Source organism: Aquarana catesbeiana, linkage group LG07 (assembly GCF_042186555.1).
Source record: "Aquarana catesbeiana isolate 2022-GZ linkage group LG07, ASM4218655v1, whole genome shotgun sequence".
NCBI classification, from domain to species: domain Eukaryota; kingdom Metazoa; phylum Chordata; class Amphibia; order Anura; family Ranidae; genus Aquarana; species Aquarana catesbeiana.
This window is the reverse complement of record NC_133330.1, coordinates 336079996-336194353: the sequence shown is the minus strand read 5'-3', so window position 1 is coordinate 336194353 and position 114358 is coordinate 336079996. Positions and strand designations below refer to the sequence as shown.

General features: G+C 44.7%; 2 protein-coding genes across 2 annotated transcripts; one reads left to right on the top strand and one right to left on the bottom strand.

Moving 5' to 3' along the window:
- Positions 1-5854: 5854 nt before the first annotated feature.
- Positions 5855-78457, bottom strand: CFAP57 (cilia and flagella associated protein 57). The gene is made up of 23 exons (XM_073593896.1): positions 78329-78457; positions 74271-74454; positions 65271-65587; positions 60955-61238; positions 56285-56444; positions 53478-53630; positions 49318-49457; positions 48577-48742; positions 46808-46921; positions 45815-46027; positions 44521-44694; positions 40834-40995; positions 38739-38894; positions 38538-38631; positions 34264-34454; positions 29883-30056; positions 27632-27790; positions 21927-22070; positions 15121-15237; positions 10873-11007; positions 9112-9255; positions 8891-9026; positions 5855-6094 (listed from the first exon to the last, which is right to left on the bottom strand). The coding sequence occupies exons 2-23, from the start codon at positions 74425-74427 to the stop codon at positions 5907-5909; spliced, it is 3678 nt and encodes a 1225-aa protein (XP_073449997.1). The 5' UTR covers positions 74428-74454; positions 78329-78457; the 3' UTR covers positions 5855-5906.
- Positions 78458-78461: 4 nt separating this feature from the next.
- EBNA1BP2 (EBNA1 binding protein 2) lies at positions 78462-95361 on the top strand. Its single transcript, XM_073593897.1, has 10 exons — positions 78462-78547; positions 79087-79181; positions 80900-80983; positions 84517-84683; positions 87287-87410; positions 89522-89611; positions 89722-89797; positions 92313-92394; positions 94798-94969; positions 95046-95361. Exons 1-10 carry the CDS (start codon positions 78463-78465, stop codon positions 95094-95096), a joined length of 1026 nt encoding a protein of 341 aa, XP_073449998.1. The 5' UTR covers position 78462; the 3' UTR covers positions 95097-95361.
- The last annotated feature ends 18997 nt before the right edge of the window (positions 95362-114358 follow it).

Here is a 114358-nt window from a genome sequence, read left to right as displayed (position 1 = left end):
CTTGTCTACAATGTAAAGTAGTGAGTGTACAGCTTGTATAACAGTGTAAATTTGCTGTCCGCTCAAAATAACTCAACACACAGCCATTAATGTCTAAACCGCTGGCAACAAAAGTGAGTACACCCCTAAGAGAAAATGTCCAAATTGGGCCCAATTAGCCATTTTCCCTCCCCGGTGTCATGTGACTCATTAGTGTTACAAGGTCTCAGTTGTGAATGGGGAGCAGGTGTGTTAAATTAGCTGTTATCGCTCTCACTCTCTCATACTGGTCACTGGAAGTTCTACATGGCACCTCATGGCAAAGAACTCTCTGAGGATCTGAAAAAAAGAATTGTTGCTCTACATAAAGATGGCCTAGGCTATAAGAAGATTGCCAAGACCCTGAAAGTGAGCTGCAGCACGGTGGCCAAGACCATACAGCGGTATAACAGGACAGGTTCCACTCAGAACAGGCCTCACCATGGTCCACCAAAGAAGTTGAGGTCACGTGCTCAGCGTCATATCCAGAGGTTGTCTTTGGGAAATACATGTATGGGTGTTGCCAGCATTGCTGCAGAGGTTGTAGGGGTGGGGGGGTCAGCCTGTCAGTGCTCAGACCATACTCCACACGCTGCATCAAATTGATATGCATGGCTGTCGTCCCAGAAGGAAGCCTCTTCTAAAGATGATGCACAAGAAAGCCCACAAACAGTTTGCTGAAGACAAGCAGACTAAGGACATGGATTACATGAACCATGTCCTGTGGTCTGATGAGACCAAGATAAACTTATTTGGTTCAGATGGTGACAAGCGTGTGTGGGGGCAACCAGGTGAGGAGGACAAAGACAAGTGTGTCTTGCCTACAGTCAAGCATGGTGGTGGGAGTGTCATGGTCTGGGGCTGCATGAGTGCTGCCGGCACTGGGGAGCTACAGATCATTGAGGGAACCATGAATGCCAACATGTACTGTGACATACTGAAGAAGAGCATGATCCCCTCCCTTCAGAGACTGGACCGCAGGGCAGTATTCCAACATGATAACGACCCCAAACACACCTCCAAGATGACCACTGCCTTGCTAAAGAAGCTGAGGGTAAAGGTGATGGACTGGCCAAGCATGTCTCCAGACCTAAACCCTAAACATCCTGCCCCCGGACCCTGTTCCTTCTCAAATACTACGGTCACCATCTGACTCAATCCTACGCTCCTTAACTCATATCTTCAACCTCTCACTCTCTACTGGCATCTTCCCCAACCCTCTAAAACATGCGCTAGTCACTCCCATACCAAAAAAGGCCTCAGACCCCACCAATCTTAACAACCTAAGACCCATCTCTTTACTCCCTTTTGCCTCCAAACTTGAACGTTTAGTCTACAACCGACTGAGCGACCACCTCATTGTGAATAACCTTCTTGAGCCTCTTCAGTCTGGATTTCGCCCACAGCACTCCACAGAAACCGCCCTCCTAAAATTCACAAACGACTTACTATCAGCCAAAACCAATGGTCATTATTCCATACTCTAATGCCCCGTACACACGGTCGGTTTTTCCGACGGAAAATGTGTGATAGGACCTTGTTGTCAGAAATTCCGACCGTGTGTGGGCTCCATCAGACATTTTCCATCGGAATTTCCGACACACAAAGTTTGAGAGCTTGCCATAAAATTTTCCAACAACAAAATCCGTTGTCGGAAATTCCGATCGTGTGTACACAAATCCGACGCACAATGTGCCACGCATGCTCAGAATAAATTAAGAGACGAAAGCTATTGGCTACTGCCCCGTTTATAGTCCCGATGTACGTGTTTTACGTCACCGCGTTTAGAACGATCGGATTTTCCGACAACTTTGTGTGACTGTGTGTATGCAAGACGAGTTTGAGCCAACATCCGTGGATTTTGTTGTCGGAATGTCCGATCAATGTCCGACCGTGTGTACGGGGCATTACTCTTGGACCTTTCTGCTGCCTTTGATACAGTTGACCACCCCCACCTCCTCAAAAAACTCAATTTTCTTGGTCTCCATGGCTGCACTCTCCGTTGGTTTGAATCTTACCGATCTCATCGCACCTTCAGTGTCACTTACAACTCCACCTCCTCTTCTCCAACTCCTCTTACCGTTGGGGTCCCCCAAGGTTCTGTCCTTGGACCTCTACTATTCTCGATCTACACGTCCTCCCTGGGTCAGCTGATAGCCTCCCATGGCTTTCACTACCATTTATATGCTGATGACACCCAAATCTATCTCTCTGCCCCTCAGCTCACCCCATCAATCTCCTCACACATCACTGATCTACTAACAGACGTATCAACCTGGATGTCAAACCACTTCCTCAAACTGAGCTCTTAATATTTCCTCCCCCCGTGCCCCCTCCCCTGACTTCTCTGTCAAGATCAAAGGCACATCTATCAGTCCATCCCCACATGCCAGGGTGCTAGGGGTAAGTACTAACAATAATTTACAAAGCCATCCAAAACTCTGCCCCCAGCTACATCACTAACCTAGTCCCAAAATACCAACCAAGCCACTCTCTTCGGTCATCCCAAGACCTCCTACTCTCTAGCTCCCTTGTCAACCTCCTCCTATGCTCGCCTCCAGGACTTCTCCAGAGCTTCTCCCATCCTGTGGAACTCCCTACCCCAATCTGCCTGACTGTCCCCTAATCTAGGTGTGGATGAATGAGAAGATGATCTGGACAGCCGCACAACGGGATAAACAGATTAAATTCTTCTTTTTATTTGTAAAACAGGATCATAAGGTACATGAGACACCACTGGAGTGGTACAGCCCAATAGCTGATGCGTTTCACAAACAAGGGACACACCTATTACTACTTTAATATTGGTTTCTACCTGTACCCATATCCTATGGTTGGAACTAATAGGTCAATGATGAATCCCTTATGCATACGATTATTCTAGTAACACATTTCTCACAGCATTGAAATCATAAATATCTTGGGTCCAACTGGCAATATATATTTAGACGCCTTTGAATATGCCCATATATATATATATACAAATATTACACTTTATGGTGGGCCCATTAAGCATGTACTATTTTATGCGACTTGACTCTATATATATATTCCCAGTTTACTATTTTAATTTTCACATAAATAGATTATGTAAGCCTCTGGCCTAATGTTCGAACACTCCTAGGTGTGGCCCTTGTTTACAATAACTATTATTACTGTCTGTTTCGACTATTATACTATACTGTCTGTGAATGAAAAGAAATTATGGTTGATCCTGCCATAAATCTCTCCTTATCTATCATGTAAACTAACTATCCCAGTTTTATTTGATTGATCCGTTTGTCTATGTTCATTGTATTCTGTATACCCTACTCTACAATGTCATGTGAATTTATACATATCTATCCCATAATGTCATGCTAACCTGTGAGACTATGCCTGTCACCAGCACTTTCTTGGTTCCGAAAAATGCAAACTACACCAATGGTAACTATATATTTTTTATTCTTATTTCTACATAAAAGGTGGTGTTCCTGTAACATCATGTTATCACACTGCCCAATCAACTTGATGCTCGCCCGGCACACTAAGCCGCCCGGGCTATCCAACCCGTGGCGGCGCTATGTGAGGCTACAGCAGTGTTTCTCAACTCCAGTCCTCAAGGCGCCCCAACAGGTCATGTTTTCAGGCTTTCCATTATTTTCCACAGGTGAGTTGATTAGTTTCATTGCCTCAGTAATTACCACAGCCGTTTCATCTGAGGGAAATCCTGAAAACATGACCTGTTGGGGTGCCTTGAGGACTGGAGTTGAGAAACACTGGGCTACAGTATATGTCTATTCTTGCCTGGCCTCCATCTTGCGACCCCGGCGGACATGCGCAGTCCGCCGACGGAAGCATACTGTGTCGGCGGGTGGAGTGGGCTTGGCAATGTTCCGACGCGAGTACTTGCGCATGCGCGCCGCGGACGGGGTGGCGGTCACTCCTCCCGGGGGGGGGGGGGGGGCTATACGTGGCTCGTACCTGCCTCCTCTCCCTCCCATATTGTCAGCTGTTGTAATTTCCATCAGCAGCTGATCGGGGGAGGGAGGCTTTATATACACAGCATACCTTCATGCCGGACATCCCTTGCAGTCTGCGGGATGACACCGGCCTGAACAGACATATATCCACCTGCTTGTCATGTAAGTAAATAATTACTTTTGAATGGCTGTTATTTCAGCCTAGGCTTACTGACTATAGTTTCGAAAACTTTTGCATTAAGATCCTGCCTGTGGCCTCTTTTTGAACAATTTAACAGCTAAATCTAGTATAAAATGAATTACACTTTATATATCCCTTACATATCAACTAGTCCCTAATAAGTAGAGTAATTTTACTTGGATGCCACAGTTTTGCAGTATCTTTATTACTCTTTTTATAAATCCCTTGCTTTGAGAAACATATATCTAGGATTCAATTATTCAATTAATTGAACCTCTATTTTTTTGTTTATCGCTATTTTTATCTACCTACCACACATCTTTAAACGCCATCTACTGAGCCACCTCCAGGTATGAGTTAAATCTTATATGATAGTTTTTCTTTAACATCATATCAATTCATAAATTTCTATACTTAACAACCAAAAGGATCTTCTACTATACACTTTCAATATTACATCTTTCTTGCAGGACATGCCCTCCGGCCTCAGTGGAGCCTCAAGTTTCTATCTTTTTTACGCCCCTCATGGGCCTTCTCTTCCCCTTTTTTGAAGAGAACATCATATACATACATTTTTTACTTTGATAGAAATCTCATCGTTACCTATAGAGGAATTCCATTCTCAACATGCAAATAAATATTCTCCCTTGGAATCAAGAATATACTGGGTAGACAGACCATGTCACTGTCGCTGTTTTTAATTTAAAGTTTCATGGAATGCCAAGTCAGCTAATACAGTGTTAATGTAAGTGAAAAAGACATGAAAAGAATACTATGTAATGTTTTTACGTATATGTATACTTATACGCTTACTATTGCTCTCTCAACATATATTTTTTCTTCTAATATAGAACTATTTCTAACTCACACCCACCCTTGAGGAAGGAGGCAAATTAACTCCGAAACGCGTCGGGTGCAAGAGTACCGCTTTAAACACTGTATACACACACCAATGTAAAACTGCTTGATTCACATTCCTAATAATAGCTGCCACATTATTGTCATATTTTTATTGTTTCTATATTTAATAAACTATATTTGTGCTTTATATACTCTTCTACGCTTTTTTATATGTGCCTAAAAAGTCCACCATTAGGGGAACCCCTTTTTTCTGTATAGTTTTAAAATTTGGATGTGGCACAATTTCACAGTCGGCCGCCTATCTACATTATCTGTCAATAATAATAATATTGAGCATCTGTGGGGCATCCTCAAACAGAAGGTGGAGGAGCGCAAGGTCTCCAACATCCACCAGCTCTGTGATGTCATCATGGAGGAGGGGAAGAGGACTCCAGTGACAACCTGTGAAGCTCTGGTGAACTCCATGACCAAGAGGGTTAAGGCAGTGCTGGAAAATAATGGTGGCCACACAAAATATTGACACTTTGGGCGCAATTTGGAGATTTTCACTTGGGGGTGTACTGACTTTTGTTGCCAGCGGTTTAGATATTAATGGCTGTGTGTTGAGTTATTTTGAGGGGACAGCAAATTTACACTGTTATACAAGCTGTACACTCACTACTTTACATTGTAGCAAAGTGTCATTTCTTCAGTGTTGTCACATGAAAAGATAGAATAAGATATTTACAGAAATGTGAGGGGTGTACTCACTTATTATAAATATATATTTATATATATTCATGTATTTATTTTTGTATACACAAATACTAAGAAATACAGAGACATATGTAGATACGCTGTGTGTTATTTTATTAAGTGTACAATTCGAAAATGTCTGCTTGATCTCAGGAGGCTGTCAATGACGGTAATCTGCCCACTGACGGGGGTCGGATCACCGCAGTGAGATCCTGTGATTGGATTAAATCTCGCAAACGTTTGATCTCCAGTTTTTGCATCTCAATAATTCTCGCCGTCTCTTCTTCCATGTTTAGACGTAGGACCCCTGCAGAATGGTGGCCGCCAACAGATGTCGCTAAGTGGGAAAACACAGTACGTTAAATTCTATAGCCATTTCAGATTCTCTGTTCTTTTGAAAAACAACAGACTTGCTGGCCAAATCACAAGATGAAAATAAAGGAAAGAAAGCCTAAAAAGAACACTAATGCCGCCGTCACATCTAAGAATTGGTAAACTATAATATAATAGAATAAATGTTTGCTTTTGGGTTTAATACCCATTTAACAGTTGCAGTGCAGGTGCAGTCCCTCTCTAAAGCGGGAGTTTTAGCCTTCCTGGAGCTCAGCTTTAAAGTAGAATTAGGTCCCAAACCAGTACTCATCATTTTCACAAACCAGTGCTGTACTGTGCATCTTCCTCCAGTCCTTGCTTCTTCTGAGTTGAATAATGCCCAGTGTAACTCACCCAAATACCTGTGAGCCCAGTGAGTCAAGGACTATCCCCCCCCCCCCCCTTCTCCGGCTCACAGGAGAACGATGAAGAGCACAACAACCACGTCACAACATGAGTTCTGTTCTGTGCATCATTAGGAGCTGCACACCATTGCCACAAGAATAAAAGGAAAAGATCACCCACACCAGCTGCAGGAATATGTATAAAGACCACCCACCGCTACCGCAGGGAGAAAAGGAAAAGAATCACCCGTTCCTGCAGTAGGAAAGAAAGGAAAAGATCATGCACAACCGCTGCAGGAAATAAAGAAAAAGGACCATACACCATCATTGCAGGAATGAAAGGAAAAAGACCATGCACCACTGCTGCAGGAATTAAAGAAAAAGGACCATGCACCATCGTTGCAGGAATGAAAGGAAAAGGGCCATGCACCACCGCTGCAGAAAAAAAAGGAAAAAGACCATGCACCACCGCTGCAGGAATTATAAAAAAAAGGGCCATGCACCATCATTGCAGGAATGAAAGGAAAAAAACATGCACCACCACTGCAGGAATGAAAGGAAAAGGACCGTGCACAACCACTGCAGGAATGAAAGGAAAAGACCATGCACCATCGCTGCAGGAATGAAAGGAAAAAGGACCATGCACAGCTGCTGCAGGAATGAAAGGAAAAAGGACCATGCACAGCTGCTGCAGGAATGAAAGGAAAAGGGCCATGCACCACCGTTGCAGGAATGAAAGGAAAAGGGCCATGCACCACCGCTGCAGAAAAAAAAGGAAAAAGACCATGCACCACCGCTGCAGGAATTATAAAAAAAAGGGCCATGCACCATCATTGCAAGAATGAAAGGAAAAAAACATGCACCACCACTGCAGGAATGAAAGGAAAAGGACCGTGCACAACCACTGCAGGAATGAAAGGAAAAGGACCATGCACAACCGCTGCAGGAATGAAAGGAAAAGACCATGCACCATCGCTGCAGGAATGAAAGGAAAAAGGACCATGCACAGCTGCTGCAGGAATGAAAGGAAAAAGGACCATGCACAGCTGCTGCAGGAATGAAAGGAAAAGGGCCATGCACCACCGTTGCAGGAATGAAAGGAAAAGGGCCATGCACCACCGCTGCAGAAAAAAAAGGAAAAAGACCATGCACCACCGCTGCAGGAATTATAAAAAAAAGGGCCATGCACCATCATTGCAGGAATGAAAGGAAAAAAACATGCACCACCACTGCAGGAATGAAAGGAAAAGGACCGTGCACAACCACTGCAGGAATGAAAGGAAAAGGACCATGCACAACCGCTGCAGGAATGAAAGGAAAAGGACCATGCACAACCGCTGCAGGAATGAAAGGAAAAGGACCGTGCACAACCGCTGCAGGATTGAAAGCAAAAGGACCCTGCACCACCGCTGCAGGAAATAAAAGAAAAGGACCGTGCACAACCGCTGTAGGAATGAAAGGAAAAGGACCACCAATAACCACTGCTGCAGAAATGAAAGAAAAGGACCATCCATCAATGCCACAGGAGGAAAAGGATCACTCACTGCCACTGAAGGACTGAAAGGAAAGGGACTGTGCACCACTGCAAATGGAAAAAAAGGAAAAGCATCATGCACCACAACAGCAGGAAAAAAAGGAAGAGGAAGGTACACCACTGCTGCAGGAAGAAAAGGAAGAGGATGATACACCACCGCTGCAGGAATAATACAAAGAGGACTGCGCACCACCACTGCAAGAAGAAAAGGAAGGAGGACCAAGCACCACCGCTGAAGGAAGAAAAGAAAAAAAAGAACTGCTTATCGCACCTGCAGAAAAGAAAGAAAAAGTACCATCCACCAATGCTGCAGAAATAAAAAGTAAAGGACCATGCACCATCATCACCGAAAGAAATAGGACCACCCATTGCTGCAAGTAAAGAAAAGGGTCATCCACCACTGTCACAGGAAGAGAAGGAAAAAGTCTGCCCACCATCGGTGCAGGAAGGGAAGTAAAAGGATTGTTTACCACCGCCACCAAAATAAAAGTATAAGGACCGCCAACCCTGCCACAGAAAGAAGAGGACATGGACTGCCAACCACTCCGGCAGAAAGAAAACACAGAGGAACTTCAGTTCAGGAAAAAGCAATAGGTTTGTTTTAAGATGGAACTTGATATGCAATTGTCGTTTTTCAACCCATCACTTTTATAGAATCCCTTGTAATAGGAAATGTTGGATCAAAAATTGGTCAACCTCTACAAACACAGATCTCAGTGCAGCCTCTCAGCTTCTCCCAATTACTTAGTACTGATAAGGATAGAGGGACACCACCCGACTTCTCAGTGGATGATGCTATCCGAAGCAGATGAGGTGGTCCATTACCTCTGGCCTGACCATGCTTGTCCATTATTGTCATATGATATAAAAGAAAGGTCACTACCTTTGGAGTCTGTAAGGCTGCTCTTCCGATTTTTCCGGTCCAGCCCGAGAGCCACCTCCAGCTCATGCACCTTTGTGCGACTAACTTTTAGCTCCCGACGTAATTCATTAATTTCCTTAATGAGTGTGACGTTTTCCTGCAGACAATAAAAGTGGCCATTTAATTCATCTTTCTGTGTGAGGAGCATTTACAATCTACAGTGGCGATGGTGGCAACTTTACCTGCATGATGCGAACATTGTCCACTCGATGGATCTCTGTGTCTTTTGCAAGCTTCTTCTGTAATGTGCTCAAGCTGCGCTCCAGGTGCTCCCGCTGGCGGGCGTACTCCCGCTGAATGTCGGCATCTATACCCACAATCTCTGCCTGCGTGGACACAATTCGGGGAGAGATTAAGTACCTTGATAGAGATTGCCACAGCCAAAATTGTATCTACTGAATTGGCACCCAAATAGCCATACAGGGTAGGCAGAAGAGGTGGCCACCTTGGGTGGTTCAGCAGGAGTGCAGTGGAATGCAAAAAGGGCTGGACCTGTGATTATCCTGATAAAATAGTTCACTACTCATGGGTGGAAAGGAATGCACTTGTTCCTTTTTGCCTTGTGTGCTAAAGAACCTTTACCCAGAACTGTGAACAGGGTAGAAGGGAGCCTGCATTGGCAAAAAAGTCATTTAAATCCATAGAAATGTTTTTAAGCTGGTACTGACCTCAGCCTGCTACTGGGGCTTGTTCTGCCTGCTTCCCTGGTACTGACCTCAGCCTGCAACTGGAGCTTGTTCTGCCTGCTTCCCTGGTACTGACCTCAGCCTGCAACTGGAGCTTGTTCTGCCTGCTTCCCTGGTACTGACCTCAGCCTGCTACTGAGGCTTGTTCTGCCTGCTTCCCTGGTACTGACCTCAGCCTGCTTCCTGACCACACTGCTACCTCACTGTGTATGACCCCGGTTCACCATGACAATGTCTCTGACCTGGGAAATCACCTGCTACCAAGGTACCAGCATCTGTGCTTCTTTGAGCCTTGAGCCTCTGTGCCTATCATACGCAGCTTGTGCCCATCATATGTAGCCTCTGTGCCCATCATATGCAGCCTCTGTGCCCATCATATGTAGCCTCTGTGTCCATCATATGTAGCCTCTGTGTCCATCATATGTAGCCTCTGTGCCCATCATATGTAGCTTCTGTGCCCATCATATGTAGCCTCTGTGCCCATCATATGCAGCCTCTGTGTCCATCATATGCAGCCTCTGTGACCCCCCCCCCCCCCCCCACTCACCGTCTGACTGGCACCTACTTACCCCATACCGGTGATGGGTGAAGTCGGCAAGCTGTGGGACAGTCCTCTGTGGCTCGCTGTCCTCCTGTTCTTCCTTTACGTTAGGCGCCCAATCAGGGCGCCTGTGCCTTCAGCCAATCAGGTGACGGGTATTAGATCCACGCCTCCTGATTGGCTGAGAGGCGGTTCAGTGTTAGCAGAGCAAATAATCATTTGCTTTGCTAATACACCTGGGTGAACTGCGAGCGCAATGCTTTGCGCTCGCAGTTCATCTTTTTTTAAGCCTATTAGAGCCTATGGCTCTAATTAGGTGCTTCAAAAACATCCCCCCGCCGCTAGAATTCAGGAGCCTGGCATCCAAAAAGGGGCCGGACGCCTGAATAGGGGGTGTCTACAGCGGCCATGGATAGATTCATGCAATGCATGAATCTATCCATTTTACATAGAGGGGGTGGCTGCAGAGAGGGGGTGGCGCCCGTGCACCCTTAATGGACACACTGCCTCTGCCCATAATGCAGAGGGGTGGTAACACAAACTGCAGAGAAGAAAATCTCTCTACTGCAGCCTGTGAGATATGGAGGTCAGTCCCTCACCTCGGCAAACTCCCAAAACTTCATTGTCCATTTTTGCTCTAACAAGTGCCATGACCACCATTTCTGTTTCTGATTTGTGATGGTGGTGAGGACATTGAAAAGCACATATAGACTCACTGCGTCGCTCTCCTGTACATATTTGGTGTACAGCTCCCGGATGCTGTCCTTCAGCTTTTTAGGTTCTTGAATAAATCCAACGCAGTTATGCAGATCCGTCTTGAAGCGTTTCACTTCGGCTTCGACGTCACGAACCTGAAGGTATAGAAACAGCCCATTACTACCAGAGAACAGATCGTCACCAACGAGCGGGCCTTAAAATGGACCTGTCATCAGATATGTCTTTCATTCTAAGTGATGTGTTTTCATTCTATGTGTCAGTGTAACCCTTCCAGGTATTTATTCCCTCTGACAGATATCACAGGACTCCTCCTGACAATTTCTTCATCTTCTTTTCTTTCCAGAAGGACAAAGACTTCTTTGTTCAGGCATCATCCTGGGTCACCATCTACTTCCTGGACTGAGATGCCAACTCAGAGATGACCCAACCATGTAAATCCTGGTGCGGTTCTTGGTTGTGCTAACAAATGATCACGGGCACCTGGAGAGGGGGGGGGGGGTTCTACGTCATGCATTAGTAGTGAGGGAGAAAGGTGCAGTTCTGCATCTATTCCCTTGCGGTTCTTAAAGGGGTTGTAAAGGTTTGTGTTTCCTGGCAGTATAATTATTTCAGATTTTTGCGTCTCAAAGCGGTACAATTATTTTCAATAGAAATTTGGCGTTTTATATTGTAGGCCTGTAATTCTTAGCAATAACACACCTAAATCTGTCCACCAAGAGTCTAGTAGATATCCCGGGTATGATGACGTTTGAAACACAAAATCATAAATTATAATATAATAAATATAAATAATTAAAAAAAATAATAATAATAAAATAAATTTCCCCACGATTCACTATCGCTCAATTCTGCAAGTGATTCTAATTTACTATTGCTGTTTTCTAGCTGGTCTAAAACCACTTTTGACGTAAAGGGACACTTTTTGGTTGCTATGGACAATCTCCAGTTTCCAGGCAGAAAGAACAGTATATATCACATAAAACTGCATGAAGGACACTGGACAAAGCTTTGAGGACAAAAGGGGATGTGAAATTATTTCATACAGTACTGTAATCTGTAAGATTACAGTACTGTATGTGTTATGATTTTTCAGTTATTTGGATTTGCCGCCAGGCTCCGCCCCCGTGCGTCGCGACGCTCGCAGGGAAAGGAGCCTGGCACAGAGAGGCTTCGGGAGGAGGATGGAGCCCACGGACACAGGGGGGCGGGGGCATTACAGGATCCTGGGGACAAGGTAAGTATACCGCACCAGGATCCTGCAATGCAATCCCGAGTGTGGCTCGGGGTTACCGCTAATGGTGCTGAAATTTAACCCCGAGCCACACTCGGGAATACCGTCAGGTAGGCTATGGTGAAAAAACACCTGACAGTCACCGGCCCCCTAGCCCCCCGCCGTTTTACTTACCTGAACCCCTTCTTTCAGTCGGCAGGGACGCTCTGTCACTCTCTCAACGGGCTCCCGGCTCTTGATTGGATAGACTGATAGCAGCGCAGCCATTGGCTCCCGCTGCTGTCAATCAAATCCAATAACGCGGGCACCGGGGGGCGGGGCCGAGTCCTCCATTCGGCCTCTATGGACGCCGGATGTTGGACTCGGTAGCGTGCCCGCAAGGTAATCCCCCGGGAGAGCACTTCTCCCAGGGGGTTATCTGATGTGGGGAGGAGCTGCGAGAGCCGCCGGGGGACCCCAGAAGAGCAGGTTATTTAAAAAAAAAAATAATTACCCCTTACAATCACTTTTAGTGTGTTCACAAATGTCTGACACAGATCAGCCATCACAAATATCGGACACAGATCAGCCATCATCAATCATGTTGCAGTTTGATCACTGGGGGGGGGAGAGACTGAGGAAATGATTTCTTCTGCCTGCAGCAGACTGATGACATCATCTCAGGCAAAGTCACTGATTGGAACTCAAGGACTGATTATCAATTATAAAAGGTGGAGAGGTTGATACCGTTGCGGCACAATCTATCATAATATAATACAATCTTACCTTTATTTTATTAACTCTTATTTATGCAAGAAGATTTAATGTATGTTTTGACTTTATCTCATGATACTTGTTTTCTTACAATACTGATTTGTTGTAATGCATTGTAATCTATAAAAATAAAAATTATTTAACAAGATACTGTTGCGGCACATTGTTACATGTCAGGAATTTATTCATACAGATCTGTAAAAAGATCCACTTGAACCTTCTACAGGTAGTAGTTCTACATTCTAGAGTTCCACCCTCATTACTGACAGCCATAGATCACTGCTCTTAGGTTGTGTTCATGGTATTAGTGGAAGGATGTGGAGTTATACCGGTTGGGAACCAATCAGTGTAGCGTCTAGTCATGTGACTACTGAATTATTTGCATGTCTCCAAAATAAGGAAGCTCGTCAAACTGCACAGAATGACAAAATCATTGTATATAAAAGGTGTTTTTATCTAATCAGATCAGGAAGCAAAAAAAGAACTCAGGAACTTCCTATGCAGCACACCATGGGGCAGCAATAAATATCGTTTTTTGTGTTTTGTCTACTCTGTTTAATAAAACTAAAACAGAGAAGCCAGTCTACTGAAAAAAAAAAACAAAGTAATTCAGTGCTGCACTACAAGTAAAAATCTACTGTGAAATTCCAATGTAAAGTCCGAAAATGATAAATGAAATGCAGGGGCGGACTGACCATTCGGGCACTCGGGCACTGCCACTAGGGGGCCCCATCAGGGTTGCCAGCCTCAATAAAACCAGGGACAGTATGTAAAAATCTGTGTTTTTTTAAAAAATCCCAAGATTATAGCTGTCCCGCCTCTCCAGTACCTTTTCAGTGTGTGTGTATGTGTATTCTGTGTGTGTATATTGTGTGTCTGTGTGTGTATACTATGTGGCCCCATAATCTCCTATTGCCTGGGGGCCCCATAATCTTCTATTGCCCGGCGGCCCCATAATCTTCTCCTATTGCCCGGTGGCCCCATAATCTTCTATTGCCGGGGGGCCCCATGAGTTGTCAGTCCGCCCCTGATGAAAAGTATATAAAAAGTATATAGTATAAAGTATATAAGACTAATGCCCCGTACACACGGTCGGATTTTCCGATGGAAAATGTGTGATAGGACCTTGTTGTCGGAAATTCCAACCGTGTGTGGGCTCCATCACACCTTTTCCATCTGATTTTCCGACACACAAAGTTTGAGAGCAGGATATAAAATTTTCCGACAACAAAATCCGTTGTCGGAAATTCCGATCGCGTGTACACAAATCCGACAGACAAAGTGCCACGCATGCTCAGAATAAATAAAGAGATGAAAGCTATTGGCCACTGCCCCGTTTATAGTCCCGACGTACGTGTTTTACGTCACCGCGTTCAGAACGATCGGATTTTCCGACAACTTTGTGTGACCGTGTGTATGCAAGACAAGTTTGAGCCAACATCCGACGGAAAAAATCCTCGGATTTTGTTGTCGGAATGTCCGAACAAAGTCCGACCGTGTGTACGGGGCATTATAGAAAGAAAATACTCCATGTGTTGCGTCTTTCAATGAATGTTCAATTCCTATCCTGCCTCCACCTAAACACTGTACTTTTATTTTGTCCATCAGCTCATTCCCCACAGTTATGACCTTATGTATCACTTGACCCTCCCTGTTAAATTGTAAGTTCTAATGAGCCGGGCCCTCTGATTCCTCCTGTATTGAATTGTATTGTACAGTAACTGTACTTGTATGTCTTATAAACGCTCCCAACTTTTTGAGATGGGAATGAGGGACACCTATCAGCAAAAGTATTCAGGCATAGGACACACCCCTTGCCACGCCCCCTTAAAGGAGAATTGTACAAAAAAACAAGATTGGTTAAACCCACAAGTGCTTTTTTTTACCACTACTATTCCTTTATATTGGCTTTTGGAATTTACAAATGAAGCAATTTAAAAATCAGATGGAAGGTTTAGCACTGGAAAACACTTTTTGAAAGATAAAAAGTGCATTTTATATACATCTATATAGATCAGACCAAAATGAGGGACAAATGAGGAGGAAAGAGGGACAGAGGGACATTGCTCCAAATCAGGGAGAGTTGGGAGCTATGCTTTGGTGGTGCTTCAAGCAAGCCTTGCCATAGAGTTCTATGGAGGCTTTGAAGACACTTTGAAGCACCACTAAAGTGATATGGGGTATAATTTTTGAAACAAAGTTGAAGCACCAAGCAAAAGCAAGGTGTAAATGTAGTTGATCATGCTCCAGGTCACCGGCTCACCTTCTGCCGCTCTCTCTGCATCTCCCGGTCTGTAGCCTTCAGCTTCTGTTTCAGCTCTGTGATGTTGAGGTCCAGCTGGGTGTTCTGCTTGTGGAAACGCTCCAGCTCGGCCTCCATCTGTAGGACAGGTAGAGTTTATAGAACTCCATAAAGGCAGATTAAAGAGGCGCTGGGCCTTAAAATATTATTCATGCAGTCAAGTGTCATGTGGTGAAATTTCAGGCAAACTCTGCAGCTCTAAAGAGGCGGCCCACAAACAGCAAGGCTTCCCAAAATGTGTATTGAAAGTAACCCAAACCATAAGAATACAGAAAGGAGCGCCTTAATAAATGAATCAAAGATACTTTCATTGTGCATAAATGGGTCATAAAACAGCCAATGTGTTTCAGGGGCTAAAACATTCCCACCTTATCAGGGTTACAGTACAAGACAAATATAAAACAATCAGAAAAAGTAGAATTTTGTATCTATATATATATAAATATCTGTAAATATAAATATACTTCATATACAGCGGGTAAAATAAGCATTGAACACGTCACCAATTTTCTAGGTAAATATATTGGTAAAGGTGCTATTGACGTGAAATTTTCCCCACATGTCGGTAGCAACCCATACAATCCATACATACAAAGACACCAAAACAAACAAGTTCAGAAATGAAGTTCTGTGTAATAAAATGGAATGACACAGGGAAAAAGTATTGAACCCGCCAACTGAAATGTATTTAATACTTGGTACAAAATCCTTTGTTGGTAATGAGAGCTTCAAGATGCCTCCTGTATGGAGAAACTAGTCGCATGCGTTCCTCAGGTGTGATTTTGGCCCATTCTTCCACACAAACAGTCTTCAAATCTTGAAGGTTCTGTGGGTCTCTTCTATGAACTCTGATCTTTAGTTTTTTCCATAGATTTTCTATTGGATTCAAGTCAGGTGATTGGCTGGGCCATTCTAGCAGCTTTATTTTCTTTCTTTGAAACCAATTGAGAGTTTCTTTGGCTTTGTGTGTTGGGATGATTGTCCTTCTGAAATGTCCTCCCTCCTTTCATCTTCATCATCCTGGTAGATGGCAGCAGAATTTTATCAAAAATGTCTTGGTTCATTTTTCCATCCATCCTTCCTTCAATGATATGAAGTTTGCAAAAACTGTATACGGAAAATCAGCCCCGCCCCCACCATGATGTTCCCGCCTCCAAACCTCACTGTTGCTATGGGGGGGGTGTTTTTGGGGTGATGTGCCATGTGACCTCTAAACATGGTGAATATTATGGCATCCAAAGAGTTCAGTCTTGGTTTCATCTGACCAGAATATATTCTCCCCGTATTTCACAGACTTGTCTAAATGTTGTGCAGCAAACTTTAAAACGAGCTTCAACATGCTTTTTCTTCAGCAATGGAGTCTTGCGTGGTGATCGTGCATACAGGCCATCTGGGGTGAGTGTATTACTTGTTGTTTTCTTTGAACCAATTGTACCTGATAATTCCAGGTCTTTCTGAAGCTCTCCGCAAGTGTTTGTTGGCTCTTGGACAAACCTTCTGATAATTCTTTCCACTCCTCTGTCAGAAATCTTGCGAGGAGCACCTGGTCGTGGCCGGTTTATGGTGAAATTATGTTCTTTCTACTTCCGGATTATGGCCCCAACAGTGCTCACTGGAACATTCAGCCGTTTAGAAATCCTTCTGTAACTGATGCCATCAGTATGTTTTGCAACAATAAGGTTGTGAAGGTCTTGAGAGAGCTCTTTGCTTTCACCCATCATGAGATGTTTCTTGTGTGACACCTTGGTAATAAGACACCTTTTTATATGCCATCAGTTGAAACTGAACCAGCTGATAATAATTTGCACTGACAAGAGGATTGCTTTCTAATTACTGATAGATTTCAGCTGGTGTCTTGGCTTTCCGTGCCGTTTTGCACTTCCCTTTCTTCATATGTTCAATACTTTTTCCCCGTGTCATTCCATTTTATTACACAGAACTTAATTTCTTAACTTATTTGTTTTGGTGTCTTTGTATGTATGGATTGCATGGCTTGTTGTTACCGACATGTGGTGAAAATTTCATGTCAATACCACCTTGAGAAATATATTTACCTAGAAAAATGGTGACGTATTATTTTACCCGCTGTATATACAGACTTCGGTACAAAATTATACTTTAATGATATTGTGTTATATTTTTCATGTAGCCCTGATGAATGGGAATTGTTTTGGCCTTTCGTGTCTGGTGTGCCTTTCTATAGTCTAAAAGTATAACTAAAGGCAAAACTTTTTTTTTGTTTTAGTTTTGGATAGAGAGGGGAGGGATTAGAACCCCTGTCTGTTTTTATTGCTGTCTGTGTCCCCGTTTGGGAGATTCACCCTCTCTAATTGTCCTGTTTATCATTGAAAGTGAAAGTAAAAGAAAATCCTAAATTTTGGGTTGTCTCCAGAACAGTCACAGGGGGGAAATCTTCCAATGGGGACACTAGTTCTGGTAACCTGGGGGGGGTCCCCCAAGAATTTCCTTGATTTGCAGGGATTTCTGCTCATTTCCTGTTTGGCTATGGGACTGGAAGTGAAGGGAAATCTCCGCAGCTGGTGAAAAAAAAATCTGACAGGGGTTATAACCCTCCCATACTCTATCCAAAATGAAAAAAAAAAGTTTTGCCTTTAGTTCTACTTTAAGGCAGAAATGATAAGCTGTGTGTTTCCAGCTACGTATGGGGGGGGGGGGGGGGGGCAGGTGTGAGTAAAGGCAAAAGCAGAACTTCTCTAACATTGTCTTCTCATCAACCGCCTGAATATTCTCAGGAAGGAAACCTTTGCTGCCTCTCTGTTGTGCTAAACAGGCCAGGCAATACAAAAAACCTGTCAGAGCAGAGAGGCAGCTACAGCATAATGGGGTCTTTGTGCTGTGTATGACGGGAATGGAGCTGTGGAGGTGGTAAGGCTGCTTTCGCACTGCTCCATTAAAAAACACTTAAAAAACGCATATATATATATATATATATATATATATATATATATTTTTTTTTATACTATATTTTTTTTTCTAGCTAACGCGTTTCCAGTGTTTTTTCTAGTTGCCTGACTCCCAGCATGCACCTGTGAAACATGGACATGTGACTCAAAAAAACACACCAAAAATGCAACTGCGGTGTGTTTTTGATGCATTTTTGACATGCATTCTATTTTCAATAGGGAGCTGCTGTCGGGAAGGCACTAGCCATAGTACAGATGACGCCTCAAGGCGTACGTGGGTGCGCAGGCGTAGATGTGTGGTTGCCAGTTTGCCTGTGTGTAACCATTTGCGAATGCATATGCACATGCGCGAATGCACACACGCACTCGTGCGCCCGTTGCTAATGTTGGCGCCAATGGGACTATTTAAAGTGCAGAAGTTCTGTTAGCCAGTGCTGTCTGATCTACAGTTATATACAGTTACCCGCGTTCCTGGATCTGTGTTAACTTCTGTAATTGACCCGGGTTGCCCTGACCTCACTTGAACGCTACCTGCCCTGACCTTGGCCTGTCTCTGGATTTGCTCTGCCTTCGGCTCATCTGCCTGATTTTACGTTGCTGACGTTCTGCTTGTATCCTGACCAGTTGCGGTTCGTCCATAGAGGGCGCACGGGCGCCGCCTCCCCCCCCCCCCCATCCATGCGTCCGCACCCATGATCTACATATCAGGGCGCCGGACTATGGATTCCAATGGGGGTGTTTATTTGAAGCACCTGCTTCAAAAAAGGGTGCGCTCTGCGCCTGAAGCCCACCCAGTTGGTTAGTGGGACACTAACGAATGAATTATCGCTAATTTCACACTAAATCTCTTCCCCATCAATCAGGAAGCGGGTCTGAAGCCCATTTTCCGATTGGCCAAAACGTCAGACGATCCTATTGGATGCCTAGCGCCAGGAGGAGCAGAGAGGAGACGCATGGCGGAAGCTGCTCCAGGAAAGGACACCGGAGCCGCTTTCCCCAAACCTGCCACGCTTAAAGCGGAGTTCCACCCAAAAATGGAACTTCCGCTTTAAAGGGAAGGTGACCCCCTGACATGCCACATTTGGTATGTCATTTTTTTTGGGGGGGGAGAGGAAACCCTCTTTTTAGACGGTTCCAGCTCCCACTTCCTCCCGGGGCACCGCGGTGCCAGAAGGAAGACCACCTCTTCCCCCCCTCTCGGCAATCATCTAGGACATGTCACAGGTCCCAGATGATTGCCCGACCAGTCACAGAGCGCTGCGCGGCTCGCGCATGCGCAGTGCATGCCCGCGGGCACCCACAGTGACAATGCCGGCACTGCAGAGAGGAGGGGCAGACGAGCGGGGCTTTGTGTGCCTGCATCGCTAGACCCTGGGACAGGTAAGTGTTCGACTATTAAAAGTCAGCAGCTGCAGTATTTGTAGCTATTGACTTTTAATTTTTAATTTTCTAAGCTGAACTGCGCTTTAAGGGCACCGGACCGGTGCGACCGAACTGGAAGATGGCCGCACTCTGAATCAGCTCCGCTCCTTGGGTGCCCAGCGCACTTCATAAGGACCCGACCGCGGCTCTCACCTCCCGCATCCAGCTCTCACAATACCCCCAGAGCTCATCACATGTCCCAGCAGCATCGAGACACCTGCCCCACTCACGTTGGAGGACACCGGAGCCCGCCACCCTCCATCGTGATGGAGTGAGGTTTGACCAGCAGACAGCGGGGGGGGGGGTTTGCTGGGGGTGCTAGTGCCGTGCCACCAGAATAAGGGGGGGGGGTTTGTGCTGGTGCCGTTCTGCTGGCCGCCGGGGGGGGGGGGGGGTTGTTGGCTGTCTCCACCCCCCCCAAAAAAAAACCCACCAGTCGCCACTGAGCCTGACCATTCTCTGCCTGCAATTTATACCTGTATCTGACAGTCTGTTGCTGACCTGGTATCCAGTTATCCACCCATCCTGCTGTGTATGCTACCTGGTCCCTGCTGGTTCTGCACCTGCTACCCGCCAGCTGCCTGTCAAGCTCCTGCTGCCTGTTGTCTGCCCAATCCAGGGTCTGCCATCTCTGGCGACGCACATGCTATCCACTGCCACAGCTGGCGGACATCTTACAGGCACTCATACCTCGCCCTGCTCTCGCGCCCACTGTCGCAACATCAGTGGTCTCAGAGCCCGGGGCTGTATGAGAGGCCTCCCTCTACAGGTCAGGCTCTGCTTCAGGGTACGTAACAGCTACATTTCTGGTGCAGTTTTGAAAAGGGCACCAAAAATGCAGCAAGCAGGACTTTTAAAACTGCAACTGAAACGCAACTGACCGGTGTGAAGAGTTCCATAGGATTTAAAGGGATGCATTTTTCATGCATTTTTTCTTCTGCTTCTCTTTGACTCAACAACTGATCAGTGTGAAACGGCCCCAAGTTTGATCTGAAAGGGTTAGCAAGCCTTTTCCTCCTTTTCCACCATAAATTATTTTCGCACACATGAAAAAATCTGCAATTATGATGGTCCTCCAAATGCATCTAAACATTAACCACTTAAGGACCGAGCCGCTTTTTGAGATTTGCTGTTTACAAGTTCAAAACAGTTTTTTTTTGCTAGAAAATTACTTAGATCCCTCAAGCATTATACTTTTTTTTTTCTAACACCCTAGAGAATGTTTGAAAAAAATACACTTTTTTGAATAAAATAAGACAACAGTAAAGTTAGCCCAATTTTTTTTTATATTGTGAAAGATAATGTTTTTAGTAAATCTCCCCCATGATGCAGACATGGTCTACTGTGTCACCTTCAGGAAACCTGCCCTAAGAAATGTAATGCAGCCATTGCTGGAGTGAATGTACACAGAACTAAAGGGTTGCAAATAGACATGTGCAATTCGTTTAGTTCTGAATTCGTTTTTTAACAAATTTTGACAAATTTGTTAATTTCGAAATTTTTCAATTTCCGAAAATCCGAATTTCCGAAATTTCGAAAATTCGGAAATTCGAAAATTCGGAAATTAGAAATTCGGAAATTAGAAAATTCGGAAATTAGAAATTCGGAACTTGGAAATCCGAAAATTCAAAAATTTGGAAATGTGAAAATCCGAAAATCTGAAATAATAACTAATTAATAATAAATATTATATTATAGGTATTGAAATTTAATTTCAAATATGGCTGTTAGTGAACGTAACGAATACGAATTTATCCGAAGTTACAAATTATCTGAAATAACGAATGTCACATCTAAATGAATGGAACGTAACGATCTAATAATAATAATAAATGACAATAATAATAAAACCTTTTTATTATTATTATTTATTATTAATTTGTTCCATTCCATTTGTTTAGATGCGGCATTTGTTATTTCGGATAATTCGTAAATTCGGATAAATTCGTATTCGTTACCTTCACTAACAGCCAAATTTGAAAGGAAATTCCAATATCAATAATTTAATAGTTACCGGTAGTTATTATTTAGAATTTTACTGATTTTCTTTCTTTTCAGATTTTCGAATTTCTGAATTTCCGAATTCCGAAAATCCGAAAATTCGGAATTCAAAAATTCGGAAATTCAGAATTGGAAAATTAGAAATTGGGAAATTTGAAAATTCAGAAAATTTGGAAATTCGAAAAATCGGAAATTTGAAAATCTGTATTTTCGGAATTTCTGAATAAAGCAAAAAAAAACGAATGAAATGAAAACTAACAAATTATTTGTCAGTGCACATGTCTAGTTGCAAAGAGGATGCAGGTGATCTGCAGCACTGAGTTGCAAAAAGTGAAAAGAAGTATTTTATAAGAGAGAAAATAAATATGGTAGCTGTTTATGCTGCGCAGTGTTTGTAAGAGGGCCAGAAAGATGTATCACCTCCTGAATCTGCTCCTTCATCTCTTTAATTTCATTCTCTCTGGGTTCAATTTGTTTCTTCAGCTCCTTGATTTTGTAATCGAGAACAAATTTGAACTTCTCCAGTTCCTGATTCTTCTTCTTCAGGTCATAGATTCTCTTCTCCTGGATTACAGACAAGGGGAGAGGGGATGTCAGCCATGATAGTCAGGTAACACAATTAGCAGTGATCAGAGGTGGTCCCAGCACGGGGGGGTCCCCATAGGGAAGCCTTTGTAGTAGACGCCTTTTTGCTGCGGGTGCAGAGTCCGGGATGACTGAGGACAGTCAGGATGAACCTTCATATTTGTCTACCTTCCTATGACAGCCTCTCAGCTCTATAGATTTATTTTACAATTAGCGGTGCATTTTTTTAAAATTTGAACAAGAATCCGCCTAGTCAAAATGCATCTACAGTGCCTTGAAAAAGTATTCACACCCCTTGAAATGTTCCACATTTTGTCATGTTACAACCAAAAACATAAATGTATTTTATTGGGATTTTATGTGATAGACCAACACAAAGTGGCTCATAATTGTGAAGTGGAAGGAAAATGATAAATGGTTTTCAAATTTTTTTTACAAATAAATATGTGAAAAGTGTGGGGTACATTTGTATTCAGCCCCCTTTACTCTGATACCCCTAACTAAAATTTAGTGGAACCAATTGCCTTCAGAAGTCACCTAATTAGTAAATAGAGTCCACCTGTGTATAATTTAATCTCAGTATAAATACAGCTGTTCTGTGATGCCCTCAGAGGTTTGTTAGAGAACCTTAGTGAACAAACAGCATCATTAAGGCCAAGGAACACACCAGACAGGTCAGGGATAAAGTTGTGGAGAAGTATAAAGCAGGGTTAGGTTATAAAAAAAATCTCAAGCTTTGAACATCTCACGGAGTACTGTTCACAGGGCCAGTGCCTAGGGCGCATCGCTGCCTAGGGGGCACAGCCACAGCCGCTGACTTCCCCTCTAGCCTGGCCGGGAAACAGGAGGGGCCGAAGAATGTCTGGCGGGGACAGCTGAGGAGGCAGAGGACGACAGTGGGGAGTCGGATGGGACGAGGCGGGCACTATCAGGTCTCCAGATGCTAGGTGAAACTATCCTGCCCGGTGAGTCTGCTGTCTGACCCTGTTCCCTGTTGTAGTCACCAGCACCATGGACAAGATTAGTGCCACCCAGGCCGGGGGGAGGGGGGGGGGGGGTCAGCCTTGCCTTGGGAATGAAATAGTCCAACACTGGCCCTGACTGTATAATCCATCATCCGAAAATGGAAAGAGTATGGCACAACTGGAAACTTACCAAGACATGGCCGTCCACCTAAACTGACCGGCCGGGCAAGGAGAACATTCATCAGAGAAGAGCCAAGAGGTCCATGGTAACTCTGGAGGAGCTGCAGAGATTCACAGCTCAGGTGGGAGAATCTGTCCACAGGACAACTATTAGTCATGTTCTCCACAAATCTGTCCTTTATGGAAGAGTGACAAGAAGAAAGTCATAAGAAGTCCTGTTTGCAGTTTGGGAGAAGTCATGTGGAGGACACAGCAAACATGTGGAAGAAGGTGATCTGGTCAGATGAGACTAACATTGAACTTTTTGACCTAAAAGCAAAACGCTATGTGTTGTGGAAAACTAACACTGCACATCACCCTGAACACACCATCCCCACCGTGAAACATGGTGGTGGCAGCATCATGTGGTGGGGATGCTTTTCTTCAGCAGGGACAGGGAAGCCGGTCAGAGTTGATGGGAAGATGGATGGAGCCAAATACAGGACAATCTTAGAAGAAAACCTGTTAGAGTCTGCCAAAGACTTGAGACTGGGGCGGAGGTTCACCTTCCAGCAGGACAACGACCCGAAACATACAGCCAGAGCTACAATGGAATGGTTTAGATCAAAGCTTATTCATGTTTTAGAATGGCCCAGTCACCAGACCTAAATCCAATTGAGAATCTGTGCAAAGCTGGTAGAGACATCCCCAAAAAGACTTGCAGCTGTAATTGCAGTGAAAGGCGGTTCTACAAAGTATTGACTCCGGGGGGCGCCATAAAAAATGTACCCCCCCACACTTTTCACATATTTATTTGTAAAAAATGTTGAAAACCATTGATCATTTTCCTTCCACTTCACAATTATGTGCCACTTTGTGTTGGTCTATCACATAAAATCCCAATAAAATACATTTTAAAATGTGGAAAATTTCAAGAATACTTTTTCAAGGCACTGTACATTAGTTCTGTGCAAACAGGGAAAAAAAGTAATGCAATAGGCTATTTCTTGTGCTGGTTGAATTTAATCGATTTAAAATGGATAATACCACATTTGGCCACTAGGTGTTGCTAATTATAATTAGAAAAACTCACTGGGCATTAGCAATGTAAATTTTTTTTTAGATGCCCCCCATAAAGTGAACCAGCAACAGATATATTTTTAATGTCAAGGACAGTATGCTGAGTAGATATAATGCCTCCCACACATTTTATAGTACTCCCCAGACAATAGCACAGGTTGGTGTATTTATGCATTTTTGGTGATAGCTGCTTCCTTTAGTATTAAACATGCGGTTCGTTTTGTTCCAAATTGAAATTCGGACAAAGTTTTCGCTATTTGGAAATTCAGATGTATCCGAATTTCCGAATTACAATAGTAACGAAATAACAAAACAAAATTTCCGTCGAATTTTGAATTCGAAAAGTTTTCTAATCAAATTCAAATCATTTTCTAATCAAATTCTAATTTAGAAAATAGAAAGTTAAATAATGGAAAATAATGGAGTTAAACAGAACAGAATAGAAAATAAAAGAATAGAAAAAAAATAGAATAAAAGGAATAGAATAGAAAAAAGGAATAGAATAGATACATAAACAGAAAAGAATAGAAAAAATATAACCATCTTCTAAAATTCTAATTTCAAAGAGAATAGAATGAAAATAGAAAGAATACAACCGTCTTCCGAAATTTGAATAGAATAAACCCAAATTCGAATAGAATAGAAAGAATAGAACAATATAACTGTTTTTGAAATTCGAATTTCAAATAGAATAGATTCAAATTCAAACAGAATAGAAAAGAATAGAATATAATAGAAAATAAAAAATAGACTATAAAAAAAGAACAGAATGGAATAGAAAGAATATAACCGTTTTCTGAAACTCCAATAGAATAAATTAAAATTTGAATAGAATAGAAAAGAAAAGATTAGAATAGAAAATAATAGAATATAAAATAAAATAATAGAATTTAAAAAACAATAAAATAGATTACATATAACCGTTTCCCAAAATTTGAATAGAATAATTTAGAATTTGCATAGAATAGAAAAGAATAAATTAGAATAAAATAGACAATAAAAAAATAGAACTGACTAAAATAGAAAAGAAAAGAATAGAATAGGATAGAAATATAAAATAATAGAATAGCATAAACAATAGAAAAGAATCGAATAGAAAGAATATAACAATATAACCATTTTCCAAAATTTGAATTTCAAAAAGAATAGATTTGAATTTGAATAGAAGAGAAAAGAGTATAATATAATAGAAAAGAATAGAATTCTTTTGTGTAGAAATCCCCCTTTATTGGCCGTTGATGTAAAATCCCCCATTACATTGGTTGTTAGTGTAAATTCTTCATAATATTGGTGATCAGTGTACATTTCCCTTTACATTGGTGGTAAGTGCAGAACTGCCTTTACACTGGTGGTCAGTGTAAATCCCCCTTTACATTGGTGGTCAGTGTAAATACCCTCTAACATTGGTAGTCGGTGTAGAAGTGTCACCTTACATTGGTAGTCAGTACAAATCTCCTCGACAATGGTTGTCAGTGCAAATTCTTCCATACATTAAGGTCATTGCATATTCCCCCTTACACTGGTGGTTGGTGTAAATGCTTTAATTACAGTCAGTGTAGAAATCCCTCTTTTCTATTGGTGGGTGGTGTAAAATCCCTGTTACATGGTAGTCAGTGAAAATTCACCCTCACATTGGTGGTCATTGTAAATTCCCTATTACATTGGAAGAATTCCTCACTATATACTTGCCAAAGATTTTCAGCTTTGCTCTACATGATTCAGAATTTGCCACAGTGTACTGCCTCTTAACTAATCCCATCCCCCCCATCACTGCCACTGATCCCACCAACCCCCCAGCATTGTCACTGATCCCAGGAGTCCTAGGAGTTTTCTGTCTATTGATGGTCCCCTCACCTCCCCAGTCCATGGTGTGCAGGCAGTGAGGAGATGATGTGCTGTAACCTTTAGCAACCAATCAGTGAGCAGTAATGCGGTGCACCAACCTCTTGCAACCAATCATTCAGCGGTAAGGCTATGCAGTAACCTCTAGGAACCAATCAGTGAGCAGTAATAATGTTCGGTAACTTCTAGCAACCAATTAGTGAGTGGTATAGATTCCAGTAACCTCTAGCAATTAATCAGTGAGCAGTATTGATGTACAGTAATCTATAGTAACCAATCAACAAGCAGAATTCATGTGCTGCAACTTCTAGAAAATAAACAGTGAGCCATAATGTGTGCTGTAACCTCTAGCAGCCAGTCAGTGAGCGGTAATGATACACTGTAACCTCTGGCAACCAATTGCAATTGCTGCCTGATCTGGTTCAGTAAACTGATTTGTCTAGCTGTCATTTATTGCATGTCTCAACGCATGTGGAGAGCGAAATTGCATGGAAGAGGGGGCCCAAGAAAATGTTTCCCCAGGGTCCAGTCGATATTAACGATGGCCCTGTTGCCGCCTCTCACCTTGTGACTTGCTACAAAGTTACAATGTTGCAGACTGATCACTGGGGGGAGGAGACTGAGGAAATGCTTACTCCTGCCTGCAACAGACTGATGAGATCATCACAGCCAAGGAGTAGTCACTACCTAGAGCTGAATGATGGTGTTTTAATGATAAAAGGTGGAGCTGTTCTACAAAATGATACGGTTATTGTATATTGTGATATATTGGAGGTGGAGAGGCAGGCAGATAGCATCACGATCTCTGCCTGAGCCAATCAGAGGAAGCTTTGTATTCGTTCATAGAATACAAAGCTTCCTGTGAATGGTTGGGCAGTGTTCAGTGAGATGGGAAGACTCACTGATGGAGCATAGTGCTGTATACTGTATACAGCTGAGCAGTAGCAGGCAGGCCATTAGGGGCGCAGGGGCGCCGCCCCTAGGCCTCCCCCACCCCCAAATTTGCATGTGGGGTGCCGGACTCATAGCTTTCCATGGCTTTTTTTTTTTTTCCAAGCACATGATTAGAGCCTGAGGCTCTAATTGGCTTGAAAAGGGTTGGGTTCGGGGCGCAGAACCCACCCACTTGTGACACTAGCAAATCTATATGCGCTATTGGTTTCTGGCTTCCCCTGCCGGTCAATCAGTAGAAGAGGCGGATCTAAAGAAGGCCGGGTTGGCCGAGAGGAGAAACCGGGGAAGCTGCAGCGGTGGAGGGGTGAGTGCCGACCCTGGGGGTGGGGGTGGGGGGGGTTTTGTTTGCCGCCTCCCCCAAAAAGTTTAGCACCAGCCGCCACTGTAGCTGAGGCTACATAGAGTTAATAGAACATGCCCAGCAAGCACCTCTGCAGTATATAGCTATAAGTTACTAAAAGATCCAATTTTATTACGTATGGGAAGTTGTCATGGGTGAAATCTGTACAGTCAGGTAGCTGTGTGTGACGGGGGTCTCACCTTGTCCTGGATGGTCTCATCCCTCTCCTGGATTTCTCTCTTCAGACCCTGGATGTCCTTCTCTAGAGATTTGATCACCCCCTGCAGCTTCTGTTGTTCCAGCCTCATTTTCTCAATGTCTGCGGCACGTTCCTCGATGTCCTTCTGCAGGCTGCTGAACTATACAGGGGACAGGCCACACATAAGACTGATTATCCAAATGAAATATAATGAGAATCCAGAATACACAATAGGCAATAAAGGGGGCTCTCCTTATATTTATGATACTGTATTGCGATATTAATTTTGGCTGGAATAGTGCCCTATCATTGGTGTCAGTTGAAGGAATTGTGCTTCATCACTGGTGTCAGTGGTAGGAATAGTGTCCCATCCAGAGGCGTAACTAGAACCTTTCAGGGCCCCCTAAACCCCCCCTTTCATCCAAGCCCCAAGATTCTAGTTCTGGGAGGGCGTCCATGGACACAGCTGATCATAGATCACGGTAAAGGACCAATCACAGCGGCCCTTTACCATGTGAGCAGCTGATCACATGTAAACAGACTTGCTTGTTATCAGTGCATCCCCATAAGTGCAGCCTATTAGTACCCCCTATTAGTGCCCATCAGTGCCTATTTGTACCATTTATTATCACTCATAAATGTCACCTATCAGTGCCCATCAGCGTCGCCTATCAGTGCCCATCAGTGCTGCCTATTAGTGCCTCCTCAGCAGGATTCTGAGCTGAAAGCATCTTGCTCATACAGCTCATAGCCTGCACTGACAGTTCCCTCTCTCTCTTCCCTTGGAGGCTCCCTCGCATGGATGGGAGAGAAGAGAGCCGATCTGCTCCTTCTCCTCCCACCGCTCTCCTATTGTGCATGCACCGCTGGAAGCTCAGGAGCTGAATGATCAAACTCAGCTGCTTATCTTCACACTTCTGGCATTTCACACAGGAGATGAGGGGTGGGAGGAGAAGGAGCAGATTGGCTCTCTCCTATCCCATCTATGCGAGGGAGGGGGGAGAGGGAAATGTCAGTGCAGGCTCTGGGCTGTATGAGAGTATGAGAGAGACACTCTCAGCTCAGAGCCCTGCAGCCAGCAACCCTGCTGGGGCCCCCTCGACAGTGGCGGAATACCAGGGCCCGGTCGCAAGTGCTGGTAGTGCCGCCACTGGCCCTTCATTTGTGTCAGAGGGAAGCAATAGTGCCCCATCGTTGGTGTTAGTGGGGGAATAGTGCCCCATCATTGATATCAATGGGAGGAATAGTGCCCCGTCGTTGTCAGTGGCAGGAATAGTGTCTCAAGGTCTGGATAAAGGATAGCAAGGGGCTTCATATGACCCATTGTGAATTAATTGATTGAATTAATTGGATTTCCCCATTGTGATGGGAGACACTTTGGGCAGGGGGCCCAGAGCATGCAGAGCAGGAATATTTAGGGGAGACAACAGAATGCTCTCCGGAGGGATAGGACTTTGGCGGCCCTGGATTGCTGTGGGAGAGCTTTACAGATGGCTTGGAGATGAAGGGGAATCTACCCTTGAGGACCTGCGAGAATACAGAGAGGCTATTGCTTGGTCTCGCAGGGGTCTCAGAGCTTAAACCTGATTTGGAATATTTGCTAAGGAAAGACCTTAGCACCTGGAAAGGGCATACAGGGAACTGCTAGAACGCGTTCAGCAGCATGCCCTAAAATCAGCAGCAAAGTTTGAGTTGTCCTCAGAAAAGTAATGGAGGGGAAATCTTCAAATGGGTACACTAGTTCTGGTGACCTAGGGTTCCCCAAGAAATTCCCTTAATTTGTAGGGATTTCCTCCCACTTCCTGTTTTGGCTATGGGACAGGAAGTGAAGGCAAATCTCCCCAATGCGATACAGACGGCGAAAACATTTTTGACAGGGGTCATAGCCCTCCCTTGCTCTATCCAAAATGAAAAAAAAAAAATATTTTGCATATAGTTCTACTTTAAGCAGTGTATGGCCATCAGTTACATCATGGAGGAGGGGGGAAAGCAGACTGAGATATCTGCTCATGCTTTGGTAAGGTGGGCTCGGATGCAATCAAAAAACTTGTTGATTTTTTAGAAATTCAAAGCTGTCCTGTGTCCTCTGCACACTTCCTGTGTTATCTCAAACAGTGCTAGTTCTTTTCTTGGACTACAGAATGATTAGAGAACAATACAAGGAAGAAAAATAAATGAAGAAAGGAAGAAATGAAGAGATGAATGAAGGAAGCAATAAAAGGAAAGCAAAAAATTTATTTTTTGGGGGTCACCTTCTTCCTCATAATCCCATTCTCCCCCTTCAGTCGTAGTGCGGTTTCTCTCTCCTCCCGTAGACGACGCTCATATTTTATTTTTACATCTTGGATCTCTCGGTCTGCGTCCTCCTCTATCTGCTTCTTTGTCTCTTCAAACTCTCTGTGGTGTTGTCGGGCTTCATCCTGGGTCTGGTAAGACAGATATGACATTGGGTGAAGGCAGCCTTTCTCAACCTTTGAACCCTAGAGGAACCCTTCAAATAATTTTCAGGTCTCAAGGAAGCTCTGCTAAACCCAATAAATTAGGGGTCAATGAGAAAAATGCTCCTTACATTGGTGATCAGTAGGAAGAATGCCCCCTTAAATACCTCTAAAACCATCATTGGAGTCGTGCCACTGACTGCCAAGTGATGTTGGACCTGGAACTATGCAGGCACCATGAAATCAGAGGTCAATCAGACACAGCTCAAGGAACTTCTGAAAGAACCCTGGTTGGGAATGCCTGGTGTAAGCTTTACTCCCCTCACAAAGCCTTGAAAAAAAATTCCTCAGTGAACTAAAGCTGGGGTTACATATGTACATTGTAGCCAGATGACTTCTTTCATATACCATATACTTGATTGCCCCACTAGTACCACCCCACTTCTATATCTCTTTTTCTGCTAGCACCAACAACATGGGGACATGCAGGGCTGCTGTTAAAACCATGGGGCCCCATACAGCCAACCTGACAGGCCCCCCCACCGCCACCACCACCAAAAAAGCACAGTTTATTTTCTTCAGTTATGAATAAACACAGTGAGTGATCAGTATCAGTCACTCATTGTGTTCATTCGGGAAAGGAAGAGGCTGGTAAATATGACATATTTACTAGACCTTTCCCCACTCTCCATCCTGAAGGATCCTATTGTGTGCTTGCAGTTGCCAGTGGGAAGGAGAGGAGGGAAGTTGGCAGCACTGCGGGGGTGGGAGTGGGATCACAGGCTGGCCTGGGCAGCAGGGGGAAATGTATGGTGCACAGGGAGGGTAATCACTGTGACTGGGGGCTTGGGGCAATTACTGGAACCTATCCCCTGTATGGCTCTCTATGCAGCAGGTGAAAGCTGGCAGAAGAGAGAGGAGAAGAAGCCAGCATTTAGCAGCTGCAGAGAGAGCCATACATGGGATTGGTTCAAGTAATTGCCCCACCCGCTGCACTGATCACCCTCCCTGCCCACATCTGATTCACCCTGCTGCCTCGGCCCCCCTGCTGATCTGGGCCACATATAGGAGGACCGGTGGTTCCCCCCTATATACACTGCCCTGGGGACATGGCAGCAATGGCTATACATTTGGCAAAGCCATGACCAACTGTTTTAATCATGTATGCTGGCACGGTTATATTTACATAATTATGGTGTTTTTTGAACGTACTGTTGTAATAATTATGCTTATCTAAGCAGAGATTGACCTTTTGATACAACAACTATCTCTCTCGAAGAAGTGGACATTGGTGTAGAAAAAATTTTCAAAAAAAAATTCTGAAAAATTTTCTGTATACATAATGCAAGCATCGTGCCATGATAATTGTTGCCCATCTATGAACTGTACCGGCAGAATTATTTATGTAATACATGTGCTATGTATAGTACCGCTGTTTAACTTTAAAAACATACATTACCAAAAGTATTAGGACGCCTGCCTTTACACGCACATGAAATTTAATGACATCCCAGTCTCATGCCCCGTACACACGGTCGGACTTTGTTCGGACATTCCGACAACAAAAGCCTAGGATTTTTTCTGACGGATGTTGGCTCAAACTTGTCTTGCATACACACGGTCACACAAAGTTGTCGGAAAATCCGATCGTTCTGAACGCGGTGACGTAAAACACGTACGTCGGGACTATAAACGGGGCAGTGGCCAATAGCTTTCATCTCTTTTTTTATTCTGAGCATGCGTGGCACTTTGTCCGTCGGATTTGTGTACACACGATCGGAATTTCCGACAACGGATTTTGTTGTCGGAAAATTTTATAGCCTGCTCTCAAACTTTGTGTTTCGGAAAATCCGATGGAAAATGTGTGATGGAGCCCACACACGGTCGGAATATCCACAACAAGGTCCTATCACACATTTTCCGTCGGAAAATCCGACCGTGTGTACGGGGCATTAGTCCGTAGGGTTCAGTATGGAGTTGGCCCCACCCTTTGCAGCTATAACAGCTTTAACTCTTCTGGAAAGGCCGTCCACAAGGTTTAGGAGTGTGTCTATGGGAATGTTTGACCATTCTTCCAGAAGCGCGTGAGGTCAGGCACTGATGTTGGATTAGAAGGCCTGGCTCCTAGTCTACACTCTCATCCCAAAGGTGTTCCATTGGGTTGAGGTCAGGACTCTGTGCAGGCCAGTCAAGTTCCTCCAACCCAAAACTTGCTCATCAACACTATATTGCCAAAATTATTGGGACATGGATGAGTGAGTTTGGGGTGGAGAAACTTGACTGACCTGCACAGAGTCCTGACCTCATCCAACATCAGTTCCTGACCTCACAAATGAGCTTCTGGAAGAGTGATCAAACATTCCCAAAGACACACTCCTAAACCTTGTGGACGGCCTTCCCAGAAGAGTTGAAGCTGTTATAGCTGCAAAGGGTGGGACAACTCAATATTGAACCCTACGGACTAAGATTGGGATGCCATTAAAGTTCATGTGAGTGTAAAGGCAGGTGTCCCAATACTTTTGACAATATAGTGTATGCCCCAGGTAGTGATACAAGTACTGCTGGTTTGCCCAGCGAGAGATCATCTGAGATAGTCGATGAAAAGGATAGATCAAAAAACCATACTAGAACATATAAAAACAACTCAGTAAATCAGGTGTTATGATCTAGGAATCTAGGATTGAAAAGGACCTGGGGGTCCTAGTAGATGATAGGCTCAGCAATGCCAAGCTGCTGCTAACAAAGCAAACAGAATATTGGCATTAAAAAGGGGATCAACTCCAGAGATAAAACGATAATTCTCCCGCTCTACAAGACTCTGGTCCGGCCGCACCTGGAGTATGCTGTCCAGTTCTGGGCACCAGTCCTCAGGAAGGATGTACTGGAAATGGAGCGAGTACAAAGAAGGGCAACAAAGCTAATAAAGGGTCTGGAGGATCTTAGTATGAGGAAAGGTTGCGAGCACTGAACTTATTCTCTCTGGAGAAGAGACACTTGAGAGGGGATATGATTTCAATTTACAAATACTGTACTGGTGACCCCACAATAGGGATAAAACTTTTTCGCAGAAGGGAGTTTAATACACACGGCCATTCATTAAAATTAGAATAAAACAGGTTTAGCCTTAAACTACGTAGAGGGTTCTTTACTGTAAGACCCCTTTCACACTGGGGCGGTGGGGGCGTCGGCGGTAAAACAGCGCTATTTTTAGCGCTGTTTTACCGTCATTTTTGCGGCGGTATTCGGCCGCTAGCGGTGCGGTTTTAACCCCCGCTGGCGGCCGAAAAAGGGTTAAAACCGCTTGCATAGCGCGGCTATATCTGCGGTATTGCTGCGGTATTGCCGCGCTGCCCCATTGATGTCAATGGGCAGGAGCAGTTTAGGAGCGGTGAATACACCGCTCCTTCACCGCTCCAAAGATGCGGCTTGCAGGAGTTTTTTTCTTCTCCTGCCAGCGCACCGCTTCAGTGTGAAAGCCCTCGGGCTTTCACACTGAACAAACAGCAGCGGCTGTTTTGGGTCAGTTTGCAGGCGGTATTTTTAGCGCAATAACGCCTGCAAACCGCCCCAGTGTGAAAGGGCTCTAAGAGCAGCAAGGATGTGGAATTCCCTTCCACAGGCGGTGGTCTCAGCGGGGAGCATCGACAGTTTCAAGAAACTATTAGATAAGCACCTGAACGACCGAAACATACAGGAATATACAATGTAATACTGACATATAATCACACACATAGGTTGGACTTGTGTCTTTTTTCAACCTCACCCACTATGTAACTATGATTATCAACAATATCAAGAGGTGACTAGTCAGGTAAAGTCAGGTAAGTTGGGTTGAAGGTTGGTTTGCAGTACAGTGTGGCTGTCAGACATTTTTCCAGGCTTCTGATCAACTTCTGTATGACCAGCCTGTTGGATAAATGCCATTCGATCAGCTCTGCCAGCTGTAGCCAGCAGCACTGATCAGTGTATTCTGACAGAAGGGAAGTCTCCCCTCCCTCAGAACACTATGGGTCAGCAGGAATGATCCCCCCATCCACCTCTAATGTGTGGATAGGGGAACTGAATCATCTATGGGGTGCTTGGGGGGTATATTTCTACAGCACCGCATTACTGGAGTCAAAGTGAGAGTTTGCACTGTGGCGTTGTCCTCTCTACTACAGAACCATAATGAAGTGCCCTGCTCTGCCGATCTTACCTGCTGCAGCTGGGTCACCTTGTCATGCAGTTTAGTTTCGTAGTACTCAGTCAGTTCTTCTAGAGCCTGGCTCTTACTTTCCTCCAGTTCATGCAACTGACGCTCATCTTCCTCCTGCATCCGCTGGGACTTCACCTGCAGCTCCTGGTACTTTTCATACTCCAGCAGCAGCTTCTGGTTATTGGTCGTCTCTGGAGATGTAGAATAAGAAGAATGAAAAAAACAGTCATGGAATACAAGCAACCAATCATAAATGACCTTTATTGCCCAAGCTGCTCTAAACTGACAAGTGCAATCTGATGGCATTGATGGGTTGCTGCACTTTACATATTTTTATTGCTCTTTGCATTGCCTTATTATACTAAATCTATCGATATTTAGAATTATTTTTTTACATTATTTATGTAATTATGATCATTTTTTTGCCAAACCAATCTACTAACCTTCTATGAGGAGGTGAGTTGCCATCTAGATAAAGGAAGGCCCGTAGACGTGGTGTATCTGGATTTTGCAAAAGCATTTGACACAGTTCCCCATAAACGTTTACTGTACAAAGTAAGGTCCGTTGGCATGGACCATAGGGTGAGTACATGGATTGAAAACTGGCTACAAGTTCAGAGGGTGGTGATAAATGGGGAGTACTCGGAATGGTCAGGGGTGGGTAGTGGGGTTCCCCAGGGTTCTGTGCTGGGACCAATCCTATTTAATTTGTTCATAAACGATCTGGAGGATGGGATAAACAGTTCAATCTCTGTATTTGCAGACGATACTAAGCTAAGCAGGGCAATAACTTCTCCGCAGGATGTGGAAACCTTGTAAAAAGATCTGAACAAATTAATGGGGTGGGCGACTACATGGCAAATGAGGTTTAATGTAGAAAAATGTAAAATAATGCATTTGGGTGGCAAAAATATGAATGCAATCTATAGACTGGGGGGAGAACCTCTGGGGGAATCTAGGATGGAGAAGGACCTGGGGGTCCTAGTAGATGATAGGCTCAGCAATGGCATGCAATGCCAAGCTGCTGCTAACAAAGCAAACAGAATATTGGCATTACAAAGGGGATTAACTCCAGAGATAAAAATGATAATTCTCCCGCTCTACAAGACTCTGGTCCGGCTGCACCTAGAGTATGCTGTCCAGTTCTGGGCACCAGTCCTCAGGAAGGATGTACTGGAAATGGAGCGAGTACAAAGAAGGGCAACAAAGCTAATAAAGGGTCTGGAGGATCTTAGTTATGAGGAAAGGTTGTGAGCACTGAACTTATTCTCTCTGGAGAAGAGACACTTAAGAGGGGATATGATTACAATTTATAAATACCGGACTGGTGACCCCACAATAGGGATAAAACTTTTTCGTGGAAGGAAGTTTAATAAGACACGTGGACTTGTGTCTTTTTTCAACCTCACCTACTATGTAACTATTAGTAGAATTCCATCCAAAACCTAACTAGTTTTAAAAATGCTCTCTCCCTCTCTTAACACCTATGCTAACTATCTTTTGTAATACAGATCTATACACTTACCTATTTTTAGGTTGCTCTGGTGTATGTGATCTGAGCCCCCTGTATCATCCAGCAGTGGCTGCAGGGGAGAGGAGGGAGTGGCAACAATGGATGGGCCATGGGAGCCTAGGGTGACATCAGCACTCCCAGGATTTCAAGCATTGTCAACAGTGGCGGCCGGTGGTAATTTTTTTGGGGGGGGCAGCAAACAGCATCAGCCCCCCCCCCCCCCCCATCCCCCGGGTTGGTCGGTCGGTTGGCAGGCGGGTCTGGTGCACTTACCCCATCTTTGCAGCACTTCACCAGCGGCTTTCCTTGCTCGGCGGCAACTTTCCCTTCCTCTGCTCTCCACGGGCATCGGCGACTTCCATTTCCTCCCTCCTCCTCGGCGGCCAATAGTCTTCTCTTTTTGGCCAATCGGAAAATGGACCTGCTTTTGATTAGTCCGATTGAGGATTAGTGTTACAAGAGCCAATATTCATTGGCTCTTGTAACACCTGGGTGGGCTCATGGCGCAATGCTCTGCACTCCGAGGCCCACCCTATTTTGAAGCCTATTAGAGCCTATGGCTCAAATCAGGTGCTTAAAAAAACACCCCCGCCGCTGTAACTCATAGGGAGTGGCTATGGCAGCCGTGGATAGATTCATACTATACATGAATCTATCCATTATTCATATAGGGGGTGGCGTGGATAGAGTGCGTGGCGCCTGGGCCCCCCTAATGGACAGGCCACCACTGGTTGTCAAGCAATCTCTCTTCTCCTCTGCAGCTGCCACTGGCTCACACAGGGGAGGTCACATGACCAGACATATTTCTTACACAGGTTAGTCAGCATAGGTGTTAGGAGGCGGGAGGGGACATTTTTAAGACTAGCTATGTTTTGCCTGGAATTCCACTTTCATATTCTAATAAACGTAAAGGAAAAGGGAGAACTGGGAGCCAATCAGTTCTGCTTCATGCAACTGTATTGAAAAGGAACATGCTGATAGCAGAAGAGAGCAGAGTGACCAGAGGGATGACCTCATCACTCAGCTGCTGCACACTGCCTGAAAAGCTGGCTGAAGGTGGAGAGAGGACACAATTGTATTCCTTCTACAGACTAAAACTGTAATAGAAAATCCTTTGGCAGGTAAAACAGTTGGTTTTATGTACATATGTCACATATTTAGTTGCTTGCCCAGAGTTTAGCTCTTAATACACCAAAGAAATTACCAAAACTATCCCTAATTGATGTATAAGTGTAGATCTTTCTATGTACCGGTACACTACTATAGCAATGTACGAGGTCTGTCCGGAAAAAGTCCAGCCACTGTTAATATAATGAGAATAGATTGCACGACATCGATGTAACCTGGCAACCAAGGAGAGTGGACTGGAATGCGCATGCTTGAAAAATGATGACTTCACTGTAATAGTCAGAGGGGGCGCTAGATGGTGTTGAGTGAGCATGTGTATTGTGTGGACCTTGCATTCAAAATGCCTGAGTGAGTAGAGCAACTAATCTGCATCAAATGTTGTGTTAAGTTCGGACATTCCTCCACGGAAACTATTCGGGTGATTCAGAAGTCTTTCTGGGACGATGCAATAAGTGCAATGCAAATAAAAGTGTGGCACAAACGCTTTAAATATGGTCCAGAATCTTTTGGAAGTGATCCATGTTCCGGATTCAATTTTCCTGCAATCAACAAAGATCGGTGACTGACTTTGTGAGAACTAGAAGCTGATCTGAGTGTGGGCGAGGAGCTGCGTGGTGGGCCAGCGGCAAAGAATACACTAGAGGCCGAGGTGGATGAGAACAGTATATTGAGAAAGTCCCAGCAATGCACGGTTCAAGCCTGGAGGATAGACACATCCAACCAGAGCCACCACAAACAGGAGCAGAGTCTGAGAGGGACCAAGTCTGAGAGCGTGACGTCATCAGCACCTTCCACTCAGCCAATCAGAGGAAGCTTTGTATTCATTCACGGAATACAAAGCTGCCTATGAATGTCTGAGTGCTGCTCAACCAGACTCGGTTTTGTTCCTGGCGTGAGACAGGAACTCAGCGCTGTGTACTGTATGTAGCTGAAGTTACATGCAGTACATATAGTGCTTAGAGACACTGCAGCACTTAGTGAAGCAAATAGTTCATTTGGGCCAGCTTGGTCCAAGCAAACTATTTAAAGTGACATGAAACATGGACATCAGCTTTAAATAGGCTCTGCCCTCACCCAAGTTGGCAGCAGAGGCCACGTGGGGCGCCAGCGTCCAATCATACAGCTGTCTCCCTATGCCCGCAGGAAGTCATAGAGGAATCGACTTCTTCACAACTCCCTCCCCTTCTGCATTTCCGCTTCGGTCAAGCAGCGCTTACAGTGAGAAATACAGACTGCACTTTCCTACATGGGGATTCCAAAGACTACTGAGATTTTGACACAGGATCTTGGCATGAAATGCGACATGGCAAAATTCATTCCGCAGCTTCTAATACCAGAGAAGAAGGAACATCGTGCTGCAGTTACTAATGACTTGCTTCAAAATGCTACCAATGAACCAAATTTCCTCAAGAAGGTCATAACCGGAGATGAATCGTGGGTCTGCAGCTATGATCCATAAATGAAGGTACAGTCACCCCAATGGAAGTCGTATCTTTGAAGGGAACAAAGTCTGCACTGCCCATGTAAGTTTCTTGTATCTTCCTCAATAAATGTCTCTACTTTTCATATTGCATATTGCATACTTTCCAGACAGACCTCGTGTATGCACGTAGGCAGATTTCCATCTACATACCTAGATCCTGCATCTCTCGAGACTGTTTTTCTATAAGGTCAGCCATGTCCTCCTGATGTTTCAGATCTTGTTTCTCAGCTTCAGCTTTTAGGATCTGATGAAGGAATTAGACAGTTACAGAGGTGGGCCCCCCCTTCTCCAGCCCGGGGAGGTAGAATATGGAAGAGTTGATGACATTGGGGTTTTAGTAGAAAGTTGTACCTGGTTTGTGGTCTTCAGCACCTCCATTTCCTGGATGAACTTCTCAGTCAGCTCTTTCAGCTTCTCGTTATAATTCATGTCTTTCAGGCGGAGTTGATATTCGTTCTCCATTTTCAGTTCCTCCACGCGTGTCTTTAGCTCCACCATCACCTGGTTCTATAAAAAACAGGATTGTAAAAACTAGAGGATGCTCCTCCCACCCTTACATAATTCTATCCTCTCAGCATTAACCCCAATTATACAGCAGGGTGACCAAATTACTTTGGGTATCTCATTAGACCGAATACAAAGTCAAGCTCCAGGCTGGCCAAAAAAATAATCTCCCTCACATATGCAAGATAAAATGCTGATTTTTGTTTACGGAGAAACTAATATGGAAGAAATGGGAAAAGCAGGAAGCCAGCAAGTCAAGACATCCATATACAAAAGTCATTTTATTTGTTACAGGGTGATTACATAGAGAAAAGCTTACATGTTTCGGCCCAAAGCCTAATGCCCCGTACACACGGTCAGACATTGATCGGACATTCCGACAACAAAATCCATGGATTTTTTCCGACGGATGTTGGCTCAAACTTGTCTTGCATACACACGATCACACAAAGTTGTCGGAAAATCCGATCGTTCTGAACGCGGTGACGTAAAACACGTACGTCGGGACTATAAACGGGGCAGTAGCCAATAGCTTTCATCTCTTTATTTATTCTGAGCATGCGTGGCACTTTGTCCGTCGGATTTGTGTACACACGATCGGAAATTCCGACAATGGATTTTGTTGTCGGAAAATTTTATAGCCTGCTCTCAAACTTTGTGTGTCGGAAAATCCAATGGAAAAAGTCCGATGGAGCCCACACACGGTCAGAATTTCCGACAACACGCTCCGATCGCACATTTTCCGTCGGAAAATCCGACCGTGTGTACGGGGCATTAGTCATACCATTCAAAGAATGTGGAAGAATACTCACCTCCAGAATGAAGTAGGAGCCACCTACATTGGAAGTGACAACATGTAGAAGATGAGTGGCTTTGGAGGACCAATTGTCACTACCAGAACCGGCAGATGGAGGTTGGACACAGCACAAGTTCATCAGCAGGCTTGCAGCCAATGATTTTGGCTGTGAACCTGCTGATTTCTGTGGCCAATCACAGCACAGATCTCTGTGTGTTAGTAAACACACAAGCCAGATCTGACTGGTTCTTCTCCCTGATTTCACTTACTGAAAAGCCAGCCAGTCTGAGTAAAATCAGCACACATAGAATTGTTTGGCACACAGTTAACCCTTTGATTGATCACCCAGCCAGTGTCCTTAGTACAGTGTCTGTATACAGTATTATCACTAGTCATGTCAGATGGTGTCAGTTAGCGTCCCTCCCAGCCAGTATCAGTTAGCGCCAGTCCCTAGTCCCACATTACCACAGTCCCACACTATCACAGTCACATTATAAGTCGCTTATCACCACCATTACTAGTATAGTGTCTATTCGGATCCGTATCCTGGTCACGGTCAGAACTATACAAGCGTCCCCAATAATGTTTTCGTTTTTTTTTTTTTACCAAAGATATGTAACAGGATACATTTTGGCCTAAATTTATGAAGAAATTTTGATAATTTGATTTTAGTGGATATGTTTTATAATAGAAGGTAGAAAATGCTGTTTGTTTTTATTTAAATCCAGTCTTTTTTCAGTTATATAATAATAAAAAACAAAAAAACAGAGGTGATCAAGTGCCACCAAAAGAAAGCTCTATTTGTGTGAAAAGAAAATTATATATAAATGTAATTTGGGTACAGTGTTGAATGACCGCGCAATAGCCAGTTAAAGCAGCGCAGTGCTAAATAGCAAAAAATGACCTGGTCATGAAGGTGATAAAACCTTCTGGAGGTCAATTGTTTAAAAAAATAAAAAAAGGTGGCAGACTCGATGGACCACTTGGTCTTTTTTCTGTCGATTTTCTATGCTTATCTAAAGCCTGCACTTGAGTTTCCAGATACTAACGTACAACGTAAGCTTGGGAGGACCAACCTCTTCTACTATTAGTTCTGAAGAAGAATACAAATTAAGTTCTTTTCATAATATGGTGGATCATCCTTACCTTCTCCTCCAGATCAGACTTGGTAATCAGAACCTCTTCGGAATACCCCAGTTCTTTATCCCTTTTCAGTCCTCGACCCTCCTTGTCGGAGATTTTCCACAGCATTAGGCAGCCGTCTTCAGAGACGGACAGAAGATACTGGTCGTCATATGTCACCACCAGCTAGAAGAACAGAGTTGGTCACATTGAGGGTTTGAACATGTAAGAAAATGAACAACAGAAAATGAAAATAAAATGGAAGACAAATCAGTCAGGTTATAGATAGCAAAGGATGGAAGGAGAGAAACTGGAAAAAAAAACATTTGACTGCCCGAGTCTGTGGAGTGAACAGTTAAAAATTATTATGTAAAACAAAAGACCAGGTATACAGTATACAGTACAGTAAAACCTTGGATTGTGAGCATATTTAGTTCCAGAAAGTTCCAGAAACATGCTTGTAATCCAAAGCACTTGTATATCAAAGCAAATTTTCCCATAAGAAATAATGGAAACTCAGATGATTCGTTCCACAACCATTTATTCATAAGTCCTTCAGTTTATAGTCCATATAAAAAGATTATAGCAATGTGACCAGGTTGTGTAACCTTAAAATGTCCATCCACAAATGGAAACCTCCACAAGGGGATTAGAAAAAAAATCCACCAGGAGCTCCAGAGTATAAAAGAGAAGAGAGGTGCCTCTTATGCCCCGTACACACGGTCGGACATTGATCGAACATTCCGACAACAAAAGCCTAGGATTTTTTCCGACGGATGTTGGCTCAAACTTGTCTTGCATACACACGGTCGCACAAAGTTGTGGGAAAATCCGATCATTTTGAACGCGGTGACGTAAAACATGTACGTCGGGACTATAAACGGGGCAGTAGCCAATAGCTTTCATCTCTTTATTTATTCTGAGCATGCGTGGCACTTTGTGCTTCGGATTTGTGTACACACGATCGAAAATTCCGACAACGGATTTTGTTTTCGGAAAATGTTATATCCTGCTCTCAAACTTTGTGTGTCGGAAATTCCGATGAAAAATGTGTGATGGAGCCTACACACGGTCGGAATTTCCGACAACAAGGTCCTATCACACATTTTCCATCGGAAAAGCCGACCGTGTGTACGGGGCATAAGTGTTACATTTAATGAAGGTAAAACATTTAGCAACTCACATGGTTGATGATTAGGAGAGGCACATCTAAGTATGCAGGCATCCGGGGTAAAGCTGTCCACATAGACCGTCCTCCGTAGAGCTGGCTCTCACCGCTGTCAGTCTGCAATCGTGACTGGGAAGACTACCCTGCAGTAGAGCAATTTGAAAGTGTGGCTTGAAGCGCTCATGGAGTGCAGCGTGGAAGAGATGACATCGATGTCAGTGAGGACGGTCTAAGCGAACAGATTTTCCCCCGGATCCCTGCAAACTTAGATGTGCCTCTTTTAATCTTCAACCATGTGAATTGCTAAATGTTGTACCTTCATTAAATGTAACCATATTACTACACTTAGAGGCGCCTCTCTTCTGTTTTATAATCAGTTGTGACATGACGCTACTTGTATATCAAGACATCGCTTGTATATCAAGTCAAAGTTTACGTATTGTTTTTTTATAGGGAGATATAGTTAGGGTTAGCTCACCTTTACCATAAAAACTGGCTATACGGGTAAGGGGCGCCTATAAATAACAAACTGTGCAGCTTTAGCTAAAATTGGATAATGCCCTTGCTATAGGTGTAGGCAGGGCCGACGCTACCGCTAGGCAAACTAGGCAGCCACCTAGGGCGCAGCTACGGCCGCTGGTTCATACTGTTCTACCTTGACCTACAGTAGTCCCTGTGTTTATGTTTTTTTTTTAAAATATATATTTTTCTTTTCTTTTTGGTTTTGTATATTTAGTTATTTTATGTTAGTCCTCCACCACACTCTGGTGTGGTCTGGTGTGGGATTTGCAACCCCGCTTTCTTCCTTTGTCAGGTGTTCCTGTGACCCCCTCGAGCTCTTTGGATGTCTGGGTCTTCAAGGTCATGCGGACCAGTTGTCACGCTTTCCCTGTTGGCTCTGGTGCCTGGAGCTTGGGATGCCGATGCCCTGCCCTCTTTCACAATGGCAGTTATTGGTTCTGCTGTGCATGTGTGGTTGAACTTTGGGTCTTGGACCAGGCGGACACTGCGCACCGGATAAGGGACCGGTGTGGGCGGTGCGTTCTCTCCCGTGGGGAGTTTATACAGCAACTTGGCAGTTAATTTAGCCTCTTGTGGAGACACTGGTGGTACCACCCTTTGTTTCTTTCCCTGGATGGGGCATATGGACTGGTAAGCCTGTCACAGCCTTCACAGCCTTGTGTTCATTTAGGGGCTGCATTTCGCTGCACATGATCTCTGTTACCCTGAGGTTTTTTTACCTCCTATTTTTCTTCCAATCTAAAACATTGCGGATGGAGGGGGGGTAGGTGCAAGTAGCTGGTCTTGCCTGGGGCGCAAAATAGTCTAGCACCAGCCCTGGGTGTAGGCCATTTACCAAAGTCTGGCCACAAAACCCCCACAGATGGCATCATTCTATCCTGCCTTGTTGCTAAGACACTCCCAGCCGTTAATGTTCACCCCCACCATCACAGGAGGGAGCTCTCAAACCCTCACACATATGTGGATGACTATTTCCTTCATTGCACCATCGCTAAGGTGGGGCACAGGAGCGATTCCACAGTGATAAACCGGAGGGGCCCACTGCCTCCAGATTTGAATGGTGCTACCTGGTCTGGCCATGGGCTGCAAAGGCAGAAAGCCCACCGTGTTGGTCATTCCAGTGGTGCGCTTAATATTTCTTGGGCGTGGGAAACCCACAGTGAGAAAGAGCACATGACCACGTTACCTACTGCTTTTTTTTTTTTGCAGTTCAGGAGCAATTTTTGTTATTTTTCTCTCCACATGTTTGTCACTTTGCACTTTTGTCTGTATTTCTTTTCACTAGAATGGAGGGTGGGGGGTCCACAGGCCTGCCCTTAAGTCTAGGCGGGTGGATGTGTGGCCATCAGGTTCCTTCCTCCCCTGAACCAGGGGGATTTCTCTAGTACTAGTACTCGGTGGTCGGCTTTGGTTGACCATGAGGAAAAAGGGTTTACCAGGCCTTTTGGGTAAGTGGACCACAAGTGTGCCTCGCCTCTGTCAAGAGACTCGCGCACCGGAGGGTGGGGGTAAGGTCCTACTTCTTAGGGAGGTGGACTAGAGACACACCCTTAAATGCACTTTTTTGTGTGTGATTTTCACATGCACTTTTTTGTTCAGTTACAGGTGTTTTGTTTTTGCGCACCACTGCAGGAAAAAGAAAGGGGGGGAGACCGAGCCCACAGACACCCTCCATAATCTTGTGGAAAGTCTTCACGGAAGAGTGGAGGCTGTTATAGCCACAAAGAAGGACAACTGCAGTAGCCATAGCTTTGGAATGAGATGGCCAACAAGCTTCTATACAGTAGGTGCAATGGTCAGGTGTCCACAAAGTTTTGGTCATTTAGTGCAGATTGCCAGATCTTACAGGAAATTTAAGCTAGGGTCAGTTTAGTCATTAATCGGTATGTTTTGGGGTTGCTAGTGGAAACAGAAGAAAACCCACATCTTTGCCAACATCCCTACCCTTTATTTTTGTAATTGGAGAGAACTACATTATTATAGCACATTTACTAAAAAGCAACGAAAAGCTTTGCTATCACCTTTGTCACTGGCCCTGCATGGCCCTGGTACTCGTTATATTCCTTCTGTGGAGGAAGGGGGCATTTCATGGATCGTACAGTACCGCTGGCCGTGCCCGTAAATATCATCTTTCCAGAGTGAGAGATGCTGACGGCCGTGTATGTCACGTCGTAGGATGGAACTTCCTGCTTGACCTAAAGTAAATTCAAATAGTAACACACAATGAGATTTTGGCACCAAAAAAGTATAACCTAAATCCATGCTGCCCAATATGAGGCCTGGGGGCTGCATGAGGCCCTTTAGCTTTAGCTTTTTATACGGCCCTCTGGGCCACTGAAGATGCTTAGTTGTGTTTCCCTACTCATCTGTTGTAGTAGTAAATTCTAGCAGCCTCATGTAATATGTCTCCAGCCTATGCCTGTCTCCTGAAGCATGTTCCCACTTGAGGACCTCCATTTAAAGATAGTTGACGGCCAATGACCTAAATGTTGTGTGTGTGTATATTTGTGTGCATGTGTCAGCATATGAGATCCAGAACATTCTATATACAGTGTCAGTACTTGCTAATGCTGTAGTACACAGCAGGAAGCCGACCCAGGCGCTGTATTGGGTCATTTTGCTATAACAGTGATTTGCGCCTACCTTTAGGTACGCCTGCCAATCTATAGGAACTGGAAGAAATTCCTTTCTTTCTGGCCGTGTTTTGCATAAGGCCAAGAGACAACAGAAAGAATTACAAGTACTTCCCTTTCAGACTTGCTCTATCTGGCTGAAACCCTTTGAGGTGCTCTGGGCTTATTTGATTGTGGGTGTAAATTTTAACTTGAGCTACTGCACTCTGTAAACCAGTTATATCAGCAGAAGGAAAGGAGAAACTGGAAACCATATGAAAAAATGAATCTAAAACTCCTCCTGATGACTGCCTATTAAAATGTAAAATATGTTGTTTATTTACCTGAATATGTATGTACAGTGTGTGTATATATATATATATATATATATATATATATATATATATATACATATATATACATATACACACACACACAGACATATATACACATATATTTACATATATATGTGTATGTACAGTATATATATATATATATATATATATATATATATATATATATATATATATATATATACACACATATACACACACACACACACACACACATACATATATATATATATATATATATATATACACACATATATATGTGCACACAGTAATTATAATATATATATATTAAAAAAAAAAAGACAACTGCAGCATTTAATAGCATAGAACAATAGACCTGATTACTTTACCTGGGAATCAATAATTTCCTTCAGTTTCTGGTCAGATCCAACAGCGAAAATGGTTTTGGAGTCTGGCATTAGGGCGACGCAGCTGTAACTGCAGGCTTTAATGACGCATTCAGATTCCCTCTTACCGATGAGTGTATTCCATTCATACACGGCGCCATCCGTGCCGCAGGACACCAATTTACTGTCATCTGTACTCCAAGCCACAGAGCGCACCTGTCATATAGAGGACTGCACTTCATTATTCATTATTATTGAAAGCAAATTTCCATCTCCACTATGGGGCTGATTTATATCAGAGGTGTTTTGCCCCCACCCTGCTTAGTCATGGAGGTGGGGATTTATTTTGTGGTAGGCTAAGCCCTGGGGGCAAGGGTGAAATGCGTTGGGGTGTGGCCTGGATGGAGCTGGGCTGAGGACGCTTTCATCGAAGTGACTGTCGGGTTTTGCTGGACACTTTGGCGATAGGAGAGGAGCGCCGATGTCCAAATAAGAAAAAAAAAAGAAGATTTTTATAGTTGTTTATTGAAGATAAAAGTAAACAAGTAGAACCAACACGTTTCGGGAAAATTGCCTCCCCCTTCTTCAGGGCTGTATTTCTTGCCGAATGGTTAAAATTTGAGAGGGTTATAATCGATCAGCGGCTCTGCAGTATGCCGGCATTGCGGAGCAAAGATAGCTGGAGTGTAATGTTCGGGGTGGGGGTGGGGGGTTCTCATTTCTACACAGAACTTTCAAGTACACTGCATCTCTAGCAGGATCAACATGTATTTTTCTGTATTTGTAGAAAATGTTCCCAGCCTGAGAAAATACTAAAATGCAACCACCATGTCGTCTAAGGGCGGGTAAGCTGTATTATATTATTAAATTACTTTTTTTGTTGTTGGGTTTAGATACACTTTAATGAAATGCTATAGAATTTCAGGGAGAGGACACTGATCATATTTTCCTGTGGTCTTCCTGCTTACAGAGGTAACGTAGGAATAATTATTTTACCTTTCCATTGTGCCCTTTCAGGTTAGCGATATTTTCAAAGGTTGTCGTGGAGTAAATATGGATGACGTTTCCATTAACAGCTGCAAAAAGATGCCCACCGTGGCTGAAGGCGCACTGCAAAGATGGCGGAGGAGAGAATGTGAGGTCATACCAACACAATGCAAACAACGAGAGAAAACCACAGCGCAAACATACCATAGTGTAATGAGTGATGCAAGATTGTACGTTTATTAAACAATAAAATTGCACCACAAAGGTGACTGTAAACAGGAGGGTAATGCAGACTGTGTTGGAACATCGGCAACCTCACATGGTAAGTTTCTCCAGCCTTGGCCACATAGGACAGCATTGAGGGGCGAGTGCCGGTATCGCTGTGGGATCCCCCATAGACGGTATACGAAACCCGGAAGTGCGGCCACAGACACAAGGAATTCTAGATGGAGCGCCCTCTCCTGTATACCCAGCAGCATCACTCACAGAGTTAGAGTAGCTGGTTTCTATTTCATTCTGGGCTACCCACACTTATTGTGTATTCATATTATTCATAATATGTTTATGGTTATTATTTGTACAATTATGGATATTTTGCTTTATATTCTGTGTTACAGCTGGATTATTAGTGGTGGTTCCACAGTATCCCCCGAGGAAGCCATCATTGGCGAAACATGTTGGGACTCAACATCTATCTGTGACCACTTTCCTTCTCTTTTGGGACACTGGCGACCCAGTACATGTACTATGTATATGCTCTATATTGGTTTAAATTGAAAACTCTTTGCCCCACCTTTTTTTGTATTAATAAAGAAATTATATATTTTTTATTTATCTCCTTATGTATTATTTATTACAAGCACCACAATTATCCCAATTATCCCTTTTTTGTGTGTTCATATTGTTGCTATTCGTGATTTTTTTTTTTTTTTTCGCCTTCTTTTCTAACAATCTACATTGGGGGTTACTGAGCTTGAGCTTTTTATTTCCTTTTTATTTCCTTTGCAGACAAATACAATGTACCGAAAGACTTGTTTGCAATCTTGTACACAGCAGAGATTCACAGACACCTCCATGTGTTGGTTCTGTACTTGGTTCTTTACTTTAGAAGCGCTTTAACCTTAAAGCGGAGTTCCACCCACATTTTTCACTCCTCACCATGCAGCACTAATGTGCATCCTTAAAATGAATTCATCCATTGATCCTCCACTGGCTTCCACTAGGCCAATGTATAAAATTCAAAATACTAACAACAACATACAAAGCCATCCACAATTCTATCCCCAGCTACATAACCAACCTTATCTTGACATATGGCCAAAATTGTCTACTCTGCTCCTTCCCAGACCTCCAGCTCTCTAGCTCCTTTGTTACCTCACCCTATGCTTGCCTCCATGAATTCATTGGCTCGCTGGCTGTGGTTGACAGTAGCAGGAGCCAATGGCTCCCGCTGCTGTCTCAGCCAATGAGGAATGAGAGACCCGGGAGAAGCTCAGCTCTCGTGCACATTGCTGGATCGAGATGTGGCTCAGGTGAGTATTAGAGGGAGCTGAGGAGGCCGTTGCACACAGAAGGTTTTTAACCTTGCTGCATAGAATACACGAAGGTAAAAAACCTTGTGCCTTTAAAACCACTTTAATTTTGTCTTTTTTTGGTGACTAAAATCCCCTAATTTTTTGCTACCTTCTTACTTATCTAAAGAGAACAAACTTCACGCCAGTAAAAAAATTAAAATGACACAACTTCCATGCACAAAACCACTGCAGGTTGGACATTACCTCTCGGCAGCCGCGGACTGTGAACTCTTTGAAAGAACGAATATCGTCGATCAGTAAGTTCATAAGACGTAACTTGTCTGAGAAGCCCACGAGGACCTGCAGTCCGGACGGGTGAAGGGAGATGCTGAAGGCCTCTTCCTGGAAGTCCTTGTAGAGCTCTAAAGTGCTGCCAGTGCAAATATGATAGTTATAAGGGGAAAGAATATCTAAGGATTGAACTATTCACAAGGTAGACGTGTGCGGTTCGTTTTTTTCCAAATCAAAATTCGGACAAATTTTTCATTATTCGGAAATTCAGATGTATCCAAATTTCCGAATAACAATAACGAAGTTAAATGAATCCGAAATAACGAATGTTGTAAAGCACTGCGCAAACTGTTGGATATAAATCCTGTTTAATAATAATAATACCCCTCAAATTGTCCCTTTGAGTATAAATCTTCTCCCCCACCCCCTCCAAATCCCCCTCTCCCAGCACAAATCCCCTTTCCTAGCTCTAATGCCCCCCAAATTTCCATTCCTAACACAAATCCCCCAATCATCCCTACTAGCACAAATACATCCCCCCCCCCCATTCCCCTTTCCTAACACAAACCCACTCGTCCAAATCACCCCTTCTAGCAAAATAACCCAAATCCCCACTGCGCCCAGGGCAGCTGCCCCCCCCCCCCCCCTTGTCCCCCTGGCCCTGCATGCTCTGATGTGTCCAATGGAAGACAAGAGTTACAAAACACATCTTACTTGTTCTCGAAGTTCCAGATGCGCACAGAGCGGTCCAGGGAGCAGGTGGCGATGAGAGGTTTGCGTATACAGATGCTGAGGCCGGTAATAGAAGATGAATGCCAAGACTCAGTCAAGAACTCAAACACAGCGTCATCCCCCTATAAGGCAAATGATCGATCGATATTGCAACAAGCAGCAGGGAGAAACGTCATCTAGCTACAGGCGGTGCTACAAATGACAGAGTTGGTTTGCCACATATTCAAGGCCCCCCATGGTTCCATGGTAGAAATGGACAATGTGTGACACCACAGTCAAATTTCCAGATTCTGTGAGTTGAAGTAACGATGAGCGTGTTGACAACAGCTCTGTGCATTTTAGAGGGGGGGGGGGGGGAATGTTTGCTTTGGGCGATTTTAGCTTTTGGTGGGGAGGGGAGAAGTTTGTACTGGAAGGGGGGAATTTTTGAACACAGCAAGGGTATTATGTTTTTGCTACCCAGAGATGGGCGTTATAAAGGGTGAAAGAGGCTTAAAATGTTACCATGCATATGGCAGCATTACAGCTTAAGTCCAGGTATGACTGCCCACACCCCTCCTCAGGGCTGGGACAAGGGGTGGGCAGAAGGGAAAGCTGCCCCGGGTGCAGAGAAGCAAAGGGGCAAAGAATAGAAGCAGGGTGGTACACCCATGTGTTAACAGAGAGGGGCGCAACTTAGGATCCTTGCCCTGGGCACTGGACAACCCTGTCCCGATATTGCCCTGGGCAATGGACAACTTTGCTACAATGTACACATTTTTGTAAATATTTTCTTCTATCTTTTCATGTGACAACACTGAAGAAATGACACTTTGCTACAATGTAAAGTAGTGAGTGTACAGCTTGTATAACAGTGTAAATTTGCTGTCCCCTCAAAATAACTCAACACACAGCCATTAATATCTAAACCGCTGGCAACAAAAGTGAGTACACCCCTAAGTGAAAATGTCCAAATTGGGCCCAATTAGCCATTTTCCCTCCTCGGTGTCATGTGACTCGTTAGTGTTACAAGGTCTCAGGTGTGAATGGGGAGCAGGTGTGTTAAATTTGGTGTTATCGCTCTCACTCTCTCATAGTGATCACTGGAAGTTCAACATGGCACCTCATGGCAAAGAACTCTCTGAGAATCTGAAAAAAAGAATTGTTGCTCTACATAAAGATGGCCTAGGCTATAAGAAGATTGCAAACTGAGCTGCAGCACCGTGGCCAAGACCATACAGCGGTTTAACAGGACAGGTTCCACTCAGAACAGGCCTTTTCATGGTCGACCAAAGAAGTTGAGGGCAGGTGCTCAGCGTCATATCCAGAGGCACATGGATTACTGGAACCATGTCCTGTGGTCTGATGAGACCAAGATAAACTTATTTGGTTCAGATGGTGTCAAGAGTGTGTGGCAGCAACCAGGTGAGAAGTACAAAGACAAGTGTGTCTTGCCTACAGTCAAGCATGGTATGGTGGTGGGAGTGTCATGGTCTGGGGCTACATGAGTGCTGCCGGCACTGGGGAGCTACAGTTCTTTGAGGGAACCATGAATGCCAACATGTACTGTGACATACTGAAGCAGAGCATGATCCCCTCCCTTCAGAGACTGGGCCGCAGGGCAGTATTCCAACATGATAACGACCCCAAACACACCTCCAAGATGACCACTGCCTTGCTAAAGATGATGGACTGTCCAAGCATGTCTCCAGACCTAAACCCTATTGAGCATCTGTGGGGCATCCTCAAACAAAAGGTGGAGGAGCGCAAGGTCTCTAACATTCACCAGCTCCGTGATCTCGCCATGGAGGAGTGGAAGAGGACTCAAGTGGCAACCTGTGAAGCTCTGGTGACCTCCATGCCCAAGAAGGTTAAAGCAGTGCTAGAAAATAATGGTGGCCACACAAAATATTGACACTTTGGGCTCAATTTGGAGATTTTCACTTAGAGGTGTACTCACGTTTGTTACCAGAGGTTTAGACATTAATGGCTGTGTGTTGAGTTATTTTGAGGGGAAAGCAAATTTACAGTTATACAAGCTGTACACTCACTACTTTACATTGTAGCAAAGTGTCATTTCTTCAGTGTTGTCACATGAAAAGATAAAATAAAATATTTACAAAAATGTGAGGGGTGTACTCACTTTTGTGAGATACTGTATATACAGTTGTGCTCGTAAGTTTACATACCCCAGCAGAATTTATGATTTCTGGAACATTTTTCAGAGAATATGAATGATAACACAAAAACTTTTCTTTTACTCATGTTTAGTGTTTGGCTGAAGCCATTTATTATCAAACAGAAACTACCCATATGAACCTGATGAAAAGTTTACATACCCCAGTTCTTAATACCGTGTATTGCCCCCTTTAACATCAATGACAGCTTGAAGTCTTTTGTGGTATTTGTGGATGAGGTTCTTTATCTTCTCAGATGGTAAAGCTGCCCATTCCTCTTGGCAAAAAGCCTCCAGTTCCTGTAAATTCTTGAGCTGTCTTGCATGAACGGCACGTTTGAGATCTCCCCAGAGTGGCTCAATGATAATGAGGTCAGGAGATTGAGATGACCACTCCAGAACCTTCACTTTATTCTGCTGTAGCCAATGACAGGTCGACTTGGCCTTGTGTTTTGGATCATTGACATGTTTGAATGTCCAAATACATCCCATGGGCAGCTTCCTGGCTGATGAATGCAAATGTTCCTCCAGTATTTTTTGATAACATACTGCATTCATTTTGCCATCAATTTTCACCAAATTTCCTGTGCCTTTGTAGCTCACGGATCCTCAGAACATCAGCGATCCACCTCTGTGTTTCACAGTAGGAATGGTGGACCTTTCATCATAGGCCTTGTTGACTCCTCTCCAAATGTAATGTTTATGGTTGTGGCCAAAAAGCTAAATTTTGGTCTCATCACTCCAAATGACTTTGTGCCAGAAGGTTTGAGGCTTGTCTCTGTGCTGTTTGGCGTATTGTAAGTGGGATACTTTGTTGCATTTGTGTAGTAATGGCTTTCTTCGGGCGAATCGACCATGCAGCTCATCTTTCTTCAAGTGCCTCCTTATTGTGCATCTTGAAACAGCCACACCACATGTTTTCAGAGAGTCCTGTATTTCACCTGAAGTTATTTGTGGATTTTTCTTTGAATCCCGAACAATTTTCCTGACAGTTATAGCTGAAATTTTAGTTGGTCTACCTGACCGTGGTTTGGTTTCAACAGAACCCCTCATTTTCCACTTCTTGATTAGAGTTTGAACACTGCTGATTGGCATTCTCAATTCCTTAGATATCTTTTTATATCCCTTTCATGTTTTATACAGTTCAACTACCTTTCCCCGCAGATCCTTTGACAATTTGTTTGCTTTCCGCAGGACTCAGAATCCAGAAACGTCAGTGCAGCACTGGATGAAAGATGCAAGGGTCTGTCAGGAGTCCAGAAACTCATTGACCTTTTATAAAACACACACCAATTACAAGCAAACAGATCCCAGGTGAGGATGGTTACTTTTAATAGCCAGTCAACCCCCTTTGTGTCAACTTGTGTGCATGTTATCAGGCCAAAATCACCAGGGTATGTAAACTTTTGATCAGGGTCATTTGGGTAGTTTCTGTTGCCATTATGACTTAAAAAGAGTAAACACAGTTGATTGATAATAAATGGCTTCAGCCAAACACTAACCATGAGTGAAAGTAAAATTTTTGTGTTATCATTCATATTCACACACACACACACACATATACATATATATATATATATACACACACACACATATACATATATATATATATATATATATATATCTAGAGATATATATATATATATATATATATATATATATATATATATATATATATATATATATATATATATATATATATATATATATAGATATATCTATATATATATATATATACATATACATATATACATATACACACATACATATATATATATACACACACATACATTTTTATTTTGCCCCCATCCCCTTTTTTGGATTAAATATTATTTAACATATTATATAAATATATATCTTTTTTTACAACAAGATAAATGGGGGGGGTTCAAGAATGTAAAAAAAAAAATGTGGAGTCCTACTTTCAGTGGATATTTAGGGATATGAGCCTCTATTATAGTTTGGATGTAGACTGGTCAGCTCTCACCTTAGTGACCTCAGCAGAGGACAGCGTGATACTGTACAGTTGGCTCTTATTGGTACTGACAAGTACAGTCTCTTCGGAGGGACTCAGACACATACACAGCACCTCCTGCTGATCTGATAGGCTGGAGGCATTACTTTGCTCATATTGTAGGATCTGCCGGAAAAAAAAAACATGTATTATAGCAGCTTCCATACTTTTTTCACCATCCAGTAGTGTCCTCGCAAAAGTAGGGAGCAGGAACAAAGAGATTTCGAGTAAAAAGCAGAACATAATACACATTGTTAGGCACACATGTAACCCCTTGATTACCCCTAGATGTTAACCCCTTCCCAGCCAGTATTATTAGTACAGTGACAGTGTATAGTATTAGCACTGATCAATGTATTAGTGTCACTGGAGTCAGTGTCAGTTAGTGTCAGATTGCACGCCAAACAGTCCTCCATTACTAGTTAAAAAAAATTAAAATTCCAGTATCTATATATCATAGCTTGTAGAGGTATAACTTTCCCACAAACTAATCAATATACACTTATTGGGATTTTTTTTTTTTTTTTTACCAAAGACATGTAGCAGAATACATTATGGTCTAAATTTTTGAAGAAATTTTTTTTTGTTTCATTTTTGTTTTATAACAGAAAGTGAAAAATAAATATATATATTTTTTTTTCAAAATTTGCGATCTTTTTTCATTTATATAATAAAAAGAATGTGGTGATCAAATGCAACCAAAAGAAAGCTTTGTGTGAAAAAAAATTATGTAAATTTCGTTTGGGTACAGCGTTTCATGACCACACAATTACCAGTTAAAGTAATGCAGCGCTGAATAGAAAAAAAATACCCTGGTCACAGAGGGGGTAAAACCTTCTGGAGCTGAAGTGGCCAACAAACAAAACAAAAGCAAAAAAAGTTTACATTTTATTGGTTAATAGAATAGAAACAAACAAAAAATCAGCAGGAAAATAATAGTTGAAGAGAGAAGAATACTAAGGATTTAGTTTGGGCTGATTAGAGTAAACGAATGCCGCGTACACACGGTTGGACTTTTCTATCGGACTGGTCCGGAGAACAATCCGATCGTGTGTGGGCTTCATCGGTCCTTCAGCGTGCTTTTCCAGTCGAAAATCTAACGGACTTTAGATTTGAAACACGCTTCAAATCTTTACGTCGTAACTCCGCCGGACCCAGTTCCTATTGAGAAATCAGCTCGTCTGTGTGCTAGTCCGACGGACTAAAACCGATGCTAGGGCAGCTATTGGCTACTGGCTATCAACTTCCTTATTTTAGTCCGGTTGTATGTCATCACGTACGAATCCGTCGGACTTTGGTGTGATCGTGTGTTGCCAAGTCCGTTCATTCGGAAAGTCCGTTGGAAGTCCGGTCGAAAAGTTCGGTTGTGTGTACGCGGCATAAGGGTTAATAAGAGGAGCATTTCATTAAAAAAGAAAACGGATTAAAAACAATTTTTTTTTTTTACATGTTAAGTTGCTTTAACTGACATCATCTGCAGATCTAAGTTCATTCCTTTAATCTGCAGATGAGTGAACAGAATGATACAAAAGTAACAATATGTTACATTTTATCTTTGGAGCAGTGTTGTTTATAAACAATGATTCAGACAGCTTTTTTGACAGCTACAGCTGCCAACTTCTTCATTAATCAAAGCCCACATTTGCTGTATACTGGGAGGGGGTGTCCCAGAAGCAGGGCAGAGAGACTGGAAATGCTACATGCATTCTTTGTACAATTGAAGGGTTTTTTTTGGTGTGTAGCACGCCCAAAGTCTGTAACTAGTAAAATAGAGTTTTCAGTTTGTGGTGCTTAGATATAGGTTAAGTGGTATTAAAGCTTTGGGGTTTTTTTGTTTTTTAAGCGGGGTTCAACCCAAAAGTGGAACTTCTGCTCATTTGACTCCCCCCCCCCCTCTGGTACCACATTTGCCACCTTTTGATGGGGGGGAGCGGATACCTGTCTTTGACGGGTATCCTGTCCCCATTTCTGGGAGTCTGGGCCGCGGCACATTAAGTCACAGCTCGGCTCCCTCCTCCTTCCCCCCGCTGCCGGGCCAGTAGTACAGGGCAGCGGTGCCTCGCGCATGTGCAGTAGGGACACGGCGTAAAGCCGTAGTGCTACACTGCCGGGTTCCCTTACCCACAATGGCGGCAGGACCCAACAGCTGATGGAAACATCAGCTTCGGTGCCGACATCGCTAAACTCCAGGACAGGTAAGTGTCCTATTATTAAAAGTTAGCAGCTGCAGAATGTGTAGCTGCTGGATTTTAATTTTTGCAGCGGTGAGTGGACCTCCTCTTTAAATAATATTAATAATGTTATACTTATCTGCTCTGTGTAGTGGTTTTGCACAAAGCAGCTCTGATCCTCTTCTTTTTGGGTTGCCTGCTGGTGCTCCTGGCTCGTCCCCCTCGAGCAGTGCCCCCCAGAGAAAGCCGATTGCCCTGGGGCCACCACTGCATGCTCGCTCCCTGAGTCGCTGCTCTATGAATCCATTAGATACATAGAGCCACTCCTCTGCCCCACCCTTTCTCTTTCCTCATTGGATCACTTGGTTTGATTGACAGCCAATGGGCTCCTGCTGCTGTCTCAGCCAATGAGGAGGGAGATTCCCAAGACAGCCAAGGCTATCATGAATATCGCTGGATCGGAGGGACCTCAGGTAAGTATTGGGGGGGGGGGCTGCACACAGACTTTTTTTTTTTTTTTTTTTTTTTTAGTGCATAGAAAGCATGGAGGCAAAAAACCTTCAGCCTTTACAAGCACTTTTAGTTCTACTTTAATGAATTATGACTTACTCTGATGTTGCGGCCTCTTTTGTAAAGTTCTCGGTCCTCTACTTTCTCATACATGCAGACTCTGCCAGGACCCCCAGAACACAGGAAACCTTTGGAGTAGGCCAAAATTGCATTAATATGCACGGGAGGCGAGCTGGTGCTGTCCATCGCTGAGAAGACGCTGTGGAAGGATGGAGACAGCTTCTAAACATTTACAAATAAAATACGTCCATTTACTAAACCAAGGATGGTTGGTTCATGTACAAATCAGACGCCGGTTAGTCCAGATGAGGAGACCGCAGTCATTTCCAGCATCCGGAGAACATGTGCACCTACACACAACAACCTAGCTGAAAATACCCAACTCCTGGCAATCCATAAGTGAATTTCAGTTTAAGCTCACCAAAATTGTTCAAGGGTCCTAACTGAAATATAGGACTTTTTATCCTAGCACTTGAACCCCTTGCGATGACCCTATGAGCCGATCCGAACATCTCAGGAATCCCTTATGTGGGCCACGGATATAAACTTAATCTCTTCATAGATGATGCCCTTCTGACCCTGACCAACCCCCTAACCACTCTGCCCAATCTGCAGCTGACCCTATCATAGTTCTCATCGATCTTGGGCCTAATGCCGTGTACACACGGTCGGACTTTTCAGCAACAAAAGTCTGACAGACTTTCGACTGACTTTTGGCGGACTTCTGATGGACTTTCTAACGAACGGACTTGCCTACAAATGATCACACCAAAGTCCGACGGATTGGTACGTGATGACGTACACCGGACTAAAATAAAGAAGTTGATAGCCAGTAGCCAATAACTGCCCCAGCGTCGGTTTTTGTCCGTCGGACTAGCATACAGACGAGCAGATTTCTGGGTCCGGCAGAGTTACAACGTAAAGATTTGAAGCATGTTCCAAATCTAAAGTCCGTCAGATTTTTGACTGGAAAAGTCCGCTGAAGGAACGGTGAAGCCCACACACGATCGGATTGTCCGCCGGATTTGGTCCATTGGCGTCCGTCGGACCAGTTCGGTAGAAAAGTCCGACCGTGTGTACGCTGCATAAGTGTCAATTTAGACAAGACGGTTGCCCTTAATGTCACTTTGGCACCAGACCTGGTTACTCACCTACAGACCCACTTTCCCTTCCAATGGGCTTCCTCCCATATTGACTATCTTGGAATTCGGCTGAATCCTTCCTATTCCCCTTTATTTTCATCTAATTACTACAACTTGCTTCGCTCCTTATTGGTATTTATGCAATCTTGGCAGTTCCCACACTTGTCCTGGATGACCATCTTGCCCAAAATGTTATATTACTTTCGTACCCTTCCAGTGCGGGTTCCGTCACATTTTTTACGCCTGCTACAGAATAGAATTCTGACGTTCATCTGGGCTAACGAACGTCCTAGGATCTCCAAAGCGACCCTCTTGATGCAAAGGCTACAAGGGGGGCCTGGGGGGTTCCAGATCGCTAAAATACTATTTGGCCACCCAGATTGCCCAATTATCCCTGCTTCATGCCGCAGTAGATGTTTCCCTGTGGGTGCTCCTGGAACTGCCCAACTGCGCTCCCATTACTGTGTCATCCCTCCTCTGGCTCCCTCAATTTTCGTCCAGCATTACTGAGTCCGCTTATGCAATATAGCCTACAAGTTTAGGATTCCATACAGTACTCGCCAGCCTCATGTCCCACTTTTTACCCCTGCTCCCTATCACCAACAACCCTCTCTCTCCCCAGGCCTGGACCACCCTCAGGCATTCTCCTGGTGGGTTGCTCATGGGTTCACACAGATCCACCACTTTCTTACCGCCAGATCGTTCCCCTCGTGGGCCTCGCGGGAATCCTGTGATATCCCAGAGACAGAATCCTTCCGCTACCTCCAACTTCAGCTTGGGCTTGCCTCACTGCGCAGAACTGTTACGTATCCATTCCAAAAAACTACCTTCGAACACATCTGCCAGCATTCATCTCAGCCCTCTATGCCTCTTTGAATAACCGTCCCTCCTCTCCTCCTCTCACCTATGCTGTCGTCCCAGAAGGAAGCCTCTTCTAAAGATGATGCACAAGCTGTTAATTTCCCATTTTTTCCTAACTGTTCAGCCTCTGTGACTTTAGAGTCACACATGTGGGCTTATACACAGTGGTAAATGACACTCCCCTCCCTCCTCCTCCATGTTGCTAAACACTATGGTGATGGGATATACAGTGCATCCAGAAAGTATTCACAGCGCTTCACTTTTTCCACATTTTGTTATGTTACAGCCTTATTCCAAACAAGATTAAATGCATTATTTTCCTTAAAATTCTACAAACAATACCCTAAAATGACAATGTGAAAGAAGTTTGTTTGAAATCTTTGCAAATTTATAAAATATAAAAAAACGAAAAAAAATCCCATGTACATAAAAATTTACAGCCTTTGCTCAATGCCCAATTACAGCCTCAATTCTTTCTGAGTATGATGCTACAAGCTTGGCACACCTATTTTTGGGCAGTTTCTCTCATTCTTCTTTGCAGGACCTCTCAAGCTCCATCAGGTTGGATGAGGAGCGTTGGTGCACAGCCATTTTCAGATCTCTTCATAGATCTAGTCTGGGCTCTGACTCGGTCACTCAAGAACATTCGCAGAGTTGTCCCGTAGCCATTTCTTTGTTATCTTGGCTGTGTGCTTGGGGCCGTTGTCCTGTTGGAAGATGATCCTTCGCCCCAGTCTGAAGTCCAGAGCGCTCTGGAGCAGGTTTTCATCGAGGATGTCTCTGTACATTGCTGTATTCATCTTTCCCTCGATCCTGACTAGTCTCCTAGTTCCTGCCACTGAAAAACATCCCCACCACCATGCTTCACTGTAGGTATAGTATTGACCAGGTGATGAGCAGTACCTGGTTTCCTCCAGACATGACGCTTGCCATTCAGGCCAAAGAGTTCAATCTTTGTTTCATCAGACCAGAGAATTTAGTCTCTCATGGTCTGAGAGATCTTCAGGTGCCTTTTGGCAAACTCCAGGTGGGCTGTCATGTGCCTCTTACTAAGGAGTGGCTTCCGTCTGCCGACTCTACCATACAGGTCTGATTGGTGGAGTGCTGCAGAGATGATTGTTCTTCTGGAAGGTTCTCCTCTCTCCACAGAGAAATGTTGGAGCTCTGTCAGAGTGACTATCAGGTTCTTGGTCACCTCCCTAAGGTCCTTCTCCCCCAATCGCTCAGTTTGGCCGGGCGGCCCCGCTCTAGGAAGAGTCCTGCTAGTTCCAAACTTCTTCCATGTACGGATGATGGAGGCCACTGTGCTGCATAGATTTTTCAGTACCCTTCCCCCGATCTGTGCCTCCATACAATCCTGTCTCGGAGGTCTACAGACAATTCCTTGGACTTCATGGCTTGGTTTGTGCTCTGACATGCACTGATAACGGTGGGACCTTCTATAGACAGGTATGTGCCTTTTCAAATCATGTCCAATCAACTGAATTTACCACAGGTGGACTCCAATCAAGTTGTAGAAACATCTCAAGGATGATCAGTGGAAACAGGAGGCACCTGAGCTCAATTTTGAGTGTCATGGCAAAGGCTGTGATACTTATGTACATGGGATTTATTACTTTTAAATTTTTTAATAAATTTGGAAAGATTTCAAACAAATTTCTTTCAGGTTATCATTATGGGATATTGTTTGTAGAATTTTGAGGAAAATAATGAATTTATTCAGTTTTGGAATAAAGCTGTAACATAACAAAATGTGGAAAACGTGAAGCGCTGTGAATACTTGTGGAATGCACTGTAAGATGGGGATTAATGGAGGCTTCACCACCATGTTACTCCCAACACACTCGTACACACAATGTATAATGCTTTGGCCTGGGCATCACTAAACTCTGGTCACTAAAAGGGGTTAAAGCAAATCTGTAAACAGCAGACAAGGGATTTCCTTAGGGATTTTAATTATTATTTGTGTCACCCCAGGGGCCGGGACAAGGGGTGGGGCAGAAGGGGTGGCTGCCCTGGGCACTGAGAGGTGGAAGGGGGGAGGGGGGCACGACAAGGAAATTGATGGGGAGGTGATTTGTGTTGGGAGCGGGAATTGGGGAGGCGGCAGGGGGTATAAATTGGTCCAGGAGGGGAAATTGGGGGGGGGGGGTGCTATGAGTTGTGATTTAGGGGGATTTGTGTTGGGAGGTGGGATGGGGGAATAGGATTTGTGCTAGGAGGGGGGGATTTGTGCTGGAAGAGGTGATATGGTGGAGGGGGAGGGAATATGTGCTAGGTGGGTTAATTTTTTATTTTTTTTGGGGGGGGGGATTTGTGTTAGTAGGGATGATTGGGAGCTATTTGTGCTAGGAGGAGAAATTTGAGGGGTAGAGGATTTGTGCTAGGAGGAGTGATTTTTTTTGGGGGGGGTCGATTTGTATGGGGGTGTTTGCAGAGAGAAAGGGTTTGAGCTGGGAGAGAGGATGGGGGGGGCAAAGATTTGTGCTGGGAGGGGCGATTTTGTCCTGGGAAGAGGGGGAATTTATACTTAGGGGTAAGCATACAGACTAGCCCCTAATTTTTTTTTTTTGGGAGGGGATTTTGCTCACATACAATACTTATACATCTTGTATGGGGGGGGGGCAGTTTTGCATGTTTGCCCTGGGCTCTAGATGACCTTGTCCTGGCACTGAGCCACCCTAAAAAGGTAAAGGTCTCATTTACCGGCCATCTTCGGACGCGATGCTCCGTCTGTCGGACCCGGGAACGCCTCTTCCTGCGATGTTCTGCTCCCAGCGCAGATCCCCGGATTCCCACAGACAGAGCTTCCCCGTGTCTGTGCCGCAGATGACACGGTCCTCGGACAGCCACGCGTGACACAGGAATTTCTGGGCATCTACCTTCTGGAAGTTCGTCTGTCTCAGGTTTCCTTCGACGTAGCGGAATAGTTTGAAAACGCCGTTACCCGTGACGCAGATCTGTGTGTTGTCATGTGGGTTGAAGCTCACCTGTAGCAGACAGACAGGAGGAAATTGTGTTAGTTTGTTAAACTGCTGTATATTTTTTCATGCTCATTAATGTATACATCTAACACCATCACCAATCACAGAGATCACAGAGATCACAGTACTCAGCAATAGACATGTGCAGTCTGTTTCGTTCCTAATTGAAATTTCAGGCATATTTTCAGTTTTCGGAATCAAATCCCTGTTCTGTCAGGGGAGAGGAGACATGTCATTTGTTCCTAGTAAGTAGGAACTGCGATATGTCCCCTCCTCTAGTCAGTCCCCTCCCCCCCGCAGTTAGAACACACACTGAGGAAACACGCATTTAACCTCTTGATCACCCTCTAGTGTTAACCCCTTCCCTACCAGTGACATTTATACAGTAATCAGTGCATTTTTATAGCACTGATCGCTGTATAAATGTCACTGGTCCCAAAAATGTGTCAAAAGTGCCCGATCTGTCCGCCGCAATGTCGCAGTCCCGCTAAAAACCACAGATTACCGCCATTACTAGTAAAATAATAATAATAATAAAAATGCCATAAATCTTTCCCATAGTTTGTAGACGCTATAACTTTTGCGCAAACCAATCAATATACGCTTATTGCGATTTTTTTTTTTTTTTTACCAAAAATACTTAGAAGAATACGTATCGGCCTAAACTGAGGAAAAAAATTTGTTTTTTTACATATTTTTTGGGGATATTTATTATAGCAAAAAGTGAAAAATATTGCTTTTTTTTTTCATAATTGTCGCTGTTTTTTTGTTTATAGCGCAAAAAATAAAAACCGCAGAGGTGATCAAATACCACCAAAAGAAAGCTGTATTTGTGGGAAAAAAGGAAATTTTATTTGGGTACAGTGTCGCATGACCGCACAATTGTAAAAAGTGCTCTAGTCAGAAAGGGGTAAAATCTTCCGGGGCTGAAGTGGTTAATGACACCCCAAAACGCAGATCGCAAACACAGTGTGGCTTGCCTGCACCAGTTTGCATGGTACAGTAGTACTATGCGATCTGGCTGCTCTGCATTTTTTTAAAAGTAGTGCAGTCACTACTTTTGGTGCAGTGCGGTGCTATTCGTTTCAATGAGCTGAAATGGTACTGCACCCAGATCGCATGTGAATCGCACAGCGCGTTCAATTTTTTTTTTGTAGGTTTCTTCGCTAAATTCCTGGTTTCTGGCCTAGTCCAAAATGATGTCATACATCCCAGGAGTCTTCATGGGAGGAGGGGCTTTCTCAGCTAAGCACACTCTCCTGTCTGAAGTCAATGCTACATGAATCATCTGCCCTTACTCAATATGGCCACCATTAGAAATGCTGGGGGGCGGGGGGTTTAAAGTGATTTCTTAACAAAATAAAGCATGAAAACATGGACGGATGGGGTAACCCTGGTGTTTTTAATTTTTTTCAGCCGGAAATTCTCTTTCTCATGAAAGCGATCCCAGCAGCTAATTAGCCGCTGGATCGCTTTCCGTCCCCCTTCCGCCACTCGCTGGTGTTTCTCGGGCTAACTGTTTTTTACCGGCGTGCCCAAGAATCAATCCAAGGGGGTCACACAGCTGGCCATAGAGGTTACCAGAGATCGTCTCTGTTCGCCTCTATGGTCTTGGAGGACCGAAGCGACATCATGATGTCACTAGGGTCTAGGGCGAAAGTAAACAATTTTTTTTTTTAAAGCAAAAGACCATTTAAAAAAAAAAAAAATGTTTCTGATCTTTTGCTTTATAGACTCCAGATCTCTCCATAAAGAGGACCTGTCATCCCTTATTTCTATTACATTCCTTGTAATAGGAATAAAAGTAATAAAAATGAAAAATGAAAGGGACAGTGAAAAAATAAAATACATAAAAATAAAAAAAAAAAGCGTGCATATGTAAACGGTGTTCGCACCACACACGTGAGGTTTCGCCGCAAACGTTAAAGCGAGAGCAATAATTGGAGCCCTAGACCTCCTCTGTAACTCTAAACTGGTAACCTGTAAACATTTTTAAAGCATCGCCTATGGAGATTTTTAAGTGCCGTAGTTTGTCGCCATCCCGTGAGTGTGTGCAATTTGAAAGCGTAACATGTTAGTTATCTATTTACTCGGCGTAACATCTTTTATGTATATACTGATATACTGATTAAAACTTGTAAACAAAAAGTTCCATAAAAGGCGTGGTCAGCAAGTAGATATTAAAAGTACACATGTGCAATTTGTTTCGTTCCAAATTCGTTTCATTAATGAAATTCAACAAATTATTTAATTCGGAAACATCTGAACAAACGGAAACCTGTTTAACTAATTTTTCAGAATATACGAATATTCAAAAATTAGTAAAATTCGAAATCCCAAAAATTCGAAAATCTGAAATAATAACTAACTATTAAATGATAGGTATTGGAATTTCCTTTCAAATTTGGCTGTTAGTGAACGTAACGAATACGAATTTATCCAAAGTTACAAATTATCCAAAATAACGAATGCCGCATCTAAATGAATGAAACGTAATGAATTAATAGTAATAAAAAATAGCAATAATAATAATAATTTAAAAAAAATTTATTATTATTATTTTTTATTAATTCGATCTGTTCTATTTGATTATATACGGCATTCGTTATTTCGGATAATTCGTAACTTTGGATAAATTCGTATTTGTTACGTTCACAAACAGCCAAATTTGAAAGGAAATTCCAATACCTATAATTTAATAGTTAGTTATTATTTATAATTTTCGTATTTTCTTTCCTATTTTCGTATTGTGATCATAACGACTGACCCAAAAAAAAAAAAAGAATTAAAAGAAAAAATAAAACAATTTTTTTCTGCAGTGCACATGTCTAATTAAAAGTGAATTTAATAGAGAGTGTTCAGTTTGTGGTGCTCAGATTGGCTGATCTGTGATGGACAAGGCACCCAAGGCAAAAGAAAAAGAGCACATCCCCCATGAGCTGTGAACTGCTTTACCACCATAGATTGTATGTTCTGCCATAGCTCCCAACTGTCCAGGATTTCAAGGGATTGTCCGTGATTTGGAGCAATGTCCCTCTGTCCGTCATTCCTTCTCATTTGTCCCTCATTTTGGTCTGATCTATATAGATGTATATAAAATGCACTTTTTATCATTCAAAAAGTGTTTTCCAACGCGAAACCTTTCATCTGATTTTAAATTGCTGCATTTGTAAACTCCAAAAGCCAATATAAAGGAAAAGTAGTGGTAAAAAAGCACTTGGGGGTTTAACCAATCTTGTTTTTTTTGTAAATTCTCCTTTAAGGGGACAAATAGAACCAATTATTCAAATTTTAAATAGAAAAGCTTAAAATAGAATAGAATAAAAAAGAATAGGATAGAAAATAATCGAATATAATAAACAAATAGAAAGAGAATATAATTAAAAAAACAATAGAAAGAATATAACCATTTCCCAAAATTCTAATTCGAATTTGAACAGAATAGAAAAGAATAGATTAAAATAGGAAAATGATTACATTCTTTTTGTTTTACTCTTTTTTCTATTCTATTGTTGTTTTTTTATACTATTCTGTTAATTTCTATTGTATTCTAATCTATTCTTTTCTATTTTATTCAAATTGATTCTATTTTAATTTTGGGAAATGGTTATATTCTTTCTATTCTATTGTTTTTTAAATTATATTTCTTTGTATTCTATTCTTTTCTATTAAAATTTCAGAAGATTGTTTTTTTATCTATCAAAAAGTGTTTTCCAGCACTAAACCTTCATCTGATTTCTAAATTGCTGCATTTGCAAATTCCAAAAGCCAATATAAAAGGAATAGTAGTGGTAAAAAAGCACTTGTGGGTTTAACCAATCTTGTTTTTTTTTTTTTTTTGGAAATTGCCCTTTAAGGGGGTGTGGTAAGGGGTGTGTCCTATGCCTGCATGCTTTTGCTGATAGGTGTCCCTCATTCCCATCTCAAAAAGTTGGGAGGTATGGTTCTGCCCTTTATTGTGCCCTTCTGCCCACCCATTGGCCCGGCGGCCCCAGCTCACACAGCATTCATGTCCTGCCTGTTCAGCCCTGATATTACCTGGTAAATGGGGCTATTTTGGCTGTCCGCCCTCACAGAAGCCATGACTTTCTGCTTCTCCCACATCCAGAAGATGATCTGCCATTCGGGAGACCCCGACAGAGCCACCAGGTACTTGGAGTCTGGGGAGAAGGCGATGCTGACCAACTCCTGGCACAGAATGTCCGGTGCGCTCAACACTTTGCGCTTCTTGAACGGCGTGGAGGCCAGATCATAGATGGTGATGGTGGCCTTGTCTGGGCCCTTCTCGGACATGGCGAGGTATCGGCGGTTCGGGCTGATGGCCAGCGCCTGCATGCCCTGACTCTTCTCCGAGCCTGTGGGTGTAAGGAATGTCAGTGGATAATAATATATATGGACAAGAAACATCAGGAACTAAAGCTGGGTCAGAGGATGATCGTAGTCTTCAATCTACTTCAATTCCTACTATAGTGGAACTCGGGGAGAAATAGACCAAGATGTCCAAGAGTGGTGGTTAGAAGGTTGAAGCAACCATTTATTACTGACAGAGGAGCCTACAATGGTCCACTCTGAATTGTAACTAAACCGATTGATTTAATCTTTTCCCAAAAACGTTACATTCACTGCATTCCGTGACTGATAATGAAGTAGAATAATGACGTATTGGACCAGACAGGACCTTTAGTGATGCAGCTGGGAACATACAAGATCATGTTCTAAGCATAGGAACATACAAGTCTAATTTATACTGTTTCTTACAATGCAAGCATATTATTAGGTATGATATGATTGGTTGCTAAGACCTACATCATTGTAACTAACCTGTCATACCAACCAGACAAATTTATTCATTCCCACGAATACTTTATGTTTATTAAAAAAGATTTAAACAGTTTTTGTCTGTAGTTTTACCCAGTTAAAATCCTTGTCTACAGACAATATGACACCCAATAGGTTCACTCTTCTTGTTTTGATAAGACTACTCCAACCCAAGAACGTTAACATATTTCCAACTTCAACTTCCAACGGGAAAATTAACTTTAGTTCACCCCACTCTATTTGTTAAATGTCTTCATAGGCGTGCGCAGGGGGTGTGATAGGTGTGCCTGGGCACACCCTAATCATCCCATGCAGTGCAGATTTCCCCTGCTGATATTTCACCAAAGCCTTTAGGAGCCTGGGGATCTTAAAAAAAAATTGTAAAAAATAATCCGAAAATAAAATAATAAAAATAAAAAACTACTGACACCGTCCTCTGCCGACACCGTCCTCTGCCCTACTGACACCGTCCTCTGCCCTACTGACACCGTCCTCTGCCCTACTGACACCGTCCTCTGCCCTACTGACACCGTCCTCTGCCCTACTGACACCGTCCTCTGCCCTACTGACACCGTCCTCTGCCCTACTGACACCAATCTCTGCCCTACGGACACCGTCCACTGCCCTACTGACACCAATCTCTGCCCTACGGACACCGTCCACTGCTCTACTGACACAGTCCTCTGCCCTACTGACACCGTCCTCTGCCCTACTGACACCGTCCTCTGCCCTACTGACACCGTCCTCTGCCCTACTGACACCGTCCTCTGCCCTACTGACACCAATCTCTGCCCTACTGACACCAATCTCTGCCCTACGGACACCGTCCTCTGCCCTACTGACACCGTCCTCTGCCCTACTGACACCGTCCTCTGCCCTACTGACACCGTCCTCTGCCCTACTGACACCGTCCTCTGCCCTACTGACACCGTCCTCTGCCCTACTGACACCGTCCTCTGCCCTACTGACACCAATCTCTGCCCTACGGACACCGTCCACTGCTCTACTGACACTGTCCACTGCCCTACTGACACCAATCTCTGCCCTACGGACACCGTCCACTGCTCTACTGACACAGTCCTCTGCCCTACTGACACCGTCCTCTGCCCTACTGACACCGTCCTCTTCCCTACTGACACCGTCCTCTGCCCTACTGACACCAATCTCTGCCCTACGGACACCGTCCACTGCTCTACTGACACTGTCCACTGCCCTACTGACACCAATCTCTGCCCTACGGACACCGTCCACTGCTCTACTGACACAGTCCTCTGCCCTACTGACACAGTCCTCTGCCCTACTGACACCGTCCTCTGCCCTACTGACACCGTCCTCTGCCCTACTGACACCGTCCTCTGCCCTACTGACACCGTCCTCTGCCCTACTGACACCGTCCTCTGCCCTACTGACACCGTCCTCTGCCCTACTGACACCGTCCTCTGCCCTACTGACACCGTCCTCTGCCCTACTGACACCGTCCTCTGCCCTACTGACACCAATCTCTGCCCTACGGACACCGTCCACTGCTCTACTGACACTGTCCACTGCCCTACTGACACCAATCTCTGCCCTACGGACACCGTCCACTGCTCTACTGACACAGTCCTCTGCCCTACTGACACCGTCCTCTGCCCTACTGACACCGTCCTCTGCCCTACTGACACCGTCCTCTGCCCTACTGACACCGTCCTCTGCCCTACTGACACTGTCCACTGCCCTACTGACACCGTCCTCTGCCCTACTGACACCGTCCACTGCTCCACTGACACCGTCCTCTGCTCCACTGACACCGTCCTCTGCTCCACTGACACCGTCCTCTGCTCCACTGACACCGACCACTGCCCTACTGACACCGTCCACTGCCCTACTGACACCGTCCAATGCCCTACTGACACCGTCCACTGCCCTACTGACACTGTCCACTGCCCTACTGACACCGTCCACTGCCCTACTGACACCGTCCAATGCCCTACTGACACCGTCCAATGCCCTACTGACACCGTCCACTGCCTTACTGACACCGTCTTCTGCACTACTGACACCGTCTTCTGCACTACTGACACCAATCTCTGCCCTACTGACACCGTCCTCTGCCCTACTGACACCGTCCTCTGCTCTACTGACACCGTCCTCTGCACTACTGACACCGTCCTCTGCTCTACTGACACCGTCCTCTGCACTACTGACACCGTCCTCTGCCCTACTGACACCGTCCTCTGCTCTACTGACACCGTCCACTGCCCTACTGACACCATGCTCTGCCCTACTGACACTGTCCACTGCCCTACTGACTCTGTCCTCTGCTCTACTGACACATCCACTGCTATGCTGACACCGTCCACTGCTCTACTGACACCGTCCACTGCTCTACTGACACCGTCCACTGCTCTACTGACACCGTCCACTGCCCTACCGACACCGTCATCTACCCTACTGACACCGTCCTCTGCTCTACTGACACCGTCCTCTGCCCTACTGACACCGTCCTCTGCCCTACTGACACTGTCCACTGCCCTACTGACACCAATCTCTGCCCTACTGACACCGTCCACTGCTCTACTGACACCGTCCACTGCTCTACTGACACCGTCCACTGCCCTACTGACACCGTCCACTGCCCTACTGACACCGTCCACTGCCCTACTGACACCGTCCACTGCTATGCTGACACCGTCCACTGCTCCACTGACACCGTCCACTGCTCCACTGACACCGTCCACTGCACTACTGACACGTCTATGTTTTAATACATTTTAAAATGTTTTTTGCATTTATTGACTTTATTTTTTTCCATTAAAGAGTTTTTATTGAAATTTCCATACAAATAACAGAAAAATTAAAGGCAGCTGATTCTGGTATATAACAATCAGGTATAGCATTAAAACATTTACATACAAATCTCAATCAAAGTAATATACATTGGACAATAGTCATACAAATGATCAAATAAAGCATACATAAACAGTATAGTAAAATCCCTCTTTATCCCATTTATGGGTTCTAGCTGTAAACAAGCTCTAGCTAATATAATGACAACATTATCATGTATAATTCAAGAAATTAGAAAAAGAGAGAACTGTGAAACCTTGATATACTCCTGGAATAATACTGAAGTATGTACGCATATATATACATATATACACACATATGCAAATAGTTACACAGTAGGTAAGGTTGAATAGTCCATCCAGTTCAACCTGCGTAGGTGTACGTGTATCACTGTCTATAATTATTTCCAATATCCCTGTACTGTATGTTGTGTTCTTTAAGATGCACATCCAAGAGTCTCTTAAAAATATCAATACTCCCTGCTGAAACCACCAATTGTGGAAGAGAGCTCCACATCCTTACCGCCCTGACAGTGAAAACCCCCCTGCACAGTTTAACCACTTGGCTACTGGGCACTTACACCCCCTTCCTGCCCAGGCCATTTTTCAGCTTTCAGCGCTGTCACACTTTGAATGAAAATTGCTCGGTCATGCTACACTGTACCCAGATAAAAATTTTTATCATTTTCTTCACACAAATAGAGCAAATTTCTTTTGGTGGTATTTAATCACTGTAACTAAGTAATTTTTCTTCTTCACTGATGTGCGCTGATAAGGCAGCACTGATGGGCACTGATAGGCTGAACTGGTGGGAATTGATGAGGTGGCATTATGGGCACTGATTAGGTGCACTGATATGTGGCGCTGATGAGCACTGATAGGCGGCACTGATGGGTACTGATAGGCGGCATGGATAGGCGGTACTGATGGACATTGATGGACAGCATTGATGGGCACTGATGGACAGCAGTGATGGGCGGCACTGATAGCCAGCACTGAATGGTGAGGCTGCTGCATTGATGTGGACTGATAAGGTTGCATTAATGGCACTTGTGAGGCTGCAGATTGGCATTGATCAGGCTGTATTGATGGCAATGGTGAGACTGCAGATGGACACTGACCGTTATTTTATCCTTATTTAAAATTTTATTTTTTTTCCTGAAACTTCCCTCTTAAAATTAATGTGCGTGTTATACGCCGATAAATACGGTAATTGATTTTGCCCTTCTTTGGACTCTCTCCAGTTCCAGCACATCCCTTCTGAGAACTGGTGACCAGAACTGGACGGAATACTCCAGATGTGGCCGAACCAGTTTTATAAAGTGGCAGGATTATAGTTTCATCCCCGGAGTATATCCCCTTTTGTATGCATGCTAAAATTCTGCTGGCTTTGGTAGCTGCAGCTTGACATTGTACGCTATTACTCAGCCTGTCATCTACTAGGACCCCCAGATCTTTCTCCATCCTTGATTCCCCCGAAGATTCTACCCCTAGTGAGTAGTTTGCATTTATGTTTTTTGCCACAAAGTACATTATTTTACATTTCTCTACATTAAACCTAATTTGCCATGTATTTGCCCACCCCATTATTCTGTTCAGGTCTTTCTGTAAACTTTCTATATCCTGATGTGAAGTTAAAGCCCTGCTTATTTTTGTGTGGTCCGCAAAAACTGAGATTGAGCTATTTATCCCGTTCTCTATATCATTTATGAATAAATTTAATAGAATTTGTCCCAAGACAGAACCTTGGGGTACCCCACTTACCACTCCAGACCAGTCTGAGTACATGTTATTTATCCCACCCTTTGGACACGCCCATGCGTGTTTGAGCTTTGGGGTGCACACCCTAATCAATATATGTATGTATTTATATGCACTATATATACCCTCAATTTCAACTAGCCCTCTCAAATTGTGCAAACGGAAAATAATTGCTGGCGAGTGTGGGGCTACCACGGAGGTGGGGGGGATGAGGGGGGGGGGCGAGTACCACCGGGAGACGGGGTTAAATGGGAGCCTTTCTCCCAGCCAGGGGAAGAGGAGAGACAGCCAGATCATCAGAGAGGGGGGCTGTAAGCTTTCATTTGAATTGCCCGGTGTTCCTGGAGCTCACCGTCACACAGTCCCACCTCCTGGCCCAGCACCTTTGATAGACAGAACACCGGTCCAATGCCGGGGTGTGTGAGGTCATCAAAGGCGCCAGGCCAGGAGGCGGGACTGTGTGATGGTGAGCTCCAGGAACACCGGACAATTCAAATGAAAGCTGTTATAGGGCGTACACACGGTCGGACATTGATCGGACATTCCGACAACAAAATCCATGGATTTTTTCCGACGGATGTTGGCTCAAACTTGTCTTGCATACACACGGTCACACAAAGTTGTCGGAAAATCCGATCGTTCTAAATGCGGTGACGTAAAACACGTACGTCGGGACTATAAACGGGGCAGTGGCCAATAGCTTTCATCTCTTTATTTATTCTGAGCATGCGTGGCACTTTGTCCGTCGGATTTGTGTACACACGATCGGAATTTCCGACAAATTTTGTTGTCGGAAAATTTTATCTCCTGCTCTCCAACTTTGTGTGTTGGAAAATCCGATGGAAAATGTCCGATGGAGCCCACACACGGTTGGAATTTCCGACAACACGCTCCGATCGGACATTTTCCATCGGAAAATCCGACCGTGTGTACGGGGCATAACAGTGGGCCTTCCCCGCTCTCTGATGATCCGGCCAGCTTGCCTCTTCCTCTGCACAGGTGAGGCTGTATTGATGGGCATTGGTTACACTGCATTGATGGGCACAAGTCATGCTGCATTGATGGGCGCAGGTCAGACTGCATTGATGGGCGCAGGTCAGACTGCATTGATGGGCGCAGGTCAGACTGCACTGATGGGCGCAGGTCAGACTGCATTGATGGGCGCAGGTCAGACTGCATTGATGGGCGCAGGTCAGACTGCACTGATGGGCACAGGTCAGACTGCACTGATGGGCACAGGTCAGACTGCACTGATGGGCACAGGTCAGACTGCACTGATGGGCACAGGTCAGACTGCATTGATAGGCGCAGGTCAGACTGCACTGATGGGCACAGGTCAGACTGCATTGATGGGCGCAGGTCAGACTGCATTGATGGGCGCAGGTCAGGCTACATTGATGGGCGCAGGTCAGACTGCATTGATGGGCACAGGTCAGACTGCATTGATGGGTGCAGGTCAGACTGCATTGATGGGCGCAGGTCAGGCTACATTGATGGGCGCAGGTCAGACTGCATTGATGGGCACAGGTCAGACTGCATTGATGGGTGCAGGTCAGACTGCACTGATGGGCACAGGTCAGACTGCACTGATGGGCACAGGTCAGACTGCACTGATGGGCACAGGTCAGACTGCACTGATGGGCGCAGGTCAGACTGCACTGATGGGCGCAGGTCAGGCTGCATTGATGGGCACAGGGCAGGCCGCATTGATGGGCACCGGTGAGGCTGTGCTGATGGGCACTGATAGGCTGCACTGGTGAGCACTGATGTGGCTGCACTGATGGGCACTAATAGGCAGCACTGATGGGCACTGATAAAGTTGTTGTTAATATTTGGACAAAAAGCAAAATATTGGTACTTTAAAAGAAGTACGTGGTGGGCCAAAATATTGAATAAAAATTATATTATGTTCATATTTTTGTCTACATATCTATAGTTACTCCAGTCCCTATCATTGAAAAAGTGCTAGATAACATTTATTTTACATATATAATAAATTCATAGTTCATAAGCAGTCCACAAGAAAAATGGTAACACATGATTGATATTGGAACCCGACACAGAATGGTTCATGTTAAAATGGATGTTGTTAATATTTATTTTTGTAACTTAATTCTGCATAAAACATTTAAGTGTAATTTCATGAGATCATTTATGAGGGCATATTTAGGGGCGGCGCATGATAGGGGTTGGGTGGGGCAACTGGTGGTGAGTAACCCTTAGACTCCTTTCACACTGGGGCTGCGGCTGCGTTAGCAGTAAGGCGCCGCTCGTTTTAGCGGCTCTTTTTCGTCCGCTAGCGGGGCCCTTTTGACCCTAAAGAAGTGATTGAAAACCCTGTGTTGCAGCGCTTCCGAATCGCTTTTCAGGCGCTTTGGTAGCGCTGCCCATTAATTTCAATGGGCAGGGTGTTTTGGGAGCCCTGTCTACAGCGCCCCAAAGATGCTACTTGCAGGACTTTTCCTAAAGTCCCGCAAGCGCACCGCCCCAGTGTGAAAAGTCACAGTGAAATGAATGGGAGGCAGTTTTCAGGCACTTTACAGGCGCTATTTCTAGCGCTAAAACGCCTGAAAACCACCTCAGTGTGAAAGAGGTTGTAAACGTTCGTGTATTTTCACCTTAATGCATCCTATACATTGAGGTGATAAAACACCTGTCAGTGACCGGCCCCCCAGCCCCCCCGTTTTACTTATCTGAACCCTTGAACTTGTCTCACTGGGATGCGCTGTCTCTCTGCCCGGGGTTCTTGGCTGTTGATTGGATAGACTGAGCCATTGGCTCACGCTGCTGTCAATCAAACCCAATGACGCGGGCGGCGGAGGGGAGGGGCAGAGTCCTGCATTCGGCGACTATGGACGCCGAATGCTGGACTCGGGAGCGCACCCGCAAGGTAACCACCCGGGAGAGCGCTTCTCCTAGGGGGATATTTGATGCGGGAGGAGCCGAGAAAGCCGCCGGGGGACCCCAGAGGTTCGGGGCCACATTGTGCAAAACGAGCTGCACAGTGGAGGAAAGTATGATATGTTTATTTAAAAAAAAAAAAAAAAAAAAAACCTTTAGTGTCACTTTAAGCCCTGGTTAGTAGCTCAGGACTTGAAATTTTGAGCCCTGCAGTATATTACCAAACGTCCCAATACTTTTGACAAGTATATTTGAAAGTATTAGTTAAGACACAGGCAGACCCGTATCTATGAGCCTGTCCTAATTCATGTACAAAGTTTTCCCGTGTTTTACGCTATTTACTTCAGGCAGACAGTACCGGGTTTTATTTCATTTCTTGTCAAGGTTTTTTTCTACTTTAAAGAATACCATCCTTGTAGTAGTCAGGAGTTCAACTCTTAAATATGGATTTTCTCTATTATGAAATAATATAGTATAATTTTCTAAAGACTAATAACTATTAATATTGAATGACAATTTCTCTGAGTATTCGTCCGACTACAGCTTCATAGGAGGCCCTGATGAAGAGGGATGACCCCTGAAACGCGTTGGCTGGCAACTCTTCATAGATGCTTTAACTGTGACAAGCCTATCTCCCTATCTGGACAGCTTGGCACGCTCATTAATAAAAGAGGAAAGATCAGTCTCCTTATTGGTGGATGGATCTATAGGCATCTCTCTGGGATCTTACCCGGAATGAACTTCTGCCATTTCTGGTCCACATTGTATTTGATGCAATTGTTCCCGGAGGGGAAGATGACGGTCTGCTCATCGAAGTAACAGATGTTATTGATGACCTGAGAGCGAAGGCCGAAGATATAGTGTGACTGAGCCACGATCGCCGACATGGCGCACCAACCGACCAATCACCGGATCTGTGAATGAGACAACGTCACAATTCCATCAACAGGAAACGTCTCCACCCTGTGATTGGAGAGACTTCCCCTCACTTCCTGTCCAGGTGAAAGAGGAAATCTCTGAGATGGGGACACAGCCAGACATTACGCTTCCCTGGAGGTTATACACAGGTAGGTGGGGGTTATATACAGGTAGGTGGGGGTTATATACAGGTAGGTAGGAGTGGGGGGATGGTATATACAGGTAGGTAGTGGTGGGGGATGGTGTATACAGGTAGGTAGGAGTGGGGGGATGGTGTATACAGGTAGGTAGGAGTGGGGGGATGGTGTATACAGGTAGGTAGGAGTGGGGGGATGGTATATACAGGTAGGTAGGGGTGGGGGGATGGTATATACAGGTAGGTAGGAGTGGGGGGGTGGTATATACAGGTAGGTAGGAGTGGGGGGATGGTGTATACAGGTAGGTAGGAGTGGGGGGATGGTATATACAGGTAGGTAGGAGTGGGGGATGGTATATACAGGTAGGTAGTGGTGGGGGATGGTGTATACAGGTAGGTAGGAGTGGGGGGATGGTATATACAGGTAGGTAGGAGTGGGGGGATGGTGTATACAGGTAGGTAGGAGTGGGGGGATGGTATATACAGGTAGGTAGGAGTGGGGGGATGGTATATACAGGTAGGTAGTGGGGGGGTGGTATATACAGGTAGGTAGGAGTGGGGGGATGGTGTATACAGGTAGGTAGGAGTGGGGGGATGGTATATACAGGTAGGTAGGAGTGGGGGGATGGTGTATACAGGTAGGTAGGAGTGGGGGGATGGTATATACAGGTAGGTAGGAGTGGGGGATGGTATATACAGGTAGGTAGTGGTGGGGGATGGTGTATACAGGTAGGTAGGAGTGGGGGGATGGTGTATACAGGTAGGTAGTGGGGGGGTGGTATATACAGGTAGGTAGGAGTGGGGGGATGGTGTATACAGGTAGGTAGGAGTGGGGGGATGGTATATACAGGTAGGTAGGAGTGGGGGGATGGTGTATACAGGTAGGTAGGAGTGGGGGGATGGTATATACAGGTAGGTAGGAGTGGGGGGATGGTATATACAGGTAGGTAGTGGGGGGGTGGTATATACAGGTAGGTAGGAGTGGGGGGATGGTATATACAGGTAGGTAGGAGTGGGGGGATGGTATATACAGGTAGGTAGGAGTGGGGGGATGGTGTATACAGGTAGGTAGGAGTGGGGGGATGGTATATACAGGTAGGTAGGAGTGGGGGGATGGTATATACAGGTAGGTAGGAGTGGGGGGATGGTATATACAGGTAGGTAGGAGTGGGGGGGTGGTATATACAGGTAGGTAGGAGTGGGGGGATGGTGTATACAGGTAGGTAGGAGTGGGGGGATGGTATATACAGGTAGGTAGGAGTGGGGGGATGGTATATACAGGTAGGTGGGAGTGGGGGGATGGTGTATACAGGTAGGTAGGGGTGGGGGGATGGTGTATACAGGTAGGTAGGAGTGGGGGGATGGTATATACAGGTAGGTAGGAGTGGGGGGATGGTGTATACAGGTAGGTAGGGGTGGGGGGATGGTATATACAGGTAGGTAGGAGTGGGGGATGGTAAATACAGGTAGGTAGGAGTGGGGGGATGGTGTATACAGGTAGGTAGGGGTGGGGGGATGGTATATACAGGTAGGTAGGAGTGGGGGATGGTATATACAGGTAGGTAGGAGTGGGGGGATGGTGTATACAGGTAGGTAGGAGTGGGGGGATGGTATATACAGGTAGGTAGGAGTGGGGGGATGGTGTATACAGGTAGGTAGGAGTGGGGGGATGGTATATACAGGTAGGTAGGGGTGGGGGGATGGTATATACAGGTAGGTAGGGGTGGGGGGGATGGTAAATACAGGTAGGTAGGAGTGGGGGGATGGTGTATACAGGTAGGTAGGAGTGGGGGATGGTGTATACAGGTAGGTAGGAGTGGGGGATGGTAAATACAGGTAGGTAGGAGTGGGGGGATGGTATATACAGGTAGGTAGGGGTGGGGGATGGTAAATACAGGTAGGTAGGGGTGGGGGATGGTATATACAGGTAGGTAGGAGTGGGGGGATGGTGTATACAGGTAGGTAGGAGTGGGGGATGGTAAATACAGGTAGGTAGGAGTGGGGGGATGGTATATACAGGTAGGTAGGAGTGGGGGGATGGTATATACAGGTAGGTAGGAGTGGGGGGATGGTAAATACAGGTAGGTAGGAGTGGGGGGATGGTGTATACAGGTAGGTAGGAGTGGGGGGATGGTGTATACAGGTAGGTAGGAGTGGGGGGATGGTGTATACAGGTAGGTAGGAGTGGGGGGATGGTGTATACAGGTAGGTAGGGGTGGGGGGATGGTATATACAGGTAGGTAGGAGTGGGGGGATGGTATATACAGGTAGGTAGGAGTGGGGGGATGGTGTATACAGGTAGGTAGGAGTGGGGGGATGGTATATACAGGTAGGTAGGAGTGGGGGGATGGTATATACAGGTAGGTAGGGGTGGGGGGATGGTGTATACAGGTAGGTAGGAGTGGGGGGATGGTATATACAGGTAGGTAGGAGTGGGGGGATGGTGTATACAGGTAGGTAGGGGTGGGGGGATGGTATATACAGGTAGGTAGGAGTGGGGGATGGTAAATACAGGTAGGTAGGAGTGGGGGGATGGTGTATACAGGTAGGTAGGAGTGGGGGGATGGTGTATACAGGTAGGTAGGAGTGGGGGGATGGTATATACAGGTAGGTAGGGGTGGGGGGATGGTATATACAGGTAGGTAGGGGTGGGGGGGATGGTGTATACAGGTAGGTAGGAGTGGGGGATGGTATATACAGGTAGGTAGGGGTGGGGGGATGGTATATACAGGTAGGTAGGAGTGGGGGATGGTAAATACAGGTAGGTAGGAGTGGGGGGATGGTGTATACAGGTAGGTAGGAGTGGGGGGATGGTATATACAGGTAGGTAGGGGTGGGGGGATGGTATATACAGGTAGGTAGGAGTGGGGGATGGTAAATACAGGTAGGTAGGAGTGGGGGGATGGTGTATACAGGTAGGTAGGAGTGGGGGGATGGTGTATACAGGTAGGTAGGAGTGGGGGGATGGTATATACAGGTAGGTAGGGGTGGGGGGATGGTATATACAGGTAGGTAGGGGTGGGGGGGATGGTGTATACAGGTAGGTAGGAGTGGGGGATGGTGTATACAGGTAGGTAGGAGTGGGGGATGGTAAATACAGGTAGGTAGGAGTGGGGGGATGGTATATACAGGTAGGTGGGGGGATGGTATATACAGGTAGGTAGGGGTGGGGGATGGTAAATACAGGTAGGTAGGGGTGGGGGATGGTATATACAGGTAGGTAGGAGTGGGGGGATGGTGTATACAGGTAGGTAGGAGTGGGGGGATGGTGTATACAGGTAGGTGGGGGTGGGGGGATGGTATATACAGGTAGGTAGGAGTGGGGGGATGGTATATACAGGTAGGTAGGAGTGGGGGATGGTAAATACAGGTAGGTGGGGGTGGGGGGATGGTATATACAGGTAGGTAGGAGTGGGGGGATGGTGTATACAGGTAGGTAGGGGTGGGGGATGGTATATACAGGTAGGTAGGAGTGGGGGGATGGTATATACAGGTAGGTAGGAGTGGGGGATGGTAAATACAGGTAGGTGGGGGTGGGGGGATGGTATATACAGGTAGGTAGGAGTGGGGGATGGTAAATACAGGTAGGTGGGGGTGGGGGGATGGTATATACAGGTAGGTAGGAGTGGGGGATGGTGTATACAGGTAGGTAGGAGTGGGGGGATGGTATATACAGGTAGGTAGGGGTGGGGGGATGGTATATACAGGTAGGTAGGTGGAAGTCTGACACTCACGCGGACTCGGTGCGGTTCTCCTTTCCCGTTCTCCGGTTACCATGGGGACGGGACGCTGACACCGCGGAGGATGTCGGGAGGAAAACAATTGGTGGGGGGGGGGTCGCCATGACAACGTGCTCTCCTGTCACGTGATGTCCGGTGACGTAGGCGGAAATGAGAGTTGTGAGACTTCCGCTGTACTACACGTGAGGAGAGAAGTGGAGAGGGGAGTGTGCGGTGAGTGGGGGAATTGTATGGATGATTTAGAGGAGTTTTTGTCTTTTCTGTCACCCGGAGGATTCCGAGTTTCACACCATACATGGGGCATATTATTCCCGGCCACACACCGTCTATGGTGGGCGCTCAACCTGCGGCCCTCCAGCTGTTGGAGAACTACAAGTCCCATCATTCCTCTGCCTGAGGGAGTCAGGATTGTAACTGTCAGCCTTGCAATGCCTCATGGGACTTGTAGTTCAACAACAGCTGGAGGGCCACAGGCTGAGCACCCATCACCCCCCCCCCCTTACAATCCCCCTCCTGCACCCCCCAATCACCCTCCCCCTCCCCTACAATCACCCTCCTCTCTCCCCCAATACCCTTCTTCATGCCCCCCACCCCTCCCCAATATTTCCCCTCCCCCCTTCTCCTGGGCTCTATACCCCCCCTTCGTAGAACCCGTTTGGTCGATCGTCTCGCAGTCTCCCCCCGGTCAGTATAGAGGAGAATTCCGGGTTGTGTGTTTTGGTTACATTGTCTCTCTTTATATTTCCTCCCAGGATCAGAAGACGTCATGTTGGGTCACGATGATGATGAGGAGAGTTTGTTGGACTCGGATTCTGATATCGATCCGTCTGAGCTGACTGATAAGGAGGTGATGAGACTCTTCATCTATGTGTTCTCTTCTCTCCCTCCGCCCCCCTACAAGTCCCCCATTACCTTCATGGCTCCTCCCTGACAGATTTCCCCTCACTTCCTGTCCCACAGACAAAACAGGAAGTGAAGGAATCCCTGGCAGTCACCAGAACTAGTGTCCCCCATTGGAAGATTTCTCCTCTATTCCTGTTCTGGTGACTACCCAAAATTTTGGATTTTCTTTAAACCTCGGTTATAATGAATAACAGGACGAATAGTGAGGGTGAATCTTCCTCACGGGGACACAGACAGCAATAAAAACCTGATACATCTTCTGATACATCTCTACTCTACAGTTTTGGGGAGACTTAAAAGATGCAATACTCTTCTCCTTCCTTTTTTTTTTTTTTTTCTTAATTTTTGGACCTGCATGGATTTAGAGGTAGGTTGGTGTAAATGGACACAAACCTGTTTACATCTTCCTGCCCAATGTAGACCCAAATGGGACTTCCAATCAGATCCATCTGAAAAATGGACAGGTGTACCTGAATGGAAAGGCTGACTGGCCCAGTGGGATGGGAGAGCCTGAGCAAGCCTGGAAGGTGGGGGGGTTGGGGGGGAGGGAGGGAGGGGGGGGGAATGTCCCCTCCTACTGTTTGTGAAAGCACACAGGAAATAACTTTATGGCTCCTCCCTGACAGTAATTTCCCCTCACTTCCTGTCCCATAGACAAAACAGGAAGTGAGAGAACCTGTGGCAGTCGCCAGTAAACCAGTGTCTATTTAGCTACTAGGATTGCTTTTACAAGAGATTGCTTTTTTTTTTCTGTACACCTTGTTAAACTTCAATAAAATGTTAAACAAGAAAAAAAAAAGTGATCTCGGGCTTTCCAGCTAAAAAAATTAAAAACCCAGCCGTGTTTACATCTGCCAGCGCCAGAAGTGACGTGATGACATCTCTCCTGGCCTCTGAAGGTCATCGAGATGACTGGGGACCATCTGGTCCTCAGTCAGCTTAATGGTAAACGGCCGCAGGCGGCAGATTCATTCCCGGCTCAGAGGGCCCTGCTCATAAGAGCTTACATTCTTATAGGGTGGGATAAGTGGTACAAAAGGTTATAACTGTGGGGGATGAGCTGATGGAAGAATTAAAATACGGAAAGGTTTCTTCACAGTAAGAGATGTGGAATAGACGCCCTCCAGAGGTGGTTCTGTCCAGCTCTGTAGATTGCCTTAAGAAAGTCCTGGATTATTTCCTAAATGTACAGAATATAACTGGGTACTGACATTTATAGGTAAAGTTGATCCAGGGAATATCCGATTGCCTCTCGGGGGATCAGGAAGGAATTTTTTCCCCAGCTGGAGCACATTGGAGAATGCTTTGCTGGGGTTTATCACCTTCCTCTGGATCAACTGAGGGTATAGGATTGTGTATGTTGGATTGTATGATTTTTTTTTTTCTTTCTTTTGGTTGAACTAGATGGACTTGGTGTTTTGTTTTCAACCTGACTGTGTAAAAGTTCAGTCAATAGGGTGAAAGGGAGCGGGGAGGGGGGGGAGGTTTCCCTGAAGAGATGAGTTTTTAGGGATCATATAAAGATCATTCCTGGAGGCGTGCCTTCAAATGATAAAATCAGGATGACGTTCCACCTAACTGGCTGCTTATAAGAATGGTATGTTGCGTTTTGTTTTGCATTTCTATCCTTAAGTTTGTTCTACAAATGCTTTTGTGTTACAGCTACAAGAAGCCTTCGCTCAGGGAAAACTGAAGCCGGGATTAAATGTGGTGCTGGAAGGAAAACCGAAAGCTTCCAATGATGTGGTGAGGACTGAAACACGGCGCTTCTCTTTTGTGTATTTTCTTTTGCCGGGAACGTGGGGAAAATGTCACCAGCACACCTAGGAGCTTTGCAGTAAAGCCAAAAGTTTTATTGCAAGACCCCCCCTTTATGTGACTCCAGATGTTGTGTAATCTTGTAATTTTCTTTAGCTTTGCAACAAACTCCTAGGTGTGCTGGTGTTATATTTTTACATGTTCTACACCCACCTTTCTCTCTACCTTCTTTTTTTTTTTTTTCTTCTTCTTTTGTTGTTTTTTATTTAAGATAAACAGTTGACAAGATACAAAGTGTCAAAATGGTAATGACAGTAGAATAGTAATTACGAGCATAATCCATTCCAGGAGAATGCTCGTAATGCAAAGTACTCAAATATCAAAGCGAGTTTCCCCATTGAAGTCAATGGAAACGAAAATAATTAGTTCCGCATTGACTTCAATGGCATGCAATACCGCATGCGGCCAGAAGGGGGAGGGGGGCGCCGGAGAGCCTCGGGAAGGCCAGAGGACACCTCGGCTGACCTCGACAAACCTCGGAAAGACTTCGTTGCCGAGGTCAGCCGAACTGCTCGGCTCCGGCACCCCCCACCTCAGGCCAAACGCGGTATTGCACATTGGCCTGAATCGTGCTCGTTTTGCGAGACAACACTCGCAAACCCAGTTACGATTTTTAAAAATACAGTGCTTGTATTGCGAAATGCTCGTTAACCGCGTTACTCGCAATCCGAGGTTCCACTGTATAACAAGAACTTATCAGTAAGGTATGTATGCATAGTACTTGTCAGCGAAAAAGTGAAACCAATCTATTGGCGGCGGCACAGTGGTGTAGTGGGTAGCACTCTCGCCTAGCAGTAAAAAGGGTCGCTGGTTCGAATCCCAACCACGACACTACCTGCCTGGAGTTTGCATGTTCTCCCTGTGTCTGCGTGGGTTTCCTCCGGGGACTCTGGTTTCCTCCCACACTCCAAAGACATGCTGGTAGGTTAATTGGGTTCTGTCTAAATTGGCCCTAGTATGTGAGTTGGGGACCTTGGATTGTAAGCTCCTTAAGGGTAGGAACCGATGTATATGTAAAGTGCTGCGTAAATTAACGGCGCTATATAAGTACCTTTTAATAATAATAATAATAAATAATCAGTCTCAGTAACATTGGTCCATATACAGGCAGTCCCCGAGTCACAAACACAATAAGGACTGTAGGTTTGTTCGTAAGTGGAATTTGTTCATAAGTCGGAACACTGCATTTGTAAGTGTAACTTCCACCTGTGCATGGATGTGGGATGTTCCGGGCGCTTGTTATGTTATCTGGGGCTCTTCTGACCCTGCAGTACATGTATTACTGCAGTGTGGGATGTGTCCGGAGGTCCTCGGAGGTATCTAGGACCAGCGTTGAGCACAAGTAGCCGGCATTTGAGGTCGTTCGTAAGTAGGAGTCGTTCATAACTCGGGGGACTGCCTGTATGAGCATAAGGCAAATAAAATGCATACAAAGGGGTCAAAGAAAAACAAATAATAACTAAAAATAAAATTGGGATTAAACAGTACCACCATTGTTTTTGTTAAAAGTAAGCATTAAAGTGCAAGTTCACCTTTACTGAAAAATCTGTAAGGTGAACTTACACAGGTCCCCCTCCTCGCTGACCTGGACTGCCGCAATCTCCGGTTCTAAGCCCCGGTATATCCGAGCCAGGAGTCCCGGGGCTTAGAAATCCTCTCTGCATCCACGCGTCTTGGTCAGCGCTGCCCATGTGACCGAACAAGGAAAAGAACCCGTTCCAGGTGTCTGGGTCACAAAAAAATCTTCTCCTCCTCAAATAATGGTGCTGGATCAGTATGGAAAGTAGCATATAGAAAAGAATTCAATCCGGATGGCCGCACTCCAACAACGATTTCTTTATTGGTTAAAAACCATACAGCAAAAGATGAAATTAACAGCTCACATGTTTCACACCGTAACTACTGGGGTTCTTACTTATTGCCCATGTGATGCCGCTGACCAATTAGAATGCTCCATAACGTTCCTCCTGACGAGGGATATTTTGGACATTCAGCTCGGGGGGGGGGGGGGGGGGGGGGGGTTTAAGCCCCGGACTCCTGGCGCGGATATACCAGGGCATAGAACAGGAGATTGCCGCGGTCCAGGTCAGTGAGGAGGGGGACCTGTGTAAATTCACTTTACAGATTTTTCTGTAAAGGTGAACTTGCCCTTTAAGCAATGTACTGAACCCAGGGTCAGTATTTCACGGAGGAGTTTCTGGAAATTTTGCCACCTAAAGCTGCCATCTATCTAAAAATTGGGGCATGGAGTTAGGAGTATGCAAAAAAAAATTCTTAAAGATGTTGGGCTTTGACTCTAGTAATTACATCTGATACGTTGGGTGGATTAGATGTCCTTCACTTTGAGGTGATCGTTAGGCGCGCTGCTATAAGCGTATGAGTCACTATACACCTATATTGGAAAGGTATGCTTTCGATCTTTCTCTACCTTTTCAACACAGAGGACCCCTATAAAAATAACTTTCCAGTCTCAGAGAACCCCTGTTTAAAAATGACCATATCTACAACTCATAATACATTAGTGTGATGGTCAGTGGTAAGAATGCTCCTTACACTTGTGATCATTTGTGAATTTTTACCCTCTTACAGATAACTGAAAAGATCATTGGTGTCAGTGGGAAATTATCTGAGAGACAGAAATTTCTCAGCAGGGCCCCTCTACAGCCAGGGGTAGGCAACCACAAAGAGGTGGAGATCTGACTGAACAACATGGGAGAAGTCGAAGATCACCATACGCAGTGTCCCCTCCTCAAATCTGATTTTTAACTGCTAATTGCTTTAGTACCGTGTTGCAATCGCCTGCATTGCTCGGGAAGCAACATCTCGCCACCTGTCAAACACGCTCATCGCTTTTCAGAGGAGCAGCAGTGCCTGTTTCACTTGTGAATGTGAGCCCTTAGTTGAATTCAGCAGCGGCACGCTTGGGTCTTATTTACACATAAAGTTGGGGGGGTAACACCCTGTGGTTGTTGCGGTTTTACTACTCCCAATCCCTACCCCCTTTATCTGCTGAGGCAGCAACCAAAGGTGCACACATGCTGCGGCAGGAATGAAACCCCATGTTGCATTTGGTGGGTGCTACCGCCTGCCAGTTTAAGTAAATGGGGGTGACTCTGCAAGCACCCCACAACTGCATGCTTCTCCGGGGTCCAAGGGGGTTAAAGCAGGTGGCGAGAAAGCAGAGCAGCCTCAGTTACTTCAATGGTTCATGCTTGGCAGGTGGTACACCCACCAACCGTGACGGGGCATGTAACTCCTGCTGTGGCTGTGACATGAGTATACCCCTGGCCACAGGTGCGGCTGGGGTGGGGGTGATAAAAACATGTCTTAACTATGGGGTTTCACCACCCCCCAAACTGCAAATGTAAACGGGGTGGGGGGGCCCCAAGAGGTTTCCATTAAAAAGGGAATCTAATCACACTCTCTTCCTTTCATAACATGCCATCCATGTTTCTCCTCAGGATGGACTAAGACAATGCCTTCGGGATCTGAAGAAAGATCTGGAGTGGTTGGAGCGTCTGGACGTAACAACGGCTCCGGTACCTGACAAGAGGGAACAGAACGGGGTGGAGGCGGCTCAGAGCTCCGAAGTCAATGCGGAGGATGATTTCCAGAGGGAAATGTGCTTGTGAGTGATTTACTGCTGAACTTCTTTATAATTACCGTATTTATCGGTATATAACACGCACTTTTTTCCCCCGAAAATCAGGGGAAATTCGTGGGTGCGTGTTATCGGCCGATCCCCGCCGATTTTGTGTCATCAGAGCGATTGCGGCAATTGCCGCGATCGCCGCCGACTTCGGAGCTGAGATACACATACCCGAGTGTTCTCGGCTTTTTTCGGCGCCGCTCACAGTCACGCCCAGTCCCGCCCTATGATGGACATAACACAGGTCCAAGGGCGGAACTGGGCATGACGGTGGCGCCGAAAAAAGCCGAGAACACTCGGGTATGTGTATCTCGGCTCAGACGAAGCCCTGCAGTCTCTACGCTATATTTGAATCTACCCACGGCTGGACTGGGGCAAAGCTGCACGGGCAAACCTGCACTAAAAAAAAGGCTGCACTGACAAGACTGTACTGGGGCAAGGCTGCACTGACAAGACTGCACTGGGGCAAGGCTGAACTGACACTGAAAAGGCTGCAGATGGACACTGATAAGGCTGCATTGATGGGCATTTTAATGTAAGTTTTTTTTCCTTAAAATTCCCTCCTAAACTTGGGGTGCGTGTTATACGCCGATAAATACGGTATATATTTACACCCAAAGGAGGAACAAGTAATACATTACATATCGTCAATTGCATAATTAAATTTTTCTATAAGAAAAAAAGACTGCTGAACTTTTAAAGATAAAACGTGTCTTTATGCAGCTCACTGCAGCTGGTATATAAAGAGTTCCCGTACACGTTTAGTACACAAGGATAGCGCAGTACTCCCTGGGCAGTGTTTGTCACAATAGTGTGCCCAAAGCACCAACCACATTTTGGCTTTCATCAGATTAGAACCACTTGGACACTTATCTATGTAATGATTGGGTGCTGGAGGTTCTCAAACTCTGCACAGTACTCTGCGTTGCAAAATTCAAGCTGCACACTGCTGGGGGTTTTTTTTTTTCAAATGTGATGAACTCTGACATGTGGACAGCAAAACAAGAGAGCAAGCAAGGTCACTCTGACATCTCCTTCACCCATCTGATCTGGCTCTGCCACTGATGCCTTTTGCCCACAATATGGTCTTAGTACCCATGTCAGGGGTGGAGCCATATTAGACGGGTAAAGGATGTCTCCGTCACCTTGCTTGTTCTTTTGCTTGCCGATGTCAAAGTTCCTCATGACTTTGCATGGACTGTGGGGAGGAGGCAGATTCTGGGAAGCTCAGACAGTAGCAGGTCACTGGATGAAGTCTGTCTAGACTGATGTCATTTGTTAACCACTTGCTGACCACCCTATAGCACTTTTAATGCTACAGGGCGGCAGCCGTGGGTAGGATTTTATATATATATATATATATATATATATATATATATGTATATGTATATGTGTGTGTGTGTGTGTGTGTGTGTGTGTGTTTCCACCTACAGAGGTAATAATTTATAGCAGAAGCGGGTCCCGGGGACTTGATGTCCTCATCACCCACAGATCGTTGGTAAAAGACAAAGAACTGAAATATGCCTCTGTAAGCAAGGCATATTTCAGTTCTGGGGGGGGATGGGTGGGGGGGGACTGATGCAGAGACTAGAACTGATATCGTCCTCTAGTAAAAGCACACACATTACACACAAACACTGGCTACATTTAACCCTTTGATAGCCCTAGATGTTTAACCCCTTTCCAGCCAGTGTCATTAGTACAGTGACAGTGCATATTTTTAGCACTGATCACTGTATTAGTGTCACTGGTTCCCGGAAAGTGTCAGTTAGTGTCCGCCGCAGTATCACAGTCCTGCTATAAGTCTCTGATCGCTGCTATATATATATATTGTGTGTGTGTATATGTATATATATATATATATATATATATATATATATATATATATATATATATATATATATATATATATATGTATATATATATAATGTATGTGTGTGTGTGTTATAGCGTCTACAATCAATATACACTTATTGGGATTTTTTTTTTTTTTTTTTTTCTACGAAAAACATAGCAGAATACATATTGGCCTAAATTTATGATGCAATTTAGATTTTTCACTTTTTTTTTTTTTCTTTTTAATAGATATTAAAGTAAAATATTTTTTTCTATATATATATATATATATATATATATATATATATATATATATATATATATTTTTTTTTTTTTTTTTTTTTCAATATTATCTGTCTTTTTGTTTTTATACTGAAAAAAAAAAAACGCAGAGGTAATTAAATGCCACCAAAAGAAAGCTGTACTTGTAGGAAAAAAAATTGCATAAATTTCGTTAATCCACAGCTTCGCACGACCGTGCAATTGTCAGTTAAAGTAACGCAATGCCGTATCGCCAAAAATGGCCTGGTCATGAAACGGGGTAAATTTTCCGGAGGTGGTTAATATTTCATTGCTTTTTTGCTTTATTGAAAAAGCCTTTGCTTGGAAGCTGCCAATGATTTTCTCCACAGCAGCAATCGTCACTTTGTTCTTCGTGTTTTGTGACGTTCTGTGTTGGAGCACATGCAGTTGAATTCCAGCAGGTGACGCTCTTTTCAATTTCCAATTCTTTATTCTTTCCCCAGTTACCGGCAAGCGCAGGCGGCTGTGCTCTTCGCTCTGCCACGTCTGGCGAAGCTGAAAGTTTCCACAAGGCGCCCGGATGATTACTTTGCTGAGATGGCAAAGACAGACCAGCACATGCAGAAGGTAGGCTGCCTGTAAAGGTTTAAATGTGAATGTGAGGCCACTGGATGTGTGGTATAAACTGTATGTAACTGAGGCCACATACAGCATACCGCACTGTGTTCCAGGTGCAAGCCGAGACTTCCTGTCTCATACCCGGAAAACACAAAGTCTTTTTACAGCAGCGTTTAGTCATTCAGAGAAAGCAATGTATTCGATCGCAATACAAAGCTTCCTCTGAATGGCTGAGCCAGAGGTTGTGACATCAACAGCCCGCCTCTCTGACTTCGACAATCAGAGGAAGCTTTATGTTCATTGATGGAATACATCACTTTCTCTGAATGGCTAAGCACAGCTGTGAATAGACTTTACTGTGTTCCGGGTATCAGACAGAAGTCTCGGTTCGCACAGTGCGGTATGCTGTATGTGGCCTCAGCAACATAGAGGTTAATACCACACATCCAGCGGCCTCACATGTTAGTGAATGACACAAATCGTTTGTAAAGTGTATGAAAAGCCGGAGTTCAGCTTTAAAGCTACAATACCTTCTGCTTCACTTTAGTTTTTCATATTTGCCTGGACATACACTTTAAAGTGTTACTAAACCCACAACAGTAAAATCAGTCTGTATATGTAGTAAAGCATGACTGTTATACTCTCTGTGGAACCTAAGGGGTTAATCCTATGCATTGTGTTAACCTCCCTGGCGGTTTTCCCGAGTGTGGCTCGGGGTTAAAATTCAGTACCATTAGCGGTAACCCCGAGCCACACTCGGGATCGCATTGCAGGATCCTGGGGCGGCTTTACTTACCTTGTCCCCGGGATCCTGCGATGTCACCCGCAGTGTCCGAGGGCTCCGTCCTCCTCCGAAGCCTCTCCGTGCCAGGCTCCGTTCCCTGCGAGCGGCGCGACGCACGGGGGCGGAGCCTGGCGGCAAATTCAAAAAAAGTAAAAAATCATAACACATACAGTACTGTAATCTTACAGATTACAGTACTGTATGAAATGATTTCACATCCCTTTTGTCCCCAGTGCTTTGGCCCATGCCCTGCATGCAGTTTTACATGATATACACTGTTCTTTCTGCCTGGAAACTGGAGATTGTCCATAGCAACCAAAAAGTGTCCCTTTACGTCAAAAGTGGCTTTAGACCAGCTAGAAAACAGCGATAGTAAATTAGAACACTTGCAGAATTGAGCGATAGTGAATTGTGGGGAAATTTATTTTATTACTATTTTTTTTAATTTTTTTTAATTATTTATTTTTATTTATTATATTATAATTTATGTTTTTGTGTTTCAAACTTTATCATACCCGGGATATCTACTAGACTCTGGTTTGGACAGATTTAAGTGTGTTATTGTTAAGATTTACAGACCTACAATATAAAACGCCAAATTTCCATGCAAAATAATGGTACCGCTTTCAGCACCTAAAATCCGAAATAATCATACCGCCAGGGAGGTTAAAAGGCTTTTTGATCCTGTCTTCTCTGATCTGCGTCTTCGTCAACTGTCCCCAATCCATCTCCTGATAGCACAGAGCCTTGGAGGCACTCTGCACATGCTCAGTTTGGTGTGTATTGCTAGAGTGTTTTTTTAAATTTTTTTTTGGGAGAGTGCATGTGATCAGCAGAGGGTCAGGAGTCATGCAGCCTCATAGGACAGTCGAAGGAGAATGAAAACTCCTCCTACAAGCTTTAACCAGACACTGATAGAAGTCACAAGACTGCTATATACTGCTGATGAGAAAATGTTTATAATTACTAAAATAATTGCATTTCCATGTTCTGTGGGAGACCAGATATAGTGACTGCAGGGTCTGGGGTTTAGTAACACTTGAACTCTTATCTCCAGCTCTGATGGAAACGATCGGTGATAGGGGTGTGATAATGGTGAATCGGAGGATAACCTTTTAGGAGAATCTTTTACTTTGCCCTATTTCCCTTTTGCAATGTTGTATATTGAAGAAGACAATGATTGTGCCAAAGGGATATATAAGACTTCTGGTTTGTAGAACTGCAACACTGGCTGACAGCACTGCTTGTGCTCTGAATGCTGGGCTTTGCACTTACAGGGAATTACAAAGAACTTTTGTCTGACATGTGATTTTCCGGTTGGTTTTTGTATTTGTAGATTCGACATAAACTTCAATCCAAGCAGCAGGCGATGGAGAAATCAGAAAAAGCCAAACAGCTGCGAGCCCTGCGGAAATACGGCAAAAAGGTCAGCGACCGGCATGTGACTTGTTACATACTGGCCTAGTTTAGGGGTCTATTTTATTTATCGTTTGCCTGAGTGTTGAATCAAATTGGTGATCTTTCTCTGATCTACAGGTACAAGTTGAAGTTATACAGAAGAGACAGAAGGAGAAATCTAATATGATGAACCAGATTAAAAAATACCAGAAAGGTGAGTATTACCCAAGGAAAGGATATTTATAGATCTGGTTACATAGACTTTCTCTATAGGTCACCCAGAAAGAGTTCATTGCCAATGATACAGATAATGAATACAGTAGATGTCACAGGGGGGGGGGTGTGGTCCATGGTGTAGGATGTGAGACACAGAGCATCATTGCTGATCCTGATAAGAATCCCGCTGCCACCGCCGCAATCAGCTTAATCGTATCCTAGTCCACACAAGCCACAAGCTCTCTCACCTGCAGACCGGAGCCTCTCTGCCAATTAACCGCTTGCTGAACGCCCTATAGCACTTTTACTGCTGCAGAGCAGCAGCTGTGCGCCGGATCGCGTGTGTGTGTGTGTATGTATATATATGTATATATATATATATATATATATATATGTGTGTATATATTTTATTATTTTTAGAGCTGCACGATTAATCGTCAAGAATCGCAATCTTTTTTTCCTTTCCCGATCTTCAAAACAGCACGATCTTTCTAACAAGTGCAGAGAGTTCTCACAGCTGGGGGAAAAAAAAAATCCAGGCAGCCTGCCAAGCTTTATTACAACACACAAATAAGTAGAAACAAAGTATCTTTTTGTTCTTTTATCAAAGGAAAGAACTCTGGTGTGTAGATGAGGGAAGTTTAACCATTTAAAGACCAAACCTTTTTTGACATTTGTTGTAAGTAAAAATCATTATTTTCTTCTAGAAAATTACTTGGAACACCCAAACATGATAGATATATATATATATATATTCTCATGTTTGGGTGTTCCAAGTAATTTTCTAGAAGAAAATAATTCTCTAGGGTCTCTGCAAAAAAAAAAAAAATAAATGTGTGTGTATGTATGTATGTATGTATGTGTGTGTGTATGTATGTATGTATGTGTGTATATATATATATATATATATATATATATATATATATATATATATATATATATATATATATATATATATATATATATATATATATTACATTATACATTTATTTTTTTTTTTTTTTTTCCCAGAGACCCTAGAGAATAAAATGGTGGTTGTTGCAGTATTTTATGTCACACCGTATTTGCGCAGCGGTTTTTCAAACGCAATTTAAAAAAAAAAAATACACTTTAATTTAAAAAAAAAAAGAAAAACGAAACCGTCAAAGCAAAAAAGAAAATTGATTCTCATTTTAGCCAGAATCGTGCAGCTCTAAAAATATATAAATATAAATATATATATATATATATTCTGGACTTCCGCCTGCAGGGGGTGCACACGGGCCGCTTCTGCTTGATAATTTACAGCAGAAGCAGATCCATAGGTGTTGGGGACTCATTGTCCTCCAGTACCTGCCGATCGTTAGTACACAGAGAACTAAGATATGTAAAGAAGACATATGTCAGTTTTGATGGGGGAAGGGATCGATCCTGTGTTTCTGCAAAACAGGGGCTAGAATCAATCTTTTTCCTTTGTGAAAGCAGCACACTGTGTACACAAACACTGGTTAGGCACACAGTCAACCCTTTGATCGCCCTAGATGTTTAACTCTCCTCCCAGGCAGTGTCGTTAGTACAGTAACTGCATATTTTTAGCACTGATCACTGTATTCGTGTCAGTTTTGGTGTCTGACTGTCCGCTGCAATATCGCAGTCCCGCTATAAATCGCTGATCGCCGCCATTACTGGTATGAAATAAATAAAAGTTCTATAAATATTACCCATAGTTTGTAGATGCTATAATGTTCACATAAACTAATCAATACACGCTTCTTGGTTGTTTGTTTTTTTTTGTGTTTTTTTGTTTTTTTGTTTTTTTGTTTTTGTTTACCAAAAATATGTAGCAGAATACATATTGGCCTAAATTTATGAAAACAATTGATTTGTTTTAAGTTTTTGTATTGGATATGTTTTATAGCAGAAAGTACAAAATATTTTTTTGGGGGGCTTTCCCCGACTTGTTCATTCCCCGACTTAGTTGGGCTAGGCGGAACACTTTGGTGGGGGGGGGGTCAGCCACGCCTCTTGACCTCTGGGGACCTGCCTGCTGACCTTTGGAGGAGGTCCCTATTCCAATCCCTGAATCTGAACCTTGTTCTTCAAGGGGAAACCCTAAGCTCTGCATGATCATGCAATTGTCAGTTAAAGTAATGCAGTGCCGTATGGCAAATAATGATCTGGTCATGAAGGGGGGTAAATATTCTTGTCGCACACAAACATTGGGCCTGAAATTGTCTTTGTGACTGCCGGCAGACTTGAATAGTGCCCTACCCCCCCTATATCCTCTGTAGTGTAGTACGACCTCTTCAAGTCTGTGTGGAGTTACTATGTTGTTGCAGCCCCAGTGCCAAAGCTTAATGCTTGACGATTTAAACATCAAACCATTCATCGTTTTGGGGGATTCTAGAGAAGTTTTTAGGTTAGGAAAAAGGCAAGGTTAGGCCAAGTGTATTTTTTATTTTTTTTTATTGTAACTGAATTTTTTTGTTTTTCTTTAATGGTATTCTAACATGATATCTTGTCTGTTTCTTTAGGCCTTTCTGATAAACTGGATTTTCTAGAAGGAGATCAGCCTCAAAAGAAAACTCCTGGTGCACCAGGAAAGGGTAAAAAAGGGTAAGTGCACGCGCACTGCATGTTTGCTGGCCAATAAAAATGAATGGGTTACATCTATGATATCACTACAGCTAAAATACCCAAGGGGAGGGTTAAAGTGATATTAAAGTCTCACTTTAAACAAAAAACATGTCATACTTCCCTCCTCTGCGCTCCTGGCTCCTCCCGCCTGCTGGATGCCCCCGAAAGTAAGCAGCTCACTCCTGGGGTACCCAAGCTGGCACGCTCCCCAGCTTGGGTACCCCACCCCTCCATCTCCTGATTGGCTCCCGCTGCTGCCAAACTCCAATTGGGAGTGCGGGTCCATGGAGAGGCAACGCTCCCGTGGACATCGCTGGATTCAGAGGGGGCTCAGGTATGTAATAGGTGGGGGGGGGCGGGGTTGCTGCTGCACACAGGTGTTTTTTTTTTTTTTTTTTGTTTTTTTTTTAACCTTCATGCACACCATGTAAAAAAACCTTGTGCCTTTACAACTACTTTAACTTTTATGGGCTATTGAATCTGAACAGTCCACTACTGTGTTTTTGTTTATGTTCAGTCAGTGTACAAACAGCTGACTATTGCCTAATGTAATATTTCCCAGTGGTGTTAAAGCAGAGTTCCACACAAAAATGGAACTTCCGCTTTTCGGAACCCTCCCCCCCCTCCGGTGTCACATTTGGCACCTTGCAGGGGGGAGGGGGGTGCAGATACCTGTCTAAGACAGGTATTTGCACCCACTTCCGGCATAGACTCCCATGGGAGTCTACGCCTCTTCCCGTCCCGACCGCGCTGTCTCCTGGGAACACACAGCTCCCAGGAGAGAGCGGGGACCACAAGGGACACGCAGCGCGACTCACGCATGCGCAGTAGGGAACCGGGAAGTGAAGCCGCAACGCTTCACTTCCTGATTCCCTCACCTAGGATGGCGGCGGCAGCTGCCGAGAACCGAGCGGGTTCTCGGCATCCCCTGCCGACATCGCTGGACCCTGGGACAGGTAAGTGGCCATGTATTAAAAGTCAGCAGCTGCAGTATTTGTAGCTGCTGGCTTTTAATATATTTTTTTTTTTTTTTTTTTTTTGGCGGTGTGGGTGAACCCCCGCTTTAAATGGGCAGCACAGCAACTTAGTCATTATCACATGTCTTGCAGCTCTGGAGTCCTCAGTTCTCATCCTGGCCAGGACAATACCTGCATTGAAATTGCATGGGTTCCCCCTGGGTTTTCTACATGTGTACGTGTGAGATAGGGACTTTGGATTGTAAGCTCCCTCAGGACAGAAAGGTGCGGTGACTATACAGTGTGTAAAGCTCTGTGTAAAATGTCGGCTCAATATAAATGCTAATAATAATAATAACAATAATAAAGCTTAATCTCCAGCACACACCTATCTGCTGACTGAGAAGTGGAAAGCAGCACCACATTGATGAGATCATCATTCTGCTCCTGTAAGCATGTCCAGGAAAGGAGACTAGGTTGACTCGTAGTACTTACCTTCCGCCTCGTAGTGCGAGTCTCACATTACATGGGATTACAATATTAAGCCTCTCAGCTCATTATGGTCATTGTATATAAAAGGCATTTGATTATTTTTAAATTAATGTTAATTTGATTCAATTGTTTGTATTGACCTGGAGTCCTGTAGTTTTTTTTTTTTTTATTTTTTTTTTAATAAAACTGACCTTGTTTTGTTTATAAAAAAAAAAACCTCCTGTAGTAAGGTCCCCACTATAAAAGTGACGGTATGCTCACCTCTTCCGTGGTCTGTCTCCCATCTTCCCTTGCTGCAGCCTAAACACCAATGTCACCAGCAGTATATAGCAGTCTTATGGGTTCTATCAGTGTCTGGTTAAAGCTTGTAAGAGGAGTTTTCATTCTCCGACTGTCCTATGAGGCTGCATGAAGCCTTACCCTCTGTGTGGAAAAGTGCTGATTGGCCCTGTGCTGATCACATGCACCCTCCCAAGAAAAAAAAAAAAAACTCTCTAGCAATACACACCAAACTGAGCATGTGCAGCTTGTCCCCAAGGCTCTGTAATGCCAGGAGATGTGTTGGGGACAGTGGAAGAAGGGGAGGATCAGAGAATACAGGATCGAACAGCCTTTTTTACACAATGCAGAGGATTAACCCTTGAGGTTCCACAGTGAATATAACAAGCATGCTTTACTGCATATACAGACTGCTTTTACTGTTGTGGGTTTAGTAACATTTCAGGGTAACACAACTAATTTACCAGGAAGCGGAGAATCTGCTTCCAGTGTCATAAGGAGTTTTGTGGGGGGTTTTTTTGCTTTCCTTGAGGAGCCATTTATGGTGCTCATATATGATGGTGTTTTGGCATTTGTTGTATTTTATTTATTTTTTTTCCAAATTCTTATATACATCCTTACGTTGTATTTTTCAATTTTTTTTTTTTTTTTTAAGACCTAGTGCCAAGAGAAAGTACAAAGACCAGAAGTTTGGCTTTGGAGGAAGGAAGAAAGGGTCGAAAATGAATACAAAGGAGAGTTTTAATGACGTGTCGCGCTTCAGAGCGAATGTGGCACACGGGAAAGGTCCTCGCAGGCCCGGGAAGAATGCCGGGAAGAATGCCAATGTGAGTAGAATGTGCAGCAGAGATGGGTGAGTTTTCTGTTTTATTGCCCAAAACTAATGTTCTCCTCTCTCTTCAGAAACGGCCAGGCAAAAATGTGAGACAGAAGATGAAAAATAAAGGGAGATGAGAATCGCCGCCGGCATACGCTACCAGCTTGCACGTAGTCGCCATTATCCTGCGGCTGGAGCACGTGACTGAATATCACCTCTCTGGGTTTTTGGACATCATGCTGGAGATGGATTTACTCTATTGTCACTATTCTCAGTGATGACAAAGGACATACATGACTGTAATAGTTCTCCTCCGGAGACCATGCTAGTCTCAAGCCGCCATTGTTTTTATATACAGAGCTGTTTTGTCATTGGTTCTATTAAATATATAAGTATAATGTATATGTGCTTTCCCTGTAGAGAACAGAGCAGGACCATCAGCGACTTCAGGGCAATTGTTACAATTTCAGGGCTCACTCATGAGAATTTGTCTCGTTCCAGATGTGACTTTAGCTTTAAGGCTGGGTTCACACTTGTGCGATCAGACATCGCATGTGATTCGCACCGCTGCACAGATACAAACTGTATGGCTGGCTGAAATTGCATCTGCACCAAAATGGTGCAGGACCCTTTTTGTTGGATCGCATGGGTGTTCACACCTATGCAATCCGATTCCTGTAGCATTCGACAGTTTGCACTGCGATCTGTGAACCGATTCTGGGGGGGGTGTCATAAACTTTACATTGACACCCCCAGTGGTTCGCAGATGTCAGTGTGAACCAGTGTGTGATGCGGGAAACGGTGCTCAATCTCGCGTGCCAGTGTGAACCGAGACTAAACGTCTTGTGTAGTTAAAGTAGAACTAAAGGGAAACCTATTTTTTTTTGGATAGGGTGAGGGAGGGTTAAAACACTGACAGGTTTTTTTTTGCCATCTTTGTTCCACCTGCCACTGAGGTACAGCACATTCCACAAATTCAAGAAAGGGGGCAGAGTCTACCAGCTGAAAAGGTAGCAATTTGGCCAAGCTAGCATTCAGACGCTGAGCATGTGGATGGCTGGGACCGAATTATTTTTGTTTTTTTGTTTTTTTTTTTTACGGTTTAGCAACTGGGGTAGGGAAATTTGCCTGCTAAAATCAGATGGTGGTGTACTGCTAGCAGATTGGCTGCAATTATTTCTGTCCCATAGCCAAAACAGAAAGTGAGAGGAAATCCCTTCAACGTGAGGGAATCCCGAAGGTATCGCCAGAACTATTTGTCCCCATTGGAAGATTTCCCCTCAGTTACTGTCCTGGGGACAACCCACAATGTGCTATTTTCTTTTACTGTTGATAATTAATAAACATGACAAATAGAGGGAGAATCTCCTTAATGGAAGACCCCAATGACAACCTGACAGGTATTCTAAAAATCCCTCTCCACTCTATCCAAATCTTAAAAAAAAAAAAAAAAAGTTTTGGCTTTAGTTATACTTTTAGGACATAGTCCACCTTGTAATGTAATAAATGCATCCACAATAATAAAATGTGAATTTAGTAAATTCTTATATTCAAGCCTGCAGAGCATTTCAACCACGATCAGTGTCACGGGTGCAATGAACAGGCTTTTACATTTACATCCTGGTCTAAGGTCTGTACGGAAGTACTGACCTGTTCTTGCGGCTGGAGGGAGTGAACCATGAACTACAAGTGCGGTGAAGTCAGTTGTGTCAGCGCAATCTGAGAGTCCTGCAGTAGCAGTGGCAGATGGGGCTGCTTGTTTTCCCAGTCACAGATCTAGTGGATAAATGATGCAAAGAATTTTTTTTTTTTACCTCTTCCCACTCAGCCTATTGTAAAATAACGGCTGGGTAGGAGTACTGTTGTACTGGGAGGATGTCATGTGACATCCTCCCAGGTTTGGGCCGCGCTTTGGCGCAATCTCTCACCGGACACGGCTGATGACAGATCACTATCAGCCCGCTGCCAGTACCATGTGATCTGTGGCCAATCAACAACAGATCACATGAGTTGTACACAATCAAAGGCTTTGTTGCATGCCTTACATTGTGTACTAGTGTGATGAGCTCTGTGATTGGTCAGTCATCAAATTGTACCAACAGGGCCAGTCACAGCCCATCTGATTAGCTGTGGCCAATCAAAATAGTAAACACTGAGTAGTTTTCATTAAAAAAAAAAAATGGTTGCTTATAACTCTAAAATTCACAATAAAGCAATCGGGGGGTGTGTGTGTGTGTGTGTGTGTGTGTGTGTGTGTGTGTGTGTAAAAAAAAAAAAAATCCTGATCAGCTCACCAGAGTAGTAGTGTTACTGTGGCTGTATTGCTCTGGTCACTGTATGTAAACATTTTTTTTTTATTTACATACATTGACCAGAGGAATACCGTTTATTACAGTAACACTACTACTCTGGGGGGGGGGGGGGGGTCATTTTTATTTACATACTGTCACCAGTCAGTGTCTCTGATCACCACCACACTACAATGGTGACAGTATGTCGGTGTTAATTTTGGCAGCGAATTTCGATTCAGTTTTAGTCTTAGGACTAAAATGTCCTTCCTTTTAGTCGACTAAAATCTCCAGTACATTTTAGTCATCTAAAATCTAATGGGTGTAATTTAAATTGTAATGCATTAGTTAACATTTCTCTACAATTTCCAAACTCATTATATACTGCTGGAGTGAAAAATCCTAATTGTTATTTATGGTATTGAGGTAAGAAACATGCACTACAGACCAGTGTTCATTTTGAAGTCAAATTCCATTTTAGTTTTAGTCCCATTTTTAGTCTTTTGGCTAAAATTCCATTTTAGTTTTTAGTCGACTAAAACATTAACACTGCAGTATGTAAAAAATAAAAAAAAAATTGTGAACTTTTCTTCATTTGTGACAAAAAAATACGACCCGAAAAAACTCACCATGCCTCTTACTAAATAACTTAAACTGTCTGCTTTCCAAAAAAGGGGTAATTTTGGGGGGTATTTGTACTGTCCTGACATTTTTGGGCCTCAAGTCAGGTCATCAGTACCATCAGGATTGATCGATTTTCAGATGTATATCCCATAGCTTGTGGACTCTAACTTTTCTACAGACTAAATAACTACCGTATATACTCGAGTATAAGTCGAAATTTTCAGCCCCTTTTTTGGGGCTGAAAGTGCCCCCCTCGACTTATACTCGAGTCACTGCCGTCTGCCTACATGATCAGCGTGTCATGCAGGCAGACGGCGGCCTCTCACTGTTCAAAAGCTGCGCCTCCTCCTCGTCCATGATAGGCAGAGAACTCCATTTCCCAGCGGTCAGCCTATCACGGACATTTCTCTCATCCTCGTCCGTGGTATGAGGATGAGAGAATGTCCGTGATAGGCTGACTGCTGGGAAATGGAGTTTTCTGCTTATCATGGACGAGGAGGAGGCGTGGCTTTTGAACAGTGAATGGCCGCCGCACACGCTGATTGGTGCAGAGCGGCACACGAAGGATGCACACATGACGCATACACAGAACCATATACACAGGTACATGACACATGCACATATATACACAGGTACATGACATATGGACAGGACACAGGGAGGTATACAGCTGCAGATGGGCATTGTTGACCCTCTTTTTCCACTTACAGTAGCTGCTGCATTTCGCACCCTCGTCTTATACTCGGGTCAATACGTTTTTCCCGTGGTAAATTAGGGCCTCGACTTATACTTATTTTCACCAAAGAAATGTAGCAGAATACATTTTGGCCGAAAATTTATGGAGAAAGATTATTTGCAAAATTTTATAACAGAAACTAAGGACAATGCATTTGTTTTGTTTTTTTTTATTTATTTTGCGAAAGATAAAAAAAAACCTCAGTGCTGATTAAATGCCACTGAAAAAAAGCTCTATTGGTGTAAAAAAAAAAAAAAAAAAAGGAATGAGTACGGTGTTGCATGACTGCGCAATTATTTGACGTGTGACAGTGTTGCAGGCTGAAAATTAACCTGGGCAGGAAGGGGGTAAAAGTGCCAGTATTGAAGTGGTTAATAATGCTGGCCTCTTGTACTAGATATCCACTGTAAATAATTAAAAGATAGAGGACCAAGGCAAAGATGAGTAGTTGCGGCAATTAAAGCGGAGTTCCACCCAAAAAATTGAACTTCTGCTTATCCGGTTCCTCCCCCCCCCCCCCTCCGGTGTCACATTTGGCACTTTTCAGGGAGGAGGAGCAGATAATACAGGTACAGGTATTTGCTCCCACTTCTGGCGAAAGATCACTGCAGTATCCGCGGCAATCTACGCTACGTCCGGCCCCCCTCCATCTACCCTGCCGTCTTCTGGGAGACACACAGGTCCCAGAAGACAGCAGAGACCAATCAGAACGCGCAGCGTGGCTCGCGCATGCGGGAACCAGGCTGTGAAGCTGCAATGCTTCGCTTCCTGATTGCCTTACTGAAAATGCCGGTGCCTTCACCCGAAGCCGAAGGACGGGTCGGCTTCGGGTGCCGACATCGCGGGCGCCCTGGACAGGTAACTGTCCTTATTTTAAAAGTCAGCAGCTGCAGTATTTGTAGCTGCTGACTTTTAATTTTTTTTTTTGCGGAACTCCGCTTTAAGTCACCCCTTCACAACTCGCACTGTAGTGTTGTGTCACAGCAGCACATTAATTTTGAATAGGATGCCAATGCACCACAGCGCATGAAAAACCTGAGCTGATGCAAGCTATTAGCAAATCAGGTGTGTGTATGTATGTACTGTACTTGTGTTGGAAAGTGATTTGGAGCGAGTGGCACGTGCTACATCAATGCACAATGCATCGGCGTGAAAGCTTGATGGCTAAACAGAAATGTCCCCTTGTGCTTGCTGCACATTTATTGAAATAATTACATAGGTTGAAAAAAGACACAAGTCCATCTAGTTCAACCATAAAAATAAATATCCAGGGGGCGTGGCCTGACGAGGAATGGAGTAGGACGCACGAGAGAAGAGCCACGTCCATTAATCCACTAATCCTATCTCCCCAAGACATCCTGACAGATCCCAGTCAGTGAGGACAAGATCGGGCACGAACCCCAGCATGTCTCCGCCAAAGTCCCAGAGCGCTGCCCTCGCTAAACTAGATCAATACTGCCGACTAGAAAAGGACAGTGCTGGAGAAGATGGCGGCGCCACGAGTGCCGAACAGACCGCTCCGGGAGGCAATTACCTTCTGCCGCACCTCATTAACGGCTCAAATTGAGGAGGTTAAAGTTGACATCTCCCTCATACGGCAAGATTTTCAGAAACTTAGAGAGAGAGTCACGTCGGCTGAAACCCGAATTGGAGATGTGGAGGACGCCATCCCCTCCGCTCCAAACAGGTGCCGATCGCATGCAATTACAAACTTCCCAGCTTATACAAAGACAAGATGATATGGAAAATAGACTTAGGAGATGTAATCTCCGATTCATCGGCTTGCCTGAGGGAGCGGAGGGAAAAGATCCAACTACTTTTCTGGAACGGCTCCTCATTACCACCTATGGCCGTGAAGCCTTCTCCCCGACCTTTGCGGTGGAGAGAGCTCGCCGTATGTCGGCTAGGGCTCCCCCCCGCACGTTCATTGCCAAGTTCTTGAACTTTAAGAACCGAGATGCGGCTTTGAGGTTGGCCAGGGAGAAGGGCAACATCGAGCTTGGGAACTCCAGAGTTGCAATCTTTCCGGACTTCTCCGCTGATGTGCAGCGTCGCCGCCAAAGCTTTGCAGAAGCAAAGAGAAGGCTCAGGATTAAGCACCTCAAATATTCCATGCTTTTCCCGGCCCGCCTCAGAGTGGAGAGAGATGGACGGGTATTTTTCTTTGAAGATCCGGAGGAAGTTCTAGCCTGGCTAGAATGCCCTGACTCCTCCAGAAGAGCAGCTGAATAACCGTGCAATACCTTGTGACGGCTAGATAGCACTCCCCACGACTCACATGCCTTCTTACTGTGGCACTCATCCTTCAGGAGCTCGAGGACTTGGTATGTTCGTGTGTATATATGTATGTATGTATATATATGTATATATATATATATATATATATATATATATATATATATATATATATATTATATATAATTTTTTTTTCTATTCTCCCTCTCCTTGCTAAAATTCTTCTACCTTGTTCCTGACCCCTGGAGAGACCCTGTCATTCCTTGGATATCCCCCCTCTTGCATACTCCTCGCTGGTGAGCTGGAGCCCACGCTGATACCTACCAGCTCTCTAGAGCTACTAAGTTCATTACACACTGAACTGTTGGGGACATGAATATGGAGCACGCTCTGTCCTACACCTTACCTGTTTCGTGCAGCGAATTTTTTTTCGCCCCCCCCCCCCCCAGCGGCCAGGAAAAGCATTATCTCTGCTGGACCCAGGAGTAACTTTACCCGCATTTATTCCACGCCACATCTGCGGTTTGCAGTGCGACGGCGGTTGACCATACGTTTTTGGTCCATGAACCTTCCGGGTCCCTGGGATATACCTACTAATGCAGCTTTATTACCCAAGGACATGCTATGACCCTTTTCTGGTTGCTATATCATGTTTTGTTTTGGGTTATGCCCGCATCAGTTGGGGGAGATGCAGGGTAGGGTGGGGGGAGGGTTTGGTTAATGTTTTTATGTTAACAGGCAATACTAATGGTTTTATGGTGAATTTACTAATGCTGAGACATGACAATACTACCATATATATGCAATATGTTTCATTACACCCACGACTAGATTATGGCAGATATGGTGTATCAGTTTGTACTGGAGATGGGTGGGATGGACTAACCCTGATGTATCACTTATATTCCCCCCGGTTGGATGGCCACGCTAAAACTACTTACCTGGAATGTCTGCGGACTGGGCGATGGGGTGAAGAGATCTGTGGTGTTTGCATTTCTAAAAAAACAGAGCAGATGTGGTGGTGCTGATCGAGACGCATGTAGATGGCCGGCTCCAGATGGCTCTTAAGCGGCCGTGGATAGGATGGGCGTATCATTCGACCCATTCGTCCCAGGCTCGCGGAGTCTCGATTCTGATGGCCAAATCAGTGCATTTTGAACTGTGTGATGTACATTCTGACTCGCAGGGACGTTATGTATTCCTTTCCACAAAAATATATGGGGAGCTTTTTCTGATATTGGCATTTTATGTACCCTCTCCACCTTAGCTCTGCTATTATTTCTGAAGGGTTGATGTTCATGACTCGATATCCCACAACACAGGCGGTCTGGTTGGAGGATTTTAATGCTACCTTGAACCCCAGCCTTGACAAACCCCAGCCAGTGCCGCCGCGCAGTCCAGTCCCGTCACATTCCAGGTTCTCCAGACTCATCTCTACTTTTAACCTTATTGATACTTGGCTCCACAAATTCCCCCTTACCAGAGCCTACTCATGTTTCTCGACCTCCCACAATACTATGTCCCGTATTGATCTTATACTTATAACAGCTGCCCTTGCTCCAAGACTGATAACAGCAGAATTCTCCCCCAGACTACTGTCTGATCACAGCCCCTACTGGGTTACCCTCTCCATTCCAATAGACAAACCTCCACCCCATGGCGGCTGAATCCTTTTTGGCTTTCCAGAAGATGACGAGCTCATACACTCTTGGACTAACTTTTTTACAGAAAATGCAGGTTCTACCTCCCTTGACATGGTATGGGAATCCTTTAAATTACATGCCCGCATGATCTTGACCTCCTGAATCAATAGGTTCAAAGCTGACTCTATTGCTGCCCTAGATGGAGCACTAAGTGACCTATCAACCTCTAAGCAGCTATATGTAGCTGACCCATCCTCTGCGAGAGCTGACCAACTTCAGTTGCAGACCAGAGTGGTTGATCAGCTCCAATACGAGGCAGCCAGGTGCAAATTATTCTTTGCCAAGCAGAAGCTATTTGAGCATGGAGAAAAAGCAGGCAAACTACTAGCCTACCTAGTTCATAGTGAAGACAAACCCCCGACTGTTATTTCGCTTACGGGACCTGACGGAGGTAAGATCACGGACCCACAGGCGGTTACCAACCGGTTTAGGGACTTCTTCTCCCAACTGTACACCTCCCAGGAGATTAGATCAGCCAACCAACTCGCAGACTTACTCGCGGGAATTATCTTTCCGAAATTGACAGACGCCCAAGTTGCTACTCTAGAAGCACCCCTCACATCTGACGAAGTGGCTACGGCAATTGCCAGTTTTCACAGGTCTAAGGCTCCAGGGTCTGATGGACTGCCCATAGAATTTTATGCACAATATAGTGAACTACTCACCCCTAAATTGTTAACCCTCTATAATCACCTCTAAAACTTCTACCCTGCCCCCTTCTATGAGAGAAGCAACCATTGTTCTTATACCAAAGCCGGGGAAGGACCTAGGCCTCCCAGAATCATATAGACCTATATCACTCTTGCAGGTGGCTATAAAGATCCTTGCTAAGGTCTTGGCACTCAGTTTGAATCAGGTAATACTGAGCCTAATCCATGCTGACCAAGCTGGTTTTATGCCGGGGCGTAACCCCTCATTCAACCTCAGGAGACTCTATATCAACCTGCAAGCGGTGCATGCCGATGTCAGCTCCCGAGTCGTAGCCTTGGACACAGCTAAGGCATTTGACTCTGTAGAGTGGCAGTATCTCTGGGGCTGTCTTAAGGGGTTTGGCTTCAGCCCAAACTTCATCAAATGGATTTAGCTATTATACCAGGCCCCAAAGGATAGGGTTGTCGCCAATGGTTGGACCTCCCAGGCCTTTGACCTGACCAGAGGCACTAAACAGGGGTGCCCTTTGTCTCCCTTGCTATATGCCCTGGCGGCCGAACCCCTGGCAATTTCTATTAGGGACAATCCTATGATTCATGGTCTCCACCTGGGTTTACTAGTGGAGAAAATTAGCCTCTACGCGGATGATACATTATTTTATTTAGCCAACTCTGACATCTCCCTACAAACAGCATTACAAACTATTTAATACTTCTGATCTTTTTCTGGTCTTAAAATTAATTGGGACAAATCCCAAATATTGCCCATAGATAGCCTTCCTTCCCCTAAGCTGCAAGAACACCTGCTCTATGAAATATCTGGGAGTGTCTGTTTCCAGGTCACCAGCCGATTACATCTCCTTAAACATAGAGCCTCTTTTTACTCTAATTAAATCCAAGATCCAGGTGTGGACGCGGCTGCCGTTAGGGGTATGGGGACGCATCAACATCATAAAAATTATTTTGTTACCCAAGATACTATACATGCTCTGGCACACGCCTATATACATACCCCTAAAATACTTTAAATTAACCGAGGCCTTGCTTAAGACGTGTGTTTGGGGCAACAATAGGCACAAATTGGCTTGGAAAGTACTCAAAAACCCCACTGACTTGAGGTGGAACAGCGCTCCCAGATTTTAATTTATACTATTTTGCGTCCCAATTATATCATATCGACAAAACTGACAGACTCCGGTTTATTATGCTCCTTTGCCCACAATGGGCCCAACATACCACGGATCCCATAACGGCAATAGCAGTGGGTAGGGGCGGCAATGAATCTGAGGGTAACCGTAAGTCACTCCTGTATCACTTTAGATTCATATGGGACATCACCACTAAGTTAATCAAGATTCCCACACTTAATGATTATACCCCTCTCTGGCATAATAAATCTTTACCTGAATTTCGATGGATCCCAGACACAGAGGTGTGGAGCAAGAAAAGGGTACACTATTTACATCACACAATGTCTGAAGGGACTCTTAAAAGCTTTGAGGATCTCCAAAATCAATATATGCTCCCTAGATCCATGCATTATAGATTTCTCCAACTTTGTCATGCAGCACGTTCCCAATGTGTGTGTCCCCCCCCCGCCTACATCTAATGTTCTGGTGGCGGTGATCAAGGGATCAGACCCACGCCGATTAATCTCTGATTTTTATAATATGCTCCTTACTCCATCGGCTACTGTCTTAGCGTACAACCTCAAACCAAGATGGGAGAGGGATGTGGGACCAATGGAAGACGAAGAGTGGAACGAGGCGCTTGATGGTTCCCCCAGACTATCTGATAGGTTATCGCAAATATATATCTTACATCGTGCTTACCTTACCCCTCTTTGGGTCGCTCATTTAAGGCCTGAAACCACTACAGCTTGCCCAATGTGTACACAGGAGACTGGCACATTTTTCCATATACTCTGGCAGTGTCCCATACTTCAGGGTCTATGGAAATAGATTGTAGACTTCCTCCATGACGATATGGGCTCTCTCCTGTCCCTAGATCCTAAACAATGCCTACTAGGCATTTTTCCTGACTCGGACCTTGACAAATATACCAAACTGTTCCTTCATGAAACGCTCTTCTCAGCTAGGAAGGTTATAGCCCGACAGTGGATGAGGTCTACTCCCCCAAACTTCTCTGAGTGGAAAGCAGACGTGAATACTACCCTACCGTACAAAAAATGTATATACCTTAATAGAGGCTGTCCGGATAAGTATAATAAAACATGGGACAGGTGGCTTAAGTCCTCTACCACTTGCACGGATCGACCCTAAGGATTACAGTTCATGGTATGCCTGGTGGTTGCTCTTAATTGAAGGTTTGCGAATGTTCCCAACCCGGTGCCCTCCCCCCGCTCAGTAATACCTGTATGAAGTACTCAGAATGTATCTGCACCAATCCCATATGTATTAATGTATATATCTAATGCCTCTGCTGGATTACTTTGCTATTATTATTGCCATACATCTCGCAATGTTATGTTTCACTTGTACAGTGTTCAATAAAAAAAAAAAACGTTTAATATAAAAAAAAATGAATATCAAACTATCCCATATACACAATCCTTCACCCACAGTTGATCCAGAGGAAGGCGAAAAACCCCAGCAAAGCATGATCCAATTTGCTACAGCTGGGGAAAAAATTCCTTCCTGACTTTCTCCAGTTCCCCGATATCCTTTTTGAGAACTGGTGCCCAAAACTGAACTGCATATTCCAGATGAGGTCTTACTAATGATTTGTAGAGGGCAGAGCTGGTGCAAGGATTTTTGACACCCTAGGCGAAACCTCATTTTGCCCCCCCCCCCCAGCTCCACCCCCTTTGCCCTGCCCATGTATACCCCACCTTTTTAATGAAGCGCCCATCAATGCAGCCTTCCAGCGCCCATCAATGCAGCCTTCCAGTGCCCATCAATGCAGCCTTCCAACGCCCATCAATGCAGCCTTCCAGCGCCCATCAATGCCGCCTTCCAGCGCCCATCAATGCAGCCTTCCAGCACCCATCAATGCCACCTTCCAGCGCCCATCAATGCAGCCTTCCAGTGCCCTTCAATGAAGCCTTCATGCGCCCAACAATGCTACCTTCCATTGCCCATCAATGCAGCCTTACAGTGCCCTTCAATGAAGCCTTCCAGCGCCCATCAATGAAGCCTTCCAGCGCCCATCAATGCAGCCTTCCAGCGCCCATCAATGCTGCCTTCAAGTGCCCATCAATGCAGCCATCCAGTGCCCATCAATGCAGCCTTACAGTGCCCTTCAATGCAGCCTTCCAGCGCCCATCAATGCAGCCTTCCAGCGCCCATCAATGCAGCCTTCTAGCGCCCATCAATGCTGCCTCCCAGTGCCCATCAATGCAGCCTTACAGTGCCCATCAATGCCGCCTTCCAGCGCCCATCAATGAATATTTGCTTGCTTCCATTCTTTCAGGAGTCAGGACACAGACACATTCCTCCGCCGCTGCTGTGCCTCTGACACTATGGGGGTTATGTACTAAAGGCAAGAATATGAAGGGGGGGTTTGGGACTTTAAATGAGGCACAATTAAGTGCCTCCATCCCGATAATTGGTATATACAAAAAGGGAGGTTGGGACTTTAAATGAAGCGCTTGGGTAGTGGAGATAAAATAGTACCATATTTGAATTGTATTATGAAATATTTATTGGTTATAATAAATAACAGACAATAAAAAGAGTATTCATTTCATATATGTATAAGAAGTATGCACATAGCATGAACATGGTAGACGATATGTACACATATAACAGCACATGGTTTGAAGTTGGAAATAAAGTGGCATAGTATTACTAGCAGGCACATACCTGGTACCGATAGGTGCATCCACATGGTATATGTACATTTACTAAATAAGAAAGAATTGATGTAGTTGGAAAAAACAGATGGTAAAAATGAGTATGATTCCATATAGGATGTAGCCGGGGCATCAAAAAAAAACAAAGCTCGACGCGTTTCGTGGGTGTTTCCCCACTCATCAGGAGCTGATGTGACCAAAATCCTTATAAAGTACATATAAAAATATAATGAACCATATTGTCCATATAGTGTCCAAGAGTAAAAAATATGTAAATAGATGAACATTTACTAAAGGCAAATCCACTTTGCACTACAAGTGCACTACAGGTGACCTTGGAAGTCAAGTCGCTGTAGATCCGAGGGGGAGATGCAAGGAAAATAAAAAACAGCATTTTAGCTTGCACATGATTGGATGATAAAATAGGCAGAACTTCCACTTATTTCAGATCTACCCCTCAGATTTAGAGCGACTGCACTTCCAAGTGCACTTGCAGTGCAAAGTGGATTTGCCTTTCGTAAATAGCCCCCTATGTGCGAACGGAGCGGCAGCTGCCTGCTGATGCTGAGACTTAGTTGCTTGCTGCAGAGAGAAGAGAGTAGGAACGCCAGTGACCGGGCGCCCTAGGCAGCAGTGTGCCTTAGGCGGGTGCCTAGTTTGCCTAGTGGTAGCACCGGCCCTGCTTCCAGGTTTTATTGTCCAAGCTTAACTGAACAAGCTGAAGATAGAAGCTGATTGGCTCCCATGCACAGTTGCACCAGATTCTGAGTGCTCCAGTTTTAGTAAATCTCTCCCATTGTATAAGGAGGGGGGAGGGGAGTTCAGACCTCCAAAGCATGTTGTTGTATTTCTGCTTTTTTTTTTTTTTTTTTGGTCATTTGATGACTGATTAAGGTTTCCTTGGACTCATTTTGTAGGTTGGCGCTCTTCATGCGATCTTCCTCATTCTGTGGGGTTCGGCGGGGTCACCATTGAGGACACATTTTCAGTGTGATTTGTCTGGCAGAGAAGGTTCGGTGCCTAAAACTCCATAGAGAGATTTCAGGAGTCGGGTCGCCGGGTCGCTTTGAAAACACATTTGTGGTGCCGAAAGGATGTGGAATATTTCTGCTGATTTCAGCATATTTTCATGAATGGATTATTGGTATAAATGGGCCTCCAATAGTTCCGGCTTCCTGCGGAATGTCAGGGCTGGCTCCTCCCTCCGACTCTTTGGGGGCGGATCTGACACTTTGTATATCATCTGCTGGAAGATTGGGGGGGAGGGGTCATTTAATGACAGCGTGACCCCAAAAACCTGATACAGATCACTTCCTGCCTCCGGAGACACCGGCTCAACTATCGTGGGACCTACAGGGGAATGTTACACGGCGATGATAGAATTATCAGATTTAGTTTTATTTATTGGAATTAGAGGTGTAAAAATCACCTGAAAAGTGAACCCGGACTCTTTATATTGTGATGAGATGTTGTAATAAAGATTATATGGGAGGAATATGATAATGACTCCGGATTGGTGTATGTGTACGGCCAGGATGATGATAAACTGTAATTGTAAAGTAATTCCACGACATCGATCGATGACAAACCCCTCCCCCCCTGTCATTCCCCCACAATGGAGAGCTGTGAATGGGCCCTACATTTTATTTTATAATGAATGGATGATGAGAGGTAGAAATGGGTCTCTTATATCTGCCTGGAGTTCTGTTTTAACACTAAACTCCAGACAGACCTCTAAATACACAGATTATTTACCTGTGACAACCCCCTCAGAGATTACATACATGACACACGGGTCAGTCACAGATTACATACATGACACACGGGTCAGTCACAGATTACATACATGACACACGGGACAGTCACAGATTACATACATGACACACAGGACAGTCAGAGATTACATACATGACACAAGGGACAGTCACAGATTACATACATGACACACAGGACAGTCACAGATTACATACATGACACAAGGGACAGTCACAGATTACATACATGACACACGGGACAGTCAGAGATTACATACATGACACACAGGACAGTCAGAGATTACATACATGACACAAGGGACAGTCACAGATTACATACATGACACACAGGACAGTCAGAGATTACATACATGACACACGGGACAGTCAGAGATTACATACATGACACAAGGGACAGTCACAGATTACATACATGACACACGGGACAGTCAGAGATTACATACATGACACAAGGGACAGTCACAGATTACATACATGACATACGGGACAGTCACAGATTACATACATGACATACGTGTCAGTCACAGATTACATACATGACACAAGGGACAGTCACAGATTACATACATGACACACAGGACAGTCAGAGATTACATACATGACACAAGGGACAGTCACAGATTACATACATGACATACGTGTCAGTCACAGATTACATACATGACACACGGGACAGTCACAGATTACATACATGACATACGTGTCAGTCACAGATTACATACATGACACAAGGGACAGTCACAGATTACATACATGACACACAGGACAGTCAGAGATTACATACATGACACACGGGTCAGTCACAGATTACATACATGACACACTGGACAGTCAGAGATTACATACATGACACACGGGTCAGTCACAGATTACATACATGACACACTGGACAGTCAGAGATTACATACATGACACACGGGTCAGTCACAGATTACATACATGACACACGGGTCAGTCACAGATTACATACATGACACACAGGATGGTCAGAGATTACATACATGACACACGGGACGGTCAGAGATTACATACATGACACACGGGACAGTCACAGATTACATACATGACATACGTGTCAGTCACAGATTACATACATGACACAAGGGACAGTCACAGATTACATACATGACACACAGGACAGTCAGAGATTACATACATGACACAAGGGACAGTCACAGATTACATACATGACACACAGGACAGTCACAGATTACATACATGACACAAGGGACAGTCACAGATTACATACATGACACACGGGACAGTCACAGATTACATACATGACACAAGGGACAGTCACAGATTACATACATGACACAAGGGACAGTCACAGATTACATACATGACACACGGGACAGTCAGAGATTACATACATGACACACGGGACAGTCACAGATTACATACATGACACAAGGGACAGTCACAGATTACATACATGACACACAGGACAGTCAGAGATTACATACATGACACACGGGACAGTCAGAGATTACATACATGACACAAGGGACAGTCACAGATTACATACATGACATACGTGTCAGTCACAGATTACATACATGACACAAGGGACAGTCAGAGATTACATACATGACATACGGGACAGTCACAGATTACATACATGACATACGTGTCAGTCACAGATTACATACATGACACAAGGGACAGTCACAGATTATATACATGACACACAGGACAGTCAGAGATTACATACATGACACAAGGGACAGTCACAGATTACATACATGACACACGGGACAGTCACAGATTACATACATGACATACGTGTCAGTCACAGATTACATACATGACACAAGGGACAGTCACAGATTACATACATGACACACAGGACAGTCAGAGATTACATACATGACACACGGGTCAGTCACAGATTACATACATGACACACTGGACAGTCAGAGATTACATACATGACACACGGGTCAGTCACAGATTACATACATGACACACTGGACAGTCAGAGATTACATACATGACACATGGGTCAGTCACAGATTACATACATGACACACGGGTCAGTCACAGATTACATACATGACACACAGGACAGTCAGAGATTACATACATGACACACGGGTCAGTCACAGATTACATACATGACACACTGGACAGTCAGAGATTACATACATGACACATGGGTCAGTCACAGATTACATACATGACACACGGGTCAGTCACAGATTACATACATGACACACGGGTCAGTCACAGATTACATACATGACACACTGGACAGTCATAGATTACATACATGACACACTGGACAGTCAGAGATTACATACATGACACACTGGACAGTCAGAGATTACATACATGACACACTGGACAGTCATAGATTACATACATGACACACTGGACAGTCAGAGATTACATACATGACACAAGGGACATGATTATACAGTAACCTGCTGCTACTGGACGTGATCTCCCGTCTGATAGACGAATGGCTCAGAGCTGAAGTATTACTTCTTATCTTTCTACCATCTCAGTGCTGAGGACTCAGGAATGTTTACACTCTGTTTAATTACACCCCCATCCCGCCCACTCAAGCAGCAGCCTGCAGGAGATAGGCTGGGAACCTGCAGGGGGCGGAGACTCCAGTGTCTGGCATTTATGGGGCTAATGGTTTCCATGGAAATCATCACCTCGGCTTCTTTACCTTCTGCCGTCTGAGCCGCACATGCGCAGTAGCTGCAGGGAGGATTTCATGCTTCTCCTGTGAAGTCACGTGGCCTCGTTCTGACCGTTACGTGCAACACGTGACTGCTGCAGAGAGCGACCTAACGGCTCAGGTGGGAGTGGGCGTGATCAGCGCGTGACCAGAGGATGAATAGCCAATCAGGAGCTAGAGGCTGGAGCCGTTACACTTGTGACGTCACAGCTTGATCAGATAAAAAGCTGAGCGGGGAAGGGAGCGCGTCAGTGTGAGGAGAGCGGTGAGGAGGAAACATCTCCACTACAGAGCTCCGGAGGGAGGAGCCATTGTCCGGACTACATCCGGGTCACAGCGTGTCTGTGTGTCCGGGGAACCTGCCTCCTCTGCTCAGCCTCTGAAGAACTACAACTCCCAGCAATCTCTGTGCACATAAGGAACTACAACTCCCAGCATGTACTGTGTAAGTGATGGGGGTTCAGCTCCCAGCCTGGAATAGGATGTTACAGGACTACATATCCCAGCATGATTTCTTCTATAGATGTACTACAAGTCCCAGCAATCTCTACATACCCCAGCCTGCTTCCCTCCCCCTCCTCAGGGGTAATTGCACCCCACCATCCTCTCCCACCACAGGTGGTGGGTCCCCTCCCCCCAGGATGGGGGAGGGCTGGTCGGGACTGGGGAGGTGCAATTCCCTCTGAGGAGGGGGAGGGGCCGGGGAGCAGACTGGGGTATGTAGAGATCACTGGACCTGTAATATCTCCATAGAGAAAATCATGCTGGGATATGTAGTCCCACAGCATCTTATTCCAGGCTGGGAGCGGAACCCCCATCACTTACACAGTGCATGCTGGGAGTTGTAGTTCCTCATGTGGACAGAGATTGCTGGGACTTGTAGTTCCTTTAGAGCCTGAGCAGAGGAAGCAGATCACACAGACACGCCGTGACCCGGCTGTAGTCCGGACAATGGCTCCTCCCCTCGGAGCTCTGTGTGGGGGATGGTCCCTCCTCCCCCGCTCTCCACACACTGACACCCACATCTCCACTCACCTACCACCGAGGGTGGGGCTCCAATTGCTCACCCTCCCCCACACACGGGGCCGATCCAGGAAACATCTCCACCACAGAGCTCCGGAGGGTGGAGCCATTGTCCGGACTACATCTGGGTCACAGCGTGTCTGTGTGTCCGGGGAACCTGCCTCCTCTTCTCAGCCTCTGAAGAACTACAACTCCCAGCAATCTCTGTGCACATAAGGAACTACAACTCCCAGCATGTACTGTGTAAGTAATGGGGGTTCAGCTCCCAGCCTGGAATAGGATGTTACAGGACTACATATCCCAGCATGATTTCTTCTATAGATGTACTACAAGTCCCAGCAATCTCTACATACCCAAGCCTGCTTCCCTCCCCCTCCTCAGGGGTAATTGCACCCCACCATCCTCTCCCACCACAGGTGGTGGGTCCCCTCCCCCCAGGATGGGGGAGGGCTGGTCGGGACTGGGGAGGTGCAATTCCCTCTGAGGAGGGGGAGGGGCCGGGGAGCAGACTGGGGTATGTAGAGATCACTGGACCTGTAATATCTCCATAGAGAAAATCATGCTGGGATATGTAGTCCCACAGCATCTTATTCCAGGCTGGGAGCGGAACCCCCATTACTTACACAGTGCATACTGGGAGTTGTAGTTCCTCATGTGGACAGAGATTGCTGGGACTTGTAGTTCCTTTAGAGCCTGAGCAGAGGAGGCAGATCATACAGACACGCCGTGACCCGGCTGTAGTCCAGACAATGGCTCCTCCCTCCAGAGCTCTGTGTGGGGGATGGTCCCTCCTCCCCCGCTCTCCACACACTGACACCCACATCTCCACTCACCTACCACCGAGGGTGGGACTCCAATTGCCCGTCCTCCCCCACACACAGGGCCGATCCAGGAAATATTCGATTGCCTCTCGGGGGATCAGGAAGGAATTTTTTCTCCAGCTGAAGCACATTGGATCATGCTTTGCTGGGGTTTTTCGCCTTCCTCTGGATCAACTGCCTCACAACCCAATACACCCACTCTTCTACCACCAAGAGGGGACGCTACCATCCGGGCATGGGGTGAGTGTGGCCAGTGGAACTTCCCCCCAAGTTTCATCTGCCCTCACTCCCCCACACCCAGCATACTGGTAATACCCCCTACCCCCACCTATATGCAATCATCTACCACAAAGAGGGGACGCTACCACCCTGGGTAGGGGGTGAGCGTGGCCAGTGGAACTTCCCCCCAAGTTTCATCTGCCCTCACTCCCCCACACCCAGCATACTGGTAATACCCCCTACCCCCACCTATATGCAATCATCTACCACAAAGAGGGGACGCTACCACCCTGGGTAGGGGGTGAGCGTGGCCAGTGGAACTTCCCCCCAAGTTTCATCTGCCCTCACTCCCCCACACCCAGCATACTGGTAATACCCCCTGCCCCCACCTATATGCAATCATCTACCACAAAGAGGTGCCGCTACCACCCTGGGTAGGGGGTGAGTGTGGCCAGTGGAACTTCCCCCCAAGTTTCATCTGCCCTCACTTCCCCACGCCCATCATACTGGTAATACCCCCTGCCCCCACCTATATGCAATCATCTACCACCAAGGGTGACAATGCCTCAGGCTCTGCTACACCCACTCATCCACCACAAAGAGGGGACGCTACCACCCTGGGTAGGGGGTGAGTGTGGCCAGTGGAACTTCCCCCCAAGTTTCATCTGCCCTCACTTCCCCACGCCCATCATACTGGTAATACCCCCCTGCCCCCACCTATATGCAATCATCTACCACCAAGGGTGACAATGCCTCAGGCTCTGCTACACCCACTCATCTACCACCAACACAGGGCTGATCCTGGAAATATTTGATTGC

Bases quoted from the DNA above. Each gene is read 5' to 3' on its own strand.
- CFAP57 (XM_073593896.1), bottom strand. From the start codon at position 74,427: ATGTCGGCGATCGTGGCTCAGTCACACTATATCTTCGGCCTTCGCTCT. The intron at 48,743-49,317 runs GTAAGATGTGTT...TTGCACTGGCAG, and splicing joins ATCTGGAACTTCGAGAACAA to CACTTTAGAGCTCTACAAGG. The intron at 30,057-34,263 runs GTAAGATCGGCA...CTGTCTTACCAG, and splicing joins AGGTGACCCAGCTGCAGCAG to ACCCAGGATGAAGCCCGACA.
- EBNA1BP2 (XM_073593897.1), top strand. From the start codon at position 78,463: ATGTCCGGTGACGTAGGCGGAAATGAGAGTTGTGAGACTTCCGCTGTA. The intron at 78,548-79,086 runs GTGAGTGGGGGA...ATTTCCTCCCAG, and splicing joins AGTGGAGAGGGGAGTGTGCG to GATCAGAAGACGTCATGTTG. The intron at 94,970-95,045 runs GTGAGTAGAATG...CTCTCTCTTCAG, and splicing joins ATGCCGGGAAGAATGCCAAT to AAACGGCCAGGCAAAAATGT.